The 128748-nt window shown below is 45.9% G+C and overlaps 2 protein-coding genes across 15 annotated transcripts; both read left to right on the top strand.

The window, feature by feature from the left end:
* The first annotated feature begins 7541 nt into the window (after positions 1–7541).
* Positions 7542–126907, top strand: LOC142001423 (lethal(3)malignant brain tumor-like protein 3). 14 transcript variants are annotated; one of them, XM_074976632.1, is made up of 25 exons: positions 7542–11496; positions 35611–35727; positions 36356–36454; positions 40281–40465; positions 40613–40662; positions 48226–48394; positions 49245–49361; positions 50737–50902; positions 59541–59598; positions 61456–61544; positions 68614–68718; positions 70473–70608; positions 71083–71174; positions 79348–79499; positions 81210–81286; positions 82582–82667; positions 88837–88947; positions 98360–98474; positions 98571–98670; positions 101029–101193; positions 102721–102855; positions 103647–103708; positions 110155–110321; positions 117474–117536; positions 122029–126907. In XM_074976632.1, exons 7-25 carry the CDS (start codon positions 49300–49302, stop codon positions 122155–122157), a joined length of 2070 nt encoding a protein of 689 aa, XP_074832733.1. In that variant the 5' UTR covers positions 7542–11496; positions 35611–35727; positions 36356–36454; positions 40281–40465; positions 40613–40662; positions 48226–48394; positions 49245–49299; the 3' UTR covers positions 122158–126907. The 14 variants fall into 14 exon arrangements, with proteins under 14 accessions (XP_074832733.1, XP_074832732.1, XP_074832731.1 ...); XM_074976635.1 differs by lacking the exon at positions 7542–11496 and adding exons at positions 25550–25646; positions 26343–26454 and having other exon boundaries at positions 40281–40662; positions 48199–48394; XM_074976633.1 differs by lacking the exon at positions 7542–11496 and adding exons at positions 25573–25646; positions 26260–26454 and having other exon boundaries at positions 40281–40662; positions 48199–48394.
* On the top strand, positions 37062–40331 carry LOC142001129 (uncharacterized). Its single transcript, XM_074976064.1, has 3 exons — positions 37062–37363; positions 37485–37778; positions 40281–40331. Exons 1-3 carry the CDS (start codon positions 37148–37150, stop codon positions 40329–40331), a joined length of 561 nt encoding a protein of 186 aa, XP_074832165.1. The 5' UTR covers positions 37062–37147.
* Positions 126908–128748: the final 1841 nt, after the last annotated feature.

Here is a 128748-nt window from a genome sequence, read left to right as displayed (position 1 = left end):
CTTCAAAAGATAGAGCTCAATGGCTGAAAGTTCTTCTAATAGAATCAGCATTGTGCTCGGACATTTCCCTGGTGGGAACTCAGAGCGCCGCATCGTCAGTGCAGAGTGCTCCGGCTCCGTCGGTACTGTCAGAGAGTTCCCGGCACCGAGAGCAGGACTCGGTACCTAGCGTCTCCTGGCGCCATAAGAGTCAGTCCCCAGTGCCACATAAAAAGAGAAGATGGGACTGATCCCAGGAGAGAAGAGGGCGAAGACAGGCTTTGGGGGAGTCCGCCAGATTGCACCATGACCGGGGTCATGAAGTGCGGGCGTCAACTCCAGCGTGAGGTGGGAGCCCATGCTCTCCCAGACTGCCCTCAACGCCGGAGGCCTTTAGCGTTGCTCAAGGTCTCCTGCAGATTACGGTGTTGCCACAGATGCTGCACCAGGAGCCTTCATCACCCCTGTTCCAGGCACCTAGTCAGGCTCCAGGGACGCTGGCACGGTTCCTGACGCTGGTGAGACCCCAGCAAACGGTCACCTCTCTCGGTGCCGTGCAGAGTGCGCAGGAACCGGTGGTGCCAAAGGTCCTGTAGCTCCCACCATGGTCGTCGGCGTCAGGGTCCGCGTTGGAGTCGGACTCGTTTTATTCCAGCTCGGCTCGGAGCGGGAGTACGAGGTCATCCCAATGCAGAGGGCACTGACACCACTCCTCACACCCCTCAGAAGGGGAATGGTAAAGGCCCCCCCAAGGGCACCACAATGACCCTTCTGGACCCCGTGGGTGATCCATGAGGCACAGGGCGGGATGTAGGACTCCCGTTCAGGGTGCCTGGCACCCCTCAGGTGCTGAGATCAGCACCGACCGCTGTTCAGCGAGCACCACCGAGAGAGCAAGCGGAATTGTCGGACCTGACGCTGGCACCAGTGCAGTTGGAGGCAACCCAACCGTGAGCGCTGCTCCTGCAGGCACCAGGAACTGTGGTGCAGTAGGCACCAGCACGGACAGAACCAGTGCCATCCCTGGTGCAGAGTGGCCCTGTCTTCATGGCGTCATACCAGGGACCACTAGGGGGCCTTTCTCCCCAGGCACCGAGCACAGCCCCACAGACTATGGTGCCAGGGACTCAAAGGGAGGTGCCAGAACCCCCCCCACGCTGATGGGCTTGGAAGGCGTGATGCCCTCATCTTCGTCCTCCCCAGCTGAGGCGTTACCTGGACCCTCTGCATCCCCGGTACTGGAGGGTGGAGGAGCGTACCAGCAGCTGTTGAGGAGGGTGGCCAAGAGTCTGAGAGTGCAGGCAGAAGAGGTCAGGGATGAGAGAGACCCTGTTACAAATATTCTCTCAATGTCTGGACCGTCCAGGGTGTCACTGCGCATTATAAGACAATTGCCAAGACAGTGTGGCAAACCCTAGCCTCAGCCTTGCCCAGGGCTAGGAAAATTGAACGCTGGTATTTTGTCCCGGCCCAGGGAAATGAACATCTGTTCACCCATGCTCCCCCTGACTCCCTTGTCTTGGATGCTGTGAACAATAGGAAGAGGCAGGGGGTTCAGGGGCCCTCCCCTAAAAACAGATGCCAAAAGACTAGACCTGTATGGTGGGAAAGTTTACTGTACAGGTGGCCTACAGTTGAGAATCACGAACCAGCAGGCCATGGTTAGCAGGTATGCGTACAATATGGCCAGCTCTATGGACCGTTTCGCTGAACTGCTCCCACGAGACACCAAGTCGGAATTTATGGCTCTGGTGGCGGAGCAGAGACTCATATCTAGAGCAGCACTGCAGGCTGCCGTAGATGCAGCCTATGTGGCCAGCAGGGTCATGCCTTTGGGTATAGCCATGAAAAGGAGGGCATGGCTTCAGGTCTCAGGACAACCAACCCCTTCTGGAGGTTGCAGCAGTTGTTTGTTGCAGTGGCAGACAGTATGAAGGGGCACCCAGTCTCCTCAGCGGATCTCCTCCGGCTAGTGACCTGTATCAGAGAGTCCTACCAACTGGCGGGGGTTCCCCCTCCCCTGATCCAGGCTCACTCCACTAGGGCACAGGCATCCTCTGCGGCGTTCTTGGCCAAGGTCCCTATCCAGGACATCTGCAGGGCAGCCACTTGGTCCTCTATTCACACATTTGCAGCGCATTACGCAGCACACATGGGAAGACGCTGCAGTGGGCAGGGCTGTCCTGCACTCCTTTCAGGGCTCGGACCCCACCTCCTAGACTTGGCTTTCATTCACCCAAATTGAAATGCACATGAGCAATCACTCGAAGAAGAAAAGGCAGTTATCTATTCTGTAACTGGTGTTTTTCAAGATGTGTTCCTCATGTCCATTCCAAAACCCTCCCGCCTTCCCCACTGTCAGAACAGCTGACAAGAAGGAACTGAGTGGGGGAGGGCAGCACACATATGGGCACCACTCCAGGGGGCTCTGCACCGCCCCTAGGGCTACCGGCTAGGGCAAAAAGCTTCCGGCAACGGGGCATGCGCTTAGTGCACACCCAAATTGGAATGGACATGAGCAACGCATCTCAAAGAATACCAGTTACAGAACAGGTAACTGTCTTTTTTCTTGGGAAGCACACAAATACCTACGCCCTCATGACTGATTTGGCCTAGCATTCTTTCTAGTGTCTTGGTTCATATTGACCGTGAGCAGCCCCAGCTGTTCTCAAAAGTATGGTTAGATAAGAAGGAAGCCTAGCAGCTTGTAAAGTTAGTTTCAGCTGTAACATGGCAGGCTCCTTTCACACAGGGAGCAAGAATTGCTGTCCTAGCTGAAGCCAATAATGAAGATTCATATTCTGTCTAGTATCCCTTTGGTGATTTCTGCCTTAGATGTGTTGCCAGTAAAAGAGATAAAGGAACCCTATAATATGAATGCCTGAATATATGATTTCATGTGCTGGTCAGGGTTACTTAGAATTTGCAGCACTTTCTATAAGGTGCACCTGGAACAGATCAGGACTGGGCAAATTTTTCTGCAGGGACCAGCGGCTGACGAGGGAACAAAGTGCGACTTGGAAGGGGAGATCCTAACTTGCCCTTTTCTTAGTTAATACGGAAACAGTGCCCCAGCATCTGACAACGGGTGAATTAGTTGAGAGAAGCAACGAGGGCTCCTGTGGCACCTTATAGACTAACAGAAATGTATGAGCATAAGCTTGAGCGTGAGGCAGGAGGTGGTGAAGGAAGCTGCAAGGGAGGGGAGTTCAGGCCATGTCTAGAGTTCCAGAAAGGCCCCCCCAAGTTCCCTGGCATGTTTCCCCATACAACTCAGGGAAGAAAGCATATGACGTGAATGTGAAAAATAAATGAAAAGGGTCTGTATAGTCTTAAATGAGGATCTTTTAAGGTCATTGTTGCTGGCAAAAATATCTCCACACATTCAATGTAATTTTATTGCTATAAAATCATTTTAGGATCACTTTATAACAATTTAAAGCCAGAATTGCCTGTTACTGTCAGAGCTGTTTGCCATCATCAAGCTCATTTGTCTTAAGTCAGCATGAGGCCTGTGACCAAGTAATTAGCACTGGCCAAAATACATACTGCTTTCAGCTGAGACCCTCCAAGGCCACCATCTTTCCAGACTTGCAGGATCCATCCTGCCCGTTTCCTTACATACAGTGCATCTACTCTAGTGATGGTCAACCCAGGCTAGTGCATGGGCTGCCTGAGGGCCCCTCCTTCATCTTGGTAGCCTGCGAGATTGTTGTAACCAAGGCAGTCTCCCAGGATAGGGTAATTTTCTAACCATACTTGCATACCTAGAATGTCTGGGGTGCGTGGATTGATCTATAGCAGCAGTTTGATAGGATCCAGATGGAGCACATGGCTGTCATGCATCACTTTGTGTGCCTTTGCTTGTGTGCAAGTCACTTAAGTAATACCAGTGGATGTGGACAAAAACCAGCAGAATTTAGCAACCTTGCACTTTGGCAATGGTAAGCAAAACATCTCAGGGGCCACACACACAACCCCAATGGGCCGCAGGTTGCCTACCACTAATTTACCACCACGCTAGCTTCTCTGACAAAATTAAAAATCACACAACTGAAAGACAGGCTGTGCTACCCTAGCACTGCCACTCCCTTTAGCTGTCTGTCAGCTTGATCACCTCCTTCATCCTCCCACCATACCTTTCCCTAATGTGCACCAGAAGTCAAGAACATGGGCCTGTATTAAAAACAGAAGGGGGAGGGGAATATCTAAGGCAGGGATAGGCAGCCACTAATAGTGGGTGGGCTGCATGAGTGGCCCTACTTCACAGTGTGCTGCAGTAGCCTGTGGCCATCCCACTACACCCCTTTTGTGCACTGGAGACCCGCACTTAACCTGCTCCTTCTCCCTCCCAGTGCTGGAATCCTGCGAACAACTGATTGCATGATTGCAGCTTTGGGGGTGGGGAGGAGTGACAGAGCATAAATCAGGTGATTTTCATGCTCTGAAGGCACTAGCAAGGAACGGAAGGAGCCAGAAAGTGCAGGGCTCCTGTCCCATGGAGCATGAGAGGTGTGAGTAGGTGGAAGCTAGGGGTCTGCTGGCCACAGGTGAAGGCCCAGTGGGCTGTATGCAGTCTGTGGGCCACAGGTTGCCCATCACTGAGCTAAGAGGAGTGATACTGAAAAAGCTTGTGCCCAGGCTAAAGCAAATGAAAATACCCATTTCAGCACAAAATCTTGGCTAGTTTTCTCTGACTGGTACGTTATTAGTCTCTGGGTGAGAAACATAATGCCTCCTACTTTCTGCTTCAGGATCAAGAACTCGACTGGGATTATATCCATCTTTAAATTTTATTCTGTCAGTGGAAAGCTGAGACCCAGAGAAGTGAGCAAATGTTCCTAGTGAATTAATACTTGATCCCATGTTTCTTATCCTATGCGTGAGGTAATTTTGTCTTTCTGGGGAGATTGAACACAGCCTGTGTAAATATATCTGGTTTTACCCTCAAACATTAACTAACACTTGTTTCATTCTGTTCCAGTTTGTGTGTGTGTTTGAGCATTGAGCCAGAATTTTAGTGGAGCTGCATGGTGGCAGCCTGTTAGGAGCAATAATGTACTGTCATCGGAGCCTCGTTTTTTATGTTAAAACTGCCTTTCTGGAAGGTTTTTTTGCCCCATAAAAACAATGCTGGAGAAGAGGAACAAAAAGGTCCTGACTGCTTTTCTGTACCAGTTTGTATGGGTCATAGCTTAGAGGAATCGAGTCTCACCTAAATCTCAGCTTAGGTAAAATTACATTTAGCTTTACAAATTGCACATGCTTTTTCAGTTGGACATAGTATTCTTTACTTCTTTCTCAAACTATTCTCTAACAGTGCTGTGACCAGTATGATCCAGCATGATTAGCTCCAAAATAAGCCTATTGCTTAAATCCAATGGTATTATAATGTAATAGATTCCAGAGCTGAGGTCTTCTGTTGAGATCACAGACCACAAGCACCTCATGTGGGAACTACTAGCCGGAGCATCCCAGCTAATATCAACGGCAGTGGTGGTCTATTAGTAGTATTCCTGTTTTATACCTAGGTAAACTGAGGCATGGTACCACTAAGTGACTCTCCGAGGTCCTACATTGAATCAGTGATAGGGCTGGGAGCGCAACCCAGGAGACCTTTTTCTGACACCCTGTTTTAACCACTAGAATCAAAACTGCTGCTCTCATAAATAAAACAACCTACAAGTCTTGAGTTCCCTCTAAGCTGCGTGGCTGCCCAGAGCATCACCACCCCCGGCACAGAGGTGTCACTACCAGAGCAGAAGTCTCTCTATCCCAGCCCCAGCACAGAGCTACCGTTGGCAGGCAGAGCTGCTGTAGAAACTCCATGTGGAAGCCAGCGGGAAGGGATGCCTCACTCCCCAGCTATGGCTGCTGCCTCTCCCCTGGCCGTGGCATATTAACCTAGAGCTGCTGGTGGTGGACAAGCAGCGCTTCTTTGACCCTAAGCTGCTGTAGTGAGAGAGGGCTGTGGATAGTTGTCTTTCCACAGAGCAGCCTGCATCCCAGACTCATTGCTGGCCTAGAGCCTGCAACCCCAGCCAGCACCCTCACCCAGCACCTCAACCCTCTTCCCTAGACCTGAGCCTGTAGGTGGAATAACTTGTGATACATCATCTCCATCTTGTTGCACATAACAGAAGTCATTCTGAATATGGACATAAATATTGGAAGGAACACTGCTTATATGTTCCTTTGTTTCCTAGCTTTTAACAATGGGTGTAGCGCTGCTGAGCAAAGAGACAATATTTTAAAGTGGCAAACTGACTTTATAGCAGAAAGCTTCCTATGCAATTCAGTGTTTTAAAATATCCATCACTCTGTAACAGGTGAAATAATCATGGATGGACAAGAATAATTGCCAATGTACAAGAAAAGGTCTGTAGAGTTTAAGAAATATCACAGCCCGCTGAGTCACTGACTTAAATGCCATATTGCCAGTGCATCAGGAGAATCCTCTGTGGAAGCGATACTTAATGTCCTTGCAAGTCTGAAGAAAAAGTCCTTTCAACTAGGTGTTCAGTGCTTGAATGTCTCTGGCTTTTATGAAAACATTCAGTTGCGTCCCTCCTGCTTCACCACCTCTGCAGAAGTAAATCAGACTGAGGCATATGTTTGCTAACAACTGAGTGGCAGGGGAGACGTTGAAGAGGATGCTGCAAATGCAAGTTAGTAGGCCTGCTGTGTCCAATGTATTCGCCGCTCACTACATGTGGTGAACAGGACACCGCAGTGTGGCGATTTGGCTCTTGGAGCCTTTAAATGAGGGTCCTCCTAAAGCTGCCTGCAAGTGCTGCCCGCCCAAGCATGCACCCCATGCCTGGTGGGAGAAGCGCATGGAGGCTCCAGCAATGGCTCCAGCCACTTTGGCCCCCGTGCCCCCCCCCCCCCCCCGGCCCCAGCACCCCCAGCCACTCCTCCGGCTTTGGCAGTGGCCCCAGCAGTGGTGGCATCTCTGGTAAGTTGCCAGTATTAATTTAAACCAGGGGGCTGGGGGTTCCTGTCTCTGGGGGAGGGGGAGGGCCTTTACTTAGCTGGGGGCTTAGGGTGCCTGGCTGGTGTGGGGCTGTGGAGAATATAGAAAGACAACCACAAGTGTAGCGATCTTTCAGTTCCTAGTGGACACCACTGTATTAGGCCAATATTTTCAAAAGTGACTGATGTCGGGTACCTAACTTGAGAAACCTTAGAACCACAGTGTCCAGTAAGAATTCAGATGGACGCACTTGTGGTTGTCATCCTTCCGTGTTTGCCACAGGTCCCCCCATTTCCAAATAAATGCCCCTTCCTCCCACAGAGTCAGGCTCTGCCAGACGCCCACTCCCCCCTCCCCCACCAGTTCTAAATCAAAGCCAGTTGTTCACCAGAGCTGCCAGAGTGGCTGAGGTTGATGGAGCCACTGGGGAGGCCAGGGCATTGGAATGGCCACCGCTGGAGCTGCTCCTGCCATGCACATCTCCCACCAAGCAGTGGGGTGCGTGCACATAATGGGCAGACAGCACTCCTGGTGTATGGCTCTAGGGGAAGCCACATTTAAAGACTGCTAGAGCCACAAGTGGATCCAGAACTGGAATAGCCACGCTATGGTGTCCTGTTCGCCACACATGGTGAGTGGTGAACGTAATGGACACCGCAGCCTTAGCAGGTGGGCACTCCACACTTCCTGAAAATAAGGCCTCTCCGAAATGTCTCTAGCTGGGACCCACAATTTGACACCCAAAACTGTTACCCAATTTTGAAAATCTTGGCTGAAACTTCAGTTTTTTTCTGCAGCTGTTACTGAACATTCTGTATGGTATGAAATGCAAATGCCTGCATTAAAGTTGCTTATGAGAAGCCTTCCAAGGCACTGGGGTCTGTGTAAAGTCTGACCACTTTGGCATGAAAGTTACCATATTTGTGTAATAAGATACTCATGTCAGACTGGACACACTTCAGTATCTTCATTGATTCTCGGCTGGAGGTCTGGCCATATCCCAAGCAGCTGCACCTTCTCTCATAAACAAGTTACCAACTGTTGGGAAAGAGGAATGATTTGGGCTTGGCCCAGTGAACAGGGAGACCTGAGTGCAGGACATGACTCCTCCAGCTGCCCTGTGTGACTTTGGTTTGCTGCTTTTATAGCTAAATTTTAAAAAATAGTTGGACATCAAGTTCCAATGATTACAATGGAAGATGGGAGCCCTGAAAGCCTCAAAGATGTTGGCCCTAGAACCTGGTTCCAATTGATTTAAATTTTAGTGCTTTTCAGAATCCTGCTAGGTGCCTATCTGCCTCTTTAGATTCCTTAATACCCTTAAAAATCTAGACCCCAGCCATCATGTAAACCCTTGATTAACTTTAAACCTGTGAACAATCCCACTGATGGTAGTGGGTCTGCTTGTGTGCTTGAAGCAAAACACATGCTTAAGTACTTGTTGGATCAGGGCCCATATCTTTGTCACCTCAGTTTCCCCTGAAAAGTGTGTGTGCTCTATCAGCAGAAGGCCAAGAGTGAAGAGGCCAGATCCCAAATCCCTTTGACTCTGATGCTTATTGACTTTGCTGGGCCCAGGATGAGGTGCTGTTGAGATGAGATGTTTGAAAGATCCCAAGTCTGGCTGGACTGGTCAGAGTGTTTGGAACACATTTGGAAGCTCTACGGCCATCATCTCCTTCTCGCTGCTTTTGTGAGAGGGATGTTCAGCTCAATGAGCCTGTAACCCCACTTCTGAAGATCAGCTCCATCCACTTCAGAATGGACCCAGTCCCTGGGAGGTTACGGCAGGAGTTCCTGTATCAAAAAAAGTCTTGTTCCACACTTCACTGCTAATCCCCCTGATCTGTTCAGCCACACGCCAGTGAATGTCTCACAGGGAGAAGTTGGTGAGGAGAAAGTAATGTCCCAAACAACAAATCTAAGCTGCCTAGCAAACTGTGCTGAAAGGGTCTTTAACCCTCTTACTTGGTATCCTTCAAGCCATTGCTTTCTTCCGTCTCCACAAAGTGGTGAAATAGAAGGCAGCAGTATCAGCCCAATCTCCAGGGGGATTTAGCACAGGAAAGCCTCTATTGCCCCTGTTTAAAGAGTCCCCAGGAGTTATTAGAACATTATTTCTTCTGTCTCAAGCCTCTTTGGAAGAGGGAGGAAAGCCACTGAAAGCTGCTTTTATTTCCTCTCCTGCCAGGCAGTAACAGCAGTCTCCTCTACTAGACTTAGATTTAATCCATCAAACGTTGCACTGAAGTGCCCTTTCTCTGAGGAAATAATCCCTTTGTTCTCCATTGCGCTGCAGCAGCCTCTGAGCCTAGAGTCTGAGCTGATCCCTGTCTCTACCTCGGGGGGCTGGTCCAAGCCGGGGGCCTTAATTCACAGTGCTGATGAGCTAGTGCTAATGGATGCAGGTGAGAGGAAAGCTGCCCATTCTGTGCTCCCACCACCCTGATGCTCCAGAAGTTGCTTTGGTTGGGGGGTGAAAGTGTGTCCCAACCCCACCTGGGCCAGCTTGGCCTGACCAGTCTCGGTGGGGTTGGAAGCCCTTTGGCCTTGTAGTTCATGCAGCAGGAGGAAGGGACAGAGAAGAGGAGGCAGCTGGGCTGATATGTGAGCTGCAGTCTCCCACATAAGCACTTGCACCCCTTCAAGCAGTGGGACCTGGCATACACCACAAGCAGCCAGCTGACTGCAGAGACTGACTGGGATGCCACTGCTAGAGAGTAGATGAGCAAGAGGAGGGGGAAAGGTAGATCAGGTATGGGGAGATGGGGGAAGTGTCCCAGCCCTTCTCTAGAATAGTGGAGATCACATGGCCAATGGCCCCTGCCCCTGTGGGTCCCCTCACCAATCACCCTGGGCTAGGAAATTAGGTTGGTGTAACTGTCACTCCAGGGCATGAAAAATCCACATGCCTGAGTGATGCAATTAAACCAATCTAACCCCCCGTGTAGACAGTGCTAGGTCGAGGGAGAGTTCTCCGGTCACCCCAGGCATCACCTCCTGGGGTGATGGAGTTACTATGTGAATGAGAGACACCCCCCTCCCCCCCCGGCAATGGTGCAGGTAGTGTCTTCACTGTAGTATTACCCCTCTACCATCCTAGCATTAAGTGTAGGTGAGGCCTGAAGTTTCTGGTCAAATGCAGCAGAGGCTGTTCTCCTGTAGCATTGGCCCAAGGAGCTAGCAGTTACATAAGAACAGCTGCTCTGATGAGATTGCCACCGTCACAAAGCAAACAGGAATGGGGGAATTTGCCTCCTAGTTCTGTAACCCACTTGAAACCAAGCTGTCAGGTGGGCTCTGAACTGGGGTGTTGGAACTGAAATCACCAGAAGGGCTTTGGGACCAACATGTCAGTGTTTGTCCAAGCTGGAGTCCACGCATCCCCTTCGCCAAGGACCATGTTAGTTTGAGTAGGTGCAAGTCTTTTGAAGCCAGTTGGTCTGCACCCAGCCTTCTGAATTGGCCCCCAACTCTTCAAACACCTATTTTCCCTCTCAAAGATAGTTGTGGAATCCACACATCACTCCACAACCTTATCGCAAATCTGTACAGCAAATTGGCTTTCTCATTGGCATTCAACTTCTGCGAGGCTGTGGGAGGGGAGAGGGAAACTTGCATCTGCCTATTTAGAATCTGCAGGTCATACCCAATGTGCGATAAGCATTTAATGATGAACAAGGAGAGCTTCCAAGAAGGCACCTTATCTCATAGGTTCAAAATCCCTGTTTGAAAACTGCCTGGGAGCATATCTGCCTGATTGGCCAGAAAGACTCAAACATGCAGCTCTGCTCGATGCAAAAGTAAATATTTCCTCCAAAGATCAGAGTCATTCTGCAACTGGAGAGGTGGAAATAGAACCGTGGAGAGAAATCACTGAATTAACTCCCATTCCAGTCTGCCAGGTAAGTATGCATTTAGAAATAGGTATAAAGAGGTATTGTACCCAAACATAAAACAGCTCTGAGAAATCCCACTTGATGAAATTCATGCTTCTAATAATGACAGACTGAAGGCCAGGCCGTCCTTACCCTTACACAGAATGTGTAGCTGCACAGGGTATCCAAACATTAGAGGCACCACCGGGTCTTAATGTCCATGCCCCTACCTCTTCCCATCCCTATCCTGTCTGTGCTTTCTCTAGAGAGGATCTAGTTAACTTAAAAATGAAGAAGCTGCTAGACCTATTAGCAGAACACTAAACCTATGAAAGAGCCACTCACGAATTGGTTGGAAAAAAGCAATATAGCGCCATCTTTAAAACACAGAAGGACAATCCAGAGAACTACAGACCTGTCATCCCCCCCAGGGGATCCTGCCCATTAGTTCTCTGAGGGAGTCAGAGTCTGCTCTTCTGAAATCCGGGGTGTGTATTTTACTGATCATCTTTCTTCTTTTTGTTAGGATCGTGAAATCCACCATCTCATGATCGCTGCAGCCCAGGTAGCCAGCCACTTCTATGCCTCCTACTAGTTCCTCTGTCATGAATGAATGCTTGTAAAGGGTTAACCCTTAGAGACCTCCCTGTAAGGGACAGCCAGGTAAGCCAATGTGGAGAGAGGCTTCTTCTTTTGAATTGGGAATAACTGCAGGCTAAAGTGTGTTTGTCCGGTTTCTGCGACTGGAGGAGGGTGAGACCAAAAATGCTGATGAATCCTGGTTACTTCATAATCAGAGCATGGATATGTAAATAGAAAGGAAATGTTTAGTTAGACGTGATCAGGTTATTTTTATGCTGGACTTGGAGTGGAACTTCTCAGGCTGGTTAATTCTTTCCTCTGTACTCTGTAACTTCTAAGCTGAATCCCAGGAGAATAATTCCCAGTGCGCTAATATTAGTAATCTTTAGTTGCTTTAATTACATCTAGCAACTAAGTATGCTTATTTGCTTTCTTGGTATTTTTCCACCTTTTGTTTTGTGAATAAATTTTTGATTTCTGTATCCTAGAGGAGTGTCTGTGTGAATAACTGCCTAAAGCAAGGTCAGCTGTCAGAATACAGCTCTTTGTTTCCAAGCTATCTCCTAAGAAAAGGGTGAAGCTTGGGAATTACCCCACAAGGAGATGTTGAAGTGTGTCTTCCTGAGTTAAGGGGGGCTTTCCCACGTGGTGGTGGTGGCGGCAAGGTATTTGTTTTTTCTGGGGGTCCCCACTTTTCCGCACTGAGTGTCAGAGTGGGGAAACAGCCCTGATATCCTCCCTGTTTGTGAGCAACAGGTCAAGCTGTACATGGCCCCTGGTTAGTTCCTTCAGCACCTGGACCAGGAAGTTATCCCCAACATTCTCCAAAAACTTCCTGGATTGTCTGTGTGTTGCTGTATTGGTCTCCCAATAGATGTCAGGGTGACTAAAGTCCTCCATGAGAACCAGGCCTGTGATCTGGAAAAACTGTATGTCAGGAGTGGGATGTGAACCCACACCTCCCTTTTGAGACCAGAACACTCAGGGGAAGGGAAGACAGCATCTTAAGTCTGGCGCCTTAGACTGCTCAGCCCTCCTGGTGTTTGTGTAACACATATGGGGCTTTCAGCATGAAATGTTATTTTTTTCCGCTGCTCCACAGAAAAGAGAAAGGAGATGGATGATCTTATGAGTAAGGCACTGAGCTGGGGCTCTAGAGACATGGCTTCAGTTCCTGAGTCTGTCACTCACTCACTAATTGATCTTCGGGTATTCCTGTTCATCTGTCTCTCAGCCCTCCATTTGCAAAATGGAGATTATAATACCCCCTTTGTTCATATTGCAATTCATTTGAGGCAGATACTGTCTCTTATTATGTCTGTACAGTGCCTAGTGCAGTACAGCCCTGATCTAAATTGTGGCTTCTTATAAAATAACAATCATTGATATCACTAATAAAATGCCCAATACCACAGTACCATCAAATATTCTTGCCTGACTATACCTGATCACTTTTGTTTCTTCCCCAGAGTGAGGGAGGGTGATGTAACAGCCTGAAACACATGCTGGATGAGAATCAACACATTTATAAGTGGAAGCTGCCAACAGTGCTCTGGAAAGCTTTGCATCTGCCCACAGGCTGTCCCTGTGGGTTGCCAGTGACTCAGGTGCACCATGGCACCTGCCAGGCAGAGTTTGCAGTGGAACCCATCTGGTGCTAATACATTTGAGGCAGCAGAGACCTGCTTCCAAAAGGTCCTGTGCCTGTCATGGTCTGGATTCTGTTCCCATGTACGCTGGTGTCAACCTAGAGTAGCTCCAAGGGTGGTGATGGTGTTTTTCCAGGTTTACACAGGTGTCTCTGAGAGCAGAATCTGGTTTTGTGGCTTCAGGAGCAGACCTAGTGGAGATATTTCAGAGAAATGTTTGTTCCCTGCAAATGCAGTTTCTCTCATACTCACAAAATGGCCAGAGAAGGTGGTGCTGCTGCACCCCCTCCACCCTGTAACTTTAGCCCAGTGCACTACAGGTTGAAACTCCCAAATCTGGAATTCTGTCATATATCAATGTCTGTCATCTGGAGGGACCACAGATCTTGCAGGACCAGAGTCCTGGGGGTTGGGGAGAATGGGGGATGCTGAGAGGAGGAGGAGCCAGCCAGACCAGCAGCAGGAGCACAGGGCAGCCACAGCTGGTCTGATGGCAAGAGAAGAGGGGAGTGAAGGGGAGGGAACCAGCAGCCTGCACTAGGAGGCTGAAGTGAGAGATCTTCAGTCTGGGAAGAGGAGCCAGGGCTGGCTGGGCAGAAAGCTGGCCCAGGGCAGCCACAGCTGAGTCTGGGCCTGGGGAAGCTGTGGCTGGGGAAGGGTGGCTGGGGCCATAAGCCATAAGCCATCAGCCAGGAAGGGGAGTCAGGAAGCTGCTTGTGACCGTGGGGAGGGGAGCCCCGGAGCAGGGGCTGGAATGCCAGCTGGGTGAGGTGAGGTGCAGAAATGACCACCCCCATCCAGAAAAATCCCTGGGCTGGCGTGACTCAGGTCCTGAGGGTGCTGGACCAGGGAGGATGAACCTGTACTTTGTGGTAGGAGACCAGGTTTTTATCCCTGCTCTGAAACACATGAGAAGAAGCTGGTTTTGGATTCACTTTGATCCAGCCTGAATCACTGGGGTTTGTTTGGGGGTTTTTCCCACATTTTCAGTTCTGCCCCTGAACTGAAAAATGAATCACAAAACAAAAAAGCAGCCCTGTAGCACTTTAAACACTAACAAAATAAGTTATTAGGACCTGAGCTTTCGTGAGACAGACCCACATCTTCAGAGTTTCTAGATCTGGAGAAGTGGGTTTGCCCCACAAAAGCTCATCACCTAATAAATCATTTTGGTAGTCTTTAAAGTGCTACAGGACTGCTTTTTGGTTTTGTGAAGATACAGACTAACACGGCTACCTCTGTGTGAAAAAAATCAATTGCTTTCCCAGTTCTACGAAAGACAAAATCCAGAATGAAATCCTGGCTCCATGGAAGTCAATGGCAGAGCTCCCACTGACTCCAACGGAGTCAGGATTTCACTCTGGGGCCTCACAAGGGCATTGTTCCAAAGCCTTACATGGGAAACAGTCATGCTGGGAAGTAGCAAGTCACTGCAGGGAGAGGAGTAAGCCTAAGAATTACCCCTAATAAATGTACTGTGTTGTCCAGGGCACCAAAGCCCACTGACCCCATGCTGGGGACACTGCATCAGGGACCACAAAGGCTGTGTAGGTGAGATAAATGAATCCCAATCAAGAGTTTGAGCCAAAGCTCAGGGGAATTAATGGAAGACTTTCCACTGAGTTTACTGAGCTTTGAATCAAGTCCTGTACTCACTCCTTCAACACTGAAACATTGGCCAATAAATCTAGTTCTCCATTGTCTGGCTTTCCTTTTTCTTCACCTCTGTTAAAAGGACTCAGTGGCAGTCTAGAGTGGCCAGCAGAAATGGGCACCAGTTAGGACTGAATTGGTGGATAAACAACAGAGGCACGGGATCTCAAAAATAAGAGGAAGTTCAAGGCTGTTTTAATTTGTAATTCATGGTAACACGGTAGTTCATATGAAGCAGATTTCTGTATGAAGATGAGAAACCAACTATAATTGAGGTGAGGGGAGCTGCCTTGCCAGTCATTTTAGGTGCATTATGCGAAACTCTTATCTAAATTTGCCAGCCTCAAGAGGTGGAATGTTTGAATTTTTCACTTATGTTTGAGTCTTTTTTTTTTTTCTCCTAATTCTACTTTCGCTTTATGTTTTGTCCAAGAAAAAAAACGAAAGCTCTTCTGGAAGGGAATAAAAAAACTGAACATGGTTAATTTTCTGTCAGTGGGCTTTTGCAGGCCAATCCAGGGCAAATTAGAGTGAATAGAACTCAATGAATTCTCTGAAGTTCTTTGAGAAGGTGGCATGAAAGGCGCAGACTTGTGAAAACATGAATAACTGGTTCGGAGGGGGAAAAATGTTAAATAAACTTTGTAAATGTAGACAGTGTGTGTAATGGTGATGGTCATATACGGGGAGCCAGAATTCTTGGGTTGTTTCCCCAGCTTGACCAATTTTAACCTGATGGCCTTGAGCTAGTCACCTAACAGCTTGGTACCTCAGTTTCCCCAGCTATAAAACAGAGATAATGATACTGATATGTCCCGTGTCATCCGTGAAGCTCACTTGATTCATCTGTGTAAAATGCCTTGAGTCTCAGAATAAGGCAAATCTGTAATTAACATTGTATCTAAAGCTTTTATTGTAAGTAGTTGGTTGTGTAAACTATAAAGCAAAATCATTGTGATACGTAAGACTTACTCTACTGGGTCAGACCAATGGGCCAGCTCACCGAGTATGCTTGTCTTCTGACAGTGGCCAACATAAGGTGCTTCAGAGGGAATGAACTGAACAGGGCAATCAAGTGATCCATCCTCTGTCATCCATCTACAGCTTCTGGCAAACTGAGGCTAGGGACACGATCCCTGCACATCCTGGCTAATAGTCACTGATGGGCCTGTCTTCCCCCCAGTTATTTTTTTAACCCTGTTATTGACTTGGCTGCCCAAAAAGATTCGTTAACCTCATACGCTTGTTCTGTTATGACATGACTGGCTTTGTTCTATCAAATGATGAGTCCTCAGATTCATTTGAGATATCCAATGGTGTGAAGCAAGGGTGAGTGCTGGCCCCAGTGTTATTCAACCTCTTTTTCCCATGCGTCCTCAGCCACGCAGTTAGGGGCCTGGACCATGGAGTCTACATAAAATACAGACTTGATGGGTCACTTTTCGACCTTCGTTATCTGAATGCTAAAACCAAGACACTTGAGAGGCTTGTCCTTGAAGCTGTTTTTGCTGACGACTGTGCACTTACGGCACACAAGGAATCTGATCTCCAGCTCATCGTCAACAAGTTTGCTGATGCCACTCACCTCTGGTTTGATCATCAGCCTAGGAAAGACCAAGGTACTGTTTCAACGTTCTCCAGGATCTACTGCTCTCCACACTTCAATCTTTATTGAAGGAGCAGAGTTAAAAACAGTAGAGGAGTTCAAGAACCTTGGCAGCATGATAGCCAATGGTGGCTCCCTCGACAAAGAAATCAATGCCAGAATCTGCCAGGCCAGCTGGGCACTAAGACGTCTGAGAGCGCGAGTGTTGAATCAACACAATATCTGATAGTCTACTAAACTGAAAGTGTATAGGGCTGTAGTCCTGACCAATCTCCTGTATGGCTGTGAAACCTGGACCTTGTACAGAAAACATATAAAACTGCTGGAGCGCTTCCACACGCAGCTGGAGGTCAATACTGTACATTTGATGGCAGGACAGAGTTACGAACCTGGGAGTCCTGAACAGCAGGAACCACGAGCATCAAAGCCATGATTCTGAAAAGCCCAGCTTCACTGGACAGGGCCTGTCATATGAATGGAGGAGTCAAGAATCCCTAAGCTACGATGAACTCTCCCAGGGCAAAAGGAATCAAGGCAGGCCTCGCAAGAGGTATAAAGACTGCGTGAAGGCCAACATTGCTCATACTGGTTTGAAACCAGATCAGCTAGAGCAGCATGCAAAAGACCGAACAGTCCGGCATGCTCTCGCATGACACGCATATGACAACTTTGAAGAACAGTGACGCGTACACCTCATTGATGCTCGTGAGAGGAAGAAAGCAACAGCAGCAGCCACATCAACAGTGCTAGGACAATTCCCTTGCCCCCACTATGAACACCCATGCTGTTCAAAGCTTGGATTCCTCAGCCACATGCGACTCCACAACCAATGAGCCTGTGCAAGCTCAAGATGTCATCGTCGGACACGACGGACTACCTACTATTGTCTTGGCCTTCTGAACATCTTGCAGCAAAGAGTTCCACATGTTGGCTGTGTGCTGTGTAAAGAATTGCTCCCTGAGAAACCCCCACTGAAATCACTTATGTAACTCTGAGGGGAAATCAAGGGGGCTGTCTCAGGTTGCCTGGCCCCTTTAAGAGACCAGTCTTATTCGGGGCTTGTTTACACTTGTGGGAAGATCAACCCAGTCCCGAATTCAATTTTGCATGTTGGGTAAAGATGTGCAAAATTGATCTCTCTGGAGGCCAGAGTCAACCCCCTATACTCCTGCTCTTGTGATGAGTAAGGGAGGCAGTTGGGGGAAACGCTCCCTCCAGCCTCCCTCAGTGAGGACAAACATTACAGTTGACTGCAGTTACAGTGATTCTTGCTATGCAGCTGCCGTAGCTAGAATTGCATCTGTGCAGTTAACTGTATGATCTGGTGTAGACCAAGCCTCAGTTCTCCTTCCCAGGTGGATGGGAAAAGGTGTGGCTGTTACCCACGTGGCAAGCAGGTCATGGGGCTACATCAGAGACAGCCTCGTGGTAAAAGGAGTCTCCAGAGAACAGTGAACCAAATGAAGAGACAGTGAGCAGGTGGCTTGAAAAAGGGCTGCTTCTCAGGGAAGGGCCACCTTAGAGAAGCTGAATGATGAAGGCAGCTGGCCTGAACTGGCAGCCCAGTCCTTGGAAGGAGCCTGTGATTGTGGAATTCCTGACACAAGGAGGGGAAATCTACCTGAAGGATATCAGTCATAAGGGGAAGGTCTTTGTGTCAAGGGGAACCAGGCCTGGCGTGAGGAGTGAAGGAGAAGTTTGGTATATTGGAGACTTAATAAATGAGGGGACCTCTTATAAACACACACAAAGGCTACGTCTACACTAGCCCAAAACTTCGAAATGGCTGTGCAATTCCTATCTGCTGTTAGGAATAAGGGGATTTCGAAGTTGCCGGGGTCCTTTCAAAAAGGAGCCCTGTCTGGAAGAGCCACGCGGCGGCGAGCCGCGTCAGTTTTGAACTGCCGTGGCTGCTGGCTTTCTAATGAGGCGCTGAATATGTATTTCAGCACTTCATTAGTAAACTTCGAAATGGCCACTTGCATGGCCATTTCGAAGTTTTGGGCTAGTGTAGATACGGCCAGAGTGTTTGTGTCTTAGGGTTTCTCTGCACAGCTCTGAGTGCGGCTTATAGGGCCATGAGCTGTGGTGTGATGTGTTACTGGAGTGTTACACTGTAACTAACTTGTATAAATGCTGCTAGTGTGAAATAACAAGTCACTAGTGTGTTGAAAGGTATCCCTGCTTCAGGATCATGTAAACAAAAACTAGCTACCTTTTAGTTTGGAATCGTACAACAGGCCTGGAGCAGCCAGACTTACATTTCAAAATGTGGATGCATAATGTCAGGCACATATTTAGTCAACTAAATGAACAGGACTTGACTTCTAGAGATGCTAAATAGCTGCAACTGTCTTAGGATGGCCAGGTTATAAGCCTCCCCTTCATCACTGGTAATGTAATACCTGGAACATCACCTGCACTTTTCTATATATTTTATCATAAAAAGCTTTGGAGAAGTGTAGAGTCCTGCACCTGGGGCGGAAGAATCCCAAGCATTGTTGTAGGCTGGGGACTGACTGGCTCAGCAGCAGTATGATGGAAAGGGACTTAGGGGTTATGGTGGATGAAAGGCTGGATATGAGTAAACAGCGTGCCCTTGTAGCTAAGAAGGCTAACGGCATACAAGGGTGCTTTAGGAGGAGCATTTCGAGCAGATCTAGAGAAGTGGTTGTTCTCCTCTATTCGGCACTGGTGAGGCCAGATCTGGAATATTGTGTCCAGTTTTGGGCCTCCCAGTATGAAAACAAGGTGGATATACTTTAGCAGGTTCAGCAGAGGGCAACAAAAATGATCAAGGGGCTGGAGCACAGGACCTATGAGGATAGGCTGAGGGATTTGGGCTTATTTAGTTTACAGAAGAGAAGACTGAGGGGTGATTTAATAGCAGCCTTCAACTTCCTGAAGGGGAGCTCTAAAGAGGAGGGTGAGAAACTGTTCTCAGTGGTGTCAAATAGCAAAACAGGGAGTAATGGTCTGAAGTTGAAGAGGGAGAGATGCAAGCTAGATGTTAGGAAAAACTACACCAGGAGAGTGGTGAAGCACTGGAATGCATTGCCTAGAGAGGTGGTGGATTCTCCATCCCTCAAGGTTTTTAAGTCCTGGCTTGACAAGGTCCTGGCTGGGATGACTTGTTGGGGTTAATCCTGCTTGAAGCAGGTGGCTGGACTAGATGACCTCCTGAGGTTCCTTCCAGCCCTATAATTCTATGAATTAGTGAAGCTAACCCCACAGCCCCCCGATTGCCCAGGAATATTATCCCCATGTTTCAGGTGGGGAAAGTAAGGCAGAAAGAAGTTAAACATCTCACCTGACACAGGAAATAGATAAAATTTTCACACTAAAAAATTAGGCTGAAGAAAAAAAGAAAGTGTCCTAGCTGTAAAGGTTCTATCAGGCTACAGAACAACCTCCAAGGGGAAATGGCAAAATCTGAACAAGATACTACTAAAAGACTGGTAGGGAACAGCACTGCACTGGCTGTGAGATGGGATGAAGTATGGTATCTAATAGACCTTTCCCATTTGTAACTTCTGCAACTCTGTCACACTTGGTAAAGATCCAAGTAATTTTAGGCTCAGAAGCAAACAGTGCCCCAGAACCACTACAGTATCGAGGCATCTCACTTCTAATTTATTTCAGGGGAAGTTTAGGAACCTATATACCTGGCAGGACGTGAGCCAGCAACGCTACATGTCACCCCTTCATTTCTGCTGGGACATCAGGATTTTGTGCAAAGGTGTTTAAAAGTCATGCTGTTGGCTAGTACTACCTGTAGCATGTGATCTCCACAGATGTCATGCAAATTTATCTTCAGTTTGAGTTGCTAATTGAATGAGAGTCCACCAAGGTCCTGCAAGGAGCTCTTTTTGAGGGTCACTCTGATCTGGCAAGCCTAAACCAATACTGAAGGCAATGATACAAGGTGTTATACAGCTGGACGTGCTTACAGTGAAACCAAACCCCAATGTCCACCACTTTTGGCCCTGTCACTCTTTGTAAAAGTGTAGGCTTCAGCCCCAAAGCCTAATTCCAGCTCAAGGGATTATATTTTGCTGAACTAAACACCCACTTGTGCTTTCAAATGTAATATCATGCACCTTATTTCCTAAAGCATTAACCAGCTGCTGTATCCTATCCCAGGAGGGACCTCATGTCAGTGGTGCATAAAGTCACCTGGATATATTCCTTATTCACACCACAGGAGTGGTGTAAGGCTTAATTAGCTAATGCATGTAAAGTGCTTTCAAATACTCAGGGGGGGAATCCTATGGATGTGGGATGTGCCAACTCTTGCATTAGTTGAAGTAACCTTTCTTTGCAAATCTAAGGGAGTGATTTTAAATTCAACCTTTGGGAGAAGACACATGACACTTTCTAGGCATTACAGCCAGAATTCAAATAAGGGTGTTTGAGACATTGTAATTATAGTGGAGCTCCATAATCATCTCCCTCAGCATGTCTCTGAAGTTTCATTGTTGTCATGCTAGCAGTTCACAGGTGTGATGGGGACAGAAGTTAGCTTTTGCTTACAGCCCCATAACTGAGAATTTCTACTGACACCTTTAGGTTGTTAATCAGTTTTGATTCCACCCAGGGGTGAACTATTCAGTTCTTTACAATATAATAAGATTTTGCAATTGTTAGCAGATAGTTGTTTGATCATATAATCTCTCAGACTTTTTGGAATAGGGGGTTGGTCACACAGCTTCAGAAAGTTGATTTTCCCCTAATTTTTCATTAGGATATCATATATGAAGCCATGCTGTAACAATGCTGGCATTCAAAGTCCATTACAGTTCTCCATCAGGGTGATTTATGAATCAGAAGTGGATATTTTTCAAAGCTCTGACAGTACTTGGTTTAGGAAAGGTCTGAGCTATGCAGGGGGTCAGACAAGAGTGGTCCCTTCTTTTGGTAAAATATGTGATTCTATTCATTGATTCCTCAGACTGGAACCTCCACTGGTACAATTATAGATCAGGGCCATGAGGTTTATGTAAATTAGAGGGATTAATTTCATCTTCAAGTGACAATGACAAATAGAAAAAATAATACATTTATCTCACAAGGTATCAAGAATCAACTAAAAAGTCAGTTTCTTAATTAATGCTTACTTTTTTTATAACAGAGCAGAAGTTGTATAACTAATAGTAATAACAGCCAACGTTCAAATGGACATTCCATCCAGCTGCAATTTTAAAAATAGCTTGAGTTTAGGACCAGGACTGGTGTGTTCACAGGAAGTGAAAGTTAAAAGCTAGCTGCAGCCTTAGAGATCATGAATAACAAGTTACTGCAGATGTCAGTTTCTGTTATAAAAGGATGCAGGAGGGACTGCTAGCACAGAAGTAAAAAGGGACCTGAGGCTTTTTAATAAGTGGGTATGAAGCTAGTGCTGATAAAAGGGGCCAGAATGACAGACCTGGAGACTGAAGTCCTTCATCTGTTCACAGAGCAGGGCAGCTGAGGCTCTAGCTCTGTGTAGTTCTTGTCAGTACATCTCATCCGTGGGACGACATCCAATAGGGGTGATAGGAAATTCACACTACATGACCCATTCGCTCCTTATGCCCAGTTAATGATAAGTATGATGATGAAGACATCTCAGAATGAGACTGGAACTAATTTCACAGATTGTAATTGTTCTCAGTCACAAACGATTTGGGCTAGATTTGAGCCAAACAGAGACAAACAATGCTATCCCATTGCAGATCCCACGAGCCACTCAGTGTACACTCTACAGCCTTTAAAATTACACTCTTTAAAATTTTTAATCTAAATGGTAAGTTAAATTGGTGATGATACAGCAAGTAAGGATTTAAACACACATTGGTGGTGATGAGGGAGAGAGAGAGCACTGCTGGGCTTACAGATCCCAACCATGAGTTTGCAATTAGAAGCATCAGGCTTGCTGCCTATTTTACATCAAGGCTTCTTTAAACACTTTGACAATGCAAAGGGGCCTTAAAGGAGTACAAATGTAGTTTCTGAAATGGCATCACTAGAGCAGTGTAAGGGACCATTAATATAAACCAGAAGCAGTCCTAACAGAGCCAATGCTAATCTATACACTTATCAAAACAGAGCCAAGAGTGAAATGCTGACAAGTTGTTAGGAGTAGTATCAGAGAGGTAGCTGTGTTATGCTGTATTTGAACAAAACGAAACTATGAAATGTAGCACTTTAAAGACTAACAAAATGATGTATTAGGTGATGAGCTTAATAAATCATTTTGTTTGTTTTTAAAGTGCTACATGACTGCTTTATTGTTTTAGAATAGAAGTTGGTCCAATAAAGGCTATTACCTCACTTACCTTTTCTTTCTGATATCCTGGGGCCAACACAACTAAAACAGTATCTATATAGACCACACATAGGCAACTCCCTCCACTCAGGACCAGCAGATGAAAACCACCTTGGGGAGTAAGGCACCTAAGACAAGCCAACTGCTCAGGTGAGCCCGGGCCCAGCAGCCAAAACTGTCTCTCTTGACAGCTTGCTTATGCTTGCCCCTACATTTCCTTGTGAACTTTTGTGTCTTTTTACTGGAGCTTTGATGCCCCTCATTCCTCTCCTCACCTCTGATCCTCTCCATGCAGGAGTTGGCAGATAATAGTTGTTAGGTGTGCTCTGACATGCTAAGGAGGTCAAGCCCCACTGAGAAAATGGCTTTGAAGCCTCTAGAGCTTCAGCTTAGGCTAGAGCTGGAGCATCAGCACTTAGTGGACTTTACAAATGTGGACTGGCATAAACAGGAGCTTTGAACATGTCACTGGAACCCAAATGATATGCTTAAGCAGGTACTAAGAGGTAGATAGGTGCATTTAAAGATCTGGGTCTTGCACATGCTGAAAGAATCAGGCTCCTGAAATAAAATCACCATAGGAGATGAGATGAGAGATGTGTTGTTGGTTGTGGTTTGGGTTTTTTAAAGTATCTCATAATAGTGATGAATGTGTTTCAAATGAGCAATTTCAAATCTCATTTATTTTACTGAAATCCCATTCCATTCAAATAGTCACAGTTGGAGGCCTCGTTGTGTTTTTTTTCCATCTTACCAATGAAAAAATAGAAGTGTCATTAAAAACTGATTATTTTTGTTTCAAAATTCAAATGAAAATTCAAACATTTTTGGACAAGACAATTCTACAAAATGCAAAGAGAAAGGTAAAAATATTGTACATTAAAAATTGTCAAGGTTTAAAAATCTGTCAAAAAATCCAGTGGGGTTGAAAGTATCTATTAAAGACAGCATTCCCCAAACAACAAAAAGTCTTGTGGCATCTTACAGACTAACAGATATTTTAGAGCATAAGCTTTCATGGGCAAAGACCGGCTTCATCAGATGCATGAGTGTGGGGGCGGGGTGGTTTCAGACGGGTATTTAAAGAGTGGGGTCCCAGTAAAGGGGGAGGGCCAGAGCTGACAAGGGCTATTCAGCAAGGTGGAAATGGCCCAGTATCAACAGTACTTATCAAAAGAGGAAAAAACCAGTTAGATCAGATGGGGATGTGAGCCACTGTCAGTGTCTAATGGGGAGCTATCAACACACAGAGCAGAGAAACTGTCTTTGTAAGCTGCAAAGGACAGTTTCTCTGCTCTGGGTGTTGATAGCTCCCCATTAGACGCTGACAATGGCTCACATCTCCCTGTCTGATCTGACTTGTTTTTTCCTTTTTTGACAAGTACTGTTGATACTGGGCCATTTCCACCTTGCTGAATATACCTTGTCAGCTCTGGCCTTCCCCCTTTATTGGGACCCCGATCTTTACCTCTCTGAAACCAACCCCCTGCACTCATGCATCTGATGAAGCGGGTCTTTGCCCACGAAAGCTTATGCTCTAAAATATCTGTTAGTCTATAAGGTGCCACAAGACTTTTTGTTGTTCTCGAAGACTACTTCTCTGATACCATTCTCCAAACCTACACTTAGCTAATTAATCAAAAAGCAGTCAAGTAGCACTTTAAAGACTAGCAAAATAGTTTATTAGGTGAGCTTTCGTGGGACAGACCCACTTCTTCAGACCATAGCCAGACCAGAACAGACTCATATTGAGTCTGGTCTGGTCTGGCTATGGTCTGAAGAAGTGGGTCTGTCCCACGAAAGCTCACCTAATAAACTATTTTGGTAGTCTTTAAAGTGCTACTTGACTGCTTTTTGTTTTGATAGTGTATAGACTAGCACGGCTTCCTCTCTGTTACTATTAGCTAATTAATATGTCCTAATGTTCTAACTAATTCTGTCCTCCCTGATGGAGTAACTTCCAGATCAGGGAATATGTGATCCTGTCAAATCCATGTATGATGTGTTTAGACAGACTAGGGGATTGATGCAGACTAACACAGCTACCTCTCTGAGATGAGGGGATTGGAAGGTGAATCTTTGGCTTTGCGTCAGCTAATAAAACACTGCCTTGAGAGCTGGCTTGATGTTTCCCTTTGCCAGTTCAGGTAGGCAGGAGAAACCACTTCTTTATAGATAATGTCTCTGTGGATCTTTCTCCACTCTCCCAAGTATTCCCCATCGCTCCCTGCCCTCCAGGCTCCCACACACTCCGTATTCTGCTGCCCTTTATTTTTCTAGATATCAAAGATACTTATCACAAACCCTTTAGAATAGTATTGGAGCATCTCACAATCTTTAATATATTTATCCTCACAGCAGTCCTGTGAATTAGGGAGGCATGTACCAATGGGGAACTGAGGCACAAGATAGTCTCAGTGATTGGCCGAGGTCACTCGGGAAGACTATGGCACAGCAAAGACTGGAACGTGAGTCTCCTAAGTTCTAGGCCAGCATCCAGACCATGAACCTGACTTCCTTTCCCAGGAGCCAGTCCCTCTCCACTGCCCTCTTTTGTCCTGGCCAGGCCCCAGCTGCTGCCTCCTTCCTACTCCTACCCCCACCCCCAAGACTTCTTACACTGCTCTCTTGTGGTGCCCACCTGCCCCTAAGCGCCCAGGTGCTTCTCATGCCTGTCATCTCTTGCTCCCGCTCAAACCCTTAGGCGCTCCCCTTCCTTCGCTCTGCCCTGCGTGCACCTTGGTGCAGCACAGTCTGGCTCCAGCCTCTCTCGCCTCAGTCCCGCACTTCCTTCCCCTTTCTGTTCCTCCTCCAGCCAGCCCGCATGTCCTGCCCCCTCCCCCTTGCCAAACTCTGTTCCCCTCACGCTGACCCCCATCCCCCAACTCTAACCCCCCGCCGCCCGCTCTCCCCGCCCCAGCCGGAGCAACGGCTGCGCATGCGCCTTGGCTGCCCCCGGGCCACTCCAGTAACAAACTGTCCAGCCAAGAGTTAAAGAGAAGCGAAGGAGGGGGCGGTGAGTGGGGCGCCGCGTGCAGGGCGGGGGGGTACCGCGCCGGGCGGGGGGTGCCCTGGCGTGTGTGCGCGCGGGAGGCTGCTCCATTCCCCTTCGGCCTGGAGGGGTCTCTGCCGCTTGGGGCCGGTCAGAGTGTGAGGCCTGGGGGTTGCCCTGTGTGCTGGGGTGGGTGTGAGGAGCCGCGCTGTGCCCCGCCCAGCCCAGCCGCGCGGGCAGGGACTGCCTGTATCCCCCCCACCAGTGACTCTAAGTTCCTGGTGGTCCTCCCTCGTGCGGGTGTGGGGCGCGCGGGGAGAGTCCTGGTGGGGCTGGGGGCTGCCTGGTTCCCTAGCCTTGGCTGGAGTGTAGGGGGCACCTTCCCCCTGGGGTCTGTGGAAGAGTAGGCTGCCCTCTTTACCTCTCCCCAGCCTGTGGGGTGAAGGGGTTGGGGGCACCGCCCTCCTCCCCCCCCCCGTATCCGACCTTGCTGGGGGAAGTCAGCGTCCAGGAAGCTGAGTCCTCTCTGCTCCCTGCCTGCCTACCAATCCATCCGTTCCCTTGCCGTGCCTTTGCCTCTCCCCTCGCTCTGTGCCTACCCTCACTTGATGCTGACTGACAGGGCCCTGTTCACCAGGTATCAGGGAATCTAGTGAAAGGATGCTGGTTTTGACTGAGAGGGGCTGACCCAGTTTTTCCTGGTGACTATCCCAACTGAAGGGATGAGGAAGACAGAGCAACTGATGCACCATAGTGTCGGGGATCTTCTGGAGGGCGTACCCCCTGCTATCCTAGGGAAAGTCTTCTAATCTCTCTGAGCTAGAAGTCATGGGTGAGACTAAAAATTCACTTTGATATTCTTTTAACACAGCCAGTTGGAGGGTTGAAAGCGTATGTTAAAATACAGTGAAGTACTTACAATACAATCTCTCTGTTTTTATACTCCTGAAATCCCTGGATAGGAACAAAGCATACTGGTAAAGAAAAGTAGAATCCAGTTATTTTATTGGCTGCATTTCTGTTAGCACAGCTCATTATTAATATTATTTATTATGAGGCTACAGTTGTCATTGCTACTGTTGCCATAAACGTGTATTTTTAAGATAATTTAGTTTGTACAGAAGTCAGTATATACAACAATCTCAAAAAAACTGTACAGTTAAGTAATAACCGAGTGATTTTAGAGACTTAGGTATGAGGAAAAACTAGTCACTTGAACTGATGATTTGGTGTATGGGAGAAATGTCATAAGGCTTTTCTAGAAGTAGAATCTTCGAAACAAAAGCTTTTTGAACAAAGATTTTATGACAGGAAAGGATGCTTCTGGCAGATGAGTGGACGAGTATATTTAATACTTCTGAAATACAGATTGTAACTCTTGGTGATGATCATCATTATAGAGTGATAAGTATTAATATAGGACAAATGTAGTAGTGTTTGATACTGGCAGGAAGGGGATTGCATTTTTAATTTGATAATATTTAATGTAATTTATTCAATTGCTGACTGGGCCAGCAAAAATTTAAATGCTGATGTGTAGTTAGGCTCAAGGGATAAAGAACTCTGAGCTGTTGTGCTGAACTGTATAAGACATGGTTGTCCAACCTTTTGGCTTGCCTGGGCTGCACTGAGTGAAGAGGAGTTGTCTTGGGCCGCATATAAAATATATAATATAGTTAATAATGTTAAAAGTTTACGATCTTGTGGGGCCACATTACTAGCTGTCCAGGGTGATATGCGGCCCGTGGGCCGCGGGTTGGACATGCCTGGTATAAGATCTCTCTTCTACAACCAACTTCTTGGCCTTTTGGCTAAGATCAAGTGTAAATTACTGTGCCTAAAGTATTTTACTACACATTGAACCTCTGTAATCTGGCACACTCTGTACCCGACCAGTGCCAAATGACAGAATATGCTGAACCACTGGAAGTCAATATTGTTTAGCAGCATTACCAACACTTCTGCAGTTTACTGGGCTCTTAGAAAACATTGAGAGCTAGAATTGGTGGCTGCAAACAAACTTAATGGGACCACAGGAAACTTGGCTACACCTTAGTAAGTGGTCATCCAGCTGGATATGTTGCTGGTTGAGAGAGTTCTGGTTAGAGAGTTTCAACCTGTATTGTAAATAGTCTCCTTAGTGGACATTTGTGCTCACTGTAAGAGTGATCCAGTCACTGTGAGCCCAATTCTGACATAACATTGATTGCGCCTTTCTCTGCAGGTATGTCCATTAAAATTGAATACTTCTGGAATACGATATAATTCAGCATGAACATGGGTGTCAAAACTGTTTGAAGTTGCTTTATACAACACCAGTATAAATATTTGACAGACTGTGCAAGTTGATTCCCATTTGTTATAGTCAGACTAAATTTATTTTGCTCTTAATTTATTAACATAACAATTGTATGGCCATTTTGATTTTAATGTGATGAATGTAACAAAACAGAGAGGTTCTTTGCAGTCAGTTACTGTCTTGACCAAACTTCTCATATCTCAGGTTGTTTTGGTTTACTTGCTTCATGAGGATATAGTAGGGACTCTTTAGCCTATAGGCAAATTACTGCAATAAACATTTTATATAGAATCTAGATTTTCAATGTACATTTCTAATATTGCTAGAGTTTGGTTGTGTTGCTGTGGTCTAGGTACTCTGTTGTCTTCCTTCTGTCATCCAACAAAGCTTTTCATCTGAGCATCTTGAGGCTTGATAAAATATTGATCTCATTCAGGTTGAGGATTTTCACTTAAAGTTAAAATTCCTGTGTTTCATCATTTTGTATTTAGTTTCTAAATGTGACATAATCAGTTCTTTGGGGACTGCTGAACGCTTTAGCACGCTTTACAGATAAAATTCTTAGTATTAATATTTTAATATGATTTTTAGGTTTTGGAAAGCTTTTGTTTTTGCTTGTGCAGTCTTAATACAACAGATTTTTCAAAATAAGCAGAACAATAATATAAGGTAAACATCTTACATATCCAGCATTCTATCATCCGGAACTCTCTAATAACTGGCATTTTAGCCATAAATACATTTTAGTTATGTTTCCATAAGTACAGTATAGTGAAAATAAATAAAAGTAAATTCAGCAAATACAGTGTAAGGTTACGGTGTACAGCAAGCTCTTGTTTATCTGTTATTTGGTTATCTGTCACACTTGAATAACCAGCATAACTCACAGCCCAGGAGCGCTGGTCAGCAGAAATGGGGCAGGAGTGTGGAGAGAGCAAATGAGCCTGCTTGACTGCATTCTGGCACAGCATGGAGGGGTGCAGGGTAGTGCTGAGTGCGATGGCCCCTCCTGGGGCCGGGGGGGCAGCATTGCTCTCATGCTCTCTGTGCAGACCCTAGCCCTTCTCCACTGCTCAGTGGACATGAGGCAGGAGCATAGAGAAGTGGCAGCAGGACTGCGGTTTGCACACAGAGAGTGAGTGCAAAGGTCCTTCATGGGAGGTGTCGGAGGGAGCACAGTACGCTGAGCACTGCCCTGCGTCCCTCTGTGCTGCGTCTGCGTGCACCTGGCAGGCTCCTCTGATCTCCCATTCAACATGAGCTACTCATGCTGCCCAGAGCTACTCAGCTGAGCCCATGCCCTGCTGGCAGGGAGTAATAGTCTTCTAATGTATATGGATGCTTGTGGAAAAAGACTGGGAACGCTATTCTGCATTGCCACCCATCTGCAAAATTGCTTCTCAGTCCTGGTACTGTTGAGCATTGGTTCTGCTTTTTTTTGCTGTAAAATGGATGTGCCAATAGCTGATCTTTATTGGAGGGGAAAACCATCTAAACTGCTCTGGTTTCATCTTCAATAAAAGAGCAGTGGGCAAACCGGGGTATGGTTTAGAAGGAGACTCTGTTTAACTTAAACCTCCAGAAATGTCAAGGTGGGGGACTTTGCCCATCTGGGTCCCATTTCTGCTAATTCCAGTACAATACTACTGTTGTTGGTAAATAAAGTACTCTGCTTACATTTAGCCTTATTTTTCTTTAAAGTTATTCATTGCTATGTAAACCACTCTCTTATCCAGAATATTTGAATATTCAGCAACTTCCCTGTCCTGAGGCTGCTGGATATAAAAGAGTTCACTGTAATATGTATGATGATTTTCCTTCAAAACAATTTAAAATATAGTTATTAAACATCTGATGTTATAATTTATTTTATAATATGAAGTGAGGATTTTGGCAATAGCTGAGGTCATTCTTCAGTGACGTCTGCTGACAGCAGAGGTAACTCACTCAGCCACCCTTCTTCTCTATTTAATTTGTATGATGCAGTTCTTTTGAATGAAGTAAAGGAGTGGAATGAGGCACGAGGTGGGAAGAGGAGAAGGATTGTATGTATGTTTAAGATTTCTCATTGGTAGCTTATTTGCTTATGCTTACACAAGCAGTTGACCTCGGCTTTCACTGCTTTTAAAGAGTGCAGATCACAAGCCTAAGTTTGATCTCTGTAGTAGTAAGGTTTATTCAGACCAGTTGAGCAGGATTTGTAGAAAGTGGATAATCTTCTTTTCACTGGAAAGAAGAGGGAAGTATTGTCTTTCTTATCTAGAAGATTCTGTGACAGCCACCCCAATATGCATGTTCTCTGACCTTGGCTTCTCTCATTTCCATTCAGTCTTCCAAGTCCTCTTCACATGCTTACTTTTGCTCCTTTTCCTCATCTTTGCTGCCCATGGTGCTGCTTTCCTGTGTTGATGAGGGCTGGATACTGAGTGGGGTTGTGGGGACTTCTGTGTGTACTTTTAACTTTAGCGCCAGCATAATATAACTTTTTAAAGTCTGGGAATAATAAAGCAGGATTGGTACACTTCACACATTAAAAACTAATCCTATCAAACTAGAAACGCAGACCAAATTCTATCAAACTGCATTTACTTATCTTTCAAACAGCACAAGGCCCCCTCTGAATTTGCCATCACGTTGTATATTTATATTTAAACAAGTTGCAGACATTCAATATGTTGCCTTTGGCCAAGAGAGAAGCTGTCAACAAGAATAGCTTCTACAATGCCTAGAGAGGGCCTGAGGCCACTGACTTTACTTAGTCAAAACTCCCATTGGCCTCATCTACACTAGCAAGGTATTTTGGAAAATCTGGCCCTTTTTCAAAAGAACACGCGGAATGCACTCACACAAAATACACTCTTTCGATCTGAAATCAAAAGAATGTGGGTTGTCTTTGGGAAGCTGTCTTCCACTCTTGGATCAAGAAGAGCACCTCCTTTTGAAAGCTTCTTTTTTTTTTTTTTTTTAAAAAAAAAAAAAGGCAAGAGTAAATGCTCCACAGGCCCTTTTTTGAAAGATCAGTCCTCCTGGTGCTGGATATTTTGATCCTAGTCTCATTCTTTCAAAAGAGCAGGGTCTGTTTGGATTGAAAGAGTTTATTGAACTCTTTTGAAAGAGTGGATCGATCTTTCGATCTGCTTTTTTGTATGTGGATGCTCTCTTTCAAAAGACATGGCCATTCAGTAGAGATGGCAGGTGCGGAGATGGAATGTGAACCAAATCTTTAAAACAAAAGTTGTTGGGCTGTTTGGGATATCCAAGATCGATTCCATTGGAAGCCTGATTCATAGATCTTAAAATATGAAAACTGTTGGACACAATGATAGAGATGTTTGATTTTTGTTTTATAAATTGTGCTTGGTGAGATCCAGAACACATTACTGTTTGGTGTATTAAGTTGGTCTCCATCCCTTTAGGCAATAAAGTAGGTTGCATTTAGTACTATTGATTAATCAAAATTAGTTCATATGATTAACTCAAATTAATTGTGATTTAAAAATCATTGTGATTAGTTGCATGATTAATTGCACTGTTAAATCATAGAAGATTGATTGAAATTTATTATACTTTTGATGTTTTTTTACATTTTCAAATATGTTGATTTCAGTTACAGCACAATACAAAGTGTACATTGCTCACTTTATGCTATTTTATTACAAATATTTGCATTGTAAAATAGTAAACAAAAGAAATAGTATTTTTCAGTTCACCTCATACAAATACTGTAATGAAATCTCTTTATTCTGAAAGTACAACTTACAAATGTATATATTTTTTCTGTTACATAACTGCACTCAGAAACAAAACTGTAAAATTTTAGAGCATACAAGTTTACTGAGGCCTACTTCTTATTCAGCCAATTGTTATATGGAGATACACTTACAGAGCTGGAAGGGACCTCAGGAGGTCATCAAGTCCAGTCCCCTGCCCTCTTGGCAGGACCAAGCACCATCCTTTTTTTTTTTTTTTTAAATCTGTTTGCCCCAGATCCAGAAATGACCCCCTCAAGGACTGAACTCACAACCTTGGGTTTAGCAGGCCAATACTCAAATCGATGAGTTCTTCCTCCTCTGGATATGCTAAACATTCATGTGCCCTTTGGCCATCATTCCAGAGAACATGCTTCCAAGCTGATAACATTCGTTTTAAAATGCATTGATTAAATTCTGACTGAACTCCTCGGGGAAAAATATTATATCTCCTCTGTTTTACCCACATTCTGCCATACATTTCATGTTATGTCATTCTTGGATGACGACTTAGCACATGTTCATTTTAAGAACACTTGCACAGCAGATGTGACAATATGCAAAGAAGGTACCAATATGAGATTTCTAAAGACAATTACACCACTCAACCCAAAGTTTAAAAATCTGAAGTGCCTTCCAGAATCTGAGAGGTACTGGGTGAGGTGTGTGTTTTCAGGACTCTTAAAATAGCACCACTTGGATTCTGTGGAAACTACAGAATCAAAACCAACAAAAAGGAAAAACAACCTTCTGTTTGTGACATCTGACTCAGAGAACACTCACTGCTCTGCTCTGCACTTTTTGCTTCATTATTGGATAGGACCCATCATCAGCATGGACACATGTCCTCTGGAATGGTGGTTGAAATATGAGGGGACATATGAATCTTCAGTGCACCTAGCATGTAAGTGTCTTGTAATACTGGCTACAACAGTGCCATGCAGGGCTGGATTAATTATTCTTGGGACCTGTGGGTATTTGATTTTGTGAGGCTCTTTGAGCTCTGGGGTTGGGCCAGAAATTAGGGGCTCAAAACACAGGTGTGGGCTGTGGGTCAACTCAGAAGGATAGGTGTGCAAGAGAGGAACTGTAAACGAGCAGCATTATCTCCTGCGAATGTAAATAAACCTGTCTACCTGAGAGACTGGCTGAAAGTAAAGTAGAACTGAGTAGACCTGTAGGTGCTAAAGTTTTACATTGTTCTATTTTTGAATGCAGTGGGTTTTTTGGTATATAGCTCTATTTTTTGTAAGTTCAACTTTCATAATAAGAGATTGCATTACAGTACTTGTATGAGGTGAATTAAAATATTTCTTTTGCTTTTACAGTACAAATATTTATAATATACATAAATATAAAGTGAGCACTGTACTCTTGGTTCTGTGTTGCATTTAAAATCAATATATTTAAAATGTAGAAAACATTTGAAATATTCAAACAAAAGTATTATTTTTATTTTTTAAGAGTGCAATTAATTGAGATTAATTTTTTTAATCATTTTACATCCCTAGTTCACAGACTCACAGGGCTGGAAGGGACCTCAGGAGGTCATCTAGTCCAGCTCCCTGCTTCAAGCAGGATCAACCCCCACTAAGTCATCCCAGCCAGGACCTTGTGCAGCCAGGACTTAAAAACCTCTAGGGATGGAGAATCCACCACCTCTCTAGGCAAGGACATAAGGACATCCATACTGAGTCAGACCAAAGGTCAATCTAGCCCAGTATCCTGTCTTCCAACAGTGTCCAATGCCAGATGTTTCAGATAGTCAACAAGTGATATTCCCCCCCACCCCCCTCCGTCCCCCATTCCCAGCTTCTGACAAACAGAGGCGAGGGACATCATTTCTACCCATCTTAGTGAATATCCATTTGTGGACCTATCCTCCATGAATTTATCTGTCTCTTTTTTGAACCCTGTTAAAGTCCTGGTCTTCAGAACATATAATTGTAATAAAATCTATATAATCATTCAGAGCTGAATAGTGATAACTCTTACATGCTTAAGACAAAGATGTAATAGTATTTTTTCAGGGTTAGAGACTGTGTGTAGGGGATGTGTTTACACATTTAATTAATAATATTCTATTGTTATACAATGTACTGACCTAGCCTTTGAGAAGTCTGTGAGAAGTAAATAGCACAATTCATATTCTTAAAATTGTTTAATAGAAACAGAGAGGGAGCCGTGCTAGTCTGTACACTATCAAAACAAAGAGCAGTCAAGTAGCACTTTAAAGACGAGCAAAATAATTTATTAGGTGAGCTTTCGTGGGACAGACCCACTTCTTCAGACCATAGCCGCCTAATAAATTATTTTGCTCATCTTTAAAATGCTACTTGACTGCTTTTTGTTTTAAAATTGTTTGAGTTTTAATGCTTTCCTGTATTGGGGCCCTGAATAAAAGGATATTATCAATTAAATGTGCAGTTCTCAAGTTGCAAAATCAATATTATATCTTTATTTTGTATGCTTTGATGGATGAAGGGGGTTGGCAAGTAGAGGCTGAACTTCTCTAATCTGGCACCCTCGGGGGTCCAGCATGATTTTATTTAACTGATGTCTACTTATCATGGGTGTGGTCAAGTTTCCCCTGGTCCCAGAAAGTTTGTTTACAGCCGTGAATCTGGGCTGTTAGTGTTCTGTGTTATTTTGCTTTAATTTATCTTAAATGTCTTCTAAGACACCAGTAAGCGATGAAAGTGTTGGTAATGCTGCCAGACAATATTGGCGTCCCATGTTTCGGCACATTCTCTGGTTCAATACCAAGCAGGTCCTGAGGTGGCCAGACTAGAGAGGTACAACCTGTACTGGGTTTGCAATGTGTATGTATTTGCACATTCTCTGAAGAAATGCTTTCCTGGCCTTTTGTTTGCTTTAATCAGTAAAGTGAAAATGGTGAGCCCAAGAACAGGATGGTTCTGTAAGAGGATGCCATTTCTGTTGTATCTTTTTTCCTAATGTAACAACACTTGAGCCATTTGATTTGGGTAAGACACTTTCATGTTACATTGTTTTCTCCTGGAGGTTGAAACTTCAACATACCAGCATCAGATATTACTGTAGATACTTCAGATTTTAGTATTGTTGAGCAAAATCTGGGACAATTTTCCTATACTGTAACATTGGACAGTTTAAAAAATAGCTACAGGTTTCTTTAATTGCATTTTAAATATTTTGTTGAGCTCTTATTAGATAGAATGTGTGTGCTCAGACTAGTTTTCCTCTTGACTCCAAGGTCAGTTGAATTTTAATCACCAGCCTACATGTGTGTATATTAGAATGTTTATATAAATTTATGCTTATTTGGCTAGTTCTATAAACTGTTGTATATTTAAAGGTTCTTCTACATACTTGACCTGAAGGTGAATTATTCTAGTCTTGAAAAGAGTAATTATTAATATCTGCGTACAAAACAGTTCTTCCCAAATGGAAGAGCGAGTACCTGTATTATTCTTCTTTACCTCACCCTTCAGATGATCAATCAGATAGGTGCATTCTGACCTCTTTTTGTTTACATTGCCAAAAGATAATGAGGTGAAATATTGGGTGAAAATATAATTTAATAAAGTTGGCTTAAAACAAAATGCAAAGCTTTACAGTTTCTTAACCTTTCTTTTTTGGAGCACATATCCAACAGTTATCTTAAACTTCTGCAGAAAATTTTAAGAACAAATATTATGGAGACTGGCATTTTCCTTTAGTAGGAACAATAAGCTAACTATTTTCCATTACTCACTTCAATTTTCTGAACATGTAATGGAAGTATTTCATTGTGATATTCGTGGTTTATGTTGGTGTTAAAATTTATCACATTACTTTACATTTTAGTTTTCCCTTGAAAAAAAAATTGATTTTTTTCAGAATTGTGTCTGTTTCAGTGAGGTCACCAGATTGAGGTAATTTGGAACCAAAATTTTTATTGCTTATCTTCATTCAACAGGTCTTGAATGAAAATCATTCAAATACAAGATGGTGGAGAAATGGCTGTTCCTTCTTGTAGTAAATTATAATTTTTAGAATAATACAGATTAAAGCATCTGGATAGTGGATGTTTAAGGTAAGGAATTTTTATGGGAAATTCTGAAAAGCCTGTTTTCAGATGCCTTTCTTGCCAGTTTTATGCTGTGTTGGCTGAGCTTATTACATGTGCGTACTTTTTTGTGTAAAAGTGGCCCCTTTGACTTCTATAGCAGTGGAGGGCTGGGACTGAATGAGACAAAGAACCTAAATTCCCCACTTTCCCCTATGTGTGACCTGTTCAGGGATGTCGGTGGGGCAAGATTGTATTGCCAGTGCTTTGTACTGATCCTTGGCTAGATAGGGAAGGACTATCAGCGAGCATTAAGAACTCACCATCTCTTCAAAATGGGGAATGAAAGGAGAGGAAAGAGCCCCTGGAGGATACATTTTAATGCAACCCACCAAAATAAGTTAATAACTTATTTGGATTAATAACTTATTGCCTTAATGCAATAAGTAAGTGCTGATCCCCACTTGCAATAATTGAACACATTGCTAACTTTGTGGACCCACAGGTATGTATTGTACCTTCAGCTTCACTCCTCTTTTGGGAATAGACTGAAATACTTTTTTCCAGCATAGCTCTGAATGCCTCATGGAGTTTCTGTATCAAATAAAGACAGGTAAAATGACTTCTTTGTAATTAACTTCAACATACTTTACAGTGTGAAGAGAAGGTGAGCAAGGCATGCTGAAGAAAATTTAATTGGAGGAGACTTGAAGAATGGAATGGAAAAACTTAAACAAGAAAATCTGTCAATGAGGTAGAAATTGTGTGAATTTGAGCACTGAATCACTGACCTTTGGAACTGCATTTTCTGTACCTGATTTGGGCTATGTCTACACTAGGACACAACGTTGAAGTAGCCTATTTTGAAGTAAGAACTTCGAAATAGGCTACTTCGATGATAATCGTCTACACGTCCTCCAGGGCTGGCAACATAGACGTTCAATGTTGAAGTAGCCCCGGAGAACATCGAAAAGAGCTGCCCCGGAAGGAGACGTGGAGCATCCACACACACAAGCCCCCTATTTCGAAATAAGGGGCCAGGAGGGCCCACGGACCGGGTTACAGAGCACGTTAGCCCTTCCAGGGCAGCTGCAAGCTGCTCCCTTAAAGGGCCCTTCCCAGACACACTCGGCCTGCACTGCACAAGCAGCCCTGCGTTGGTGAGACAAGCCTCGCAGACCTCGAGCCCGCAGACATGGACGTCCAGCAGCCGCTGGAAGCCCTACAAGCTGCCTCCCGCGGAGCAGGTGCCCTTCTAGATGCTGCCCGGGGAGCCGCCCAGCAGCTTCGGGAATGGGAGCCCTCCCCAGGAGCACCAGGAGACGCACCTGACCATCGGGCCCTCCTCACCCTCCCCCGCCGGGTGCCCCGCCGACTCTGGAGCTACCCCTTCAGCACTGAGTGGTGGGAGCACCTGGTTATGGGGGAATAGAATGATGACCAGTGGATGTGGAACTTCCGCATGAGCCAGCAGACCTTCATGGAGCTCTGCCAGTGGCTCACCCCCGCACTCAGGCACCATGACACCCAGATGCGGCACGCCCTCCCCGTCGAGAAGAGGGTCACAATAGCTGTCTGGAAGCTGGCCACTCCAGACAGCTACCGCTCCATGGGACAGCAGTTTGGAGTGGGAAAGGCCACAGTCAGGGCTGTCCTCATGGAGGTAAGGAGGCCTGGGGCTGAACCCCCTGCTGGGGAGGGGGCAGAGGGGCAGAGGAGGGGGGCCTGGGGGAGAGGGTCACACTCTGCAAACCCTCACAGGCACCTACGTTCCCTCCCCACAGGTGGTGCGTGCACTCAATGCCCTGCTGCTGAAGAGGGTCGTCCGAGTTGGGGACCTGGATGCGGCCGTCGAGGGATTCGCCGCCATGGGATTCCCCAACTGCTTTGGAGCCCTTGATGGGACCCACCTCCCCATCTGTGCCTCAGACCACAGTGGTGGCCACTACGTCAACAGGAAGGGCTACCACTCTGTGGTCCTACAGGCCATGGTCAACAGCCGTGGCCGCTTCCAGGACAATCTACGTAGGCTGGCCTGGCTCTACCTACGACGCCCGCGTTTTTCGGAATTCGGGACTGTGCCGCCGACTGCAGGCAGGGACCTACATCCCCCAGAGGGATCTCCCTCTGGGGGATACCACCACCGTACCCCTCTGCCTTGTGGGGGATGCGGCATGCCCCCTCCAGCCCTGGCTTATGCGGCCCTATACAGGCCACCTCTCTGACAGCCAGGAGCGCTACAACGCCCGACTCAACAATGCCCGACAAGTGGTCGAGCGAGCCTTCGGGTGCCTGAAAGGCTGCTGGTGTTGCCTCCTGGCATGCCTAGACCTGGGCCTCCCAAACATCCCCCAGGTTGTGGGGGCCTGCTGCACAGTCCACAGCCTGGTGGAAAGCAAGGGGGAGGCCTTCATGCAGGGCTGGGCCAGCCACCTCCCTGAGCCACCAGGACGGGGTCCAGGTCCAGGAGGCCCGAAGGGAGTACTTTTGACCAGGGGGCCCAGTGAGCGACCCCTGGCCATCCCTGCACCCTGCCCCAGCACCTATACCTTACCCTCGCCCAAAGCACATGGGACACAGGTTTTTGGAAAAATAAAACTATATTGTTATTTTTCCAAGAACAAAAATGTCGCCTCTTTTCAGCATATAAATAATATTAGCAAAAATAAAACAGATTCAATGAAAATAATAACTAATATACAATTGGGGACATTTCTAAAAACTGTTATGGGATGGTCAACTATAAATAACTATATACGGGGTGGGGACTACTATGTACAGGGGGGAGACGTGGGCACGCCACATCGGCCCATCATTCTGGGGCAGGGGTGGAAGGGCGCGAGCCCCGCCGCGTTCGGCTGGCCAGTCCCCCTGTCAGCCGGGGTCCCTGGTGAGGTTGGCTGGGGACCAGGAGCATGGGGAGGTATGGCCGAGGCGGGTCCTCGGCCCCAGGTGGCTCTTGCTCTGAGGAGCTGGTGGGTGGGGCAGCAGGCGGGACATTGGGGGGACAGCAGCAGGCGGGGTGGCGGGTTGGGCAGCACGGAGGATGTCGGGGGCGGCAGACGGGCCACCAGCTCCTCAAACGTATTGGCCATCCTGTTGAATGTGGCCATGAATTCCCACCAGGCCTCCCGCCGCCAGGCGGCCTCCTGCTCCTCGAATTGGAGCCTCCACTCCATGAGGTCCGCCTGGCGCCAGAGGGCTGCAGCCACCTCCGGGTCATAGGTGGTGGTGCGCTGGTTTTCTCGGCAGGGGAGGGCCCGTACTGGGGCAGGTGGTGTTCCTGGGAGGTGGTGCTCCAGTGGTCTGGGAGGGCTGTCGGGGGCCACGGATGGTGCGGCTGCAGAAATAGGGGGATTGCCCGGGCCATGTTAGGCTGGGGTGTTGTGGGGATGTGTGGGGCGCCTGATCAAGTGGTGCCCCCGCCCCATGCTCAGGGGGTCTGTGCCCTGTGGGGTACGTACCTGACAGTGCACTGCCAGGCTCCAGAGATGCCCATGCAGCGGACACCCAGCTGGAGCTGTGGGACGGGATGTCCAGCACGAGCTCCCCCTCCTCGCTGGACCACTCGGTGGCTGGGTTGAGGGTCTCGGCTCTAGCCGTGGGGGGGCAGGGCTGGCCTCTGGACCTGACCCTGTCTCTGAGGCTGGCTGGGGCACGTCAGCCGTGGTGTCAAGGGTGGCTGTGGGGGAGGAGGTGCCCTGGGGGCCCAGGATAGCCCTGAACTCCTGGTAATAGGGGCAAGCGGCGGGGGCAGCCCCAGACCGGCTGGCTGAGTCCCGGGCCCGGGCGTAACTTAGCCGCAACTCCTTGACTTTACTCCTGACATGGTCAGGAGTGCGGGCATGGTGACCCCGGGCAGCCACGCCCTCGGCCAGCCGGGCGAACGCCTCTGCGTTCCGCCGCTTGCTCCCCATGACGTGCAGCACCTCCTCCTCCCCTCAGAGCCCCAGCAGGTCTCGGAGTTCAGAGTCAGTCCAGGAGGGGCCCCGCTTCCTACCCCACTAGCTGGAGGCCTGGGATCCCTGGGATGGCTGCCATGATGATGTCCGTCTGGCTGTGCAGGGATACCTTGTGGCAGGGCTGCTGTGCGCACGCTGCCAGCTTCCTGCTACGGGGTTTCCGGGTCCCTGCGGCTTTGAGAGCCGCTGAGTGCAGAGATCATAGAGCCCTGCAGGGGGATGGACAGAGCGTCTCAACCCCTCAGCTGATTGCCACCATGAAGGACCCCGCTATTTCGAAGTAGCAGGACGCGGATCGTCTACACACACCCTACTTCAATGTCGAAGTAGGGCGCTATTCCCATCTTCTGATGGGAGCAGCAATTTTGACGTCTCGCCGCTTAACATCGAAATAGCACACGACGTGTGTAGACGCGACGCGTGCTATTTTGACATTGTGCCAGCTACTTCGAAGTAGCCGGCTAGTGTAGACATAGCCTTGGTGTATGTTTTTTCATTTTTTTTTTTTTACTGTATCATATACAGTAGCTGGTGGTTGGATTTGCAGATGTGAGTATGTGAGATGGAGAGAGAGAGGTTCTTACCTATAAATGCTTGTTTTTCTCCATGGTGTTTCAGGCATTGGTGGATCACCTGCATGAGGGGAACATTGCTCTGGCTGAATTTTAATGGAGTCAGGAGGCTTTTAAATGGCCAAATGCCCATTCTACTACCATTCTGAACTTGGTCAACCTGCAGTTGAACTGCTGCTTACTGCGGTCCAGGCTGCCTGTGCATGGTTTCATGAGCCAAGGGAACAAGGGGTAAGATGGATTTCCCTGGATCTCTACACTCATCCCTTGCAATATGAGCACAGTTGGTTCCCAACTTTCTGCTCGTAGGCAAAAACTCGTAAGAGGGACATTAAATTACCATTCAAATACATGTAAAAGTCTCTGATTGGTTCCTAGTGCTCCTAACTTGAGAAAGGAGTGGCACCATATGACACTGCTTTTGAAAGGTAAGTGAACCTTGGTTTAGGGGGGTGGGTTGCAGAGGGTTAAAGGCTGGGGGCAGTTTGGGGCCATGAGCAGGAGGGAGGGTTAAAACCTGCTGGCGGCTCCAGTGGAGGAGGTGGCGGCTTGTTCCTCTGGACTGCAGCAGCAGTACCTGGGAGGGTGTGGTGGGCCGGGAGGTTCAGCGGCCAGGCTGGGGTGGGTGTTGGGAGTGGGCCAGGCTGTGGGGTGCGCAGGGACCTGCAGGCTGGGGGAGTGTTGGGGCCGGGCTGGGTGGCGGGGGTGTGGGGAGTTGCCGCAGGGGGAGTGTTGGGAGCAGGCCAGGCGAGAGCTGCCAATCTCCCTGTCCTCCAGCCACAGGGCTGTGGGTTTCACCAGATGTCTATCTGTGAGTCTCCTTGCTGCCCCCGGCCAGGAACCCCATGGCTGGAGCCGAGCCAGTCGCGTGGCTGCGGATCTCCCCGCTCCCCAGCCATGGACCCCGCGGCTGGCTCATAAGTGGGGGAAGTTCACTCACATAGTGAACAAAGGTAGGTGTGTGTGTCCCTCATTTTAGCAAGTACTCGTTAAATGCGGGATGAGTGTATTGGCATCTCCAATGGTGATTTTCTGATCTGTGAAGAAAGTTCCATTCTTCAGCTTTCTGAACAGATGAAGGTTCCTCAAGATGCATGCCATGCACCTTTCCCAACCATCCCCCATTAACGTTAGTGAAAGAACCCTTGTGATCCACCAGTGCCTGCAACAGAATGGAGAAGTATGCCTTGCGGTTTAGGTACTCTGTAGTAAGGTGGTCTGGTGCGAAGATAGGAATATGCATTCAATCTATTATCCCGCCACAGTTAGGGAACTATCATGGCAAAACTGTCCACTGTGTCTTGCACATTTCCCAGAGTCACTGTCTTTTGTAGCAGAAGGGTATTGATTGCTTTGACTGTCTGAGTGATAGCAGCCCCACTATGGAGTTGCCCACTCTGAATTGATTGCCCAGTAACCAGTAGCTGTCTGGTGTTGCAAGCTTTTGCAGAGCTGTGGCCACTCCTGAATTGTCAGAGCAGGTTTCAGTTTGGTATTGCAGTGCTTCAGGGCAAGGGAAAGCAATTTGCAAAGTTCCATGAAAGTTTTGTAGCCACTGCCGATCATCCCATACTTAGAGAACAACGCAGCCCCACCAATCTGAGCTTGTTTCACGGCATCAGAACCAGTGCTCCACTGTGCACAAAGTATTGCATGAAGCCAGCTTCTCCCTATTCCTCCTCTCCAGTGCTTCACATTTCTGTATGTCTGTGCCCTCCTAAGAGACTTGGTCGCTCAGAAGGCTGCTTAAACTCTGCACATACTGTAGCACAATGTGTGAGGTGTGCATAATACTTGCCATAACAGTTGAAGATGGACAGGCTCCATGCAAGCCTTGCAGTGGCGTCTGCACAGAGAAGAAATAAGGGCACGAAAACACTTTGTCGGTGCTTTCGAAAGGGAGTGGCATGAGAGAAGTGCACTATGGGAGTCTCGCAATCCACATCCAGAACCACCTGTGTCACTTTTTTGTCCCATCAGATACTGGGATAAAAAGCCACAATGACAGAGGGCAAGAGAAACTGTGGGATAAGTACCCACAGTGCATTGCTGACAAGTTGAAGCTGCTCACTGTAATGAGGATGCACTCTGTTGACTTCATGTGCCAATGTGGACATGCACCCTCAATTTTACAAAACTGGGTGCTACGAAATCAACCTTAACAAATTCAGCCTAATTTCCTAGCATAGATGTACCCCAGCTACAGGCATTGTGCGCTGGATATTTAAATATTTTAAGTAAGTCACATAACCAACTGAAGTAATATGAAGCTTTGAAATGATCACTAATGAAAGACAAAGACCCTTTCAGAGCTTTTGTTAGTTTCTGAGCAGTTTTATTCTACTAAATGAAATGTCCACTACCAGTAGGTTCTCAGTTCTCTTTCAGGGCAAAAAGGAAATTTACAATTCCATTCATTCTCAAAAGAGCAGAAGTAAGGTGATTTTTCTTGACTCCAAGTATTTTTCAGTTGGGATTCTGCCTTCCCTTGAATAAAGGCATAACCAGAAGGGTCAGATCTTTAAATGGCTGTGACTTGATTTTTAAAAGGTCTTGAGCTTAATTCACCACTGTCTTGCTCCAGGCATACATTGCTGTAAGCTGCAAAGGGAGTAATGGGGATTCAGACTGATTGCATTGTGAAGTTGAACTCTTGTTTAAAAGCAGGTCCATTCCCTGAAAGTCAAATAATAATTAGGTCTTTGCCAGAGATGTCTGTATTATTTATCCATGCTTTGAAAATAGGATGAGTCAGATGTAAATGGCCATATGTTCAAATGCAGGGTGCATGAAGTTAGTCACCTAACCTCAAAGTCAGTTACCTAAGTAAGAGGAGACTGATTTTCATAGTTGTTGGTACCCACAACTGCCATTACTGAAGATGATGGATGCTGTGGGTGCTTAGTACCTTTGAAGATCCAAGCTGCTTGTGCTAAGTGATTTGCCCAAGACCGCTAAGTGATTTGCCCAAGACCACAAAGTGATTTTGTAGCAGAGACAAGATTAGAACTGTGGCATTCCTGGGTCCCACTTCCTGTGCACCCATTGAGTATTTTTGAAAGCCAAAGTGCAAAGAGCTGGACTGAAAGCTTGTCATTGTAAATTGAATTTGCTGTTTAGAACTGAACTTTCCATTCTAGTTTTGCAACATTTTAAATTATGGTGAGAGGACATTCAGTCTTCTGGCACAGTAATGTTTTCTGGGTCCTTTTGAAAGTTAAAAGGAAAACAAACACATACATGTGCAAAAGGGGAAAGTTCTTGCATGACAAAGCTTTTTCTAATTTTTTTCAAGCTGGTCTCTGTCATCTCTATTTCACTGACCATTTTGTTTCCCTTTACTTGGCTATTTGTTTTTATTATGATGTAGTTTATACTGATAGTTGATTATGAAAGGAACATTATCAGAAAAATAATTTCTTTATTATAATTTTTTTTCTAGTTTTTAAAATTACATTTATGAAACAGAAGGAAAAAGGCCTGTTGTAGCTAGCCCTGTTCTGGCCAGTATAAAGTTATTCTATACGTTGTGTTTTCCAATGCACGGGTCTCAAACTCCTGACCTGCAGGCCATCTGCAGCCCGAGCACTTCCCCAATCCAGCCTATGAAATACTTGAAAAAATCATTTTATCAGGCCTGCACAGCTGCTGGCCCAGGTGTGTGTGGCAGTGAGTCCCTATGAGCCACACCCCCTACACACAGCTCCCAGCACCTACATAGTCCCAGACACATAAGGCACCACTCAGTCTGAGAAGTTGCACTGGCTGCCTCTGTCGCAATGCCAACTGTCATGGCTGGGAAGCTTCTTGAGCTGATGCAGTTCTGCAGCCTGGTGAGATCAGTGGCTTTCACTTATGGTTTTCTTGAAACAGAGACAACTGGTGCAGGGATTGTGGAGAGTGGAGAGGCCACTGGCCAAGCGTCCCCGCCTCACCCCTGCTCTGCCCATGCCCCGCCCTCTCCCCATGCATCACATATGCACTCCTGACTCATTGCCTATGCCTCTATTTTTACGCTTTAATTAGTATGATTTTAAATAACTCACATAGTTTAAACATAGTATGATCTCTGTACTAACTGAGGGCAGGTCCACACTGAAGTGGAAGGTTGAATTAAGGTATGCAACATCAGCTACGTTAATTATGTAGCTGGAGTCAATGGACCACTGTCTCCACAGCAGGTGGTCAACGGGAGTGTTTGCTCCCATCGACTTCCCTCACTCCTAATAGCCGCGTCTACAAGTGCCGGCTACTTCGAAGTAGCCGCGCCAACTTCGAAATAGCGCCCGCCACGTCTACACGTGGCGAGCGCTATTTCAAAGTTGAAATCGACATTAGGCGGTGAGACATTGAAGTCGCTATCCTCATGAGGAGATGGGAATAGCGCCCTACTTCGACGTTGAACGTTGAAGTAGGGCACGTGTAGACGATCCGCGTCCCGCAACATCAAAATAGCGGGGTCCGCCATGGTGGCCGTCAGCTGAGGGGTTGAGAGACGCTCTCTCCAGCCCCTGCGGGGCTCTATGGTCACCGTGTGCAGCAGCCCTTAGCCCAGGGCTTCTGGCTGCTGCTGCTGCAGTTGGGGATCCATGCTGCATGCACAGGGTCTGCAACCAGTTGTCGGCTCTGTGGATCTTGTGCTGTTTAGTGCAAGTGTGTCTGGGAGGGGCGCTTTAAGGGAGCAGCTTGCTGTTGAGTCTGCCCTGTGACCCTGTCTGCAGCTGTTCCTGGCACCCTTATTTCTATGTGGGCCGCTTTGGTGTGTAGACGCTCCCCTGCAGCGCCTACTTTGATGTAGTGCTGCCCAACAGCACCAGCCCTGGAGGACGTGTAGACGTTATTAATCGAAATAGCTTATTTCAATGTCGCTACATAATAAGCTATTTCGATGTAGTATTCACGTGTAGACGTAGCTAATGAGAGCAGGCATACCAGCTCTGACACGGGCACTCTGAGTTTAATTTAGCATATCCCTACCAGGTGTGTTAAATTGAACTGTGGGAGATTGACCACAGCATCAATCTTCCTGTACGTGAACACGTAGCCTTAGTGGAACCCTTGCTCGTCTATAAATTAGTGGCACTAAGAGCCCAATGGTAAATTTCTCTATTTCCTGTTGAAGACAGAAGGAGTTGAAGTTGTTGTGCACCTTCAATAAATGGGCAATAAATGTAGCTAACAAATTTCTAGTTTCATCAGCCTGACTCATCACGATCACAGTATGTGGTTTTCATTTCTCTGCCAGTCTCTTGGGGTGCAAAAGCAATTGTCCTTGTTTGACTTTTGAATTTAAATATGTAGAGAAAACAAACCAGCCTCAGGGGAAATAATCAGATTGTGATGCCTACTAGTTGATATCAGCAGTGGACTTAGTTTTGTTCAGAGGTGCTTGTAAGTACTGTTTGCAAATGGCCATCCCACAAATTAGTTAGTCAAGTTAAACATACAGCACTTCCTAAGCTGCTTGAATTGGAGATGCATGATTGCTTGGACAGTGAAACTTGTCCTGTGTCAAAGATGAGCTTTTGCCCTCCAGTTAAATGAAGTTCTGCCATAGAACATGCCAGTGGTGTAATGTGCAAGAGACTTTGAGATCAAATGATTTGCCCATGGCGGTTGAGGCCTCTTTCTATAGGACAAGGATTAAATTGAATTTGTCACTGGTCTGTCCTGTTTTCACTCAGGTGCATAGGTTATGTGGTCAGATAAGAAAAATAATAAAACTTTTAGTTCAAAGATGAAAAGTGAATTTTTTTTCAAATTTTTTTCAGTTTTCATATTGTTCAGAATATATATGCAACACAAGGAAGTACAATTTGTAGATGATTATTGCATGTCAGATGCTATATTAATACTATTATTATTACTGCTTTCATTGTACACATAATCCACACAGCAACATATCTTTAGTTGATTCTCTTGCAGGAGACTTTAACTTTTATATGGCTGCAAAACAGTATAAGCACTGTAGGAAGTGAATACCAGTAACAGTGCAATCTGCCAGTGTTGCTTAGATAATGTTGCTCTTTAAAATTGTTTAAGGCATCCCTGTGCCACAGGAGTGTGGGGCTATGTGCACATTGATGGGTTTGTGCTGACATAGGCCCAAATTCTTGAGCCATTTATTGTCAATGGCAAAGTACCTATGAGCTTGAGAGAGACCAGTTTTGCCCATAAACTGTAACATGGGCAATAAGTATGTAAACTTGATTGAACATCACAGCTTTCTGTTTTGTAATTTGGCCCTGAAACTGTGTATTTGTTTCATATCTTGAACTTTTTAATTGGGCTATTAATTTAATCTAATGGTTTTGTTTTTAATTTTTTTCTTAGTCAAATTACACATTGAGTTTCTCCTGTCTTTTGAAAGCCACTAGCTGTATGCAGCATCACTCTTAAAAACATTCATGAAATGTGACAGGCCTGTTGATTCCATGCTGCTTTTGTTTTTGAGCCCTGGCTTCCTTTCTTAAAAATCAAAATATAACCACCCCCTCTCTCCTCTGCCCCCCACAAAGTCTAAGCTGAAAAATGGAACAATGTGTCTCAGAGAGAAAATGCACCATCACCCTGACTTCAGATTTTGATGGAATAGGTAGGTGCCTTAGACTGGAAGGATGGAGTTGGTACCTTGCGAGGTAGCAGCATACAAGTGAGAAATTGAGGAGTAGAGTGAATTAGTGTCTTTTAGTAGAACACTGAAGTTAGCACGCATCCATTTGTTTGGGTAGGGAGAAAGACTTGCCTTAAAATGTTTATCCCATTCAGCTTCAGTGACAAAACAGAGTTGGAGTCACCAAATAAGTAGTGGATTCCGAGTGAGATTTCTGGAAGTTTGTTGATTTTATTTTCCTCGTGACTTTTCTTCAGTTAATGTAGAGTTTGTACATATTGGCTGCAAGAAGGTATTTAAGAGCGTTCTTTCATTGCTGCTCAGAATGCGTGCCAAAGCCCTTTATAGCATTGGCATGGGTAAGCCTCTCTGCCCCTTAGTTAAGCTTTGGTCTGGTAATGGGAGGAAGCAATTTTCAGCCTCTTCTCACCCCGAATGTGCAGGCTCCATCGCAGCCCCCACAGGGCAGGTGCTTACAACCCTCTTCACTCACCACACTGTCTCATAAAAACACATGGGAGGTCCAGGGCTGCTGATTCCTTAGACACCCATCTGTTGAGCACCTATCTGGCCCCTGTAATCGGGTTTCCTGGGCCCTGATGCACATTTTTTCCTTAGGGCTTAAAGATAAGTAGGGCTCAGTCAACGTGATGTTAATTTGAACATATATATTGTTCTGACTCTCATTGAACTCACTTGAATACAAGTGATTTTATCAAGTGTCCCATATTCAGCACAAGAAAATATGGTCCACCCTACCAATGTGCCAAGGCATGGTAGGCTGTGTGTGTATGGAGGAGGGGGAGAGGTGTATAAGGGGCAGAGGCGGCTCTTCCAAAGGGTGTGTATTGCACTCTACAAAGAACTAAAACTACTGGTAAGTAACCTCGTTCTTGACCGTTCCTACTTGCTAGAGGTTTTGAGCGGGGGGGTTGCTTCCATTTGGTAACTACATTCTAGTCCATTTTTTTCATCAGACTAATCTTGAAGACTCAGGCCAGGGAATTTGGCCAAGTTACTCTTCTTTTACAGACTTCATAGAAATTGCTCCAGTTTGTTTGCTAGAAGTACCAAATGTTTGAATTACATAAAAGGGAAGAAATCTGATGCAGAAAAGAATGTGTATTTTACTGTGTTTAATACTGAAGTGGATCAAAAGCTTTTTTATCCTACCACCACTGAGCAGGCATTTCCTGTTAAAATAAGATATTTTTAATGACCCCATGTTGTATGGAAAGCAGTTTCTCTTGTCAATAGCATTTTTGTGCCAGTTCTGCTTGCATATTGAATCTCATGCACTATCCCCCTTTCAGACCTGTTTGATGCTGTTTAACTTGCTTATCTTCTTTAGTCCCTTTCTTTCCTTTGTAACCTGTAGTTACATTAAAGTGAATTTGGAACGCTAGAAATTGTTACTAACGTACGAGCAGAAGCCATAAAAACTCTCTGGGCTCCAGCAGTAAACACCAGCATAGCTGGCCTTAACCCCGGTACTTCCACTCTGGCTGCCACCAACATCCCTGCTGCTTCTGGCACTGCTTCTGAAGGTGAGCTTTCAGCACTTGAGGAACCAAACACACAGCATAACAGGACATTGGAACCACATATTTTATGAAGAGCTTTCTGTAACAGTACAGTGCATGCTGGCATACACAGTGCAGTTGTGACCGTTTTAATGAATCACTCTGTTTTAAAATATATATATGCATATTTTAAGAAAGTATTTTGAATTAATTCAGTTTCCATGTAATCATAATAATACGTAGCTTTTATCTAGCATCCTTCAGCTGAAGATCTAATGTGATATTAGGTCAAAATTTAACTTATGTTAAGAAGAACCTAAATCAGGGAAAGCTATAAAATAGTTGTGTTGGAATCATCACATTCATCTTTTATGTCAGTTTTGTTGTGTTTGACTTGTGTTTTTCTTGCTAGTGTAGAAGCATTTATATATATTCAGAGGCTTTTAATAGCATTCCTCTAAAGTAAATTTTTCAGGGGTCTCCTGACAGAGGTGTTCAGCAAGTCTGAAAAATATGTATGAAAACTGACTTTTAAAGCAGAGCAGTTGCAAGTGTTCCCCGCCCTCCCCACTCCAAAAAAAGCTAGTCACTCTTAACAAATTTCAACCAAAATTTGCACTTCTCTGAAGATACAGAGGCACTAAAAATAAGTCATCTAACTGGACCTTGCATAGAGCCATGAGATTTAATTCTTTGTCACTTTTACAGAGGATCATGAGTTTCACTAATGTTAAAATATCATCTTTAGACATTACCTCTTTACAGGAGGTGTAAGGCTTAGTTAATGAACATTTGTACAGAGTATTGGGAGAGCTACTTGGTTGAGAGGTGATAAAATTCTTCTCTAATCACTGTCATTGTCCGTCTTCTGCAGAGTCCAAGACAACGTGCTTAATTCTGTCAATCTAGCTTGTGAAAACTGTGAGCAAATGGACTGCTTGGAGAATGGGAAGTTCTGTACTCGAACTTGTTCTCAGCAGCAGAAAGACAAGTAAGAAACTGTACATTAATTTTCCATTTAATATTTAATGAGAATTTAGTATCTGTGGAAGATTTTGCAGTGATAGCAATAAAGCTACAAAGCAGATATCAGCAGAGCACTGGCAATGCTTACTACTCACCCTAGTTCTGTCCTGAAGGTGCCATTTGTAAAGACGAGAAGAATATTCATTCTCCAGCACCTCAGTCTTTGGCATCTTTGCCAAGATGGCCAGCAAAGACGTCAGTTTGGGCATATGTCCACTACATGGTGAATCGACACTGCCGTGATTGATTCACCAGCTGTTAATTTATGCTGTCTGCTTAGGTGTGATAAATCAATCTCTAGGAGCTCTCCCATCAACTCCAGTACTCCATCAGGATGAGAAGAGTAGCCACAGTTGAAGGGAGAGGAGCCCCCACTGACCTTACTGCATGGAAGATGCTGCAGTATCTCGAGTGATGGGGGTGGGGGAGGTCAGTTTTTAAAAAGCGTAAGTTGGAACTGCCCAGGTCAGGCTTCGTTGTCACTCCCTGTGCTGTACCTGCTCTGAAGATAACTCCAGGATTTAAGCCTCCAGGCCTGTCAGTCTGGCATTTCCCAGGAAGGAGGATGTTTAGGGCTGGGGCTTGGGAGACGCAGGTAATCTCCTTGAGCTAGCACAGATTTCCTCTGTGGCCTGGAGCAAGTCACATAGTCCTTTTAAGCCTCAGTGCTTCAGCTTCAAAAATAGATAATAGCACATGCCTACCTTACAGAGATGTTGTGAGGATAAATACTTTAAAGATGGTAACGTGATCAGGTAGTGGGCTGGCAGGGCTATGTAAGCACAATTGTCAGAATTTGATTTTTATTTTATAATTTCAACATTATAATACAATTATAATAATTATAATATTAATGTTTATTTTTAAGCATTTTATTAAAATGATATCTATTTAAATGTTCATCATTCTGCAAAATTATATAGTGGTGTCAGAAAATTTGAAGATTGTAGATGCTGAGATTAAAAAACTTAAAGCTTTGTGAGCATTAAAACATGAATAGCCAACATCATGTATCAAAATAAATGTAGTAAATATCCTTAAAGCAAATTTTAATAAGTTTTCAGGCAGAATTTTTCATACTTTGCCTATCTATAAATTTTAATTATTGTAGATGAAAAATCTTTTAGCTGATTTTATGTGTACAGTGAAATCCATATTTACTGACGTACTCATAAAAAGCTGATCCTGCCAAGTCTATATATAAGTACCTAAGATAGATAGAAAATCTGTCTCTTCCCACAGATATCAAATTTACTTCTTATTTGGTAGCCCAAGCCCTGCTCACAACCCACGCACTGGCTATCAAATGGATTTTTATTTTAAATTGTGGCTGTTTGCAGTGACTCTAAGGACATCTCAGCTGATGGCAGAAACCGAATGAGCGGCAGAAACCTTAATGTCAGCATTGGCTGCCAAGTTAATGAGACTGATAGACCCCTCAAGCGACTCCAAAGGAAGAGGAAACTTCTGAATTCTGAGGACGAGGATGAGAATGTAGATGATGAGGTAAACAAGATTGTTGTTTACTTTGTTTGAAAGGAATTGTAACAAACAAGGCTAGTTACCAGTATAAAAAGAAAATCAAATCCAAAGTGTATATTCTATTTACACTTGTAGTCTCCATGAATCATTAGGACTTGAGTCTGACCTCATTACACTAGGATAGATAGGAATATCTCAACTGAAAACAATGGAGTTATGTTGATGAAAAACTGACAGGAGGTCACAACTGAGCTTCTTCTTCGAGTGTCCCCGTGGGTGCTCCACATTAGGTGTCGGGCTCGCCCGGCGCCGCAGATCGGATCTTCCAAGCAGTTTCTGCCGGACCGCGCATGCGCCGGTGCGCGCCGCTCCCCCGCGCGCTCCCGGCCATGTGCGCGATCCGGTCCCCGCCAGTTCCTCTTAACCGCCGTCGGCTGCAGACGGAATCCAACTAGGCTAAGGCCAAGTAGCGTATTCAACGACTTTATCTGTTTTTCTTTAAAGTTTTTTTCAGGTACTTAGGCTACTATAAGCTAGCCGGTTGTTATTTTGTAAAAAAAAAAAAAAAAAAAAAACAACGAACAAGCTACGAGAGGGACAGCTCAGCCAGTCCCAGTAACAAGCGCCGGAGGCCAGGAGCTAGGGCCATCAGCCCTCCTGCTAAGGCAGGCCATCGGATGGGGAAAACGGCACAAAGAAGGTGCTAAGTACCCACTTAAAAACTCAAAGACTCACCAACAATGTCCTCTTCAGGCTTTAAAAAAACGTGAGTCCTCCCGAGAGGCGATGCCAGTGTCCGATGGGCACAGTCTATGCATAAGGTGCCTGGGGGAGTCCCATGTGGCACAGAAATGCGCCTTCTGCGCTAAATTAACAACCAGAGCACGGAGGGACAGGGAGATGAGGATAAAAATGCTGCTTCTTGATAAGGCCCTCCAGCCAGAAGCGCTGGAGCGGCCGCAGCAGGAGGGACCCTCCGGGGCCCTTAAAAGGAAAGCTGCCTCCCTCACTCCATCAGCGCAGAAACGGAGGAAAGTATCTCCAGCCCGATCCCTGCCGGCAGCAACAGCGAGCGGGACGGGAGGAGCAAGCAGCCCCCAGCCGCAGCAACAGCTGATCGGCGGCGGCACGGAGAGCCACGTGGAAACGGCTCAGCCTCCGATACTCAGCCAGCCACCCCGCACCGCAGGCAGGGCGGCGGCTAAACAAGCGCCGGTACCGGCGGCACCGCAGGCAGCAGCACCGACCCCCGGGGAACCGGCGGTGCAGAGAGCGCAGGCACGCAGCCTGCCGGCACCGAAGGACACCGCACATGCGGCACCGCCCTCGAGCGTGCCGAGCTCGGTGCGGACGGGGCCAGAATCCCCTGTATGCTCCCCAGCCCGATCCCTGCCGGCAGCAACAGCGAGCGGGACGGGAGGAGCCAGCAGCCCCCAGCCGCAGCAACAGCTGATCAGCGGCGGCACGGAGAGCCACGTGGAAGCGGCTCAGTCTCCGATAATCAGCCAGCCGCCCCGCACCGCAGGCAGGGCGGCGGCTAAACAAGCGCCGGTACCCGCGGCACCGCGGGCAGCGGCACCGACCCCCGGGGAACCAGCGGTGCAGAGCGCGCAGGCACGCAGCCTGCTGGCACTGGAGGACACCGCACGTGCGGCACCGCCCTTGAGCGTGCCAAGCTCGGTGCGGACGCCGGAATCCCCTGTATGCCCCCCAGCCCGATCCCTGCCGGCAGCAACAGCGAGCGGGACGGGAGGAGCGAGCAGCCCCCAGCCGCAGCAACAGCTGATCGGCGGCGGCACGGAGAGCCACGTGCAAGCGGCTCAGCCTCCGATAATCAGCCAGCCGCCCCGCACCGCAGGCAGGGCGGCGGCTAAACAAGCGCCGGTACCACCGACCCCCGGAAAACCGGCGGTGCAGAGCGCGCAGGCACGCAGCCTGCCGGCACCGAAGGACACCGCACGTGCGGCACCGCCTTCGAGTGTGCCGAGCTCGGTGCGGACGGGGCCGGGATCCCCTGTATGTCAGGGGCGGAGTTACCTCCTCAAGGGAGGGGGAAGACTGCACACAAGAGGGGGCATTGCAGCCCCTCTCTGCACAGGGCTGTGGAGTTGCTTTCTCACAGCCCTCCGCTATGTTGCAGACTCCAACTAGAAGGCAGGGGTCCCCCCCCAGCCTACCCGGAGCCCCCTTCTCCATTTCTGCAACCAGCCTCACCCTGGCTGGGACCACGCAGGGCATAGACACCATCGGCAATCTACTAGGGAAAAATCCCTACAAACGATCTCGTACCCCCGAGGGCAATTGCGACCGGGGACAGAGACTTAAGCATCTCAGGGGGGACTGGTTATGGAACCCCGAGATTTTTCCTCGCAAACCTCTAGTGAGAGGGTGTACCATCATCAGCAGGAACCGGAAGGGTCCAGAGAGACGTACCCCAGCGGTTCCTCGCTCTCCTCCCCGGATGAGGCTACGGCCCCGGGGGACGTCCATCCTCCGGACGATCTCAAACAGTTCCAAGAGCTGTTTTATGAGGGTGGCCTTCACGCAAGGCATCCAGACAGCAAAGGTGCAAGAGCAACACCATAAGCTCCTCAAAAATCTGAGACCTCCGGCCTCCTCCAAAATAGCAATACCGCTGATGACGCAATCTTGGAGTCTACCACTATGATATGGCAGACTTCTGCGACTATTCCGCCTGTCCACAAGAGAGCGAAAAAAAAAATAAATAAAAATATATACTTCGTGCCGACGAAGGGCATGGAGTTCCTGTTCAGCCACCCACAACCAAATTCTTTGGTGGTGGAGTCGTCGCAACGTGGGGGAACAGACAAACATGCCAAAAAGCTAGAGCGTTTGGGCAGAAAGGTCTACTCCTCCTCCACGCTACTGTTGCCAATGGCAAATTACGCAGCGCATCTAGCGAACCGTAATTTCGACAACCACATTAGGTTAACCTCCCTCATGGACTCGCTTCCAGAGGGCACGAAACCAGTGCTCAAGGCCATCATCCGACCATTTTATAACCAGTGGCAAAGGATCACCACACACAAATGGGTGCTGGAGATCATAGCCACGGGGTACGCCATCCCCTCCCAGTTGCTCCCACCGCCATGACCTCCACCCGGGGCCCCACCTCCAGGAGGCCTCCCATGTAGCGAGGCTCAAGCAGGAGGTAGACCATCTCATGCTTGTAGGGGCAGTGGAAAGAGTGCCGGAGCAACTGCAAGGGAGAGGGTTCTACTCGAGGTACTTCCTCACGGGGAGGTCCATCTTAGATTTTCGAGGCCTCACCGGTACCTGCGCAAGCAACGCTTTCGGATGATCACAAACGCCTCCATCCTTACGGCACTAGACGATGGAGATTGGTTCGCAGCCCTCGACTTACAAGGTCCTACCGTTTGGGCTCTCCTCAGCCCCCAGAGTCTTCACCAAGACCTTGGCAGTGGTGTCAGCCTACCTGCACAGACAGGGGGTATTTATATTCCAGTATCTGGATGACTGCCTACTCAAAGGGGCCTTGAAGGAGGAGGTACTACGCATAATATGTGTCACAGCAGGCACGTTCTCTTCGCTCGGCCTGCTTATCAATCTGACAAAATCAAAGATAGACCCCACACAGGACATAGAGTTCGTAGGGGCACGCATAAATTCTATTACAGCGAGGGTGTATCTACCAGAGACTCGCTTTCGGGCCATCGGCTCCCTCGCGCAAGGCTTCACCTTCAGCCCTATGGTGCCGGTTCTGACGTGCTTACAGCCGCTGGGCCACATGGCAGCAGCGACGTTTCGTAGAACAGAACGCCAGGTTACACATGCGCAGCATGCAGCATTGGCTGGCGAGCGTATACAAACCGGCAGCACACACTGTTCACAGGATGGCGTCGCCCACAACAGAGGTGCGCAAATCCCTGCAATGGTGGGTAAACCCCGGGAACCTGCTAACAAGGGTACCCTTCCACCAACCACACGTATCGGTTTTTCTTACTACAGATGCCTCCGTCATAGGGTGGGGAGCACACATGGGCGAAGAGGTGACGCAAGGGCTGTGGTCCTCCATGGAGCAGTCACTTCACACAAATATACTGGAGCTCAGAGCAGTGTTCAACGCCTGCAGACACTTTCGAGACCAAATGAAAGGCAAGGTAGTCGGGATCAGTACAGACGATACCTCCACCATGTTTTATATAAATCGGCAAGGAGGAGCTCGGTCCCGTGCCTTATGTGTAGAAGCAGTCCGGTTGTGGAACTGCTGCATCGCCAACAATATAATCTTGAAAGCCTCGTACTTACCAGGCGCTCGCAATGTGAAGGCAGACCAGCTGAGCAGGCGTTTCGCACTCACGCACGAGTGGCAGATCCGTCCCGATCTGCTGCAACCAATTTTTCCACGCGTGGGGTTTTCCCCAGATAGACCTGTTTGCTACTCAGCACAACAAGAAGTGCCCACAATTCTGCTCCAGGGCAGGACTGGGACGGGGGTCCCTGAGGGACGCCTTCGCGATCTCATGGAGGGGCCCCCTGCTTTACGCTTTCCCTCCCACAGTGCTCATCCACAAAGTGTTGCAGAAAGCCAGGAGGGAAGGAACCTGAATGATCCCGATAGTCCCAACGTGGGATCGACAGCAATGGTTCCCCCTACTCCTGCGCATGTTGGACCGGCCACCGATGTCCCCTCCGGTGGCGCTGGATCTGCTCACGCAAGCCCAGGGGTCCATAGTGCATCCGCACCCCCAAGGCCTGCGACTACAAGCGTGGTTAATCCATGGCTCAGCTCCCTAGAGAGCACATGTACGGAGGAAGTGCAGCAAGTCCTAGAAAGTAGCAGGAGGACTTCCACCAGGAAGACCTACAAGCAGAAATGGACTCGCTTTACGGCATGGTGTTCTACCAAACAGCTAGCCCCCTTTCGGTGCCTATGGCTGTGATATCAGAGTATTTACTGGACCTCAAGAGAGGAGGACTCTCGCTATCCTCGTTTCAGGTCCACCTGGCCGCCATTTTGGCGTTCAGACACGAAGAGGAAGGGCACACGGTGTTCGCCCATCCCATGGTTACCAGGTTCTTCAAAGGGCTGGTAAGCCTATACCCCCCTAAGAAACCGCTTCCACCTCTGTGGAACTTGGACCTGGTGCTTAATGCGAAAAGGGGACCACCGTTCGAGCCTTTGGCCACGGTTTCCCTCTGCCTCCTTATGATGAAGACGACCTTTCTTCTCGCAATCACGTCAGCTCGCAGGGTGAGCGAGCTTGAGGCAGTTATGGCAACGCCACCCTGCACTGTTTTTCCAAGGAGGCGGTAACCATACGGCTGCATCCAGCCCTTGTTCCTAAAGTTTCTTTCAGAGTTTCATACTAACGAACCTATTGTTTACCCTTGTTTATCCAAAGCCTCATAACTCTAACAAGGAGGCGCGCCTACACCTCCTGGACGTGAGGGGGCGCTAGCTTTCTATATGGACAGGACCAAGTCCTTCCGGAGAACGGATAGGCTCCTAGTCTCTATCGCTCCCAAATCAAAAGGAGAATGTCTCTCTTCGCAGAGAATCTCTAAGCACATCGTATCTTGCATAAAAATGTGCTACAAACTCAAAAAGACTCCTTTACTGGCCACGCCCAGGGCTCATTCCACTAGGGCAGTGGCAGCATCAACAGCCTTTTTTCAAGGGCGTTGCGCTAAAAGACATTTGCAGAGTGGCGACCTGGTCATCCTGTGACACCTTCGCCAAACATTACGCCCTTCACAGGGTATTCCAAGAGGATACCCGTCTCTCAGCAGCGGTCCTCTCGGGGACAAGCTGCACATAATCCGATTACCCACCTCCTATCTTGGGTTACTGCTGGGTAGTCACCTAATGTGGAGCACCCACGGGGACACTCGAAGAAGAAAGAAAGGTTACTCACCGTAGTAACGGTGGTTCTTCGAGATGTGTCCCCGTGGGTGCTCCACTACCCGCCCATCCTCCCCGCTCCGGATCTTCTGTTTAGTGTTTTGCAGGAGCATCCGAGGCGGTTGGTCAAGGAACTGGCGGGGACCGGATCGCGCACATGGCCGGGAGCGCGCGGGGGAGCGGCGCGCACCGGCGCATGCGCGGTCCGGCAGAAACTGCTTGGAAGATCCGATCTGCGGCGCCGGGCAAGCCCGACACCTAATGTGGAGCACCCACGGGGACACATCTCGAAGAACCACCGTTACTACGGTGAGTAACCTTTCTTTTTAGACTATAATTTGTCCACACCTATAATTTACATATCTGGTGCCAGAGAGTTACAAGAGTCTTTTACCATAGTAAAAATACACAACATATACACTGTACTTGAGTATAATCTGTATACTATACTACTGTATCAACATCTGAAACAGACAGTGGAGCTTCAGTGTTAGCACATCCAGTGCATGTGCCATTGTATACCTTTCTATATCGTATAATAGCTAGAGTCTGATGATGGGAGAATAAAAATATCCCAGAAGTTTTGAAAAAACTGTAATGTATGTAGTCACTAGTGAAGTAAATCACTGATATTTTTTTCTTGAGAAAATTGCATCCCATCTTTGCCACCAAATCTTTCAATTTTTTCAAATGTCAGAGTTACACTGCATTGTTTTCTCCTTGTTCTTCAAAATAGTGCAATATTATTTCTGAGGCATGCCTTGTCCATTATGAAAGCACTTTCAACAGACCATGGGAAATCTATACACCCATCCTCTGAGGCCTTGTCTACACGAGAAGCCTCAGTTGACAAAAGTCACTGTCGGAAGGGATTTCCTAGGAAAACTTCTGTTGACAGATTGCATCTACACATAAAAGCAGATCGAAAGAGCAATCCGCTCTGTTGACAGAGAGCAGCCGGACTGTCTGTCATGCTTGCAATATAATGGCTGACTGGGAGCTCTGCAAACAGGGCTGCCTGGTGAACTGGAAGGCCTGTCTGTCGACAAAACAGCCCTGGAGCATCTACACAGGTTTTGTCAACAACCTTTCAATAAAGTGCTCCCCTTTTTTTCCTGACGAAAGCCCAGTTTTGCTGAGAGAGCCTCTCATGTAGGCATAGCCTGAGTCTTGAGCTCTCTGTGTGCTGTTAAAGTGCATATTCATGTACGTTTCTGATCAAGGGAAGGAAGCAGTTCACAAGATTAGCATTCATAAAATCAGAACTCTGCTGTCTTCTCTTTGAAAGATCCATACTCTGATAGGCGTTATGCAGGCTGCCAAGTCATAGTATTTTTATTTATGTTCATGTGTTTTGCTTGTTTTGAAACACTGAACTCGGTTGGAGCAGTTACTGGTAACACAGGCTAAAGTAGCTAATATTGCATGTGGTTTAATTCCCAATGCTCAGCTTTTTTCTGAGGCGTTGTATGCAAGACATCAAAACTGTCTTCCTCCTCCTGTCTCTCCCTTTCTCTTCCCCTGCCCCGATTTTAAACATGTTTAAAGGGTCTTGGGGCACGTTTTGGCTCAGTGTTTTAAACTTTGCCTTTCTTGGTTTGCTTCATGAAACAGAAATCATAGAACTGGAAGGAACCTTGAGAAGTCATTAAGTGCAGTCCCAAGCACCATCTAAATCAGGCATGTCCAGCCCGCAGGCCGCATGCGGCCCTGGACAGCTAGTAATGCGGCCCCACAAGATCGTAAACTTTTAACATTATTATGTGATTTATATACATTAACTATATTATATATTTTATATGCGGCCCAACACAATTCCTCTTCACTCAATGCGGCCCAGGCAAGCCAAAAGGTTGGACACCCATGATCTAAATCATCCCTGACAGGTGTCTGTCTAACCCACTCTTAAAAATCTCCAATGATGGAGATTCCACACTGTCCTACGCAATATATTTTAGTGCTATCCTGACAATTAAGAAGTTTTTCTTAATATCCAACCTAAACCTCCCTTTTTTCAGTTTGAGGCCATGGCTTCATGGTCTATCCTCAGAAGTTAAGGAGAATATTTTTTTTCCCTCCTCCTTGTAACAAGCTTTTAGGTTCTTGAAAGTGCATGTCCCCTCTCAGTTTTCTCTTTTCTAGTCTAAACAAACCCAGTTCTTTCAATCTTCCCTCATACGTCATGTTTTCTAAACGTTTAATGATTTTTGTTGGTCCAACTTGTAACACTTCTTTCAAAGTGATACCCAGATGAACTAACATTTCTTTGTATTTTAAAACTTACTGGACATGTTGATCTGTGATACTTAAAGAAAAAATACATTTTCTAGAGGTGTCTGTGTGTGCCAGCAGTTACTTGGAACTTCTGTTTACTTCAATGGCTGGTGAAATATCCTTTCTGTTTATCCACATGCTAGCATAGATAGGCAGAAATGTGTGTGACTCTGAGGTGTAACATAGCAATAAGGTTGCTTATTGCTGAAAATTCTGCAGTGCATTACAATAGATATTTCAGTCCTTTACTACACCACAATGGCTTATTTAAATGATCATTGGGAAACACTTTTTAAAGAACTTTGGGATCCTTTAGGCTAATAGTAGCTGTGTATGTAAGAGAGCTACTGTTACTGTAAGCTCTGGTTTGATTTAAGGAGAAATTATAGCAGTCAATATTTCTGTTAGTGACATGGTACATATTTTTCATACCAGCATTGAGAAATGACCAGGGGAGACACCAATATGACTAAACTTTTTTTTTAATCATATTGTGTCTAGGAGAAGAATAAATCAAATAATATGAAAAGCCGCAGAAATACTAAACCTCTAAAACAAGGTGAGCTGAGCTCATGGTCTCTTCTCTTATTATTTGCACATTATACTAGGTGTTGTAAAATGGATCAGAGTAAACAGAGAAAACAAGGTCAGTGGAGCGAATTAAACGAGTAATAGTACCTTTGTTAGGCACCTATTACACTGTAGCAGGTTAATTTGTAAAAAGGGGATCAGATGGAATATTACAGGATCTTGCCTCCATGTTGGGCACAATATAAGAACCTAGAAAAAGCAGGTCTGATTTAAAGCCTGTTGAAATCAATAGGGCTATGTCCACACTACAGCGATCTTTCAAAGAAGTTCTTCCAGAAGATCGCTCTGAAAAAACTTCTTTTGAAAAAGTGCATCCACACACAAAAAAGCAGATCTTAAGATAGAAAGCATCTGCACAACCCCGAAAGAAAAGGCCAGTGATCAGAAAATCTGGTGCCATGAAGACTGCTTTTTTGATAAAAAGGGCCTGCGTAGCATCTACACATGCTTTTTTTCAAAAGAAGCTTTCGAAAGAAGGCGCTCTTCCTGATATGGGAGTGGAAGAGGGCTTCTGGAGGAAGAGCCGTGGTCTTTAGATTTCGGATCAAAAGAGCGCATTTTGTGTGTAGACGCTTCGCATGTTCTTTTGCAAAAGGGTCTGATTTTTAGGAAAGAACTTGCTAGTGGGATCATAGCCTGGGCAATTTTCCAATTGATTTCAATGAGCTTCAGATTATACCTGTGCTTATGAAATTCTAAATAGAAGATATAATGTACAGGGAATTGTTTATAGACTTGGAAGGTGCTGGGTTTGAGATGTATTATATACTTGAAGGGAGATGGTTATAATTTTTAATAGCCATTTAAAATGTAATTTTTCTTCTTTGTTAGTGTGTTTCTATTGTGATGAATCCAGACACTGCTTTGTGATTGTTTTCGCTATTCATGTACAAATATGTTTGCTAAGTGAAAGTTTGTTTGGTTTTTCAGTTGGTTCTTTTGGGGTTTTTTTCAGCTGCTGTTGTGTACTTTTCCTGTGTTTCTTTAGTTTCAGTTACACTCATTATCTGTTCTCCAACATACTGGGTGGAGAAATTGTTTTCCACTTTTTTTAGTTGCTGCTTTAGGGCTGTCCAAGCATTGCAACACCAGCACTCCAGTGGCAACTTGCCAACAGCCGGTATGCCACAGTGAATTGGCATGTAATTTAACATAATGTTTCTAATGAAAAGTAGATGCAGTCACAATATCTCCTGGGATTTGTATGTTCCTCAAAAGATAAATAGCTTCTTAGTTTAGTTCACCAGCAATTGAAAGTGATGGGAATAGCAGTCATCAGATGCGTTTGGCCCCCTGGCTGAGCTTTCAGCTCCTCCAAAACTCTTTTACCTGTCACAGGTTGAACCTCTCTGGTCTGGCACCCTTCAGACGCAACTGGTGTTGAATGAGAGAATTTGCTGGACCACAGAAGATCAGTATTTTCTAGGAGCACTACCAACACTTCCACTGGTTACTGGGATCTTAGAAGACATTTTGGGGTAAATTATAGCTAAAAACAGCAAAGAACACTGAGAACCAAGACTGATGTCTGGAAACAAACTTTATGGAACCACAGGAAACTTGACCATAACCATGATAAGTAGTTGTCCATCTAACTAAAATCATGATGGATTACAGATGTAGTCCAACAAGGGACTTCTGGATGAGAGAGGTTCAACCTGTATTTAAACTTTCAAGGAGAGCTAGGTTGCCATTTGGATCTGCTCCAGGTGGCAGTATTGGTGGTTCAGTGAATGAGTAGGAGCAGGAGGCGATGGCTGCTCTGCATTCAACACTCTGTCTTCCAGGAGATAAACATTCTCTCTTTCTGGTTTTGATTATCCAGTTGTTCCGGGAAAGAAGATGGTGTGGAACTGGGTTTCTTACTTGGAAGAGCAACAGATGTCAGCTGCTCACGTCAAACTGTTCAAAGAGGTTGGCAGCCCCTTAGATACTTTCTGTGCATTACCAAATTATTAACCCCTTGGTGCTAAAATAGGAGACTGCCCTAATTCCACTAGTTGCAAGTAGTGCTTGGGTTGCAGGCTGCATAAAAATGTTGACTTGCAGCATCATAAATAGTGTAATAAAATCAAAACAAAAAGCAGTAAACTAGCACTTTAAAGACTAACAATGTAATTTATTAGGTGAGCTTCCGTGGGACAGATCCACTTCTTCAGACCATAACCATACCAGAATGCATCTTCTATGGAGGTGGTGTGTTCTAGTAGTGATAGGGAGGGGGACTTGTCAGGGCTCTTGTGTTCTATTTCCAGCCATAACGCTGACTTTTGCTGCATTGCAATAATAATGCTTTGCCCTTAAAGAACTCTTCATTTGTAAATATCACAGTACTTTGTAAAAAGGAGCAAGCATTATCTGCACTTTCACTTTACAGATGGGACAACTGGTAGGCAGAGAGGTGACAAGTGGCTTTCCCAAGGACATGCAGCAAGTCAAGGACTGCATGGTGACATTGCGTCTGATGAAGCGGGTCTTTGCCCACGAAAGCTTATGCTCCAAAATATCTGTTAGTCTCTAAGGTGCCACAGGACTCCTTGTTGTTTTTACAAGTCAAGAATGGAATGCGACAGCTGCAGAGTCAACAAGTCATACAGCCTCTTTGCCTCAGTTTATGACTAAAGCTGCCATTAAAATGAATAAAGCCGGTCAGCAATTTTTGGCTCAACATTTTTCTATTGAAAAATGTCAGTTAGTCATAAACTTTTTGTGAGACAGAATTTATTTCAACACATTTACAATTCAAAAAAATTTGGAAGCGGAAAAGGTTTTGAAATTGTTGAAGCATTCCATTTTGACACTGAATAAATACAAAATTGCAGAGTTATGATTCAGACAGTTATTTTTAAAAATAAGCTCATTTGATTTAAATAAATAAAAAGCAGTCAAAATCGGAACAAAATGTTTTGCTTGGTCTGAACAAAAACACTTTTGGATATTTGGTTTGTGAAAAGTTTTGAGAATTCTGACTTTTTGTCCCAATTCAGGGCAGGGAAACTTTTTGAAATCTTAAAAATTTTTGTGGGATAGGGAAACTGCCCCACAATAAAAACAAATATAATAATGTATCTTTATCCATGTCTGTACACAGGAATTTTTTGATGTTGGGTGTTTTTGGTAAATATGGACACTCCCCCCCGACCTCCAGCTGGCCCTGCCTCCCTGCTCCTCCTCCAGCCATTCCCAGGTTGGCTCCCCGAAACCCCACGCAGCCCAAATACCCCACCTCAGACTGAACCCCCACCCCCACACACACAAGGCCCAAACATCCTCCTCTGACAAGCCCATCCCAAAGATTCACACCTCTCCCCCCCCCCCCCCCAGCCCATGGCATGGAAGGAGAAGGCTTCCCTGAGACAAGGGGTGGGCAGGCAGTGGCAGCCTCAGGGGATCGTCTTCCCACACCCTCCCTCCCCAGCACTCACCATGTGGTGCTCCACCTTGCCTCCCGGCCCTCTGAGCCCCACTTCTCTGCAGACAGCTGGGAAGGCCTCCAGCCACCCAGCGGGACTCCATGGCCTGGAAAACAGTGGCCATATCTGCATGGTGAGTCCAAAGGGAGGGAGGCAATCCCCTGTGGCTGCTGCAGCTGCTGCTGCCACCACTTGCCCACCCCCTGCTCCCCCTACCACAGTTCTCCACAGCCAGGTTGGTCAGGGAGGGGCCCAGGGTCAGAATGGGGCCAGAGCAGGGAAGGGGTGGGGTGCTCCATTGGGGGTGCGTTTGCACTCCTCACCCCCATGGCAATCGATTAAGTCCTTATTACCTCACAGAAGGGCTGTGAGTCTCAATTGGTTAATTTAAATTTGTGAAACAATTTGAGGTTCTCTGAAAACTAGTATAAAGAAGCAACATATTGTTCCAGAAGCTAAATCAGGGGAGGAAGAATTAATTCTCTAGATTTCAGGTATGATTGACTAGCATTTAATTTGTTTTAAATACCTTATTTTTCTTTTTAAGACAAAAATGGAACTAAGTAACATTTACACACCCTTTGTAGTTTTTGCATGTGATCTTGGCCACGAATAAGGTATGTCTACACTAGCACTGAAAATCTAAAAAGTTGGCACCCTTTCGAAAGAGCGTGTGGCGCGTTTACCGCATAATGCGCTCTTTCAAAACTAAATCAGAGGAATGCAGACCAGCTTTTGGTTTCGCACCTCCGTTCCCATATTAGGAAGAAAGCCCCCTTTTGAAATACTCTTATCAAAAGAGAACATGTGGATGTTCCATGGTGGCGGCCATGGAGGACTGTGGAGCCACCCTGCCCTGCTGCTTCTGGGCTCTATGGTGTGTGTGTTCAGCCATGCTTTAAAGCCCCATCGTCCCAGAAAGCCCTTTTCAGGAAGCTCAGAGCATGCTTGCAGCAGCCCGAGCACAAGCTCCAGCTATATGCCTAATGGTGAGGCCAAAAAAAAGAAGACAGTGGCCAGCAGCCAGCCTCCAGAGAAGCCCAAGGCTGCTCCACCCCAACCCCACTGCCCCATCCCCGCCAACCTATCTCAGGGCTTGAAGGACTCTGGACAGTCTCCAAAGAAAAGGGCACCTTCATGGACTGAGCCCAAGCCAAGGGACCTGCTTGGACTCTGGAAGGAGGAGGAGGTATTAAAGGAAATGGGGGACAAGTGGCAAAACACAGCTGCATTTGCTCGCCTCTCCAAACACCTGACTACCAGAGGCCACCCTGCCCACACCCTTGACCAGGTGCATAGTAAAGTAAAAGAGCTATGGCAGGTGTATTCGAAGGCCAGGGATACCACTGGCCAATCAGCTGCAGGTCCCACAACCTGTCCCTGCCTCCTGGGGCCCAGGGAGAGCTCCCTCCCAGCAGCCCTCTTGGACACAGTGTCTCAGGAGCTGAGCCACACTGAAGAGGAAGAGTCCAGAGCAGAGAGCTGCTCAACGGAGCCTGCTACAGAACCAGCCACCAAGGTCTCCAGTGACAAGAGGGACCTTGTTATTGACATCCCATCATGCTCCTCCAGCTGGGTGATGGCCACCTGAGCATCAGCAGACCCTGTGGAGGATCCCTCCAGTAAGTACCTGATGGGGCACACGCTCGAGCACCACCAACAAGCCACCACCAGACCCAGTGCACCCATGCCAGACACAGAACAGGTCCCCCTGGGACAGCACCACAAGCCACATGCACGAGGATCTGGGTGTGTGCTGGGCCCTGAAGGAGTGGCCGGGAAACCCAGTGGAACACATCATAAGCTAATGATGCCTAGTGCCTGCAGGGAGGTCGGGGCTTGGCTTTTCAGCCACCAACCATGGACTATGTTCCTGTCCATCCTTGCAGATGCTCTGGAGGAGGGCCAGGAGACCCCCTGACACTGTGGTGCTCCACATCCAGGAAGAGGAGGAGGGGCAACAGTCTCCACCCCTCACCCACAGAAGAGGAGCTCGCAACTGGAGGGCGACACGGCGGGCCAGTGCCACAGAGGCACCCTGTTGGCTTGGTGACATTGCTCAGCAGCATCTCCAGCTGGACTCTTGCCAGTACACCTGGCAGAGGGAGGCATGGGCAGAACTGGTGATGCACCTCAGGGATGTCACTGAGGTCCTGAGGGAGCACACTGGGCTCCTCAGACAAATCCGGGCTCCCCCGCTGCACCTGCCCCCACTCAGAGCCCACACGCTGCTCACCCTCCTGAGCAGGACCCCTCCACTTCCTAACCGACAACCCTCCTGCACATCCCAATGCTGCCAACCTCCCCGCCACCAGGCCCTACCTCCCTGTGCTGCCCACCCCTTCAGAGCCCCTCCGTGCACCCTGTACCAGAGTGCGGAGGATTACATGGAGCTGATGTGGCTGAGGGCCATCTACGCCTGCCCTGGAGTAGCACATTCCTACCATGTTTAATGTCCCTATTACCTACCCATCATATTCCCCATTCCCTCTTCCACTTAAGTTGCCTCTACCCCACCCAGAATATTCCCTCTTCCCCCACTCCTGGTTAAGGTCCTGAATTCCCCCCGTCCCAGTTGATTTCCCCCTCCCCACTATCAGTACAGTTGCGCCCCCCTCCAAGTTTTGTTTCCCCACTCTCCTGTGTGGTTTGAGTCTCTTCCCCCACTTTTCCACCAACCCCACCTGCTTAGATAAACCTTGTATATAGTTATCTCCCTGTTTGTTTTATGCAAAATATTTGTACAGTTGTAAATTAAACAGTTTTTATTAAGACATAAATCATTATTTTTGAAACAATGCATTGTCCCATAATGTTAGTAGGGGGGACTGTGGGGGTGGATGTGGGTGAGTTGTGGTCATGGTGTGGAGATAGAGAGGGTTGTGTGTGCAGGGCAGCAGGCGGAGGGCTCATGCGTTGACTGTGGGTCAGCATCACTGAGCTTCATGGGCAAATACCTCCTAAAGAACATCCCAAATGCAGACCTGTCCCGTTGAGTCTGTTGACTTGGGGTGGGGACCAGCTGTTCAAAGCCAGGACCATACTCTGCCACCCACTGTGGGGTAACACCTTGCCCTTACCTTCCACAATGTTGTGGAGGACACAACAGGCACCCACAACCTGGGAGATGTTCCATATCCTTACCTCCAGGCTCATGAGGAGGCACTGCCTTCGGTTTTTCAGGTGCCCACAGGCTTGGTCCACCACATTGCGAGCCCAGTTGATGCACATGTTATATGCCTCCTGGGAGGGGTCAGGATGGCTGGTGTAGGGCTGCATCAGCCAGGGCATCAGGGGATAGGTGGTATCCCTGCCCCTGATCTCCCAATGGGGGACAAATGTCCTGGCCTCCACGCAGTGGCAGAGCCTGGAATTATGGAACACACTGGTACCGTGTGTCTATCCCACCTAGCCCACATAAATGTCTAAGTGGCTGGAGCACTACCGAGTGGTAGCCTTTTCTATTGATGTACGTTCCTGCCCTGTGTTCTGGGGCATGGATGGGGATGCGTGTCCTGTCCAAGGCACCAAAGCAGTTTGGAAAGCTGAGGTCTGTGAATCCCACAATGGCTGCATCCACATCCCCCACACAGATGATCCTGTGCAGCAGCATTGCATTGATGGCATGGACAACCTGCATGGGAGGAATGGTGTGGACGCGCTATTTCAAAAGACGATATTTCAAATGAGAGTGAATGGAATCATTTGAATTTTTGCTTTTCAAAAGAGACCTACAGTGTAGACATAGCTGTAATGTTCTAGTCTGCTTCAATTAGTTATGAGTAAATCTGCTATTAGGAGAGCACCAAATTGCATGGGGGAGAGAAGTTTAGTATCTTTTTATATTTCCTACTCCTGTCTGGTGGTTGAGTGATTCTGATTTTAACTTTCGGTTTCATCTACACTAGAAAGTAAAATTGATTATAGGTGTGCAAATCCAGCTACGAGAATTGCATAGCTGGAGTTGACTTATCTAAAATAGATTTCTGTCACTATTCTCGCAGTGGGATATTCTCCCGTTGACTTCCCTTATTCCTAGCAACTGCCAGGAGTACCTGGGTTGATGGTGACACCATAACAGTTTCATTTAGTTCCTCTCCACTAGGTGTGCTAAGTTGAACCCAGGAAGATCAACCACCAGCACAATGATCTTTCCCTAAGCGTAGATGTATGTTTACTAATTAAAATTAATGGGATCCTTGAATCTTGAACTGTTCTACATCATCAAAACAAAAAGCAGTCAAGCAGCACTTTAAAGACTAGCAAAATAGTTTATTAGGTGAGCTTTCGTGGGACCGACCCACCTAATAAACTATTTTGCTAGTCTTTAAAGTGCTACTTGACTACTTTTTGTTTTGATAGTGTATAGACTAGCACGGCTTCCTCTCTGTTACTGTTCTACATCATCTTATTACGAGGCAATCATTAAACTGAAGGTTGAAGCAGCATCCAGTTCCTGTGTCTAAATCAGAGTGTAGAGAATTTGGATATGGTGAACCTTTATGTGCAGGCCCTGAGCCCATAGGATTCTGAGCTGCTACAAATCCCAATAATTTTTTTGGCAGTAATGGGTAATCAGCAATTTGTAGCTCTAAGACCACCAAAAACTGAAAGGAAAGTCATTTAAAATTTCAGTGTATTGCAGTAAGCTGTTCTCAATTCCAGTTATAGAAAAGCTCTTTTTTAGGCTTATTCCTGAATAACTACATGTGTGGATACTTTTTCCCCCAAAGTAGTTTGTTAAACAAGGACAAGGCAGTCTTACACCAGACTGGGAACATCCACATGTGGAGTTATTCCAGCGCAGCTAGTCCTGAATAACTCTGTGTGTAGAAAAGTTCTAAAGAATGAATGTTCTTTATTGGGATTACTGTAGTAGGATCCAATCATGACACAGGCAAAAGTCCCTAAAGGGTTTGCATGTGTCAGGCTTTCTGGACTGGGTCTAATAAAGGGTGTCCTGTATGTACAAATGAAACTTGCCTTGGCTCATTTTCAAAGATTTGCTAGTACCTATAGTTATTTAAAACAGTCTTCCAGGTTAGGTCTTAAAAAAATCAGATACTTTGACAGTGAGTGTTTACAATGACATCTGCAGATATATTAATGACACACGATGATGCTATTTTTGGTCTATGCAAGTGTGCTTTACCATTGGACCTCATCTCATGTTTTAGAAAGAATTTTTGAACAGGGAACAACTGAGGGTACCACCGTTCAGTCATGGAAGACAATTCAAAATTATGCCAGGGTAACACAAGTGATTCTAGTGATGATACTTTTTCCTAAACTGAAAGCCAGAAGTCTTCAGTGTTTGTGGTGACTGGCAATAGGTTGTATCTCTAAAGTGAAATGCATGTTTTTGCTCCAATAACAAGCAGTCCTGTAGCACCCTAGAGACCAACAAATGTATTAGGTCATGAGTTTTCATAGATAAGAGGCAGTTAGCTCATGATGTAATAATTTGTTAGCCCCTAAAGTGCTGCAGGACTGCTTGTTATTTGTGAAGCAGCAAACTAAAACGGCTACTTCTCTGAGACTGTTTTTCTTCAACAATGATTTTCCCACAGTATCAATCCTTCCCACAAAGTAGGAATGGATTTAAAGTTGGAATGAAGTTAGAGGGACTGGATCCTGCACACCCATCTTTATTTTGTGTCCTCACCATTGCTGAGGTAATTGTTCTTTCTTGATTTGATTTCCCTTTCAATAGAAGACATCATCCCAAGTCTAAGGAGGAATTGTTAAAGAAATAATCTTAGAGTGGTTTTAAAAAATAAAATATTGTACTGGTTGGGAGATAATGTAAGGGTTGGGAGAAGTTTGAGCTGAAAGCTGAGACAACATAGCTGAGAATCTAAATTTAGGATCATATTCTTCAGTTTGTATGTTAAGTACTTCTAACTCAAGTGAATACAAATAAGGGGGCTCACCCTCACCTTAATAGGCAGGAAGCAAAAGAGCTTCTCTGAATTCGGGCAGCACTAACCAAACTATAGACCTGGTTTGATAAGAGTAATTGGACATTTGTGAGGCCTCATTTCTTGGGACAAAGGATTAGGGAAGTTAATGGATTACTAGGCTGGAAACAGAATGTCTGTACTAGCTAAAATAAAGGGGAACACCAGGGAACTATTAAAAATGGAAATGATAACAATGGATAAAATAAGCCAACACAGAGACACCTGCAAGATTTGCTGTGCGTGGATGAGGTGGGGGAGCTGAAAAGGGGAAAGCCTGTCACAAGAAGAGGTGACAAGTAGGGGAAAGACCACTGTGCTTTGGAGACAGCTGACTACAGAACATAGCCATGGACCCTGCCACTCCTGGGACTGTGAACCAGCTGCAGAGTAGGGTTACTGAAAGGAGAAGGCCTGAAGATGAACCCTAGCCTTGAGCAAGCATACTAAAGCTAGCAGATAAGCAGACCCCTGAAATGGTGGTGGAAAAACTGCCTAGGAGACGAATCATCTTTTTTTTTTTAAACTTTAATTCTCCCGCACGCCAGGGAGGGAGAAGGAAAAACGCCCTTTTCTTTGTTTATTTCAAGAAACACTTGTATATTGTGAGCAGGGGAAGAAGTCTCCGAGCACCAGAGAAGAGATGCAGCCCCAGGATGCCCCAGTTAGTACCCATTTTGGGAGAGTACACTGCCATCAGTGTTGTCACTCCACCTCCACAAGAAGCCGAAATTATGTTGGCAGGAGACCATCTGCCACTGACACAGGTCCAGTATGGACAGCGCAAAACTTTACATTTCAGATGTAAAGGAGCGTTTTGTTGAAAAGTTGAAAGTTAGATCAGCTTAAGCCAGCAGTTCTCAAACTGTAGGTCAGAATCCCCAAGTGGGTCATGGCCAATGTTCCCTCTCATCTTTTCTATCAATGTGTGGACTAAATTTTTAAAGTCTACTGGTGCATGTGTGAATGTACACCACTGGTAGAAACAAAAAAATCTAGCTGTGGGTGCTCTGCTAATCAGCTGGACAGCATTTGAATCTCTCCTGAGTGACTGCACAAATGCAGTTTTCAGGGAGCACTGGTCAGCATTTTAATGGGGTCACCAGGGATAGAGTTAGATGTGCTGTGGTCAGGAGAGTGACCATCCATGACTGAAGCCAAAGCCCAAGCACTTCAACTTCTTGTCCCTGTTCATGGAGTTGTGTAATAATTTTTGTTGTCAGAAGGGCATTGTAGTGTAATGAAGTTTGAGAAACCCTGATTTAGGCAGTAGTGTAAATCAGGTCTGGTCAATGGAAAAGATGAGCAAACAGCATAATTGGAAAAAGTAAAATTGAAATTAAAAAAATTGTAATGTTCCTTTCTTGTTTACAAACCCAAATATAAGAGAGTTTATGGCTTTTTAAAATAATATTTTTAGGTCACCTATTGATGTCCCTTTAAGATAATGCAACCTCTTGTGATTGTAGGTTCAGGGATACAGGATACGGTTACATTTTGATGGCTATTCTGAGTACTATGACTTCTGGGTTAATGCTGACTCCCCAGATATCCACCCTGTTGGCTGGTGTGAAAAGACAGGTCACAAGCTTCTCTCTCCTAAAGGTATGTGGAGAAATACAAGAAATTAAGTGCAACAAGCAAAACACGTTGTTGTAAGCTGCCTACCCCTCCTGCCCATGTTTTGTTTCAGGTCAAACCCACTTTGAATGATTTGAAGTGGAAACATGTAATTGCCATCAGAACAAACCAATTTCTTTTTGATATTCTCAATGCTTGGCATTGTTATTCAAAGTAATTAGTAACTCTTTATTAAGTGAGTATGCAAATCAGTGAATATCTTTGCTCACAGCTCTTTCTTGAGTTCCATTTCCTAGAACATTGACATTTCAGATTAATGATTAGACAGTATAGTACAATAGGGAATAGTGTGTTAACTAAAACATCTCACCCTTGACAATTGTACAAGGGCAGGTTTCATGCAAAGTTCAAACCCTTCTCTAGGTTATTTCCATTTTTGAAAAATCAATCTGAATATAGCAAGAACACTGTAAAATAATCTCTGGTCTCTGTTTCTAGGTTACAAGGAAGGAGAATTTAACTGGGCTTTGTATTTGAAGAATTGCAAAGCTCAAGCAGCCCCCAAAAACCTTTTCAAAACCCTCAGCACAGTAAGTATACATGAAGGAATGCCTAACATAGTGAATTCTAGTGGGAAGGGAGTAGGTTTAGAAGTTAAAGTGAAAAAGAACATATTAACTATTACTTAGAAAAGTTAGATGTCTGCAGGTCACCAGAGCCTGATGGAATGCATTCTAGAGTACTCAAGGAGATGATAGAGGAGGTGTCTGAGTCATTAGCTATCACCTGGGAAAAGTTCTGGAAGTTGGGAGAGATTCTAGAAGACTGAAAAATGGGAAATAAAGCACCCATCTATAAAAAGGGAAATAAGAGCAACCCAGAAAATTACGGACCACTCAGTTTAACTTCTGTACTAGGAAAGATAATGGGGCAAGTAGCTAAGGAATTCATTTGCAAACATCTGGAAGAAAATATGGTGATAGGTAACAGCCAGCATGGATTTGTAATGAACAAATCATGCCAAACCAATCTGATAGCTTGCTTTGGTAGGATAACATGTCTTGTGGATAAGGGAGAAGCAGTGGACATGGTATACCGAGACTTTAGTAAGGCATCTCATGTGGTCTTGCATGATCATCTTATCAATAAACTAAGCAAATACAACTTAGATGGAGCTACTATATAGTGAGTGCATAACTGGCTGGATAACGGTTGTCAGAGAGTAGTTATTAATGGTTTGCAGTCATGCTGGAAGGGTTCCACTGTTTTGGGACCAGTTCTGTTCAATATCTTCATGGGTGACTTAGCTATTGGCATAGAGAGAACGCTTATTAGGTGTGCAGATGATACCAAACTGAGAGGGGTTGCAACTGCTTTGGAGGATGGGGTCATAATTCAAAAGGATCTGGACAAACTGGAGAAATGGTCTAAGGTAAATAGGATGAAATTTAATAAGCACAAATGCAAAGTACTTCACTTAGGAAGAAACAATCAGTTTCACACACACAGAATGGGAAGCAATGGTATAGGAAGGAGTACTGCAGAAAGGGATCTAGAGCTACGTCTACACTGGGATGCTACATCGAAATAGCTTATTTCGATGTAGCGAAATTGAAATAAGCTATTTCAACGAATAGTGTCTACACGTCCTCCAGGGCTGGTGCCGTCGACGTTCAATGTCAACGTTGGACAGCACTATATCGAAGTAGGCGCTGCAGGGGAGCGTCTACACACCAAAGCAGCCCAAATCGAAATAAGGGTGCCAGGAACAGCTGCAGACCAGGTCACAGGGCAGACTAGCACTTCTGGAGCAAAAGCAAGCCGCTCCCTTAAAGGGCCCCTCCCAGACACACTCAGCCTGCACAGCACACAGTCTGCAGAGCCACAAGCACGCACACCCTGTGAAGCACCATGGACTCCCAGCAGCAGCAGCCAGAGGCCCACACACCCGCCCCTGAAGGAGCAGTGGTTGCCCTGCTCAGTGCCATGCAGGAGGCAGCTGACCATCTTTTATTTGAGGAAGATGAGCTGTCCTCAGGGGATGAGGAAACAGCCCCAGACCTTGCTGCCCTCCCAGCCCCCGCCTGCTGCACATGCCGCTGGCTGCGGAGATACCCCACGAGCACCAACTGGTGGGAGCGGCTGGTGCTCGGCGAGTGGGACAACGACCGCTGGCTCCGGAACATCCGAATGAGCTGGCAGACATTCCTGGAGCTCTGCCAGTGGCTCACCCCTGCCTTATGGCACCAGGACACCCCCATGCGACGTGCCCTCACCATAGAGAAAAGGGTTGGCATCGCTGTCTGGAAGCTGGCCACTCCAGACAGCTACCGATCTGTAGGGCAGCAGTTCGGCGTGGGCAAGGCCACCGTCGGGGCTGTCCTCATGGAGGTAAGAGGACCCAGGGGGAGAGGGGAGCCTGCGGGGGGGGGGAGCCCGGGGGGGAGGGCCAGGCACACCCTGCACACCCCTCACCAGTGCTCTGTCATGTCTTTCCCCTGCAGGTCGTCCATGCAATCAATGCCCTGCTCCTCCACAGGCTCGTGTGGCTTGGGGACCCAGATGCTGCCATCATGGGGCTTGCCAGCCTGGGCTTCCCAAATTGCTTTGGGGCTCTGGATGGGACCCATACCCCCATCTGTGCCCCGGAGCACAGCGGAGGACGCTTCCTGAATAGGAAGGGATACCATTCCGTGGTCCTTCAGGCCTTGGTGGACAGCTGGGACCGCCTCTTGGACATTTATGTTGGCTTGCCTGGCAGCACTCACGATGCCTGGGTGTTCAGAAATTCGGGCCTGTGCCGCCAGCTGGAGGCGGGGACCTACATCCCCCAGCGGGAGATCCCTGTGGGGGACAGCACCATGCCCCTCTGCCTCGTCGCAGACGTGGCGTACCCACTCCAGCCCTGGCTCATGCACCCTTACATGGGCCATGTCACAGCCAGCCGGGAGCGGTTCAACACGCGCTTGAACCATGCGTGCCAGGTGGTCGAGCACACTTTTGGCCACCTCAAAGTGCGCTGGAGGTGTCTCCTCACCCACCTGGATGCAGGCCTCACCAACATCCCCCAGGTTGTGGGCGCATGCAGCGCACTCCACAACCTGGTGGAGAGCAAGGGACAGGCCTTCTTCCAGGGCTGGGCTGTGGAGGCTGGCAGGGCCGACGTCCAGCCACCCGCTGCCCCCAGTTGCCAGGTCGACCCTGAGGGGATCTGGGTCCAGGAGGCCCTGCGGGCCCATTTTGACCAGGCTGCGGGGTGAACGCTGGCAGGGCCAGCTGCGGGTGAGCCACCTACTGCACCCCCTCATCCTCCACAACACTCCCTGCCCCCACACCCACAGCACAGAGAACCTGAGAGCACACCCCCCACACACACTTCTGTGCAATAAAATGGAATTTTTTTTAATCAAAACCCTGCAACCTTGTATAATTATTAAAACAGAAGAAGAAGGGGGGAACTATGTACATGGGGGGGCAGGTACAAAACAGGGGTAGAACAAAAACTATTTACAAAGATGGGGGGAATAAGTCCAAAGGAGGGGGCCTTGGGGGGCAACGTCCTCGGCCACACACCCCTATTGTCCTGCGCCTGGTGTTGGGGGGCGTGACCCACATCCCGGCTGGAGGCCCATGGTCCCCCTCAGTGGCAGGCCCCAGGATGGCTGATGGTGGAGGGATGACAGGTGGAGCGGTGGGTGGAGTGGCGGGCAGAGCAGCAGGGAGGGCCAGGTGCCGCATGATGGCATCGAAGGTGTGCATGAAGGCCCCCCAAGCCTCCTGGCATCAGGCCAGTGCTCGCTCCTGCAGATGGAGCCGCCACTCCTCCACCTCCAGGTGCCGCTCGGACACCTCCAGCTGACACCGGAGGGTAGCGAGCAGCTGGGGGTCCATGGATGCCCGCAGGTGGCTCCGCCACTGTCAGGCTCATCCTAGGGCTGGTCCGTGCTCCGCCGAGGGGCTGGCCTGGTGGGATGGCCCCAGTGGGCTCTCCGGGACCACAGACGGTGCGCTGGTGCTCTCCAGGCCCTCCGATGGTGCAGCTGCGGAACAGAGCAGGGAAGAAGAGTGGAGACAGCTGTTAGTCTGGGCCCTGACCCGTGGCCCTTGTCCCCCCACCCCTCTGCTGCTGGTTCCCCGTCCCCGTCCCCCGGAGATGCTGCTGCTGATGATGAAGGGTGTCCAACCCCCCCCCCAGGGGACCCTAGGTTCCGCTCCCCCCATCCCCAGGGATGGGGCATGGCGCTGTCCTGTTGGGGGGCAGGGGCTGATGGACTCTTCTGAGGGACATGCCACTGCTGTCCTCGGGGCCATGGTCATCTGGGTGTGTGGAGGGCCCTGATCATGTCTCTTGTCCCTGCCCCTTAACCCCCGGGGTGTGCACCAGGGGGGTACATACCTGACGCTCTGCTCTCACGGTCGGGGGACACCCATCGGGAGGACGCCCTCCTGGAGCTGCGGGAGGGGAGGTCGATCTGGAGCCCCCCGTCGCTGGAGGCCCCCTCCTTCTCCTCCGGTGTCCCGGGGGGGGCTCCTGGGGGGGCCCCTGGGGCGCAGGGCTGGCCTCCGGGGCGGACTCCGTCTCCGGGGCCTGCTGGGGCTTGTCGGCCGATGTGTCAAGGGTAGCCAGGGGGGAGGAGGTGTACCGGGGGGCCCAGGATGGCCCTGAGCTCCCTGTAAAAGGGGCAAGCGGCAGGGGCAGCCCCAGATCGGCTGGCTGTGTCCCGGGCCTGGGCGTAACCCTGCCGCAGCTCCTTTACCTTACTCCTGACTTGGTTAGGAGTGCAGGCAGGGTGACCCCGGGCAGCCAGGCCCTCGGCCAGTCGAGCGAACGCATCTGCATTCTGCCTCTTGCTCCCCATTACCTGGAGCACCTCCTCCTCACCCCAGAGTCCCAGCAGGTCCTGGATCTCAGCCTCCGTCCAGGAAGGGCCCCGCTGCCTATTTCCCCACTGGCTGGCAGGCTGGGAGCCCTGAGTCCCCTTGGCGGGGGTGCCCTGGGGCGCTTGGGGGGCTGGCTGGATGCCATGGGGTGCAGGGTGGTGGGTTAGGGCTGCTGAGGGACGTGCAGGCTGGGCACATGGCTTTGCTGCTGCCTGTACAAGCTCTCAGCTTCCTGCACAGGAAATAAGGGGGTGGGGAGCTTTAAGGGGCTGCTGCACGTGGCGACCATAGAGCTCAGGGGCTGGAGAGAGCATCTCTCAACCCCTCAGCTGATGGCCGCCATGGAGGACCCTGCTATTTTGATGTTGCGGGACACGAATCGTTTACACGTGCCCTACTTCGACGTTCAACGTCGAAGTAGGGCGCTATTCCCATCTCCTGATGAGGATAGCGACTTTGACGTCTTGCCACCTTACGTCGATTTCAACTTTGAAATAGTGCTCGGCACATGTAGACGTGGTGGGCGCTATTTCAAAGTTGGCACGGCTACTTCTAAATAGCTGGCTAGTGTAGATGCGGCTTAGGTGTCATAGTGGACAGTAGCTAAATATGAATCAACATCATGATGCTGTTACAAAAAAAGCGAATGTGATTCTGAGATGCATAAACAAGAGTGTTGTGAGTAAGACACAAAGTTATTCTTCCACTGTACTCTTTGCTGATTAGGCCTCATTTGGGGTATTGCATCCAGTTCTGGGCACCATGTTTCAAAAAAGTTGTGGAGAAATTGGAGAAGGTTCAGAGAAGAGCAACAAGAATGATTAAAGGTCTAGAGAAAGTGAGCTCTGAGGGAAGACTGAAAGAATTGGGCTTGCTTAGTTTAGAAGAAGACGACTGAGAAGGCTGATAGTGGTTTACAAGTACCTGAAAGAGTGTTAAAAGGCAGAGGGAGAAAAATTATTTTCCTTAGCCTCTGAGGATAGGACAAGGAGCAATGGGCTTAAACAATTGGAACTGCAGCTGGCAAGGGATGTGAAGAGTAATGAAGCGTTTCTACCGGCATGTTGACAATAAATGAGTTATCTGGATGAGAGAGGTAACCTAGTGACAGATGACGTAGGAAAAGCTGAAGTACTCAATGCTTTTTTTGCCTCAGTCTTCACAGACAAAGTCAACTCCCACAGGATGGTCCTAGACAATGCCGTATGGGAAGGTGGAGAGCAGCCATCAGTGGGGAAAGAACAAGTTCTGAGCTAGCTAAAAAAAACTAGATATACACAAATCCGTGGGTCTGGATTTAATGCACTCAAGGGTACTGAGGGAATTGGCAGATGTCATTGCTGAACCTTTGGCCATTATCTTTGAAGACTCTTGGAGATCTGGAGAGATCCCGGATGACTGGAAAAAAGGCAAAAGTAGTGCCCATATTAAAAAAAGGAAAGAAAGATGATCCAGGGAACTATAGACCGGTCAGCCTCCCCTCAATCCCTGGGAAGATAATGGAGGGGATCCTCAAGGAATCCATTTTGGAGCACTTGAAAGAGAGGAAAAGGATCAAAAGTAGCCAACATAGATTCACCGGGGCAAGTCCTGTCTGACCAATTGGATTAGCTTCTATGATGAGGTAATAGGCTCTGTGGACATGGGGAAGTCAGTGGATGTGATATACCTTGACTTCAGCAAAGCTTTTGATACAGTCTCCCACAACATTCTTGCCCATAAGTTAAGGAAATATGGATTGGATCCTTGGACTACAAGATGGATAGAAAGCTGGCTTGACAGTCGGGCCCAATGGGTAGCAGTCAGTGGCTCAATATCTGGATGGCAATCGGTTTCAAGCAGTGTGCTACAAGGCTCGGTTCTGGGGCCGATGTTGTTCAACATCTTTATTAATGACCTGGATGACGGACTGGATTGCACCCTCAGCAAGTCTGTGGATGACACAAAACTAGGGGGAGAGGTAGATATGTTGGAGGGTAGAGAGAGAATCCAGTGTGACCTGGATAAATTGGAGGACTGGGCTGAAAGAAATCTGATGTGGTTCAACAAAGAGAAGTGTAGAGTCCTGCACTTAGGATGGAAGAATCCCAAGCATTGTTATAGGTGGGGGACCGACTGGCTCAGCAGCAGTATGGTGAAAAAGGACCTCGGGGTTTTGGTGGATGAAAGGTTGGGTATGAGTAAACAGTGTGTCCTTGTAGCCAAGAAGGCTAACGGCATACTAGGGTGCATTAGGAGGAGCATTTCGAGCAGTTCTAGAGGAGTAGTTGTTCCCCTCTATTCAGCACTGGTGAGGCCACATCTGGAATATTGTGTCCAGGTTTGGGCCCCCCAGTATAAAAAGGATGTGGATGTGCTGGAGCAGGTTCAGCAGAGGGAAACAAAAATAATTAAGGGACTGGAGCACAAGACCTATGAGGAGAGGTTGAGGGATTTGGGCTTGTTTAGTTTACAGAAAAGAAGACTGAGGAGTGATTTAATAGCAGCCTTCAACTTCCTGAAGGGGAGCTCTAAAGAGGAGGGTGAGAAACTGTTCTCAGTGGTATCAGATGGCAGAACTAGGACTTAATGGTCTGAAGTTGAAGAGGGAGAGGTGTAGGTTAGATATTAGGAAAAACTACTTCACCAGGAGGGTGGTGAAGCATTGGAATGTGATGCCTAGAGAGGTGGTGGATTCTCCATCCCTCAAGGTTTTTGAGTCCCAGCTTGACAAGGTCCTGGCTGAGGTGACTTAGTTGGGGCTGATCTTGCTCGAAGCAGGGGGTGGGAGTAGATGGCCTCCAGAGGTCCCTTCCAGCCCTATGATTCTATGAAACTGCATTAAGCCCATTAGGAGGTTGGGCATTAGGAAAATCTTCCTAACTATTAGGGTGGTTAAACACTGGAATAAGTTGCCTCGGGAGGTTGTGGAATCTCCATCACTGGAGATGTTTAAGAGCAGGTTAGGTAGACATCTATCAGGGATGATCTAAATGGTGTTTAGTCCTGCAGGTGACTGGACTCGATGACCCCTCGAGGTCCCTTCCAGTTCTAGTGTTCTGTGATTCTAAGATTCTAAGTGGTGGCATTGGGTTTAATGTTGTTAAAATGTGACTGTCTAAAACTTTGGCCAGAATATAAATGCACCATTTTTATGCACTCAGAACAGAAATTATTACAGTGAAGAACTTGGTGGAGTCAGATGGGAGCTGTTTCCCACAGTAATTTGTATGTAGGATGAGAAACCAGAATAATTTCTCCTTCCCCAAATCCTCCAGCTTCCTAGGCAAAAACAGCATATTGTCCTTTGTCCTTGGTCTCTTTTCTGCTGATTTACATGAGCATTAGTTAAATAAATTAGTTCAATAAATATTTTCCCCCATTCCGAGTTAGTCAAGTAGTCTCCTGTTCTGTGTTTTTTTCCCCCGCAGCACCATTTCCCTTTCAGTCCAAACACAGTATCTTTGCAAAAGGATGGAGGATTTGCTTTAGAGATATCGTGGCCTTAGCCATGTCATTCTGGCTCAGCTTTTTGGACTGACCTCCTGTATAATCTGGAGACTCTTACAACATCCTCCATTAACGTGGCAAAGCTTGCAGTGCTAGTACCCATCCTCAGCCAGTACTCATCATGAGAAGAGCCCTCTGTACGTCTGTCTCAGAACCACCTGGCTTAGGTGTAATTGAATGTAAGCAGTATTCAGATTACACAAAGCCTTTGTTAGAAGTCATTGGCATTGTTACTAGGATATGCGGAAGACTGGGCGTTAACCCTCCTGACTGACATTCCAACAAGCAGATTGTTATAGTGTGGTGTTTTTTGTTTAAATAACCTAAACCAAATAGGTTTGGAACAATAACAAATTAATTTGGCATACGTTTTCCCTCTGTACTATTCCTTAGCCAGTCACACCATCTGTTTTCCGGGTGGGAATGAAACTAGAAGCAGTGGACAAAAGGAATCCGTCTTTGATGTGCGTGGCAACCATCGCTGACGTGTTGGATAACCGGCTGCTAATTCATTTTGACAACTGGGATGCAAGTTATGACTATTGGTAAAGAAAACTATTTCCAAACTGTATCTGCAAATACTGAGTTTGTTTCTCCCTTGTAACACCTTACCATAAACTACATGATCTTGCATACTTAGGTTATAAGATTTTTAAATGTGAATGTTTTGGTGCTCCTGAATGCATTTTGGGGATCTTAAATAAGCGGACTTGTCACAGTTTTGAGGTAGTTGCACCTGTATTTCCCTCTTGGTCCCTCAAGGGCACCCTCATAAAGATTTCTGGCTTCCAGTTGTCAGTTCTCTTAGGTGGAGGCCTGTGTCTCACTGCTTTCTGTGAACATATTGAACTCAGTGGATTTAGACAGGCCTGGGCTTAAGGCAAGGTGATTGCCTTGGCCCCTGTATCTTCAGAGCCCTGCACTCCAATTGGCTATAGCATTCACTGTCTGCAGGCCACTGTCAGTGTGCTACCTTGGGCCCCACCCCTCTGGCCCACCCCTCTGGATTTAGATCAGGGTCTTACTCTTTTTTTTTTTTTTAAATTATGGCCTATTATTTTATTGTACTTTTCATCTGAGAATGTCCAGGATACTTTTATTTATATGGCCAGTATTTCATGCCATGTTCCACTTGAGGGACTTCTGAGTCCTGGTCACAGCTAACCACAAGAACATGTTGAATAACTGTGAAGGAAACGCCTTTGTTCTCCATTCTCTATAGCCAAATCCACACTGTGGAAGTGTGTCCAGTCTTCAGTTTAATGTCTTAAAAAGTATTAGCTGTTGATCTTTGAAAGCAATACAAAGCATTTAGATTCACACCCATCATCTCTATGTATGGTGGTGGTTTCTTTATTATTCCACTCTATTCCCAGTTGTTTCTTTCTTCAAGAAGGCATACAAGCACCTGCTTGCTTGTACTATGCTGCATGGTCTTTAGTTCTCCTTCCCACAGATAGTTCTTGTCCAGAGCTTTGCCCAGCTCTGTGTTTTCGGTTTGCAGGCCTTCAGAATTTGTTCCATTACTGTCGTAATCTGCAACGGGTATCATTTGCTCCATGTTTCATTTTGAATGTCACATTTGAAAAAGCTTAGAAAACTAACAACGGCAACAATACCCTTCAATGCAAAATTAGCTGAAGCAGCTTCATTTTGCCTGGCTTCCATGAAAGTACCAATCCCTTCCCCAGAAACCGTGGAAGGAAGGGGCTTTCTTAGAATTTGGGCCATGTTGTCTCAGGAGTTTCAAGTACTTGGACCAAGTTTTAAATTTGTAATAAAATCAGAAGCCAGGCAAGTACCACTTGGCTTCAAGTTCAGTTAATGAATTATGTACACTCTTCTGGGCTAAAGCCTTCAAATCATTCCTCTCCCACTCCATAGCTTTTGTTTCTTGCATAGGCTTTTTATGGTATGTGTACTTACTTTTTGTGTTTTAGTTTTGAAAACTGGTGCCCAGGTTAATTCAGTGGTCTCAGTTTTCAAAAAATAGTGCATAGAAGATATGCCTTAGCTACACAAACACACACTTTTTCTCTTAAGTATTCACCTGGCTTGCTCGGGCAACTTGAATGCCAGTTCTTGAAAATGTAGCTTTTATGAATTCGAACTAGGAAGCTCTTGTGCTGTACATCATGATCACAAACACTAAAAGCATCTGCTGCCCCAGCAAAGAAACATCAGGTGGGATTTGATCTGTTATGTTTCTTCTCACATTAAAGTTGACTGAAGCCAATTCTTTCCTTTTGATCCAGGTGTGATGCTAGCAGCCCATATATTCATCCTGTTGGTTACTGCCAAGAAACTGGAACCCCACTGACAACACCACCTGGTATGTTAAAAGTAGGATTGTGTTTCTTGCTTCAGTCAGAAGACCTGCAAGTTCTATCTCCTACATAATTATAAATTTGCCAGTTATGAGATCTATTCAGCACCCTTTCTTTTCTTAGCTGAACAGGGTTATTATTAATGCACACTGACAAGCAACTATTTTTAATTTGTATAGCTCTTTTAGGCCACTGAGTCAGGGCTTGGAAATTTAGAATTATATAGAATATTTGGGCGGCGAGATCTTTTGAGACAGATGCAGTATTTCTTTGGTGTCAGACTGGAAGAAAGAGGATTAGTCAGCCACCCTCAGATGAGACTATGGAATTCATGGAGAAAGAGAAGGAAGGAATGGTTGGAGCCCTCTATGTTTCTTCTGCACTGAAAATGAGATTAATAAGTGCAGAGGATACAATCAGCAGAGAAATCAGTGTTGTTTTCAGGCTTTTACAGGTTTTTTTGGATAAAAAAATCATCTCTGCTGGATGCTGAATTGACAGCCCTATAGCATGAAGCTCTTTTTTTGAATTTGCTTAGTATGTGTAGCTGCATCAGTATCAGTGTGCGCTTCCTCTACAATGGAAAGCTGTTCAGTTCTTAACTTCTCTGCTGAGATTGTGAGCAAGGGAGTCCTTTTGTGATGTTCATGGTTGGCCAATGGAAACACCACCAAGAGTCACAAAGTCAGGCTACTCAGGTGGTGATAAGTAGCAGGGATAGCATAAAAGATGTAGAAGATTTTTTAAAAATGTAGTTTGCAGTAAGATGCTAAGGAGAACATATCCCACTGTTCAATTATAGAAATTAGTTTACTGTGATCTCCAAGTTAATTGGAGATGGAGCCTTTCACCTCCAGGCTACTAATTTGCACCCAGACTGTGGATAGGTAGGAAGTGATGGAAAGGCTCTACCAGCTGACAGCTGTTCAGAAACCTGCTATTTAGGAAATTAATTTGGTGATTTCAGTTCACATCATAACAACCTATGCCTGTTTGGCAACTTACTCAAAATACTAAGACTTGATGGAGGAATAAAGAAAGGAACGACCATCCTTTCTCCAGTTCTGGGCTGAGATTCACTGTCTGTGTCTTGGGAGCTTGCACTGCTACTGCCTGTACTGTAGATATTCTGTGTGAATAAACAAGTGGCTTAATTCTGCAGTTATGTCAATCTTTTGAGAGATCTTTTCGTAAATTCACAGAATAGCCGTATATTACACAATTCTTCTTCTGCTGTGGTTGTTTTGTAGTTGTCTAGGGTTTTTTGTAGTTTAATTCTTGATAGTCCATCTTTTTCCAGAATACAAGGATTCCCAAAGCTTCTCTTGGGAGAAATATTTGGAAGAAACCAGTTCCCAGGCAGCTCCAGCAAGAGCATTTAAACCGGTTGGTGAAGTTCTTTTGTTTTACTGAGTCAGACTATTACTGTGGCTAGTACCATTCTCAGTCCCACCTGTGTGAGGCAGTCTTCACAGGGGGCATTGCTTATCTCCATGCAACTCAGGCCAACCAGATCTTTGCGCTGAGCCTGGGTTTAGCCTGGCTTTAGAAGGAATTCTCCATTATTCTGTCTCAAACTCCAGACATGGCAGACTCCAGACTTTGGGGAGGAACTTTTTATAGAATCAAAGAACATTAGGATTGAAAGAGATCTCAGGAGGTCACCTCGTTCAACCTCCTTCTCAGAGCAGGACAAACCACACTAAATGAGCTTTAGTGCAATTTCTAAAAGATTTTAACTGAATGTCCCTGTTTCTTCTTTGGCTTTGGGGATTTTCTCCTCAAAACTGCTAAACTTTTAAAAAAAAAAAAAAAAGCTTTTGGCTTTGCCAGGAGGGTGGGTACAATAGAACCTCCCTTAACCCATAGAAATAGCAGTCACAGACAACAATCTCCTGACAATCTCATCTGACAGCTTCTGGGACCAAGGAGAAGCTCTCAGTCAGTGAGTGGTAGAGGTCCATGACAAGCAAGCCTCAAGAAAGCTCCCTTCAACGAGAGCAGGTCAGAATAATTTCTGTGGAATTGGTGGGTAGCTTTAGGGTTTTTCCAAGCTCCTTTCCCTCACACCTCTTATTTAGCCATAGAACCTCTGTTCCTATAGCTTGTAAGGAGAAAATATTCACTGTGGCCTCTTCTGAATATCAAGGGAAGGTGAAGTTCCACAATGACAACCCAAAAGAGCAAAGCCATGCTCCCAGACAGCCTGTAAGCAAGGTCCAGCCTCAAATGATTGAGAAGGCAGCAAAGGTTTCATACTCTCCAAAAACTGTTCTGCTTGCAAGAGCTCAGCTGCCTTGAAAGGTGTCAGTAGTAGGCATCCTTCAGTCTGCATAGACTATGGATCACGCCCTTTATAGTTTCAATTGAGGACTTCATTTACAGCGTCTACTATGACTATGTTACTATCATAGAATCATAGAAGAGTAGGACTGGAAGGGACCTCGAGAGGCCATCGAGTCCAGCCCCCTGCCCTCATGGCAGGACCAAGCACTTTCTAGACCATCCCTGAAAGCCATCTATCTAACCTCCTCTTAAATATCTCCAGTGATGGAGATTCTACCACCTCCCTTGGCAATTCGTTCCAGTGTTTGATCACCCTGACGGTTAGGAACTTTTTCCTGATGTCCAACCTGAACCTCCCCTGCTGCAATTTCAGTCCATTGCCTCTTGTTCTATCCTCAGAGGCAAGGAAGAACAAGTTCCCTCCCTCTGCCTTATGACACCCTTTTAGATACCTGAAAACTGCTATCATGTCCCCCCTCAATCTTCTCTTTTCCAAACTAAACAAGCCCAGTTCTTTCAGCCTTTCTTCATAGGTCATGTTCTCTAGACCTTTGATCATTCTCGTTGCTCTCCTCTGGACCCTCTCCAATTTCTCCACATCCTTCCTGAACTGCGGTGCCCAGAACTGGACACACTGCTCCAGCTGAGGCCTAACCAGCGCAGAGTAGAGCGGGAGAATGACTTCTCATGTCTTGTTCACAATACACCTTTTAATGCATCCTAGAATCATGTTTGCCTTTTTCGCAACAGCATCACACTGTTGACTCATATTTAGCTTGTGGTCCACTATAATCCCTAGATCCCTTTCTGCTGTGCTCATTCCTAGGCAGTCCTTTCCCATTCTGTATGTGTGACACTGATTGTTCCTTCCTAAGTGGAGCACTTTGCATTTGTCCTTATTAAATACACTATGAAATACACTATGAAAGGTGTCAGTGGCTGCAACTTTTCTGGTACCAGTGAGCCAACATCCAGCTCACTCCTCATTCCATCTGGTCAGTGCTCAGCAGCAGGTGAAGTGATCTCCTTCCATGAGAGATGGACCTGCCTCCTCCGCCCTTCCAGTCTCCAGGGGTCCCACAGGGATGGTTATGACTAATGGTTTTCCTTCAGGAGACATGTAGGATACCTAGTGTATTCTCCCTCTCCTGCAGCTTGTCAAATGGGTCGTGCCCAGAAACAGACAGACATTGCTCACAATCAGCTTAAAATCTCCAGCAAGAGAATTTCCCCTCTAGAGCCTCCAAAGGGGAGAAATCTTTAAAGCTAGGGCTATAAAGTGAGATACCCCAGGCTTTCAGCTAGATTTCAGAGTCAAGCTTGAGTAGGATATCAATTTCACAGGTGCTTGTGTTGCTAGAAAATGAAATAGCAAAAGAAGAAATCCTTAGAAAACCCTGACCAACTTGAAAAGGAGCTCTGTAATTCTTCCTCCCCTGCTGTATGCATGTATGATGCAGTGGCTATTCATTTTCAAGGCTTGCTTGTGGTCTAACAGTTGAAAGGTCTTCATTACTCAGCCTAAAGTTAAGATGAGTGCAACCTCTTTAGCAATGAGTGTTATCATACCAGCTGAGGTGGTATTCCTGCCAAATATATGAGCAAGAGAATACGATCATCACTCGGACTAAACTTGGATACAGCAGCCTCAGCCCTGAGATTATTGACTGAAGTCTTCTATTGCTGAGGTCTGTGCTCAACTGGGAGTCAATGGGAATGTGGGGGTGGGAAGAAAAAGGCAGAAAAACCATTAAATGTACTTAAAACTGATTTCCATACTGACTTTTTCAGTGTCGATATTTCAGCTGTCTAAATTTACAAGACATTCAAAACTTTCAGAGAGGTGTCCCAGGGATAACTATGACTTTAGATGAAATATCTGCTAAGTAAACTCTTTGTGGAGCAGAGGAACAAAGTAGTCACTGTGGCTTTAAACAAAGTAATAAATCCTTCTCTCTTTCCAGTGAGAGAAACTCCAAACTCTCTTATGCCACCAAGTGTTCCCTTGAAAGTCACTAGCATAGAGATTGTACATGAAGAAGAGGTCATTGCTTTTGAAAGACCACTGCTGGGATTCCAGACTATCCAGTCTCAAAAGCTTATCTTGTTTTTGGGTTTGTCAAATCTGAACCACTCCACCTTTCCATGAAGTGTGCTTCATGGTGGGCCCTCATCAGGGAGTGAACCACCCCTGAAAATGGATGCTAGGGGCAATCAAGAAAGTTCAATAGAAGTCACTCTTTGTCCCAGGTACAAGCTCTTCTTTTCTACAAAGTAAGTTAAAATAAAATGCTATCGAAAGATCCTTCACAGCACTGGAAAATGAAGGATGCTATCGTCCATCTCCTGCACATTGGGATCACAGAACCACTGCCATGGAGAGAAAAGTATTATGGGAAAGGGGCAAGATTTTTTGTGATTCAAAGAGAAACAGTGGTCTGCAGCCTGCTTTAGATCTCATTTCTCTCAATGTGTCCACAAGGATCTCAGTATTCCAGTGGAAATACTAAAATCCACCATTATGTCATATTACTGTGATCTAGTGGGGGATATGTGTGTACGTGTGTGTCTTACAGAGGGTGTGGGGCTCCTGCTGAGGGTAACCTTGGCGACCAGGTGACACCTTTGTACTGCAGATAAAGGAGAAGGTGGAGCCTGAGGAGTTTGAATTGGAACTGGGAGTTGGAAAGCAGTTAGTCTGGGCTGGGAGAGAGAGAGACAAAGGAGGGGGCAAGGCCCTGGCTCCGGGAGCCCCTGGGGGCCTCCTCTCCCCAACATGGATTGGACTGGCTGTCTCTGATTGCTGTACTGACTCCTCTGTATGGGGCTGTGTCCTGTTGGTTAATAAACCCGCTGTTCTCCTGCTGAGTGAGATTCACTCCTGCCTGCGGACGGGGTGCAGAGCTTGGGGACCCCTGAACCCCATCACAATTACCAACATTTTAGAATATGAAAACAATCCTCTTGGAGATTTTATTGGGGAGCGTCAGCCAGACATATTTCAGCTTCTGCTGCAATAGAGCCATCTCATTGGAGAGTTGTAATTGTACCACAGGTCTTCACGAATTCCAATGCCATCCCTCCCTTCAAGTGAAAGGAATATGTGTCTGCCTTGTCCAATGACCTTCTCATCATGTTATGCAGGGCCTAGCAGAGATTGCCAAAACCATTCAGAAGCACAGCTTTAAGCAAACAAGTGGAAGGGTCAATTACAGCCCTCATAAAACTACAGCATATAAGTTATTATCCATGACATCCTTTATTGCAGAGGAGAGGTAGAAGAAGAAAGTGCCTGATTTGTCCAACATTTAATGCACATCTGCTGAGATAAAATCTCTGAGTCAGCTCCTGGGCAAGCAGGGCTCTTGCATGGAGACCTGGAAGAATTCTTGCTTTGCTTTCAGCCAGCAATTGCAGCAAATGAGGATATAAACATCTTGGTACGCATCCAGTACTAGCATCTTTTGTTGAATTCATTTTAGTGTGTGTGATTAATTTTGTATCGATTTCTATAAAGAACTAGACAATGAAATGTACAAAAAGGTAAATGACCTACAGCTTGTATATACTTCACACTTTATGGGATTTCCAATAGAATATGCAATTTTACAACTTGTCAAGGCTATAAGAGCAGATATTACAAAACCAGGCAATACTACATAGACATGACATGCCAGGAGGAGAGTAACAGTAATAAAACAGGAGAAAACATATGTGACTAGGGTGGAGGGGGGCAGGCAGGCAGGAAATAAAGGAGGGAGTAGAAAGAATGGAGAAATGGCATTCTAGGAGCTATTGCAACATTTTCTATCTCAATCAAGAAATACGGCCCAAATTTCTTCAAGTTCATGTAATTGCTTTCTAGGTAAATTCATTCTTTATAGTTAATATCTACTTCTTGTTGCGTTTTGAGAAGCTGATCCTGAGAACAGATACCAGATCTCATGTCACAGGAACACAGCTGGACTCCTCTATGGTTTGAGGGATGGAGTGCAGTCTGAGGAGGAGTCATGGAGTATAATCTGTCTCATGCTTTGGGCCATCAGTCCGTCCTCCAGTTACAGCAAATAATTCTTCGGAAACCCTGTATGCATACGAAGAATGCAGATGATCTTCAGCACTGATAAGGGAAGTGACCTTCTCACTGTCTTGGGTAGAAGTGCTCTCTTTCTTTTCCTTGGGGTTAAATGGCAAGACGGAAAGTCAAGCTTAATTGGCTCAGCAAGACACTCCCTGAACTGAGGAAATGCAGCCTAGATCAGCTTGCCTTGCAGAGCATCACAGGCCAAATGGGCAGCGTGTTGAGGAACCTGTTTGCATCCACATCCAATGGGGAAACCAAAAGGGGTGGCACATGAGGAAGAAACATTGAAAAGTAGAGGCTGTGGTTCTCTTATCTCAAAAGAATGCCGAAGGATAGCCCTTATGCCTTCCCTCTTCAGCCAATGAAAGTAAATATGGTAAAGAAGATTGCAATTACAATCAACTTTGAGTCTTCCTTCTCCACTCTGAGTTAGATGCAACTGGAACCTCTTCTCAAACTGCATATAGAAAAACATGCACATACACACACACTCACTCACTCCCCTCCACCTCCCACAAAAAGGGACTTACCCTGAAGCAAAATCTAGTACTGCCTAACCCATCACCAGGGAAGGTGAGAAGTAGTACCTATAACCATTCACTGTAAGAAAGTGATAATCACCCTTCTGTTTTAGAGGAAATTCACTATGGCTGCATCTACACTACAAAATAACTTTGAAGTTAACGTTGAGTAAGGGGCTACTTGGAAGTAGCCTGCAGAGCGTCTACACATGCTTTTTCTTACTTCGAAGTTAGGGAGGCTAACTTCGAAGTCACTACTCCATTCCTGGGAATGGAGTAGTACCCTGATACAAAGTTTAACAGAACATTCCATTGGGGAGCAGGGTGGGGTCTGACATCCAATGTCCTGTAGGCCCCCTGGGCACCCCACCTGGCAAGTGTCAGGCTGTGTTCAGTGCCCTCCTCCTTCCCCAGGCAGATGGGAAGTGGCATCATGTTGTGCCTGTTGTTTGAGAGTTCTGTTGAATGAATACTGGATAAAAGAGTTTACTATAATATCAAATCTTTTTTTTTCTTTTAATGTTCTGCATTGCTAGGTATACTCTCTACTATCCAGAATATTTGAATATCTGGGAACCTTCCAGAGCTGCCAAATGGAAAAGAGTTTACTGTAGTACTTATATGACTTGAAATTATGAACTTTTCATAATATCTTCTCTTATAGCGTCCAGCCCATGGGTTCCAGGTTAACACGAAACTGGAGGCTGTGGACAGGAGAAATCCCATGTTAATAAGAGTGGCAACAATAACTGAGAAGGAGGACCATCGTATCAAGGTATGCCTTTCAAGGAATGCACGGTGCCTTTCTACCCAGGCAGTCGGATGATTTCAGGTATAGAATTTGTGGAGACTGGCTTTTCTTTTTTAAGGAGATGACAGCAAGTGGGAACACCTTACAAATAATAGATCTGGAAAGCAAATCTGACAAGTCTACAAAAGATGTTTTGCTTGTTTGTCCCATATGAGTTGCGTTGTTACTGCTGAGTATTGTCAGATGTGAATGTAATTTAACTTATTCTAGAATGAGATTTGCTGAAATGGTTTTGCTTTCCCTTGTGCAATTTCTGCCTGGTCTGTGTGAATGATGAACAAAGCATTGATGTACTGGTAACGAGAAGTTCATTGGCAACTTCTGAGCTCACCTTAATAGTGAACTGGAAAGGGAAACCCATACTCAAGACAAGCTCATGTTTATATAGTGAGCAGCTTCACTCACTCATGTCACTGGCTCAGAAATGCATTTGAATTTGCTTTTTTGGTTTTCCTATATTGCTCATGAAAGGTGCTGGTTTGATAGTCAGACTAAATATCAATCCACAAAATGGGGGGCAGCAGCTATTGATCTCCCTCAGCAGTGTGTCTGTGTATTGACATGCCAGGACCACCACTGGGATGAGAGGCTATTTCTGTTCATGGCCTGTTACATTTTTGGTCTCTCCCCAGAGATCACTTAGTCAAGTTTTATCATTTATAGTGCTGCAGTAAGCATTGTGAACATCAGCTCATCCCCACTAGACCAGGGGTCAGCAACCTTTCCAAGGTAGAGTGCCAAAATTTTAACCTCTGTGATTGGTCCAAGTGCCAATGATAATTTTTAAAGTCGCTAATAGTCCTACTTACAGCAGTTTCATTAATAAATAAATAAAGATGTTGAGCTTTACCAATTAGGTGGTGGTTGCTAGCATTAGCTCATTTTTGTTAATCCACAGGTGACAGGGCTTTGAGTAATCTCCCAGCTGCATGGGAAAGGAGGGACAGGGCTGAGTTTCTGCCTTGTATATTGATGAAAATCGACTTGCATGCCATCTTTTATTGGACCAGCAGCTGATGATGAGTGAAATGAGGTCTGGGAAAGTTACCCTGAATGTCCCAGCAAGGTGAACAGAGTGTGTAGCCTTTATTAACGCACATTTCAAGGGACAATTCAAAGTGGAGTGGCCTGTTAACACCTATGCAGTCATAGGGGGAATGTAGAGGGTGGGGAAGCAGCTGGGTAGAGGGTTGTTAGTAGGTTTGTTATGGGATTGTTGTAATAAGTCATAAATCCAGAGTCTCCAGTCAGTCCATGATTTTTTGGTATCTAGTAAAGCTATGAATTTAAGGTCATAGACTCATCCTTTGAAAGTATTGTGGAGAGGACTGATAGGTCTTCTACAGAATAATCACATGGTGGAAAGTTTACCCCTCTGAGACTATACTGGAAAGTGTTCACCCACAGGTGATGTGGTATTTTGTCTCTTATTCATTTCCTGTATGAGTTCGTTCAACAGAATAGTCATTACCTATTTTCGTTTTGGATGCATTTAATGCTGGAGGTGAGGTACCCCATATGTGACAGAAATGTGTAAGACCCATGGATTATGAAAGGTTATGTCTGCACCTGTTGTGTCAGGGTCTGACTTGGTATGCGTTGGTCTGTGGGGAGCTTGCTTCTGCTGAGCATGGCAAGATGGATGGTTGTTTGAAGGCCAGAAGCAGCGTGTCAGGAAAGATTTATTTCAGTATTGTCCTAGAAGTATAGAATCCCAGGGCTGGAAGAGGTCTCAGGAGGTCATCAAGGTCATCCAGCTCCCTGCATAAAGCAGGATCAACCCTAACTAAATCATCCCAGCCAGGACTTCTCAAGCCAGGACTTAAAAACCTCTAGGTATGGCAATTCCACCATCTCTCTAGCTAACTCATTCCAGTGCTTCACCACCCTCCTCGTGAAATAGTTTTTCCCAATATCCAACCTACACCTCCCCCTCTGTAACTTGAGACCATTGTTCCTTGTTCTGCCATCCCTCCCTACTGAGAAACAGCCTCTCTCCATCTTCATTATAGCTCACTTTCAGGAAGCTGAAGGCTGCTATCAAATGCCCCCTCACTCTTCTCTTCTGCAAACTAAAAAAGTCCAAATCCCTCAGCCTCTTTTTGCAGGTCATGTGCTCCAGCCTCCTAATCATTTTCATTGCCCTCCACTAGACCCACTCCACTGTATCCACATCCTTTCTGTGTGTGGGACAGGGGTCCGGAACTGGATGCAATACTCCATATGTGGCCTCACCAGTGCTGAATACAGGAGAATAACTTCTCTAGATCTGCTGGAAGAATATGCCATTAGCCTTCTTGGCTACAAAGGCACACTGTTGACTCATATCCAGCCTCTCATTTACTGTAATCCCCAGGTCCTTTTCTGCTGCACTGCTATTTAGCCAGTCGGTTTCCAGCCTGCAACGATGTTTGTGAGTCTTCCATTCCAAGTGAAGGGCTCTGTCCTTTTCCTTGTTGAACCTCATCAAATTAAGAACATAAGAATGGCCATACTGGGTCAGACCAAAGGTCCATCCAGCCCGGTATCCCATCTGCCAACAGTGGCCAATGCCAGGTGCCCCAGAGAAGGAGAACAGAAGACAATGATCAAGTGATTTATCTCCTGCCATCCATCTCCTGCCCTTGTACTGAAGGCTAGGCACCATACTTTACCCCTGGCTAATAGCCATTTATGGACCTAACCTGCAAAAATTTATCGAGCTCTTTTTTAAACCCTAATAGAGTCCTGGCCTTCACCCCCTCCTCCAGCAAGGAGTTCCACAGGTTGACTGTGCGCTGTGTGAAGAAAAATTTCCTTTGATTAGTTTTGAACCCACTACCCATCAATTTCATTTGGTGTCCCCTAGTTCTTGTATTATGGGAAAAGGTAAATAATTTTTCTATATTCACTTTCTCCACACCATTCATGATTTTATATACCTCTATCATATCGCCCCTCAATCTCCTCTTTTCCAGACTGAAAAGTCCCAGTCTCTCTACTCTCTCCCCATATGGGACCCGTTCCACACCCCTAATCATCTTAGTCGCCCTTTTCTGAACCTTTTCTAATGCCAATATATCTTTTTTGAGGTGAGGAGACCACATCTGCACACAATACTCAAGATGTAGGCATACCATAGTTTTATATAGGGGAAGTATGATATCTTTTGTCTTATTATCTATTCCTTTTTTTAATAATTCCTAACATCCTATTTGCTTTACTGACTGCCGCTGCACACTGCGTGGATGTCTTCAGAGAACTATCCACTATAACTCCAAGATCCCTTTGGCCCAATCCTCCAATTTATCTAGATCACTCTGGGTCCTATCTCACCTTTTCAACGTACCTACCCGCCCCCTAGCCTCATCAAGTATGGGTTGTAATTGTCTGATGATACAGTGTGAGGGGTCTAGTGTGAGCTGGTAGGTAATGAATAGGAGTGTCTAGTTGGAGGTGGTTTTAGTTTTGGTTTTGAAGCAGGTTCTTGTGGAGTATCTGGAGAGCCCATTCTAAGGGTGGTAAATGGTCAACTGGTAAGATACCAGTAAGCATGATGTTTACTGGTATGCTTCCTAGTTAACTGGCCCTTGGTGGTGAACTCTAGTGGTGCCCAGCCACACAAGACTGGAGCAGCCTCAGCCACAGAGGGACTAGCAGGCAGGGCACTGGGAGCTACATTAAAACAGTTAACCAGTTAAGAGCTATTGTCTAGCCTGTTAACTGTTTTAACATCTCTGGCCCATTCTGTGAGAAATAGATTACAACCCGTACTTTATGGGGATCACATGCTGAAAGAAATCTTTCTTGAATCCCCCTTTCTGGCCTTCAAACAGCTTCCCAACCTTGTCAAGCTCATCAGAAGCAAGCTCCCCACCGAGCAGCACTCACCAGCTCCAAGTGGCACCACACCCTGCCACAACAGTAGATGTGAAACCTGAAGATTTAGCTCCACTGCTATGAGGCTCAATCCCAAAAGGAGACGTGCAACACCTTCAGAAGATGGGCCTGGGAGTTTCAATTTGTGACATTACTAGAAGCTAGAAATCATGATCTTATAAAGACACTAGATTTGTGGCTTCTTACAAGGGGTGCCAGAAGCCCATTTGCCATGGAAAAACATGGACTTCATGTTTTTTGCAGAAAATCATTAGTTTTCACATATTGTGAAAAAATAAAAACATAGAGTGGAACCCCTGTTATCTGGTCAAACCAGGTACCAGAGCCAGATTAGACAATCAAAAATGTGGATAATTGGGAGAAGAGTCAGGGCTTGGGCTGTCAGTTTAAAAATTTCAAATATATTCATAAAACATTGTGTTCAGCTGATGCCTACATGTATTATACCTACGGAAGCGGAGTTCAGCGTTTAATTTTAATCATGGAAAATGATGGAATTTTATGGTTTCTTGTTGGAGAATTATTTTTCAAGGGAGAGAGTCTAAGAATTCTAGTTTTCTGAGAGAACTAGAATCCCTAGATCCCAAAAATCTGTAACCTACCAACCATTTTTTTGTCCTGTGACTGAAGAGGTTTTAATGGGCTGCTTCACCTCGAATAACATCTTCAGCGTCTATGCGCCTACTTTAACTTCTGCCCAGGAAGTTAAGGACAAGTTCTATGATGAACTTAGCATTGCCATCAGTGAGGTACCTTCCCATGAGCAGCTATTCATCCTTGGCGACTTCAACGCCAGAGTTGGCAGCGACCACCACAGCTGGCCATCCTGTCTGGGACAGTTTGGAACAGGGAAGATGAATGAAAACGGACAGCACCTCCTTGAACTCTGCTCTCAACATGACCTCTGCATAACCAATACCACCTTCAACGTCAAACCCCAGCACAAAGTTTTGTGGCGACACCCAAGATCGAAACATTGGCACCAGCTTGACCTCGTCCTCACCAAACACATGTCAGGGTGACATGTAGCTACCACAGCGCAGACTGTGACACTGACCATTTGCTCGTGTGTAGTAAGGTGCACATCCAGCCACGAAGATTCTTTTGCTCCAAAAAGGAAGGGAGGCAGCGCATTGATACTGGCAAGACTCGTGACCCTTCAAAAGTATGCGAGTTTGTCCAAGCACTTGAAGAGGCCTTGCCCCGCCCAGACGACACTGATATCAGCAAGAGATGGGAGCAACTACGGGACACTATCTATAATACTGCGATATCTACCTTTGGGAAGAAGACAGTCAAGTCTGCTGATTCGTTTGAAGCCCACACTGAAGTGCTGACGCCCCTGATTGAGAAGAAGAGACAGGCACTGGCTGCATACAGGTCCTCTCCCAGTGAAGTGAATCTGCAGGCGCTCCGGTCTGCTCAGAGTCAAGTACAGCAGGTTGCTCGGCGGTGTGCCAACAATTACTGGCTCCAACTCTGCTCCAAGATTTAGCAGGCCGCGGACACTGGTAACATGCGAGGAATGTACGATGGGATCAAGCAGGCCATCGGTCCATCACAAAGAAAGACTGCCCCACTTAAGTCGGCCACAGGCGAGGTCTTGAAGGACAGAACCAAGCAGGTGGAATGCTGGGTGGAACACTACTCACAGTTGTACGCCAGAGAGACCGTAGTTACAGAGAGAGCCCTGAATGCCATCAAGCCTCTGCCCACCATGACTGAACTTGACGCTGAGCCCACCTTGGAGGAACTCAGCGACGCGCTAAAAGCACTCTCTTCTGGAAAAGCCCTAGGGAAAGACGGTATTCCTTCAGAAATCCTCAAATGCGCCAACGGTACCCTAGTTTCAGAGCTGCATGGAATACTTTGCCAATGCTGGAGAGAAGGAAGCGTACCGCAAGATATGAGGGATGCTAACATCGTGACTGTCTACAAGAACAAGGGTGACAAAAGCAATTGTAACAACTATCGCGGCATCTCCCTTCTCAGTACCGTGGGGAAGCTATTTGCACATGTTGTGCTGAAGAGGCTCAGTGTTCTTGCGGAGAGAGTCTACCCTGAGTCTCAGTGTGGGTTCAGAGCTGAATGGTCCACCATAGACATGGTTTTCTCAGTTAGGCAACTACAAGAAAAGTGCAGGGAGCAGAACAAACCTCTGTATATTGCCTTCATCGACCTGACCAAGGCATTTGCCCTCGTCAGCAGAAAAGGTCTGTTTGCGATTCTGGCTAAGATCGGCTGTCCCCCAACTCTGCTCAGCATTATTAGGGCCTTCCATGAAGTCATGAAGGGGACCGTCGTATATGACGGATCCACATCCGAACCCTTTGAGATTCTCAGCGGAGTGAAGCAGGGGTGTGTGCTGGCTCCAACGCTGTTTGGCATCTTCTTTGCAGTTTTGCTCAAATATGCCTTCGGAACTGCTGCAGAGGTCGTCTCTCTCCGCACGAGAATGGACGGCAACCTCTTCAACTGTCGAGGCTTAGAGCGAAGACCAGGGTGCTTACGAAGAGTCTAAGGGAGTTCCTTTTTGCTGACGTTGCAGCTATTGCTGCTCACACTCAGCAGGAACTGTAGTCACTCATAACTCGCTTTGCGGAGGCATGTATGGAATTTGGCCTCACAATCAACTTAAAGAAGACACAGGTGATGGGCCAAAACGTGGGTAACGAGCCATCTATCAACGTGCTAGACTACAAACTGGAAGTCGTCCATGAGTTCGTGTACCTAGGCTCGATGATCTCGGACAACTTGTCACTTGATAGTGAGATCAACAAGCGCATTGAAAAAGCCTCCACAACATTCTCCAGGCTGACGAAGAGAGTATGGGCTAACAATAAGCTCACTGTACACACCAAGGTGCAGGTCTACACAGCCTGTGTTTTGAGCACATTGCTGTACGCCAGTGAAACATGGACTTTGCACTCAAAACAAGAGCAGCGGCTCAACACATTCCACATGCGCTGCCTTAGGCGCATACTCGGTATCTCATGGCAGGACAAGGTCCCCAATAGCGCAGTGCTTGAGAGGGCAGGCACCACCTCCACGTTCACCCTTCTCAAACAGAGGCGTAAGCGCTGCCTGGGCCATGTCTCACGCATGACGGATGGCCGAATACCGAAGGACCTTCTCTTCGGCGAATTGGCGTCTAGAAAGAGGCCGAAAGGGCGACCTAAATTGCACTACAAGGACACGTGCAAGCGTGACCTCAGCGCTCTCTCTGTCAGTGTGAACACCTGGCATTCGCTTGCCTCAGACAGGCACACCTGGAGACGTAGTGAAGGAAGCTCTTGTTATGTGTGAAACTACCTTGGTGAAGGAAGCAGAAGACAGGAGAGCCCTCAGGAAGATCCGTGCCCCTAATACCAGAACGACATCTGCCTACTGCTGTTCACAGTGCGGAAAGGACTGCCACTCCCGCATTGCATTGCACAGCCACAGAAGACGCTGCTCGAATCAGTCCAGCTGGGGCGCAAACCTATGATCCCTTGGGATCGAAGGATGCCTACTACTACTCACCTTAAATGATCTCTTTGAATACGTGTTAAGTACTTATGCTAAACATTCTGCTCCGAGTTGTATTTAACTGTGACACTCTCTACACTAGGGTTGGGAAAACCCTGGCCCTGATTCTGGATCTGGACTGTACCTCATCTGGCTCTGGATCCTGATGTCCAGGGCTCTCCTACCTGGCCTACACCCTGCAGTGAAGTGGAGGGTGCAGGGCCCTGCAGGCAAGCTGCAGTCCAGATTCAGACTGCGGGCTCTACCAGAGGTCATGAGCTTTGCAGGGTGAGGGCAGTAAGTGGTACTGGGCATCCTGCCCAGAGTCTTCATACTGCTGCTCTGATTAGCCAAAATTCCAGCCAATCAGAGCAGCAGAGGGCAGTGCCTGAGTACAGCGGGAGTGGTTGCAGAGCCATGTGCAGCAAAGATAAGTGCTCTTCTATCACCCAGACCTTGCACCCCCAAACAACTCCTGTGTCCCCTCCCATCCAGATCTCTACTCCCACCCTAACCCCTCTGTTCCAAACACCACACCCCTTCTTCTCAGCTAGATCCACACCTCCAGCCTGTGCCAGCACCCCCATCCATCCATCCCAAAAACAAGCAGTTCTGTTGCACCTTAAAGACTAACAATTTTATTTATTTGGTAATGGGCTTTTATGGGTCTTATTTAATAAGTAAAATTGTTAATCTTTAAGGTGCTACAGGACTGCTTGTTTTTTGTGAAGCTATAGACTAACACTGAGACCCCTCTTGTCCAGATCCCCACCCACAACCTGATCCTGCTCCAGCTCAGATCACCCACTCCTGCACCCTCCCTCTCACCGGCTCCCATAGCCCTGGCCCTCATACAGTCAGAGACCACATCAGTGATGTGGGGTTTTTTTTTGTTTGCTTCTCTCTTCTGTGGCGCTCAACTGATTTGTCTACAGGTCAGTGACCTCCAACCTGAAAAAGGTTCCCCACCCATCTTCTGTGCTACCAATTCATATTGGTGTAAGTACGTCACTCAAGGGTGTGGATTTTCCACACTTGTAGTTATATTCACTAATCCGCAGTGCAGACAGTGCTATGTTGACAGGAGGACTTCTCCTATTCACATTGCTGCTGTTTCTCAGGGAGGTGGAGTACCTACACCTCCTCTCTGCGTAGACACCATCTTCACTAAGCCCTATTGCAGTGCTGTGAGACCATGGCTACAATGTAGCCGTAACTCAAAATATCTTACACAATTTACTCAACAGAAAGTTCATAAGGTATTTTGAGTTACCTTATTTCTAGGTTTCCACTGCCCCTTTCAAAACGGGGGGTAGCGGAAATGGAATATGGAATAGCAGCTGCTATTTCAAAAACAGCGTTTAGCCCCGGAGTTGCTATTTTGGGATACAGTAGTGTAACCATAGCCTAAGTGTAGACAAGCTCTCTGAGCCCCTTTCCCAGGCTTAAATGTCTACTCCATGTCACTTGAAAGCTTATCTCTTTCACCAACAGAAGTTGGACCAGTACAGATATTAACTAATACATTTTGTCTCTAATATGCTAAGAACAACAGGGCCTACACCATGATGCAAACAGAAAGGTCTAGATAGGCAGTGCAAAAACAGTACTAACTTATTTTCCATAATGACATTTTTTGGATTCCTTAAATGCAAGCCAATTAAATAAACAACTGAGTCTGCAAATTTTAAGATGTGACTGAATAGCCACGTGCTCCATCCTTTGTTGAAGGCCCTCAGATTTGACCGTGTCATCAGACTCTTTGTTCTTTGTAACTAATTGCTAAGGAAAACAGTAGTTATATTGACCAGATCAGAGGGAGAGTTGTGTGACTTACAACATGGAAAGCTGTCACTGCAAAAGAAATGTTTTTGAAAAATTGAGCCAATTAAAACAGGCAAGAGGAGAGGATAAAAAGAAAGCTGAGTCCTAACTTCAGCTCTCTCCCTCAGCGATGATGTGGTCTGTATCTGTTTGGCTTCTCTTTTAGATACATTTTGATGGATGGGACCACAGTTATGATTTCTGGGTCGATGCAGACAGCCCTGACATTCACCCCGTGGGCTGGTGTGCTAAAACTGGACATACCCTGCAACTCCCACTAGGTGAGGGGGATGATGGCATGCTATTATGTTACGTTTTTCTTCTCCTGCCTAATCTTTGAGTGCAAAAATATACTGCATAATTATTTTCATTACTAGGTGCTGGTGATATGTTTGGAGTGGCAGGGCAAGGGTGCCCTACCCCCGGCTGCCAGGGTATTGGTCATGTCAGGGGACCTCGCTATGGAACACATTATACGTAAGTTCACCTGGGCTGTAAGGGATACTTTTCATGGTAACCGTACAACTATATCCCCTTGCGCTTCATTGCTCTTGTTCTCTGTAGATATTGTCATGTCTTTGGTTGTAGCTCCCTCTTGTGCCTAAATGGCTTGACTATAAATTCAGAAAATTGTGTGTATTTAAGGCCCTGTCTACCCTACCAAGTTTTGTCAACAAAACTTATGTTGATACCCAAAAGTAGGCAAAACAAAAAGCATCAGGGAATGTTCACACTGTCTGCCTCTGTCAATAGCTCATCATGTCCACTTTGGGGGCACCATCATCAGCAGTGTGAGTAATGCACTGTGAGCACATATCTTACAGTACAGTGTTGTGGGAAAGCAGAACTGAGCCCTGTACATCTTGGGATTCCTTCCAAGTTCTCCCATAGCCTCCTCAACAGCCAGGGAGTGGGTCTCTGAGCTGAGGAATGTCAAAACATCCCAGCTGTCTCTCTCCCCATCCCCACCTTGTGACCCCAGTCTGCCTGCTGCTGTGTTCCTTCCTAGTGCAGGTCAGAAGTCCAGCAATTTGTTCTTAGGGCAACCATCTCTCCCTGTCGTATATACAGGACAGGCAGATATGGAGGGGAGGGGCAGCTCCTCCCAGCTCCACCAAGCCCCGGGGAGCCGTGGGGAAGTGGCAGCCACCGGCACTCCTCAACCCCTGGGAAAGTGGCAGCTGCCCACGCTCCCCCAAGATTCAGCAAAGTGACTCCCACCAACAGCTGGTCAGCTGCTGACAGAAAATGTCAGTGGGGGGCAGGGACAGCCCAAATACAGGACAGTGAGTCCCTTTTAAAAAATACATTGGGAGACCTTTCTGGCATCCCAAATACGGGACTGTTATGCCCAGTACGGGACGGATGGTCACCCTATTTGTTCTTTATTCCCCAAAAGAAGCAGCACTCTCAGCTGTCAGTCCTTCAGAGCTTTGAAAGGGGAAGGGTGCATGTCTTCAGGGCAGCAGAGCTCAAAACACAGAGCGGCGCCATCAGGGCAGGCTTTTAGGGATACTGGTGGAAGCCAGCACTGTAGACAAAACAAACTGCAGTGGCTACACTGGCTCTTTGTCCACAATAAAAGGAGGGGGAAAGAAAAATGTCTCTTGTTTTTGTTCCTGGTACAGGGTGATTTCCTCTCAAAAGTTACCTTGCAGTGTGTGTACACTTTCACAGTCTTGTCACAAAAAGCAGTTTTTGGCAACCAAACTTGGTAGTGTTGACATGGCCTCAGTTTGACAGAAGTCCAGATTTCTCTCCCATTATTGAGTCACTTTGATTTTTACCACCCACTGCCATTAATGCTGTTCCTTTTCATAAAATAACGTCTGAAAGAAACACACCAGAATGCAATCTCGACTTACAGAGAGGGAGCATGGTGTAGTTCAAGTATTTTGTTCTGCTACTGACTTCATTGGGGCATTGTCTTAATTTTCTCTCTCCGTAAAATGGGACCATGCTTGCCTACCTCACATGAGGCTTAACAGGATTAGTTACTTATTGTCTATAATACTAATACCTAGCTTTTAGGTGGTGTAAAGTACTCCAAATTTTTCAGATTGAATGGGCTATAGAAGTGCAAAAATTTGTTGTAATTTCATATGAATTTCTGCACAGGCAAGGTGGCTGATAGAGAATAGCTGTTGTTAAGGAGCCAGTGTTGTCTAATAGATAAAGCCCAGTATGTGATCTTGGTTTCTAATCTTAGCTCCATAACTGGCATGCTACAGCTTAATTTCTGTATCTCTAGACTTGGGCTAATAATACCTAGATCCCAGAGAAGTTTTGAACCTTAATTTATTAATATTTGCAAAGCTGTTCCCAACAGAATAGGCATACCACATAATGGAGAGGGACTGCCAATGGAGAGCTTAACCTGTATTTTCACCCAACATCTTTCTTGTTAGGAAATTCACTCTTTTGGATAGTGCACTTTCACTTTGCTTTATGAGATCAGCTCGCCTTGATGCTCCCTCTGTCTCCTCCTCCCACAAGCTATCCTGTGTCTGGTTTTGTGCTGCTCTGTCTCTGACACCCTCTCTTGAGCCTGTCCACCATGCAGCCTTCCTCTGCTCTTTCAAAGCCATCTGCAAAAGTTTCCTTTTGTCTCGTTCTCCATCACTGACTTCTGGGCCAGCTTATGCTGTCATTTATATTTGGTGTCATCTCACTGCAGTCACCAGTGTAAATCAGCCTTACCTTGCTCTTGTCCCCCAGATTGCTGCACTCTCCCTGGCTGCTTGTTGCATGCACCCCTGATTTGGGCACGATGGGCCTAGATAGGCTAGCTGGTCGAATAAAGGTTGGAGAAGAATGTCTTTGTTTTCAACACAGGTTAGTTGGCTGCCCATATTCTGAAGTTAACCTCAACAGAGAGAGCTCATTACAGGATCGCCTCACAGGGGAGAAGCCTTCACCCAACAGTAGTGTCCAGAAATCCAAGAGACCGGAGACTCCTGCTCCACTAATAGATCCGCAGGACGATTCTCCACAGCCCAGGTGAAGCTGGCTTTATTGTTCACTAGAGCTCAGCTAATACCCAGTGTCTCATATCTCACAAGACTGGAACACGGGCATGAAGAGGATAGCAGTGAAAGCGCTGGATTCATCTGTCCTCTTCATACCTGTAACAAAGAGCTGGAGCCACCAGATAGTCATCCTTTTGGGTTCCAGGGAGGTGGGGGTGTGTGTGTAAGGTCACCCGCAGTTAAAGGAGCCTCCCCTAGCCTGAGAATGCAAATGATCACTGGGGACCACAAAAAATAAAACATGCGCAGGTCTGAAGGTGAAAAGGAGAGAACTGGAAGGCTGCACCGAGCAGAGGTTCTTGGACGGTACCCACTGCTCCTTGAATGTATCAACGGAGCCAGCAGACACCACCCAAATGAACTCTTCCTAGACCCGTGAATGGAGGGAGGAATGGAAGTAAGCCCCACAATTGCAGGAGACCCCCTCAGCCAACATCCTTTCCTTGGTCTTATAGATTGCCGCCAGAGGGAGCCTGGTGGACAGAGAGCTGCTGTGGCACAGTTTCTCCGAGCTAGGAGAAACTGCACTGCTGCGTCTGTCTGCCTGCCCAGCTCCTCCAGCTGGAGGAAACCAGGGAGAAATCTCACCTGGCTCCCAGAGTGGCGAGGGGCTGGGCACTAGGGCAGCCTGGTTCCCGGCTCCCCACCAATGGCAGGAGACCGGAAACTGACCTGCACTGGTGCTGGTTAGTTTCCCAGCTCCCACCGGCGGAGGGGATCCAAGAGCCAGGCTTCCAGCTGGTCCCCGGATCCCCTCCACTCACTGGAGCCAGGAAACTTACTGGGGCCGGTGCCCTTGTCAGTTTACTGGCTCTCCCGCACTACTCAGGAAATTTGACTTACGCGGGGTTTGCGAACATTTTGCAGGAAGAGGATTTGCCTCAAGTACAATGTATTTGACCAAATGTCTCTTCCCCCTCCAGCACTGTTCTGTGTCCCCAGCTGCCAGCCTCATTCCCCAGGTAGCTGTGTTTCAGCTGCGCTGCATGTAGAAAGAGTATACAGAGCTACAGGACCCTTGTGGGAGAGCAGGCAGTATAGAAATGTAATATATTATTGTTTTAAATAACTAATTGCTGCTTGAGTTTCCTAGTGCAAATTTTATAGTGCCCCAGTGCTTCTCCCTGGCCTTGCGCATCGGCTGCAGTTCACCATATACACTGGCCTCTGCCATGAAAACTCATTTTGAATATTATCCAAAAGTGTCAAGGTTTAAAAGTCTCAGATTTCTTGCTGCACCAGAAATAATGCTTCTGTGATCTGTTACTGCTGCTGAGATCAGAGCTTGAGCTAGCAGCTGGTTTCTCTCACATCATCTCTGCGTCAGCTTTAAAACGGAAAGCGCTGTGCATCACTGATCACTGGGGGTGTAAAGTTGAAACCACTTTGTGATGTTTAGACGCTGTTGTCACTGACAAGTCAAACATCTAGCATTCCTTCTCTTTGGGAAGAGGAGTGGAAGGTAGGAGTTATTTTGCTTCTTTGATTGTCTCTCTAGAATATCTTCCACTGGAGATAGTGAAAGCTCTGGTGGAAGCAGTGTCCAAAGTCTGTCAGAGCATCCTGAAAACAATCAAGAGAAGGAGTGGATGGAAGAGGAGTCATCTGCAGATATCAATGCCAAGCCAAAAAAGTAAGTGAGGCTTTGCAGCAGGTTTCATTGCACTAGTGGGTAAGTTTCCCACAGCAGCAGCTATGCCTGAAATGGGAAAGGGATACAGCTGCTCCCTTCGTATAATGAGATAGTGAGGTCCGGTTTAAATTCCCCTTCATTTGGGGGAAGATTCCTTTCCTTTGCCTTCCATGGACTCAAGTCTGCATCTCCTGCTGTGAATTTAGCATCAGAGCACTTACCCATGAGAGAGGTCTGGTGATGCAGGGAGGGAGAAGCTGGATGGGATTACCAGTTTTGAGCAGGAAAGTTTTTGAGTTTTATAGAAATCCAGTTAACACCCATTGCAGAAATGCAGTTGTCTTTTAGGCTACGGTTACACTAGAAGCATCAGACGTTTCTGTCAGATGACATTGTCGACAAAATGTGTGTTGACAGAGTGTGGCCATAAACTAAAGTGGATCAAAAGAATGATCCACTCAGTCAGCAGATAGCAGCCAGACTACCTGACCCTCTTGACAGAATGGTGGACTGATAGCTCAGCAAACAGGGCTGCCTGGTGAACCAGAAGCCCTCTCTGTCAGCAGAAGGCCCCCCAGATTGTCCACACAGCTTTTTTGTTGACAGAATCTGTTGACAAAGGTGCTCTTCCTCATCTGGTTGTCAGTGAAAGTGCTGACTTTTGTCAACATACTGTCAACAAAACGCATTTTGTGTGTGGATGCGCCACCAGTTTTGTCGACAAAACTCTTTAGTGTAGCCATAGCCTTATTGTTTATTCTTACCTTCACATAACTGGTTTATCCTTTCAGGGTTGGGTGCTCGCATGCCTATACGAACCTCCAGGTAGTGAAGCAGGAATGCGATGGGAAAGGTTGGTTGATTTTGTGCGTGTGTTTCAGGAAGAAGCCATCAGAGCATTTGGTACTTCACAGCTTTTGAGTCTTTAGTATCTCACTGTGGGCAATGCTGCATTGTAGTTTCAGGCAGTTATCTCAAATGTGTTCTACAGTCCAAATCACTCCCCACCCCACACCAATTAATTAAAGCAAATGTTAAGGGCTCTTAGAAATATCAGATTTAATGCCCGAGAGGTAAGCCAGTCTTCACCTAGATAAGCAGGCAAGTTAGCCAGGACCTCCGAGTCTGTTCCAGTGATGGATCCTCAACCCTTTATGTGGAGAAACCAATTTCTAAGGATGAGACAGGCCAGTTGCGCTGTTGCCATGGTGGATTTATGGTAAATACGTGTCCACATTAGGAGTTACCAGCGGCTTGCCTGTGGCGCCCATTGGGCAGCCATCACATGGCAGCAGTTTTGGATCTCTCCTGATGGTTTTATTTTTTTAGACTTTTACAGTTCTTCTAGGATTCAGAAAATAGGAGAGAGGCCACAACAGGACGAGGGGGAGTTTTTCCTTTGGCAAGCAGAGAGTCAGTTTTTAAAGAAAATCTTTTTACTGATTGTGCTTCTGCAAATTACATGTTTGACTTACAGCTTTATTATAAGATGCCAGTTCAGAGAGTCACACAGATCTAGCTTTTAGCAGGGTCTGACATTTTAGTAAGTTTCCAGTCCAGAATAGCTAAACAGGCACCATGTAGGGCAAATACTGCTTTTTCCTTTCTTATTTTTACCTGGTGCTCCAGACACGATGGTCAGTTGTACCTACTCCCACCAGCCAGCAGCATCTCTGCTCTTCTAGAGAAGATGCAACTGTTCCAGTCAATGCTCAGCTTAGACAGAGTCATAGACATCTGAGATGGCGAGTTATTTGCTGTCACGCACTGACTTCCAAGTGCCTGACAGTGTCTTATTCAACCCTGTCTAACTTCAAAACAATGTCCTAGTCATTAGGCAAATGGCACCTGCAACTTCTGGCCTTATCTAGTGCATCCTTTCTCAGGCCTCTGACTACCTCTTGGCTCCAGGTAGAATCACACAGTTCTCTGGCTCTCATACCAAGCCCTGGGTTGCAATGCTGTGTTTGAACCGTGATTATCTCTTTACATGTGACTTAAGCTCAGATCCAGCTGTTCAGTTCCCTCAGGGAGCAATAACACTGGTGAATACAGTGCTTACACAGCCCTCTTAAAGCAAAGTACTGTTTATTTTGAACAAAAACCTTTAGAAAAAACCCATCTTAAAACCAATAAACAGATAGGATGCATGTCTAACTGAAACCATATTTGTTTCCCACGTGGTGTGGGGAACCAGGTCGGATCAGCTCCTGTGGTGCTCTTTCATAGAACTGTCTCTGTCAACTTGTCTCCCTGTGTGAGCTGTTGACAAGTAATCCCCTGTCCTGAAAGTTTTTTACACACACACACACACACACACACACACACGTCTTATAATGTGTTGGAAACAGATTACAAGATCCTTGACGCTTATAGTTTGCCCCATTGTCTTCCAACTGCATGCTGGAGACTACCTGTCAAGATCTGTGATGTGGGTTTTCTGTTTGCTTTCCCACTGCTCTCTGTTATGGGTGTGTCTGCACTAGGGACTTTCCAGCCAGTGGAGAGGGCGTATTTAATCCACCACAGTGAGTGACACTATTTCACCAAGAAAGCCTCTTCCAACCACATAGTGCTGTCCCCACCAGCCCTTCTCCTCTTGAAACTTTTGTCAGTGAGGGGTGCATTTTTTTCACTCCTCTGACTGACAAAAATATAGACAAAGCCTTAGCTATATGTCTGCGTTCACACAGAGCAGTCTGATCACATCAGTTGTATCCCATTGCTCAAGTCACTTGCACTGTTCCGCCCATTATTGCGTATCAGTACTCCTAGATTAACAGCTTCTCACCCCTCGGGGGCTTCTGCCACTTCCTCTGTAAAGGTGAAGGAACTGCCTGCACTACAGTTAGAAATCTGTCACATAATGTTCACTTAAAATGCAAAAACCTTAATTGTGATGATTCTTAGTTGTCACTCCCATCCCTCAGTGGTAATTACAGCAGCTCACTTATGCTTGCAGACTTTTTTGGTGGACATACCCACATTTACCTTATCCCTCCCTACACCAGAGATAAACTAAAGGTTTTGCATGAACAGAGCAGTGCCTGCTGGTGCCTGATGCAGCCCAGCATGAGTACCCCTCCTCCCATGGCACAGGTGGGGCAGCTGAAGCTGGTGGGGGAAAGGATTGACAGCTCTCCTCGACAAGACACTATTTACTACAGTGACATCCAGTCTTGAAGAGTTACCAGCCAGAGACAGAGCCAAGAAGGAGGCACAGGCCAGCCATCAAGAAGCAGTGCTTTTAAAGAGAAAGTGCCACTTCTCTCTAGCCACCCGCTGTGCTGATGCTTCATGCTTAGTCCTTCAGCCCATGAATGCTGCTTGCCTCCACCTGGTGGGCAGGGGTGTTGAGCATTGAGCCCTGGAGAGGCAGCTGGAGATTGGGGTGCGGGAGCATCCTGGCCAGCTCTAAGTGGGGGGGAGGGGTGCTAGGAAATGGGCTGGGGAGGGATAGCTCAGTGGTTTGAGTATTGGGCTACTAAGCCCAAGGCTGTGAGTTCAATCCTCAAGGAGGCCATTTAGGGGTCTGCAGAAAATAGATGTAAAAAAAAATCTGTCAGGGACAGTGCTTGCACCTGCCAGGAAGGCAGGGTACTGGTCTCAGTGACCTCCCAAGGTCCATTCCCGTCCTGTGAGGAGATGGAGCTGCATAAGGTACTGTGATATTTAGGGCAATTTGATACCCCAAATTTCATGATACCCTACACAGGTGTGTGTTTTGCCTATTGATAGGGACAGGCTCAAACTTGAGGAACTGAGGGGACAGGGAAAGAAGAAACAAGAAGGGAACTAAACAGGCCACATGAAAGAACAATGATGGAACAACACTGAAAGAAATAGTGACTAAACAGGAAAATTGTGTCAGTAAAAACATGCTGTGAATACATCTGATTAACTTCCATACCCCTGTTTGGAAATCTTTTCACCAGCACTTGAGTGAGGAGGGGTTTTAAATTCTGATTAGGTGATTTTTCCTTTTCTGCTTTTAAAATATATATAGCTTGACACAGAACATGTATCATATAGGCATAGAAGTTACAGAAGGCAGGAGCAGAACTTACAGGCACTCCCCGTCATGGCCAGTACTAGATTTCCACCCCTTAAATCTTGACCTGTCTAGTTTTGAAGTAATCCAAGACACAGTATTTTCACTATGTCTCTTTTTGGAGTTATCCCACAACCCTGAAGGGCCGGGTAGTTGTGACTATATATAGTTCCCCGTCCACACCCAAAAAGGACATAAACCAGCTTCTGTACTATATTTTGGGACAGTTGCCTCCCATAGAATACTCTCTCTCATGGAGTGAGTTGTGGTGCGGATATTTTGTTTTTTTTGTTTTGTTTTTGTTTTACTTTCAGTGTTTTCTCATGTATGGAGAAAGAGTCTATCACTGTCTGACCTGACTTTATTTTGTCTCTTCCCTCTTTTGATTTCTTTTGATAGCTAAATTTTATCCCTGGTGCTGCTTTCCCATGGTCTGGTGACAGTACTGCAGGTCTTGGAAACTTGCCTTTTCTTCTTTGCAGCTTTATGAGGTTTTTTCTATTTGAGGTTTTCTTCTGGTGCTTCATCTTTCAGTGATTTTATTCTTTCACCCCTAGACGATTTCATATAACCATGGTCTTGTAGCACTGGAAAGGCTCTCAAAGTCTAGAAGTTCTCAATCATGGGTTTGCAGCCCCCTGGCGCAAATGCTCTCCCAAGTGGGGACAGGGCCTGGGGCACCCTTTCTCCCCAGTGACCCAAGCATGGGACCCTGGACAGCACCCCCTCCCATGGCTCATGCTTTCCCCACAGCACAGCCATCCTGGTCCCCTCCCCAGTCAGCCTGGTAGGGGATTACTTGGGGGTGGACAGTGAGCGGCAGCAGCAGCCACAGGGGTCACCTCCCTGCAACCGCTCTTTCCCCCTTTTCCCCATGCTAACCATGCAGTGCTCTGCCCTGGCCTGCTGAGCACCACAGCTCTGCAGGCAGCTGCAAGCGGAGGCTTCTCAGCTGCCCATGGAGGAGTGAGGCTCAGCAGGCCAGGAGGCAGCAGTGAAGGAGAGCAAGCTGCTGCTCACTGTGTGTGGGTGAGTGCGGGGCCAGGAGGAAGGCAGAGAGGAGGAGACACCCCCCCCGTGCCTGCTTCTGCTACCCACTTTGCCCCACAACTGATGCCCAGCCCTGGCCTGTCTGTAAGATGGCCCAGGGAAGCCACCATGGGGACCCCAAAAATGCAGGGCCTGAGGTGGCCTCCAAACAGAGTCAGCATTAGACAGGGCAGAAAGCCAAAGTTGGCCCATGCGGTGCTGAAGCCTGGGGTCCCAAGCTCTGCCAACAGGGCTGAACCTGAAGCCTGAGCAACTTAGCTTTATGGGACTCCCTGTGGCCCTGATTTCTGTCCCCCAGTGCCAGCCCTGGCTTTTATATGCAGAAAAACAGTTGTGGGATATGGATTTTTTGTAGCATGTTGGGGGACATCGGGAGAAAGAAGAGTTGCAAACCCCTGATCAAGCCCATCCCCCCATAGAGAGGCCAGATTCCATAGGCCTAGGACCACCCGCATGGGTGCTTGTCTAACCTGTTCTTATAACCCTCCAAGGACAGGGAACCCAGATGCTTCCAAGGAAACCTGCAGTAGTACAGATGCTTTTGCATGTATTGGAGCCACTGGCCTGTGCTGCTGCTGCCCGGCTGTTGGAGCGAGCCAGTTCCAAGTCTGCCTCTCCTTGACTGCAGCATAGACATACCCTGCCGTTTCCTACAGCTTGGCTTCCCAACCTGGGGGGCATGAAGAAATTCTGGGGGGGCCTGAGGCGACCCAGTTTCCCCAGTCATTCCCCCCACCCCAATAAAGAGCCAGCCCTTGCTTCAGGCTCTCAGCCCCTGCCATTTCACATGCGTGACCCAGCACAGCCACTATTAAAAGCAGGCAGCCAGCAAAGGCCCATGTGGAGCTAGCTGCCTCCTGCAAAGGTGAGTGTGGGTTGCCAGGGGAGGAGGAGGATTTGGTTAGATGAGGGGCTGGCAGTGCCTGGCTTTGGGGGAGGGGAGGGGCTCAGGCAGGTGGCTGGGGTGGCTGGCCCACAGTTAAAATTAGAGGTGGGGGAGCATGAGGGTTTCTCAAACATCAGAAGTGGGGAGTGATGCTTAAAAGTTTGGGAACCACTGTTCTACAAGAACATCACCAACCACTGCCAGAATGAGCACCAGTTGGTAGTCTCAATAGCAAGTCCAATATTGTAACTGAATGGCTGCTGGAAATCTGCAGCCCCTTCTCACCCCCGAGTGGCCCTCTGGAATAAGGGTGAGGCACATTGCAAGAGCAATGTCGGGGAAGCTGACCTTTCCTGTGGAAAAGTCTGCAGGAATTCATTCATCAGTGCTGTCCCTGGAGGAGTGACCAGGAGTGGAGTTGTATCTTTTCTATAGTCTTCTCTTTTTCACCAGTAAAACAAAAACACAGTTCTTTATTGTTGCCACATGGTGGCACCATTAACCTTGAGCATAATCTTACATGAAGTATTCCAGTGTATGGAAATGTGCTTCCCTTCTGTATTTGTGGGGGAAGGAGAGGGGACAATAAACATTAACGGTTATAACTCAGAGGAATGTGTTCAATGTTACTTCAGTCCTTTGCCTCCTTTCCCATTTTATAACACAGTGGGACCATGACTCTGCACTTATGAAGTGAGCTAATTTGGAGCAGCCATGGGGGTTAATTTTTTTTTTTTTTTGTCTTTTAAGCCTCACTCTCATTTGACAAATGGAGAGCAGTGTTGGTGTCTGTAGGTAACCTACAGTATAACTGGCTTTGGAGCCTCTTGTGGGGGAGGGAGTTGGTCCAGGCCATCATCTGACATGTGTCGTGCTGTTAGCAAGCCAGTTATAGGCTGTGAACTGGAATGTTGCCATTTGTTTCCAGCCAAAGATGCTGTTACCAGAACTCCTCCACCTTGTCAATAAACTGTCGTCTGGGTTAGCAGCAGGACGTCATTTTCCCTAGCAGCAGCTAATGATCACGTTGCCAGCCTAGCAGGCTTGCTTTTGGTTTTTTCCTTCCCTTCTTCAGGGACATGCTCAGAGTGCAGTGTGCCATGGAATAGCAGGCTGTGCTCTGGCCCCACCTTTCTCCCCTTTCAAACAGTTAGCACATACACAGGCGCACACAGACACACACACACATAAACAGACACATATACAGAGAGACAGACACTTTTTTTTGTTTGTTTTTTTTGGGGTTTTTTTGTCGATATTGTTTCAAATCGAGGACTGACTACTGACTCTGACTCCTGCTTTCTGTTTCCAGACACAGAATTCACTCTTCAACAGGCCCTCCATCAGTCTGTCTTCATGCCCTCCCTGTCTTCCAGCCCGACCCACCGTCTCCATCTCTGCTGGGAGCAGCACTGCAGGCTGCTGCCGGAGGTTTCCGGCCTCACTGCCAGGAGCGTGGCCAAATGGACCGTGGAAGAGGTGAGTGCTGTGCAGCTGCCTGTTCTGCTTGATGGAATCTCGGGTCACTCCCTTCTTCTGTAGTGCTGATTGGAAGACATGTTTTTTTCCTCCCCTCTGTAGGCAGTGGTTTATCTGTTTACTTTACAGTGATGGCTCATGCTGGAAAATTACTGGCTCTGCCAAAAGTTTTAAGCTTGAGTTCCTGAAAATATTTGGTATTAACCCTTGAGTGTCAAATCATTTGATGTTTCCCTTATTACAGATCTTCCTCTAGCTGCTTATTATTCCTGACCCTTTTTGTCCTCAGTCCTGAAACAAAATGCTGACATAGATGCTGGCTTTCTCTGCTCTTTTTCTCCCCTGTTTCTAGTGCTTACTGACTTTACATTGCAGATAATAGTAAAAGTGTGCTATGCATTCTTGGATCTCTTTTTTTCCTTCTTCTCCCTGTTTATTTCTTATGCAGAACCAAACTGGCCACAATATGACATGATTTCTGAGAAGCAGAGTAGTCATAATGTCAAAGGTACACTTTTGCAGTCTTAACTCCCCAGATGCAGTGCTTGTTAATGAGTTGTGTCCCTGCAGTTAGGTGATCTCTGGTACAGTGCGTCTGCTGCTCTGTGCTGAGTAGCTCTTTGTGTGCTTGCCCGAGGCATTGGTTTGAATTGCCCACTCGCTCTTACGTGGCAGTGACTTGACTCCTGGAATGTGAAGGCCGGTTTGCTCAGGCAGGAGGAAATCTGTGCAGATATGGGTTGTAAGGTGAAACAGACTTGCAAAGAAAAAAAAGGTGTGACCTCTTTTGCTTCTTTTATCCGTGGAGAGGGTTCACAGGGTTTCAAGAAGGTGTTTTTTCCCCTTTTGCCTTTTACACTGTGAAAACCAGATTTCAACTTGTCTATTTTTGCCTAAGAATTCATCAAAAGACTAGAGACTAGCGGGATTATGACATCACGAGGGACTGTAATGTGAGCATTGCGGCTTTGTGAAAACTTGTTTCAATTCATCTGACAGCTAACTGTCATTGGAGAATAGTAACAGAGAGGTAGTCGTGTTAGTCTGTACTCCAACAAAACAATGCATCAGAAATGTAGCACTTTAAAGACTAACAAAAGGATTTATTCGGTGATGAGCTTTTGTGGGACAGACCCACTTCTTCAGATCCATTGAAGAAGCTCTCTGTAAGATTCACCATCCCGGTATCCTGCTTTTCAGGAGCAGAGAGAGCTTCCATTTCAGTTTGCCAATTATTCACCAGCAAAACCAGTGAGGCAAGAATTGTTACTTCTGAAACTAATGGAACTGGAAAAAGCGTACTGTTATTTTTCTTTTGGACAGAAAGTTGAGAGCTCCTTCATAAAAGAGCAGAAAGTGGCACAAGCCAAAAAAAATTGTCCTTTGCAGCTGCCCTTTAAAAAGTAAACATATCTAGGGTGTTAATTGTGCAGCGAATGAATATAAATAAGAAGCACAAATAGTAAGGCTGGGGCCAGGCAGATGCTGAGCAGCAAACTGCAGAATACACTGAAACGAGGCCTTGTCTACACTATAGTCTTTATTGCAAGTTATGGCAGTGTCTGGCAGAGATTTTGATAAGGGGGAGGTCAATTACAGTCTCACTGGAGACTTTATTAGAGCTATTGTTTTAGTTTTGGTGGAATATATGGGCCCAAAGAGATAAATATTATCTAGCTGTTGTCCAAAATTAAATGGTGTTAGACAAGGTTTGGAGTTCAGTACACAGTGACCTCCCCCAGCTTCTTTCCATGGCAAATGCACTATAACGTTCTTGCCAAAGGTTAGAAATTTATTAACTGAACCACACAAAAAGAAAAGAATCAAATGAGGTGAAAAGCATGGAAACTGAAATTGATGGTTTATGTAAAAAGAAATTTAATCAAAACCTGTCAAAGTTCGTTTTTGGAGATTGTGAATATTGGTTAGTGTCTTACTCAGTTAAACAGTTCTTGGTGAGGAAAAAAGTTAGTTTGGTTGTTTAATTCTGAATCATATATATCATTTTTGCTGTGTCTGTCTGTCTGGGCAAGGTTCTCCCATGTTCCTCCCACATGCACTGTGCTGGCCCCAGCTCCTCCCCGAGCCAGCGCGGGGCCCAGCCCAGCCTGGCAATGGAGCCCCTGCCCTCCCCCCTCACACAGTGCCAGCCTCAGCCCCCTCACCAATAGAGCTCCTAAAATCCAACCTAGATGTCCCACAGTGTAACTTGAGACCATTGCTCCTTGTTCTGCCATCTGTCATTACTGAGAACAGCCTCTCTCCATCTTCTTTAGAACCCCATTTCAGGAAGTTGAAAGCTGCTGTCAAATCGCCCCTCACTCTTCTCTTCTGCAAATTAAATAAGCCCAAATCCCTCAGCCTGTCTTTGTAGATTATGTGCTCCAGCCCCGTAATCATTTTGGTTGCCTTCTGCGGGACCCTCTCCAATGCATTTTGGCTTGGAAGGTTGGTCATAACAGCTCAGTACGTCAGTCAGGTCCAAAGTCTGGTTGGTCTGGTCAGGTCCTTTTCTTTCACTAGCCCTTCTCAAGCTGATCAGAGGGAGGTGGGCTGTCTTATCTCACCATAGGGGCACTGTGCATTTCAGGATCAGTTGAAAAGCTTAGAGGAGGAGAGATAGGAGGCAGAAAGTGAGCACGTGAGAGAGGGAAAGACAAATTAGAATGTCACATGTATTGAGTTGGATCATTGCTTACGCAGCAATGATGAACAGGCCTCTGCACTGGTGTATCAAGTAACAACCTTTTTGCTGAACATTTACCCACCTTTCACCAGTTAGGCTTACCATTAAAATAGGCCTATTGAGTCTCAGTTGTTACAGCAGCGCATATCGGATTTTATCCTTAATATCAGTAAAAAAGAGCCAATCTTAGCAATCCTTCCTCATCCAGAATTCCCACTGAGTCCATAAGATATATGTCCATGAAAGAAGCACTTGGAAAACCAGGATGTACAAGTAACAGAGAGATAGCCGTGCTAGTCTATATACTATCAAAACAAAAAAGCAGTCAAGTAGCACTTTAAAGACTAACAAAATAATTTATTAGGTGAGCTTTCGTGGGACAGACCCACTTCTTCAGACCATAGCCATACCAGAACAGACAATTGGCCCGTAAAGAAGGTAAAGGCAGCAGGACTTCACAGGTTTTAGTGGGTACTAACTAGAGCTGGTCCCTTGAAACCTGGATTCATTGCACCTCCCTGCCAGCCTGTGTTTGGTGCCAGGTGTCTCTAAACTCTAACTCAAAGGGAAACATTACATTGGTCTGAAACTTGTAGCATAAAATTCTCCTTTATTCTAAAACTAAAGCTCCATTTAATGTATAAACATACATTAAAACATTTATTCTAATCCCTAATGTCTGAGATCATCTGACATGAATGACCAACATCAATATGAGACATTCAGGTAAAGGCTTGCCATCAATAACCATGTCCAGTCAAAAAGAGCTGTCCTTTGAATGAGGGCTTGTTATATATTGAAAGCTTCCTGTCATATTTTCAAAGTGTTGTTAGATGATAGAGGTGAGAGGGTCAAATCTCAGGGATATATTAATATGTGACAGTTTGAATTGCTCAGTAGTTAATCCCATATGAGATGTTAATACAGGAGGCTGAAGGAGATTGTCCTTGTGCAAGCTGCATGTAGATTATAAAGATGTTGTTAACACCAGCTCCTGTTTGCATATTTTCATATGACTTTGTCAGTCCTACTTTGGTGTGTTATTACAGGGAAGCCATATACTGGCTTAGACTCCAGCATCTCACTACCTTCAAAATTGTCATTAGATATAGTAATGATGAGATCTATGCTAGACGGAATATCCATCAGAAAAAAGGGGTAGTTAAAACGTCAGAATTAGGGAGATTTCAGTATCCTACCACAAATCTAAGACCTCATGGCAACACTTATAGAGGAACCCTTTCATTATATTGAGGGTGTTCTCTAGAAGTCACTCTAAAACCTATGGAACAGATCTGCTGTTTCCCTCCCCAGCATGCAGAGCCACAGATAGGGATTTTTCCCATGGACATCTCTGTCATATGCTCACAGAGGTCGCCACACAGCAGGTTGTGGGTTGTATGGCTTTGCCCAGTGCTTTTTTCCAAGAAAAAAAGGTGCCAGAACTCAAGCCTAAAACCACCCCTCCACCTCTATCCCCGCCCCCAGGCTTAACCCCCCCCATATCCCCCCTTGGGCCCCGAGGTGGCTTAACCCTCACCCCCCCAGCCACAAACCACCCCCTCCCACCCCCAAGTGGCTTAACCAACCCCCACAGACCCTAACCACTCCCTGCCAAACCCAGGGTTTACTCACCTTACCCTCAGAGCTCTGCATACTGCTATTCTTTAGCCGGGTTGTCTGCTCTTCACCCCAGCTCCGCAGCTCCCACAGTACAGGATGGCAGGTACAGAGTGTTGGTAGCCGGAAGAGAGTGGCGGTGGTGAGAGCTGCACATGGCTCCTTAATGAGCCACATGCAGCTTGGAGCTGCCCAGCTGCCTTTTAAAAATAGCGTCATCAGGGAAAAATTTGCCAGAATGCTGTCCTGTGGCATTTCAGGAGAAATAAAAGCCCTGGCTTTGCCTCCGAAAAGGGCAGTTTGGGTTTACCTTCACACAGGGAAAGCCAGGGATGATCCCTGGAGAACTGCAGGAGCCCAGAGGTATCTATGCACAAGTCCTTATCTCCAGACCAACTCTGGTCCCTGACAGCCCCACAGTTCTTGTAGAGTAGCTTTTCCACAGCATCATTCTTGACCAGGCATCATTGCTCCCCGGCCTCCCCTGATTCCAGGACCCCAACACCACAGGGTACCCTCTGCTGGGCCCAAGGAGGGAGAAGGATGTTGCCATGAAGCAGCTGAACATTTTTTGGTCATGGAGGTGAAGAGATTTATGTGTGGAAGACCCCCATCCATATGTGGATGCCGTGGGAGCGCATGATCGGGCAAAGATCTTAGACAACGAGAGCCTTTGAACCTTCTATTACTATTACTGTATTCCAGCAAGGTCTTACAACATGCCCTCTCATGGCATGGTGTGGCACTGCAGGCAGTCTGCCCTCAGGTCCCACTTGGTTCTCCCAAATAGGCCTTCACTATTTAAAGCATTTAAGAGGTCTAAGTTGTTAAATTTTGCAGTATACTTTCCTCTATGGCCCAGTCTTCCTTCCTGTTCAACTTCTTCCAGCTCCATCCTCCCACAATTCCATCCACCTGCAGTTCACTGCCTCTCTGCGGAGTTGTTTCCACAAGTCTCCTCCTGGACTCACAAGTCCCTTCCCTTCATTCAAGTCTACAGCCCTCTTTGTTGGCCTTGCTGATTCAGACAGGCTTCCCTAGCTCACTAGTATCCTGGATTTGGTTCCCATTCCAGAGATCAGTTCTTCTCTGCCTCCTGAATGTCAACTGAGAGCTGATTTTTATTATGTTCGGGGTAGCCACTTGATTAACTCTAGCTCCCATTCCCAGTTTGTCTGCTATCATCTTAAACATATGTTTTCTTAAAAGGTCTTTATATCACAGAACACGGTTAGTTGGCTCTGGGCCCCACTGCCCTTTAAAGAGGGCAGATCATGCTGTTATGTGTACTACAACATATAGGATAAAATTTTCTGTAATTTTCTGTTATATGCGGCAGCACTATTCAGAAACCTATAGAAAGGTCTTCATTTTGGTTTAAATTCTATATGACTTTTCCAGTGGGGGGGCTTCTGAAACTTCTGCAAACAACCTCGGCCGCTGGATTCCTATCTCACCATTCAGCGACTCTAAATTTCCTCTCTGTATAAAGTTTTCCATTCCTGTGGCACCTTATAGAGTAACAGATTTATTGAAGCATAAGCTTTCATGGGCAAACACCCACTTTGTCAGAGTCATGGGTCTGACAAAGAGGATCTTTGCCCACAAAAGCTTATGCTTCAATAAATCTGTTAGTCTATAAGGTGTCACAGGACTTATCATTATTTTTTCAGATACAGAAAAAAATTTTCAGATTTTTTCTGGTACTTTCCAGGTTTTGTGAATCCTCTAAAACAGAGCTCTCCCTACTGGCTTGGCAATGATAGTTCTCTGTAAATAGAAGGAAGCATATGTGCTTCATTTCTGTATCATCTCATGGGAGCAAGAAGGAAGAAATGGTATTGTTAAATTCAGAAGCATGAGGACCAGCATTTTGTATCTTCTCCTCTTAGGAAATGGTGGATTTTGGCAATCAGGAGTTAAAGAAGAAGAGAGAGGAAATAGTATTTGACAGTGCCCCTTTTAACTGCTTGTCCATTTATATTGGTGGGAGAAATGTCACATCTATACCAACTCAAGTGAACATGACTTATGAAATAGAGCCATTCCCTCTGGGAAGCATCCAATTAGTAAGAGCTGTTTGAACAGATTATGCCTTGATATACAAATCTTCCATGAACCATGGAAGTTGGACACTGAAGAGACATGTACTGAGTCATCTAGTCTATTTCTTCTTTCTACTTCCCCATATAGTGCACTATAGGGTCCAGTTTTAAATAACCTAAATCATGAGGTTTTCACTGACTCCCTCAGGAGACTATTCCACAGTAAAGCGCTTGTCATCTTCAGAAAGTTTTTCCTGCTATTCAGTGCAGACTTAGCTTTCCCTCTTTTAATTCCATTGGTCCTAATTATGATGGTAATTCCTTTCTTTCCTTAGTGCTTCCATTTTTTTTTACATATTTGTAAACTGTTGTTCCCTTTCCTCAGGCAAAGGGTGCATATTTAATTGCCTAAATCTAGCTTCTTTAACACTATCTCAACTCATTTAAACTATCCGAATTTCCAAAAGTAACACTTTCTGACCCTCTAAATTGTACTTTTTGATTTATAGACTGATGATTTGTAAATCCTTAAAAATGATGTTTTGTAAGGGTTTTTCAGAAAGGGAGAAACTGGCTGTCTGTTCATGGGAGACAGTGGAACTGACTATCTGCACGATACTGTCACATGCACAGAAGAGACAAACTGAAAAAAATAGACTTTTGCTACTCTCTTTTGGTTCTAGATGTTTCAGATTTCATTTGTAACTAAAATTGGTAGCACATTTTCAGATGGTACTATGTTTTTTGTGTTGATGATTATTTTCGCCATGTTAACTCCATCATTTCCACTATTTCTTTTAGGTGGCGAGCTTTGTCCAGCGTTTACCTGGCTGTAAGGAACAAGCTTCAATATTCAGGGAAGAGGTGAGTGGAGCCTGATTAAGTGCTGTCCTATAGCACTGTAGGTTCTAATGCCAGCTACATGCTCTTGCATTTCTATGGTTTTGGAGTCCTTGTGCTTAGTGCCTAGAGCTTTCTGGTTATGAAAGAGAACATGGCACTTCTGGGGAAGCTGCAAAATCTTAGCCAAATTCCAGAACAAGTAAAACTTTAAAACTGGAGGGTGAATTTGAACCACTGCAATGCAATGCAGATCTCATCTGCTCCCTCTAGTGATGGAGAATGCCTGCTTTTGTTAGTGAGGTTGACAGCCTGGGGACTCTTGGGGATTCCTGGTTGTTTCTGGATTTGGAAGCAGCAACAGTTGATGAGACTTTTTTTAAATTTGAGGTTTTTTAGGAAGTTGTAGCCTTTCCTCTTGAATGCAAACTCTGCGTTTGTCACCTGCCAAGTTGGATTACTGCACTGCTCCCTACCTGGCCTTTTAACGTCACTCAAAAATGTCAGCTACTTCAGAACCTGAGTGTCTGCTTACTTAGCAAACTTTCTCCACATAATAATATTACATCTTCGCTCTGCAGATTCTGTTGGCTTCTGATTACATTTCCAAGTATAACTCAAGGTTTCCGTAGTACCCCTTTGATCAGCATCCTTATGCGTGCCTCCCCTTTGCACCATCACTGTGTTATCTATTTCAGTTGAAAGTTCTTGAGGTATCTTCTGCAAGACACTTAGCATCTTCTTGGGTTCTGAATAAAGTGCTCATTGTAATGGGCATGGTTTTAATAGATTCAGAAACACATGAAACATTGCACCCCTGAGATGAGGGCATTTCAGTGGCAGTCAAATGGAAGTCATGCTCATAGTTATGTGTATCTGTACATAGCTTTCATTCCATAAAACAGTTTGAGGCTTGCAAAAGGTGCTGTACAGAAGGTAATATTACAGTGGGGGACATGGAACTTAGGGAACTTTTTCAGTATAAATGAGCACAGCAAAATAATGTGATTTCTGAGGATAAAGTATTCAGAAGATAAAGATTTGGATAAATGTGATTTTCCTAGTAAATCTACTAATAAATCCACCAGTTACGGTCCAAAATATATGCCTGCCTCAGTGCACAGAGTAAAGTGTGCTCTGGGCGTGGATCATAGCTATGTAGTAAAAGAAGTTGAAATATATAGGACCCCCTCCATCTCTTTTGAGGAAGTGTGAAATGAACGAGGCAGAAGACTTCAGAAGGAGCGGAAAAATGGCACTCATTTTGCTTTGCATTAATTTTGCAGTTAGAGTTAATTTAATCTCCAGCATGGTCATTTCCCATTTAACCTCTTCCCTCCGTCTATCCAGAACTAGCTTTGCTCCTGTCCCTGCTCCTGGCACGAACGGGTTAATAACAGTAAACTCTTTCATATCTGGCATTCTATTATCTAGAATTCTTGAATGACCAGCATTTTAACCATAAGTAAATTTTAGTTATGTTTTCCATAAGTACAGCGTAGGGAAAGTAAATACAAATAAATACAGCAAATATAGTATAAGTTTACAGTGTTCATTACTACTGTTGTTGGTAAATAAAGTACTCTGCCTAAATTTTTGTTTGTTTCTTAGTATCTAATCTTGTTTGTCTTTAGTGTGATGCATTACTCTCTTATCCAGAATATCTGGCAACCTCCTGGTCCTGGGGCTGCCGGATATGAAAGAGTTTACTCTGTTTTCAGACTTGTATTCCAACTAAATGGTCAGCTTGAAGTAAAAACCCTTTTAATAATGTGCTGAGCATTAACCAGTATCTGGTAAGAATTGATGTGTGAGTGACAGAACCTCTGAACTCCTAGACTACTCTGTCAGAGACTGGAACTGGGCCTGTAGCAGTGTTCTGTTTAGAATCCAGTGCAGGCTTTGGCGAGAAGAGGAAGTTGATGTTTTATTTTCATTATTGAGTTATCTTAGCAGTAAAGAGAACAAATTGTGTATAGAATTTTAGAAAGACGCCAAGTAGGAGGGAACAAAGGGGTACGTTGTATTCCATAGGCATTGATACTACATTTATGTCTGGGATTAATTCAGAAAAGGTCTCTATAAAATAAAATGACTTAGAAAGTTACAGGATCAGTAATAATCATATCACGTTCAAAATGTCATGCTGAAACATACAAGTACTATGCAGCACATGTTTCCTTTTAGATCCATTTGGTTGTATTTAAGCAGTTCTCTGTTCATTTCTAGGCATTTTTAATGCCCTCATCACAGCAATCCTGTACTTGAGCACCTTTCGAACATTCAGGAATTAAGTTGTCACCCTCTATGAGCTAGGGAGTACTGCTGACACTCCCACGTTACAACTGCACACACTGAGGCATAGAGAGGCGAAGTAATTTGCACAAGATCATGCAGTATTTTTATCACTAAGGGAATAGAAATAAGATCTGACTCCCCATTCTTTGCCTTGCCTACATGACTGTCCAGTGTAAGTTTACAGACCCAGACTGTGCATCTAGTTGTTAAAATCCAATAGACTTCAAGTTAGAAAAAAATCTTAGGAATGTAAGAATTGTTATCCTGGATCGGAATTGTGCCACACCTATTCTAGTGCCATACTTCTGACATTGACAAGTGCAAGATGCTGCAGATCCCAGTGTATTTGCCATCTGTGGAATAACTTGCTGTCATGGGGCAGTCACTGGAGGATCCTTTCAGGCCTTAATCCCAGAGCACAATCACTCCAGGTTTCCTTTACCACCACCTTGCTTTTTTATATTGTTCAGCAGGCTACAGCTGTAGGTTGTGTCTACACTAGCCCAAAACTTCGAAATGGCCATGCAAATGGCCATTTCAAAGTTTGCTAATGAAGCGCTGTTAAGAATAAGAGGATATCGAAGTTGGTGGGGTCCTTTCGAAAAGAAGCCCCATCTGGACAAGCCGCGCGGCGGCGAGCCACGTCAATTTTGAAGTGACGCAGCTGCCGGCAGTCTAACAAGGTGCTGAATATGTATTTCAGTGTTTCATTAGTAAACATCAAAATGGCCATTTGCATAGCCATTTTGAAGTTTTGGGCTAGTGTAGACATAGCCGTAGTGTTATTTACATGTGTTTGCTTCCCATAGGCAGCTTCTCTGCTTGTTCCTAGGAAAGGGAACAGTATTAGCAACAGCCAGTCCTGCCTTCCTTCAGACTCCCTCCCCTGTCCTATTTCCTTCCTGTCTGTTTATATAGTTCTACCTGCTGGGTACTTTCCTTTTAATTAGCCCTTCATCTGACACCCTCTATTACTACCTGTCTTCCAGTTAGGTTCCAATTAACGCCAAATAATATTATACTGGTGAGTATCAGAGTGGTAGTGTGTTGTTAGCTCCTGATTCAACAAACCACGTCACACTGGCCTATAATGAAAATGTCTTTCTTGCCTCTGTCAGTTAATGTTTGGCTTATGTTCTGAAGCCCTAGGGTTCTATGGGAATTATAACTTTATCCTCTCTAGGGATATGGGATGTTCTTAGTAATCCACGTAAACGTCTACAGTATTCCCTTTAAAAATTGCTAAGTCTTTGGATTCAGTGATATGTAGTGGCAGTGATTTCCCCATCTTAAACTTGTATTTTGTAAAAAAACAAAAGAAGAGATTAACTTAGTCTGTTTTAAATGTGCCTCCTTTCAGTTTAATTGGCTGCTTGTTCCCTTACATTTGTATTATGAAGGAGCGGGCATTTTATCTTGCCATATCATTCATAATTTTATAAACCTCTTTCGTCTTTCCTTCATAAACTAAAGAATCTCATTTTGTGCCTTTGAAACCAATTTTTATTAATCTATTTTAAGCAGAGACTCCAAATTTATGGACAGAATTGTAGTTCTGAGAATAAGCAAACTTTTAAACCACAGGAAACTTTCTCTACTCTGAGATTTAAGCATCTTTGACCAAAGCATTCATGCAGATCTGCAGGTCAAAGATCATTCACCTTTAAATTTTGCCCTGAATAGCTTTAACAGGACTCCAAGAAGCTCTGTGCAAAGTTGCAGAGTGTTGTGTCACTTCAAGTGGTGATTGGCATGGTTCCTGAATGCCGTCCTGCCAGATTTGCTTTGCGTGTCTTTTCTGGATTGTTGGAGGGTTCCCAGCCTATGATTTTATTTTCTGAATAGTTTGTAGGATTTTGACTGCATCTGAATTTTAAAATCGAAGCAATCTTTAGGCCACAATACAGTTCCTAAGGGATATAACGTACCATCATAACAGGCACCAACTGCACCCTTCGCAGTAGTCTCAGCATAGATGCTTTCAATTCCAGAGATGAGGATTGAATCGTACTGAAAAGGCAGCATGTAAAAGAAGCTTAGCGTATACATGTCTTATTTGGGGATGAATGCAGGGGTTCAGGCTCAAGGCCAGTCACTGTACTTTCTTTCCTTGGCAGCTATACATTATTTTTAAATTGTGAATGCTGGGAGGTGGGGATGGAATCCTGGAAGTTTCCTGGCAGTAATCTTCATTTTGTACTGTTTCCCTATCCCACAGCAGATAGATGGGGAAGCCTTCCTCCTCCTGAACCAGGCCGACATAGTTAAAATACTGAGTATAAAGCTGGGTCCTGCACTGAAAATCTACAATGCCATACTCATGTTCAAATCTGCAGAAGAAGACTGAGAAGGTCCCCTAATGCAGGATGAGAGGGGAGAAAAGAGGAACAGGGGAACTCATCAAAAATCAAGAGCTTAGTGCCTGCTTTGCAATGTGCTGAACAGACTGACTGGAGCAGGGGCTTGATCACTTTTCAAACTGACTTAATGTGAAACCTGCTGAAAGCACATCGAAGATGTAAAATTTCTGCCACCGCCGGGGATGAGGTTGATGTCACTTCCAGGAAGAGGAAATGATTTTATTTTCTAATTGAATTGGGTTTTGGTATATTGATCTCTTTTTAGATCTAGAAGAAACCTCCCATTATAAGGAGAATCCAGGGTGATACTATTAGAGGAGCTGCTATCTCAAACAAAACCCTATGAGCAAAATGACTGTTCTGTGATATGATAGTGCCTGAAAGAGAGTCTGAATTATCACCAGCATGCTCAGTATGGTCTGTATCTGTAAAACTTGGGGTGGCCAGAAAGTGTGGCACATCAAAGCAATGCTCTTGAATTCCTCACCATTAGGAGTCTACTGCTGACCTTTTCCAGACTGCTTTTAAAGTCCCACAATTCATCTTCATGCACTTGGCTGTTAAATGCTCTCAGCTAACAAGAGGCCTGGAAACCAATAGAACTGCAACTTTGGGAGTCAAAATGGCTCTGTCACAGGGATGGTTATTTTATGTTATTTTTGGCAGCAGCCTAGCAAAGCTTTCCAGTTCAGGCTTCAGTGTTCATATGACACGCACCAGATTTTCTAAATGTGGAGTTTAAAAGACTTTCATCACACCAGATTTGATAAAGGCACCTGGAGAGAGCTCTAAGCTAAAACAGTGATTGGAAGAACTTCTGTTTTAGGACAGCCAGTGATTGGACATGGGCAGAGCTTGCTGCTGAAGGAATAAACCATGCTAAAAAGTGTTCAGAAAAATGATCCTAGCTCATGCATTCTCAGGAGGGACAGTTTGGTCTATTGTCATCCCTACCCTGGAACTCTCACTGAGACATGAAATGGTAGAGAGACCACCCAATTAATGACTACACTAAGATCCTCTGCACCATAACAGCAGCACCATGTTTTAACAGTCATGTGTAAACCCTGCTGTAGAAACATGTTTCTCCTCCTCTTTCAACAGGACCCCTTAAAAATATTTACTTTAATTTTTAAACAGCAGGCGCTAAAGCTTGTCATGACACAGTCACGACAGTGTTCCTCAGAGCATCCCAGAATTGCTGGAGGCAGAATTAGTAAAGAAGGGTCCTTGGATGAGGATAAGGGTTTGATCAGAAGGGGAAAAGTGCATGCAGGGCTGAGATGAAGTTTCTTGGAACAGAGCTAGGCAACCATCTCTGCTTAAAATTTCCCACCCCCAACTTGTCAATGGCACCAGACATCCCTTGGTTTTTTGAGCGTGTTTGGGGAAGACACAGGTTCAAATAATGGAAAGAGCTTGTCTGGAATGAGACAGGTGGTAATTGTATCAGGGAGGGGACAAAGCATGTAGCTGTGTCCCTGTGCAATACATAACAATCCATACACTTTGATACCAGTGAAGTCCTGGCAATATTTCCTTCTCTTCCTAAAGTCACAGTGTAATTTTTAGAGGCAGCAGGCCCCTTGTGTGGCATCTAGTGTGTGACAATTATACTCAATTATTAACACGGTGAAAACTCCAATATAGGAAAACCCGGAGGAAGTGATCACATCTTCCATCCCCCAGAGCTTTGTTCTTTGTCCTCCCGTGCCTTGGACCACCACAGCTCATGGCTTCATCCCTGGCAAACCTGTTCACTGGGTCATTGTATATCGGAAATTGCCTGGGTATTTTATGTACATGTGGGAGAGGGGGTGTTCAGAAGGATCCTGAGGAGCTTGGACAGTTTCTTTCTTCTTATAATCCCACCACACAAGCCTTAAGTGTGTGTGAGAGAGTGAGCACTTTGAATGCTCTGTTCATGCTGATGCTATGTGACCTGGCTCATGCTTGTCCTCACTCAAGACCAATAATGGGTGTATGTCCCAGGGGACTGCATGGTGGGAAGATATGAACCACTCTGTGACCGCCAAATCCCCAGCTATTGTACTTGGAGTCACTGCCCTATTCCCACTACTGCAATAGATAAGTTCTGAACTACCCTCCTCTATTTAAGTGCTTTCTATGCAACTGTGTGAAACAAATGTAAGGACAATTGTTGGTCTTCCAGTTATGTGGGCTCCATATCCGTGTTCCAACTTTACCTTTCAGCTGCGTATAGAAAGGGCTCTGTAACCTTGAGAAAGTAAAAAGTCCTTTAAAACGATGAACAGAGCAGAATCCAGGCTGCTGAATCTGTTCTGTTCAGGATTAATTTGTGGAGCAATATGTCTCCCAGCTTTCTATTTTTGTGTAAGGAGTTAAGGAGTTTAAGCCTTCCACACCGAAAAGTAACTGTGAGTGAGTGGTGGTGAGGGAGTCTGTATGATTAATCGGAAATATTGAATAACAGATGGTGTGCTGCATGCACCACTGCAGGAGAGTTTAGTAATTTAATGCAGCTTTGTAGTGCTGGGCCAGATATGCACTTTATAACATAAGTACATTTCCAGTGTGATAATGGGATAATCACCAAAGAGCGCAATGTTATTGTCATATCCTGAATGTAGTGGTACTAGAGAAAGAGGTGCTGTGGGGTGACTTAAAATACAGTGGGCTCCTTTTTATGGTGAAGTTTTTTTATTTTATAGTAAATTTCACCCTAAACAAAGGATCCCTATAGTTGAACTCACAAGTGGCACATCTCATGCTCTGACACGTCACATGCTAGTGGAGGCACAATTACTTAGTGGTTAAAGTAGAGGAGTGAGAGGCATGACTCCTGGCCTCAGGTCCTGGATATTCCACTGAATTGCTTGTGCAACCTTAAGCAAGTGACTTCACCACTGTGCCTCATCAGGATGCTAAAACCAGGGTACAACTTACCCATCTATGCACAGTGCTTTGAGATCATCTGGTGTATCATGCGAGGCAAGAGCAGCATTTCACTATGTCCCTGTTTTCAATAGGCAGTTCCTACTGATTTTCCTGTTTTCCTTCTGTTCCTTGGTGCTCTCCCTGTGAACAGCAGATTGGCTCCTGGCAAGAAGAAAGAGCAAAAGAACAAACTAATAATCATTAGTAAAACAAGCAGTGAGGATTGCAGTCATTGGAATTATTCAGAGAGAGGTGAGATCTTCAGTGTAGAGGATTCCTAGCCAGCTGCATCAAAAAGGAGAATTTGTACTTGCCTAGAGTTTATTCATGCAGAACAATAGCAGTAGCTTCGAGCCAGGAAGAAGGAAGAGGGAGCCATTTAGGGATGGAGGGAGGATGGTTAGGCGTCTTGTGCCTTTTTTTCCTAATCTGGTAATTTTCTTTACAGAATAAGCATGAACACGTGCATCTATTAGCTCCATTCCTTCGACAACTATATTGATTTTTAACAAAAAAATCGTCTTTACAGTAATCAAGATTTGAAATCTTTCTGCTATCACGTTTCCCATCATTTAATTGGAAAGGTAAAAGACTAAAACACAGAAGGTTATGGCTGCCCAGCAGCTGGAAGCTGTACTACCCAGGTCAGGTAGACGGATATTCATTAGCTCTCAAGCTTGCACATTAGAAAATAGCATAGCAAGGGGTGACAGCAGCAGCAGCTTGGGGTAAGCACCGAAATACAAACCACCAAAATCCCCAGGTGTAAACTTGGATGGTTGAAGCCTAGTTATGCTGCTGTTTTAGCATGCTTGCTCAGATGGAGCTAACACGTGTCTGTCCACCCAAGCTGAGAAACACGTTTCCAGCTGCAATGCAGGCATTTTAGGAATAAAGGCTGCCACTTTTGTAACTGCTAGTCAGTGTGCATGTCTTTAAGCAAGATGTTGGAAAGCGTTTGAATTATTTTTGTTAGTTTGCAACCTGCTCCTTAATTTCTTTTAAAGCTGTAAGCAAAATATTTTGGCAGAATTTGAAAGTTTTTGTGATCAGATTACTACAGATAAGCAAAAGAAAACAGCTCTCAGCCTGACTGAGTTTCAGTCTTCAAAGACAGCAGCAATTTAAAAAAAAAACAAAGGATAAATTTGTTAGTTCATATAAACACAGCAATAAAAAGCATCACAACTACAGTACCGGGCATGCATCAGCAAGGTAATTGGAAAGTAGTAGTTCTAGTCAAAATGATTTCTCTTATATTTGTACAGTATGTTGCATTCCCATCCCCATTCATTTTTAGAAATCCAAATGTTTCTTTTTTTTTCAATCTCTGTTTGCAGAGAAACTTGTTTTCAAATTCCCATGTCATCACAAATGCACATTCTCATAAATTGATGGTAGCAAATTTCTGCCCTGGGTAATGAATCACATTAGAGCTGGACAGACTCATTTGGCACCACCGATAGCAAAATCATACAACCAAAGAAAAAAAATTCTACCTAGGGGATAAGACAGTTCAGCTGTGGAAAATTTTTTGCCTACTACTTTTATGCCCTGTTAAGGGAGTGATACCACAGAAAGCTTTAATTTTTTTGACATTCTCTCCATCATGTGATGAGCTACTTGATTTTCAAACTTCTATTACTTGAACTGGAAATATGTGCAAAATGGGGACATTCAGCAAGGTTTTCATGTCAGTGTTTGAAAATTGTTTGCTATTTAATACGTGAACCTTTCTTGCTAGCTGCCCTTTGCTTGACTCTGAGCTACCACAGATGCTTTCTGTTGGAACTGTGAATAAAATTAATATAATACTTATTTCAGTGTGACTGATTCTTCCTGGTTTACTCTGTTGTGGGTGTTGGTAACAAGGTGGGTTTTGTTTCTTGGCCACAATCATATGAACACATATGATCTAGAGAAGTGGTGTTTCCCCTCTATTTGGCACTGGTGAGGCCATATCTGGAATATTGTGTCCAGTGTTGGGCCCCCCAGTATAAAAAGGATGTGGATGTGCTGGAGCAGGTTCAGCGGAGGGCAATAAAAATGATTAAGGGGCTGGAACACATGACCTATGAGGAGAGGCTGAGGGATTTGGGCTTGTTTAGTTTACAGAAGAGAAGATCTAGGGGTGATTTCATAGCAGTCTTCAACTTCCTGAAGGGGAGCTCTAAAGAGGAGGGTGAGAAACTGTTCTCAGTGGTGTCAGATGGCAGAACAAGGAGTAATGGTCTGAAGTTGAAGAGGGAGAGGCGTAGGTTGGATATTAGGAAAAACTACTTCACCAGGAGGGTGGTGAAGCACTGGAATGCATTACCTAGAGAGGTGGTGGATTCTCCATCCCTCATTAAGTCCCAGCTTGACAGGATCCTGGCTGGGGTAACTTAATTGGGGTTGATCCTGCTTGAAGCAGGGGACTGGACTAGATGGCCTCCTGAGGTCCCTTCCAGCCCTACGATTCTATGATTCTATGAGGGTGACCAAAGTCAGAATCTGCCAACTTGAGGAATTATCTTTGCTCACTCCCTTTTTGTGTGTCCTAGAATCATGGAATCCTACGACTGAAAGGGACCGTAGGAAGTCATCAAGTCCAGTTCCCTGCCCAAAACAGAGCCAATCCTAATTAAATCATCCCAGCCAGGACTTTGTCAACCTGGGACTTAAAATCCTCTAGGCATGGAGATTCCACCACCTCTGTTGGTAACGCATTCCAGTGCTTCACCTCCCTCCCAGTGAAATAGTTTTTTCTAATATCCAACCTAGACCCCTCCCATTGTAACTTGAGACCAGTAACAGAGGGAGAGCCATATCAGTCTTTATTCTATCAAAACAAAAAAGCAGTCTAGTAGCACTTTAAAGACTAATAAAATAAATGGTGATTGATTCACCTAATAAATTATTTTGTTAGTCTTTAAAGTGCAACTGGACTGCTTTTTTGTTTTAACTTGAGACCATTGCTCCTTGTTCTGCCATCTGTCATCCTTGAGAACAGTCCCTCTCCCTCCTCTTTAGACCCCCCTATCAGGAAGTTGAAGGCTGTTATCAAATTGCCCCTCCCACTTCTCTTTTGCAAACTAAATAAGCCCACATCACTCAGCCCCTTAACCATTTTGGTTGCTGTCCACTCGACCCTGTCCAATGCATCCACGTCCTTTCTGTTCTGGGGGGCCCAGAACTGGACACATGGTGCCTCACTGTGCCGAATAAACAATACCTGAACAGTGTCCATAACCATATTCATGAAACTGCTTGCAGCCAAGACTAGTTCCAGCCTTTTTACTTTCAATCTGAGTGTAGTTCTTGTTGTGTAGTAGAGTGCCAGGTATCACAACACAGGACAACTCCTGCGCAGATGGGAACTTGTGTCAACTGAGAGTTTATGCTCTTAATCTCAGAACATTTCAGTATTTCCATTCTTGTGACAACTTTTAACCCTTAAAGTTTCTTTGCTTGTCAGTCATCCCAATGCCATTCTGTAGGTCCTGTGGGTCTAGCTGCACTTTTGTCACTTCTTGTGTGTCCCAGCCCAGCCTGGCCTTTGTTCCGGTCTAGTTCAAAGTTTGTTCTTTTGACTTGTTGCAAACATTATGCATGGTGGTGTTCACCTTCATTCCAAATTCATGGATCAGCAATTAGTTCCACCGCTCCACTTCAGTTCT

Source organism: Carettochelys insculpta, chromosome 24, assembly GCF_033958435.1.
Source record: "Carettochelys insculpta isolate YL-2023 chromosome 24, ASM3395843v1, whole genome shotgun sequence".
NCBI classification, from domain to species: domain Eukaryota; kingdom Metazoa; phylum Chordata; order Testudines; family Carettochelyidae; genus Carettochelys; species Carettochelys insculpta.
This window is presented reverse-complemented; position numbering and strand designations above follow the sequence as displayed.

Bases quoted from the DNA above. Each gene is read 5' to 3' on its own strand.
- LOC142001129 (XM_074976064.1), top strand. From the start codon at position 37,148: ATGTGGAACTTCCGCATGAGCCAGCAGACCTTCATGGAGCTCTGCCAG. The intron at 37,364-37,484 runs GTAAGGAGGCCT...CCCTCCCCACAG, and splicing joins TCAGGGCTGTCCTCATGGAG to GTGGTGCGTGCACTCAATGC. The intron at 37,779-40,280 runs GTGCCGCCGACT...ATGGTGTTTCAG, and splicing joins GTTTTTCGGAATTCGGGACT to GCATTGGTGGATCACCTGCA.
- LOC142001423 (XM_074976636.1), top strand. From the start codon at position 49,300: ATGGACTGCTTGGAGAATGGGAAGTTCTGTACTCGAACTTGTTCTCAG. The intron at 49,362-50,736 runs GTAAGAAACTGT...GGCTGTTTGCAG, and splicing joins TCTCAGCAGCAGAAAGACAA to TGACTCTAAGGACATCTCAG. The intron at 61,545-68,613 runs GTTGGCAGCCCC...ATTTTCCCACAG, and splicing joins ACGTCAAACTGTTCAAAGAG to TATCAATCCTTCCCACAAAG.